This window comes from Ursus americanus, chromosome 20 (genome assembly GCF_024610735.1).
Source record: "Ursus americanus isolate L20-20 chromosome 20, mUrsAme1.1.p, whole genome shotgun sequence".
Classification (NCBI taxonomy): Eukaryota; Metazoa; Chordata; class Mammalia; order Carnivora; family Ursidae; genus Ursus; species Ursus americanus.
The window spans coordinates 41440940-41562835 of record NC_142146.1 but is presented as its reverse complement, the minus strand read 5'-3'; the positions used below and the strand labels follow the sequence as shown (position 1 = coordinate 41562835).

General features: G+C 35.9%; 1 protein-coding gene across 2 annotated transcripts; it reads left to right on the top strand.

The window, feature by feature from the left end:
• Positions 1 to 373: 373 nt before the first annotated feature.
• On the top strand, positions 374 to 94575 carry PLOD2 (procollagen-lysine,2-oxoglutarate 5-dioxygenase 2). 2 transcript variants are annotated; one of them, XM_045813349.2, is made up of 20 exons: positions 374 to 879; positions 42721 to 42812; positions 46152 to 46288; positions 57182 to 57345; positions 60548 to 60660; positions 62805 to 62868; positions 64092 to 64189; positions 70935 to 71036; positions 74014 to 74139; positions 75807 to 75928; positions 79123 to 79227; positions 82546 to 82671; positions 84903 to 85044; positions 86205 to 86267; positions 87258 to 87371; positions 90207 to 90272; positions 91350 to 91454; positions 92598 to 92744; positions 92854 to 92979; positions 93146 to 94574. In XM_045813349.2, the coding sequence occupies exons 1-20, from the start codon at positions 768 to 770 to the stop codon at positions 93299 to 93301; spliced, it is 2280 nt and encodes a 759-aa protein (XP_045669305.1). In that variant the 5' UTR covers positions 374 to 767; the 3' UTR covers positions 93302 to 94574. The 2 variants fall into 2 exon arrangements, with proteins under 2 accessions (XP_045669305.1, XP_045669320.1); XM_045813364.2 differs by lacking the exon at positions 86205 to 86267 and having other exon boundaries at positions 723 to 879; positions 93146 to 94575.
• The last annotated feature ends 27321 nt before the right edge of the window (positions 94576 to 121896 follow it).

The following is a 121896-nucleotide window of genomic DNA, read 5'->3' as shown; positions in this document are numbered from 1 at the left end:
CAGGGTAAAATAAAAACACGGCCTTCCTTCTACAGAGTGAAGAAACTTGCCCCCCCGAGTAAGGGTTGAGGGTGGGGGGGTCGATTCATTTCTATGACTTAGAGTCTGGCGAGGTCTCATCGGGGAAGATTGCTGAGGATTTGTAGTCACTTCTGATTAGAGAGTCTCCAAATCCAGAGAAGAGCAAATTCACACCCTCTGAGGCTACTGGGAAGCTCCTGGTGCTGAGGCAGCAGAGAAGAAGGGGAGGGGAGCACCGCCCGCCCGCCAGACTCCCCGCGGCTCCTCCCCACTCTCCCAGGCCCACTCCCAAACTTAAGTACTCGCTCCCCTGTTCCAGCCAGAAGCCCTGCGTGAGCCTCTACACGTAGCCGCAGACAGCTCCTTAAATAGGTCGGCGTTGAGCAAACAATCCCAGACGTGGGGCCGGGGAAGGCGAGCGGAGGCGACCGCACCGGCGCGGCGGGTCAGCTGGCGGCCAATAGCCGGGGTGCGGCCCGCCCTGTCGCCTCCCCCTCGGGGAGTCTATAACTTGCCCGCAGCGCCGGGGGGCGCCCGCTCCTCCGCGACTCAGCGCCCGCCTCATTTCGGCCGCCCTCCCGCCGCTCCAGCTGCCCGCCGCCGGTCCTTTGCGCGCACTCGGCCCGCCGGCTCCCGCCCGCAGTCGTCGCCCCGGGCGGACCGGGGTCCCCGCGCTCTCGCGAGAAGTGCGCCGCTGCTGGGCGGTGGGGGTGCCGGAGCCGGCTCGGGCTCTCCAGAGGCCGAAGATGGGGTGCTGCGTCGTGAAGCCGCAGCTGCTGCTGCTGCTGGCGCTTGTCTTCCAGCTCTGGAATCCCTGCCTGGGTGCAGACTCGGAGAAGCCTTCCAGCATCCCCGCAGGTGAGCCCTCCGCGGTTTGCCCGTGTCCCGGGAGGCTCGGCCGGGTGGGCAGTTCATTCATCCACTGGCCCTTCGCGCGGGGCTTGCCAGGTGAGTAGATGGGGCGCCCGTCCCTCCCCAGGACTGCAGAGATGAGTCGGTGGGAGCCTGTCCTTCGCCAGGACCACCGAGGTGAGTGTTCCGCCTCCTCAGGACCGCTGAGGTCTTCCCCAGAACTGCCCTCGGGAGGCGCAGGTCCCCGGGGAAGTGTGGCAGCCCCCGCCCTCGTCGGTTCTTGGAGTTCACCGTAACCTGTGAGCGCACGAAGTTTTCTTCAGCACAAGCTGGGGTTTCCTTTTCGTCTTGCAGGTCACTGGGCGCCAACACCTTTCGGGCAACTCTCCTTTCTCCTCCTTTCCTGGATTTGGCATGATTTATTCGTGTTGGAAGAGGCAGTAGTCCCTCTGTGACCTAAACACGGGGCTCAGTGTATTTTCTGATTGATGTTGACACATTCCTTCCAGCGCCCCAGGAAGCAGCCGGTAACACGTCTACCTTTTGCCAAAAACAACGCTCAAAACCTTGGTTGTTTTCAGTAAGGCTGCCTGGCTACCAATACCTCCAGGCGGCTGCTTTCCTCCTTGGGGATTTGGAGGGGAAGCTGTGGACACACATCTCCCCTTAGCCACCCTTTTCTTAAGCCTGGTGCCATTTCTTGTTTTCGGAAGCTGGAACTGCAGTGAAGAGTCCAGTCAAGTTCTTGTAAAACAAAACTTTTTACATTTACCAAGATTAAAGAGTTTCACCACATGTTTGCCAAAACAGACTTTGGTGCCATTTGCTGCACAGGAGATATCCTTGGAGTTTTCCACTTTTGTGCTCTGACTCTATGCTCAACTCTCTGAAATTAGATCTCGCACTTAAATATCCTGGTGCTGTACTGTTTCTTTTTTTAAATTAGGATCATTTTGTCTTTTTTTTTTTTTGGTGAAGTAAATAGGGCGCTTTTCTTCTTGAACTTTAAGCACAAGGACAAATTTCTATTTCAGGTTTACAGTCAGAAGATGACATTTGGTGTAGAACCCAGCTAGTCCATCTAAGCAGTAGTTTTGTCTTCATCTTTAAGTGTTTCAGAAGGCTTCAGTGGGCTAAATTGCCCATTTTTCTACATTCCTGCCAAACAGTACTTGCTTTGTTAGCTTGTAGATGGATTTTTGTCAGTTACATGATGCTTGTCTTTCTCCTAGATAAATGTGTTGGTTTCACAATGGATTTCTGAACCCTGTGTGGTTCCTTTAAATTTGAACTGAATTTTTTCATAACTTTAAAATTTTCTTTTAGTATAACACCTAGAAAGTAGACAAGTAAATGCCTTCAGCAAACATGGAAATGGAGATATTAAAAAAAAAAAAAAAAAAAAACAGAAAAATGACTTTCTTTGTTGAAACACCCAAAGAAAACTTACTGGGAAATAAAATAACCTCGAAGGGCTTTGCTACTTTTAGAGGGACCTCTTCAGCCTCTGTATATTTTATTTCAGTGCATTACCACCCCCCCTTATTTTTATAGAATACATCTCTTTGTAGGCTCCTTTAGGTTTACAATCAAAATCATCTTGCTTTCCCACTCTGGCTTTTAAGTTTCATGGAGCTGGACAGTAAAGTTTTAATGGATTGTAACATAAAGGAAGGGGAATTTTAGATATGAATGTTTTCCTCCGAAACTGACCATGTAAAACCCACTGCTGAAATCTGAGGTCTGGTCGATCTTGGTGGGTAGGCATGGGGAATTCAGTTAGCACCTAAATGCAGGAAGATATTAATTTGTAGTACATGGAGGCAGCAGTAGCCAGTTTGGATTATGAACTTTTGTGTAGGTAAATGTGATGAGTTGATAAATATAGATGATACACTGCTCAATAACACGGCCAGTCATGTACTATGTTCCATTTTCTCCCTAAAATAGTGTAACCGAAAATTTTTAAATTTGAGATTTTATTTATCCATCTGTCAAGTGAAGTTTAGAACTCTTAACTTGTTTCACTTAATAGGAGGTCTTTAAGAAAAGTACTTATCATTTCTATCCACCTGTATTTGTCACTATGTCCCAGTTAGCCATGAAGAAATAGATTAGACCAGGCTTTCTTGGCCCAACTGACATTTTGAGCCAGATAATTATTTATCGGAGGGGGGCCGTCCAGTGCATTGTGTTATGTTTAGCAACATCCTTGGCCCCTGACCTCTAGATACCAGTAGCACCCTCCTCCACGTGTGAGAATGAAAAAGGTCTCAAAATGAAAAATGTCAAAATGTCTCCTGAAGGGCAGAATTGCCCAGGGTTGAAAACCCCTGGATTAGAAAAATCGGTGTGTATCTGAGGCAATGTGGCATTATAGTGTTACTGGAACGATACTAGCAACTCCTTTTTGAAAGCAAATGTTTATAGTGATTTTCCATTTTTCCACTGTAGTAGGGAATGTGCTATTTGAATCACATTAATCAAGTTTTGGAATATGTTTTTTCCGAGCTTTCTTTGATGCTGTCTGTTGACTAGAGTTGAGAATACTGCTTTTAGTTATACCTCCTGAGGTTTTTGCTGTGTACTATGTTCATTCCTATTGGTTGCCACTTTGTTTTTAGCATGGAAAGAATCTAAGATTTTGATTAAAAACAATTATTTTCTCCTAGAATTATTTATAGGAATTTTCCCTTAAAATTTTATCCCTGTGGGAGCTTTTGAGGCAAAACCCTCCTAATGAGTATCCACAAATCAGGTTAAAACCCTGATTTATCTTTCCTATACTCTTTTGCCTTCTGGATGAGAGGGGGAGAAGAGTGGGTGTATTTCCACCCCATATTTACAACCAGGTCTCCAGGCTTGGATCAAAATTTCTGTGGGTTTTCCAAAGTACCTTGACTATTCCATGATCTAAATTGGGCAGAAACCAAGTTTTGGGCAAAAATGGAGGAAATGGTTTCAGATGTTTCTGTCAAGACCAGTATTTTTCAACTATGTTCATTTATGAACTCTTTAATTTACTCTGGCACATTCAGGGAGGAAAGGAAAGGTTTGTCCCATCTCCTGATGCAAACTGGCAATTTTTGGGGTGGAGAGGGAAAGACCAAGGTCCTGGAGAAACGTCGGGAAGGGAGAGAGAGAGGCTTGTCCTCTGTGTACTTTGTGTGTCCCGGGCTTCAGCCGCACAGAACTTCTCATCATGCGTAAGCAGATTATGCCTTTTATTTCATGATATAAACAGGGACCTACGAAACACCTATGGAGAATGTGAGGATAGGAAATGAAAGCTAAATTAAGATACCCTTTTCTACCATCACGTTGACTAAAGCATTTTAAAAATAAACTCTGATCATAACAACTGTTGTAAGGATGGGAACCTGCAGACTGTTGATAGAAGCACATCATTTTTGGAGAACAGTCTAGTAGAATCCATAATCTACATACCCTACAATTCTAGATACATACATGTACAGTACTTTCAAATTTCTGTGTCTGTCTGTTCTCCTTGAAATTCTATTCATTGTTAAATCTAGCTCCTAGGACATATATATATATATATATATATATATATATATATATATATTTTTTTTTTTTTTTTTTTTTTTTTTTTAAAGATTTGTTTATTTGACGGGGGGTGGGGGAGGGAGGAGTAGGGGAGAAGGGAGAGGGAGGGGAAGAATCTCAGCAGACTCCCTGCTGAGCGTTGAGCCCAATGACAAAGGGGTTTGCTCTCAGGACCCTGAGATCCCCACCTGAGCTGAAACCAAGAGTCCATGCTCAACAGACTGAGCCACCCACGTGCTCCACCCCTTACTGTTTTTTGTTTGGCTCACTTTCTAACTTTTTCATGCAGCTGGTTAATATAGATCATAACTGCTTTGTATCATAGATTTTTATGTTTAATAAATTGTAGATTCTTTGAAGTGAGGGACTAAGCTATTCATTTTTGTGCTCCTCACAGGATCTTCCCTGTTCTAACACAAAGGTTCTCAATGTATATTTGTTGAGTGTCTGGCCCACTTGTGGAATTTTGAAAAGTGACATGCAGTCAGTGAGATTGCTGGATGCTCATTTTCCCAGGATTTTAACTAAATTCACTGAACTTCCTTTCTCTACCCATACACTACTATGATCTAGCAATTTATCAATGAAATATCTGGCAAGGCCTTGTTTCTGAACTGTGGTTTGGCACCTCTTTTCTACAGATTCTGTTTTTCTGCTCTACCTGCCTTACTCAATATAAAGTCACACCTTCAGAAATACTCTCAGGTGATTGGATACCATGATTTTTATTTCTTTTTTTAATTTTATGGATTGTGAAGTAGAGATTTGGAATAGTTATGTAGCTTGCAGAAGATCTCATAGCTGGAAAGCAATGCAGGTGGGGCTTGTGTCCTTTTCTCCAGGCTGTGCTCCATGTCTTTCCTGACATCCTAATTGTTCTGTTGGACTTTTGGGACCTATGGGAAATAAATAGAGACTAGACATCAGAGACCTAAAGAAGCAAAAGGAATGCTTTGCTAAAAGGAAAGCACATATTTGTAGGTTTGTGTAAATGGAGGGGAAAGGGATTGGCACAGGCTGAAGGAAAACTGGGCCCTAGCCCAGGGCGGCAAACGGTGGCCCATGGGCCAAATCTGGCAGGCCACAGCTATCTGCTTTTGTATGGCTGGTGAGTTAACAATAGTTTTTACATTTTTAAATGGTTGGAAAATATCAAATAAAAAGTAGTATATCGTGACCTGTGACAGTTACATGCAATTCAGTAGCCAGGGTCCACAGAGTTTTATTGGCAGACAGCCATATTTGTTTATTTACATATTGTTTGTGGCTGCTTTGGTGCTCCAAGGCAGAGTCCCGTAGTTGCCATAAAGACTGTATGGCTTGCAAAGTATAGATTATTTACTATCTGGCCCTGTACAGAAAAACCTTATGGATCCTTGCCTTAGGAGATGACATTCCATTTAAGCGTGGCTCATGGAGAGGGGTTGGTCTCTTAGAAGGAGCTGGATTCTGGACAGTAGCAGCTGATTCCGGGCATTCGAACAGTCTGTTTTTCATTTTAGACTTTCCAGTGATTTCTATGGTGTTTTTAATTCAGAGATACATCTTCTGTGTTGCATCTTTTTAAACATGGCACTGGATGCTAGCTAGACATGTGCTGTGGTGTGAAGAGTGTACTCATGATCAAAAAGGAATAAAACACTGATGACTGATTGAAAAGGAGATGCATGTTTCTTCTTCATAGCTTGTGGGTGTTCTAGAATTTGGTCTAGAAACTTGGTTATGAATTTGTGGCTCAGTTCCTGGGAGGAAATGATTAGCACATTTATCAGTGAGTACTTTTATTTTTCTTCAACAATTGGTATGAATTAGGCTAAACTGAGAAATCGGTGGCTTTTAAAGTGACAGATATTTCTCTTTTACATTTTACTAGTTTGCACTTGCAGAGGTATGCTTGCCTCACTAAATTAAACTTAAATAACAGAACTACTTTTTAGAGCTATCGAGACTGTAGTTAGCCAGAAATAGTCATCCTAAGTAGTAGCATTATAGACAGTCTGTGATAATTTGTTATCATTATACTGCTTACTACCTTAAGGCTTATGTGTTACAACCTGTGTTTAGAAATGCTGTTAGGATGGTCTAGCAATACAGAATTCATTATCACCCTATTAACCATGTCATAAAAATGCCCCTTCATGGGGCACCTGGGTGGCTCAGTTAGTTAAGTATCTGCCTTCGGCTCAGGTCATGATCCCAGGGTCCTGGGATCCAGCCCCACATGGGCTCCCTGCTCGGTGAGGAGCCTGCTTCTCCTTCTCCCTCTGATGCTCTCCCTGCTTGTGCTTTCTTGCTCTCTCTCTCAAATAAGTAAGTAAGTAAATAAATAAATAAATAAAATCTTAAAAAAAAAAAAAAAGGATGCCCCTTCAAAAACTGTTGTTTATAATTAAAAAATAACTCGCAATATCTCCAACTCAGGATAACTTTATTTTAAAACAGAAGTCAAAGAGTGGAGGTATGTTATTTTTATACACAGAGGAAAGATTTCTATTATATATTTTCTTTTGTATGTTAAAAGAGGGAAATTGACTTCTGTTAATAATTTTACTTAATTTTTAAATATAAATCTCTTTATTAAAAAAACTAATTCAGGGTAGTGCGTTTATGTACTTCGTTGCTGAATTGACTCAAGTATTTTTCAGGACTTAAATTGTATTAATAGCATACTGTAGCAGTTTTGGGAAAATAGCAATAATTTTTTATTCCTATTGAAATATGTCTATATCTTCTCCCTTCTTAAATTTATAACTTTAAAAAAAAAGATTATGTTTATTTATTTGACAGAGAGAGGGAGCACAAGTAGGCAGAGTGGTAGACAGAGGGAGAGGGAGAAGCAGCCTCCCCACTGAGCAAGGAACCAGATGTGGGGCTGGATCCCAGGCCCCTGGGATCATGACCTGAGCCAAAGGCAGACGCTTAACTGACTGAGCCACGCAGGCGCCCCTTAAATATATATCTTAAATGAGATGTGATTAAGTGAGAAAAAACTTAATTCATTAGTACAGAAATATATTTTGTTTACTATTTCTCTTCTACAAGAAATTTGGTTTAAAGTTTAGTTTGTATAGGTTTAGAATTTAATGTTGTCTAACAAGGGAAAAGCTTTAAACAGTGAGTAGTAGACAGTCTTTGGTTTGCTTTATTTAGGGTTAACACTGATATATATTTTTTAAGTGTTCTTTTTGAATTTTATTCTTCCTACAAGGGAGTATCAGCCAGTTTCTACGCATGTTTCTGAGTGATGGGAGCACTCCAGTCATTATTAAGACGGAATGGCAGGGTCTACCACATTTGCATATCTTCTCCCTTTAGGCTGAAGGCTCATATTTCTGAAGAATTACTGTGTTTATAATCAAAGTCTTCACTATAAAGGGAAAAGAAACCCACCACATTTTAATTTTAATACAATTCAAAGAAAATGCAAAAATATGTTCTTTACATATACTCTATAATAAGTATACAAATATACAGTGTAAAACTTTTAATACTAATAAGAGTTTTGGTGAACATACAGTTAAAGTGAGGGGCCAAATGAGGGGAATGGTCAGGAAAAGTGTTTCTAACAAATATGTTTTAGTTTCTAAAATGGGTCAGTTTGTAAATCTCATTTGTTAGATTGTTATGTTGATTTTAATAATTGCTTTCCTTATTTTGGGTGCTTAAGACATCCCAGTGTGTATTACATTTACTGGTCATCTATGCATTTTCTTTAGGATTAAATTCTCAAACTTGTAGAAGGAATTCTCCTGTTTATTTTCTAGTTACTGTTAATCTGTTTTGAAGTTCCTTCCAAAGAGAAAGAGAGAGGGTTTTCCTCTGATTTAAATGCTAATGTGGTTCTGCTTCTTTATGCTGTGGACATGACAAGGTAAAGAGTCTTACGCATGAAGGAACTTTAAAGCACATGCAATTTTTATCTCTTTCACCACCATCCGCAGTCAGTCCCAGACCCTCAGGTACACTAAGTTGGACATGCGTCATGCCACACAGCTTCACCGTCCTGCCCGCACAGAAGCAAGTAGGAGGTGTACCTGCAATCCCGGAAGCTTCGGATTCCCGATTCTGGGCATTGTTCAGGAGAAACTCCAGAAGCTCTACTTTTTAATTTCAGTGGCTGCAGAGTCTCAGCACAGAGCCATTGTCTCGTTAGCAAGGCTCTGTCATTGACTGGTGACTAGTTTGAAGCCACAACTTTCATGTGGCCTGAGGGTGCTAATTACTTATAGGGACTATACAGAGTGCTAAGAAGGAAGCCAGTTACTTTGAGATATTTTAAATACATTCTCTGACCGGTTCTTTAAACATTTAATCCTTGTCTTCCTGGTTTCTTCAAACCAGCAGCTATTTCAACATCTCAAAAAAAAAAAAAAAAAATCAGCAAATATAGAATTTAAATCATTTCTTAAAAAAAAAAAAAAGAACAAAAAGAAGCTGGCAAACATTTTGCAGGCAGACTAAAATGACCTTCCTAATTCAATCATCTAGGGAAGTCTCACAGAGCTGTTATACAGTGAGCAAACTAGTCCTTTGCTGGGATTTTCCAGTCATGCCCAAGCAGCTCTGAGGCCCCTTGTCTTCAGAGGTCCCCCCTCTCCTGCTCTAGCCATGCAAGGTCTTTCCTGGCCTCCAGCTGGCACCACCACTGTGACCAGAGTGCTCTGCTTGTCCAGACCCTCTGGAATTCTTGTCGGCCACATCTAGAGAAGGACAATTCTCCTTTTCTTCTTAGTTTAGTTTGAACAGGGTTGGAATTTTTTAAACAGTGACTTTACTAGGTAACCAAGGGCAAAACAAAACAAAACTCCAAATTGGAAAACCACCAAAGCAAAGAAATGAACAGACTTACAAAGTAGAGACTCAGAGTTCTTACTCTACTCTGATTTAAGTATAGTTAGAGACCTACATACCTGGCATATTTTGGGGGGTTCCTAGGTTCTGTGTCCTCAGCTTTTCTTTCTCCACTCTTCGATCCCATTTCTACTTCTTACCACGTTCTTTTACACAGACAGCTCTTTCTTCTCCAGGGTTGGAGTCCATAAAATCACAGACTTTATTAGTCTATAAGTGTTAATAGGTTGTGAAATAATAAGAAATATATATTTTGGTCTCTGCCCCTGGTTCCTATTAATATTTGGTCTTTGACCCTGGTTCCTGACACAGACCTTCTAAAACCCTTGTGATTTTTGAGTGATAGGAGTATCTGTCAGAAAACTACTAAATTCCTTAGAATTCCCTGGGTGAAAAGAGCATCTTTTGTTCTAATGAGGTTACTCTTAATGGGCCTTGAATGGGGGCTGATCACCAGAAAGATCAAGGCATGATTAGAAGCTTGAAGCTTTCAGGGGTGCCTGGGTGGCTCAGTCCGTTAAGACTCTTGATTTCGGCTCAGATTGTGATCTTGGAGTCATGAGATTGAGCCCCACGTGGGCTCTGTCCTCGGCGGGAGTCTGCTTGAGATTCTCTCTCTCCTTCTCCCTCTGATCCTTCCCCTGTGTCCTCTCTAAAATAAATAAATCTTAAAAGAAGAAGCAGCAGCAGCAGCAGCAGCAGCTTGAATTTTGAGCCCTAAACCTCATTTTCTGAAGAGGAAGAGGGGTTAGAAAATAAGTTAATAATTGATTATGCCTACAAAAAGACCTAAAATATGGGGTTTGGAGAGCTTCTGGGTTGGTGATTGCATCTGTGTGCGATGAGGGTGGTATACCCCGAATTGGTGGGGACACGTGGGATCCTTTCAGATCTCATCCTATTTATCTCTTCATATGGCTGTTCATTTGCATCTTCTAAAATATCCTTTGTAGTAAACCTGCAGTAGTAAACTGTTTTCCCGGGTTCCATGGCTGCTCTAGTAAATTATCGAACCGGAGGAGGAGGTCTTGGAAACTTCAGATTTGTAGTCAAGTCAGACAGAAGTTGTGGGTAACCTGGGGCCATCTACGTGTGGTTGGGACTGAGCCCTTAACATGTAGGGTCTGTGCTAATTCTGGTTGAATTGAATTGAATTACCGGACACTCAGCTGGTGTGGGAAAATTGGCCGGTGTGGGAAAAAAACCTACACATCTGGTATCGGAAGTATTGTGTGTGGATAGTAGAGGAGAAACATGACTGTGTTTTCTGTAGACATAGGTGGACCTGATATCTATAAAGTTTTGTGGGACATATGAGCATAACCCTAGCCATTAGGCAATCTATTTTCTTCTGTGAATGAAAGTTTTTATGCATTTTTTACCTGTAACTCTGTTGGTATTGCTCTAATTCTTCGTTTTGAGTAGCAATTTACATTTTCTTTAATGAGTCTACATACTTTAATAAATCTATCTTTAATTAATTAACTAAACTTTAAAAGTTCTCCCAGAATACATTTTTATAGAGATAACTTACATATTGTAACTTCCTAGATACAAATGTGTGCTATGAACAATTCCCATTGTGTAATACTCTGAATATGACAATTAATATTTCAAAATTTAATTCGAGTATTTACTCAATGACTAGTCTGTGTTCTGTGTTGCCTTATGTGAAGGAAAAATAGAAAAACAAAACAACACAGACAAAAAACACACCAGGCTCAGTTCTTGCTCCACACTGAAATTCTGATTCTTGCAGGAGAAATAATGCATATATAAAACTGAACAAATCAAAGAAGCTCTTAAGGTGAACCTGCCTGGCTTATGGGGAAGAGCACTGACATGTGGGCATCAGGAAACCTTGATCTAAGTTCTGACCCTTCTATTCACCAACCTTGAGCCAATTACCTTCTTCTCCAGACTTCCTTTGTAATTTATGATCTTTATAGCTCTGTTATTTGATGTCTCTTGAATCCTAAGTGTCAGCATTTGGAGTAGAGACAAAGGCTACAGGAATCAGAAAACAGGCCTGAAGGGAACTTACTATTAATACATTTGTTTTGCCCAAGGAAGCATAGATAGAAAGTTGTTTTGTATTTTAATATTCTAGTTATTCTCTCAGGAGTTGAACAGACCTTGATATTGCTTTTTTTCCTAATTAACTTTTGATTTAGAGGTAAGAACATAGATCTAAGAATAACTGGAATTAAATTTACATTTAAAAATATTCCAAGTGCTTTAATTTGAGAGAAAAAAGTCTGGTGTTTATATGAAGATATTTTCCATCTTCTGAAAGGAATCATATACTCTTCCTGTTTTAAAAAAATACCTTTATATTCTTCTGCTTCAGTCTCAACTGTTTAAGTGCTACTGGTTAACAGAAATGATGCTGGTAACTCTTTAAAATTAGAAAAAGTTTTTTTAATGAAATGTGCTGTTTAAAAATTGGAGGCCCTCTTCCAAATTGTTCCTGAAACAGTTTTCAAATCACCTATCTAATTTTTAGATTCACTACATATCTTTAAAATATGATTGTATTCAGTAAACTAGAAACATGGTAAATAAAAAGAAAACCAGTTTATGGGAGAAAAGTATTTGTTTGAGTATCTGTCTCTGTGTGTATGCATGTGTCTCTAGCCAAGGAGATTACTGTTAAGCCTTAAGAATGGAGTAAAAAGTTGGAATGCCTTTTGATCTGGAATTTTCTTTGATATACTGCTCGATCATTGTCACAGTAGCATTTATTCTACATATGTTTGCACGTCTAGAATGGAACATATCTTGTGAGCGGTATTGTCTTAGACCCAATCTTTGGAGGAGATGGTGGTGCCCAGTGCTTTTTCTCTTTTCTTGACCTTCCCCCCTACTGTTTGCAGAGGGATTTTATGGAAATTGAAGGAAGCAGTTCAAATAAAACAATTGGAGAAGGAAGAGGGTGGCTTAATTTTGAAAATATATACAGTTGTTGCATTTTCAAGTGTAAGATTACCAAAAATCACAGAACCATTTAGCCTGAATGTTGTTTTTGGAGATTAACTGTGATTTTTTGAATAAGCAAGTAAGCATTAGCAGGTGTTTTTCCTATAGAGTAGGTAAGGTTAAAGAAAGATCTGTTTTAAAAACTGATAAGCTAACCTTTATATTATTATTTAATATAAAGTGGTTGGTATTTTTATATCCCACAAATGTAAGCATACGGTTTTTTCATATGGTATAAAATCCTAAACAGCCAAGCCCCTCTTCTCCATAGCAAGTCACTGAATGGCTCTATTGCACCAGTATCAGCAGCACCATCATAGGCTATGGTTTATGGATGAGTGGATACGTAAGATTTTTCAGGTTAAGGTAAAAGATAAACTAAGCAGTGTACTTTAAACCAAACACACAACCTTAAGAAATGACTATAATTGATAGTTACAGCTTCTTTTCTGTAACAGGATTTAAATTCTTTGTAGATGCAAATAATGAATTTTTCTTAAGTGTCAGAGTAACCCACACTTGAATTAGTTTCAAGATATTTGAATTGTAGAAAATCCTTTTGAGAATGAATCCTAGTCAGCGTGAAGAAGTGGTGGAAGGTAGAAGGTAAGTGGAGAAAGGGAGGTGAAATTGCTTGTAAGCATGTTAGAAAATTATAAAATACGTGATTTGAATGTGTTCAGACAAGTAATTAAAAAAATTCTGAACTAGAAGTCACTGCCCCAAATGCTGGCAAAAGGGAATTTTGCTTATGTAAAATTGGATATGCACCAAGCAGAAATCTGGTTTGCATATTTTCATACTTAGGGATTTGTTTATCTGGATTATGCTAGTTGATGGTATAGCATTTCATATTAACCATAATAAATTGTATATCTCAGCCGTTCTTGCCATGCCCTGACCCCTAGCCTGCAGTCCTGCATACATGGACCCTAATGGGACACGCACTAGGGATGGTGTGCAGTACTGGATTCATCCCATTTGGTTGCCTTGGGGATCAGCAGAAGTTCAGGAAAATAGATACTGTAACTCTGTGAAGCCAACCATGGCCATGTTCATGGTGGAAGAGGGTGCCTCACATTTCTTGTAATAACCAGAAATATCTGGTGAACTGAGGTACAAGTCTCTTGTGCTTTGAATTATCTGGAAAGCTATATCGGTCCCACTTTCATCTTGAACATGATACTAAGAATTTGAGGGAAATGCTCCTTTGTTCTTCAAGCATTAAGCAGTACAGAAGAGAATGTTTGCTTTCTAGATACAGCCAAAAAGGGTTTACCATATAGGAAGGGGGTTGGACACCTCTAATTGTGAATTAAAGGTACGTATGGGCTTACCTGGCTCACGGGGATACGTGATTTATTTTAAAGCCGGATGCTAATAAACTGCTTGCCTGCTAATTATGAAAGATGCCCGTGGGAGACAGTGTAGGGTAATGGTTAAGGGGATAGGGTTTTGGAATCAGACAGCCTGAATTTAAGTCTCCTCTCTACGTGCATTTGCTGATTATCCTTGGAATAAGTTACTTAAACTCTCTGCATCATAGTTTCTTTATAAGGATAATTGTCGCCTAGGGTAATCTGATTTGGGGATTAAATGTGATAATGCCAGTAAAAGGCTTATTAGCACAGGGTCTGGGAACAGAAATTGCCCAGTAACTGCTGCTAACTAATGTTATTATTTTAAACAGAATTCTGATTAACATTGTTCTAAAGTGGAACCTAGATTTAATGTATAGAATTAATTCTTGTATTCTGATTGGTAATGGGAAAAAAGCATAGGCTGTCAATAAATTCTAGAAAATACATTTTAACAAGTTAAGATGTAAAGACAACTTTTTCCAGGGGAACCCAAGGGAAATAAATAATAAATTTAGTGGTGCAGTCTCTTTGGTGATGTTCTTTATTTACTCAGATTCAAATCTTTGAAGTCGCTTTTCCTCATTCCTCTGATTTATTTTTGATATTCAAATATGTTGAATTCCCTTCATTATTTTCTCTATTTTTTTTGTTTCACCTATAATGGAAAGCTTATCTATATATAACATATAATTAAATATCTCAAACAGATGAGTCTTTTTTTTTAAACATAATCTTAATACCATTATCACACTCAGTAGTAATCCCTTCATGTCATCCAGTGTTTATTCAAGTTCACTTTTCTTTTTTTTTTTTTTTTAAGATTTTATTTATTTATTTGACAGAGAGAGAGACAGCCAGAAAGAGAGGGAACACAAGCAGGGGGAGTGGGAGAGGAAGAAGCAGGCTCATAGCGGAGGAGCCTGATGTGGGGCTCAATACCAGGACTCCGGGATCATGCCCTGAGCTGAAGGCAGACGCTTAACCGCTGTGCCACCCAGGCGCCCCTCAAGTTCACTTTTCCACCTTTTCTCAAAACTGTCTTCTTACAGTGGGTTTATTTGATCAGGATCCATTAATTTCTCCTCCTAAGCACCCTCCCAGCTATCACCGCTCTAGTCCAGGCTGCAGATCTTGGGTAGCTTGAGGGTTAAACCCAGCCTGTTTATAGTTTTCCAGAAAACTTGAACTAAGTCCTGCATTTTTTAAATCAGGAAATTTTTACTTAAAAGTCTGGTATTTATTTCTCTTGGAAGAGGAGGTGGGGAAGAAAGACCTGGAAGCCTGGATTTGCCTTCCCGTGGCAACAACAGCTGGCTGATGCTGAGGAGTGCTCTCCTTGGGGATGGTGCTTGTGCACGTGTGTTCACCACAGCTCCCACCTGGCCTCTTCACTAATGTGTGTTTGCAGCTCCTGGTCTGGGCACACATCACAGAAGGGGATAGTTATAATTTCTTCTTAATTTATTACTCTTACCTCATCTTTCCATACTAATCTTTCTGGAGTCCAGTAGCTCTTAAACAGGAGTGATTTTGCCCCCAGCCCAGGGGATCTCGGTAATGTTTGGAGACATTTTTGACCGTCATGAGTGGAGGGTGCCACTGGCATTCTGTGGGTGGAGGCCAGGGATCTGCTCAGACATCCTACGGTGCCCAGCACAGCCCCCACAGGAAAGAATTGGCTGGCTCCAAATGTTTCTAATTTCTAACTTCACTGCCCTGTTCAGAAGCTTCCAGTGCCTTCCCTATTTTCAAATATATTTATTATTTCCCAATTTTCACTCTGTATTCATACTGGACTCCTCACTGTCCAGCCAAGATATGCTTTTTTACCTTTCTTAAGGCATAGCTGTTTTTCTAGTTCCCTCCCACTGTCAGAATCCCACTTGTCCTTTTTAAGACCTCCATCTTTCCCATTCATGAAGCTGTCTTTGATGTCACCTTATCACAGTGTTCTCCAAAGATCACTTTATTAGAACTGGATACTTTCTTAAAGATGACTGATTTTAATATTTCCCCTTACTACCATCCTGCTTCTCTAGTCCAAGAAACTGAATCTAGAGGTATTAAGTGATATATTCAAGGTGTCTCCTGGTTCTTTGTCCTCCCCCCATGCTAATATATAATCTATTACTTAATTAGGTATTTAATATGTTATTCTCAGCCTTTTCATGTGAATTAACTTCATATTCTCAGCGGGATTTACCTGCAGGAGGACAGAGATAGTATCTCTTATTGTGGGTACCAAGACTGTGAATTGCTGGGGTTTTTTATTTGTTTGTTTTGTTTTAAAGATTTTATTTATTTGTCAGAGAGAGAGAGCGCAACCAGGGGAGCAGCAGGCAGAGGGAGAAGCAGGCTCCCTGCTGAGCAAGGACCCTGGGATCATGACCTGAGCTGAAGGCAGACACTTAACTGACTGAGCCACCCAGGCGTTACAACTTAACTGCAAGCCTCTGGAAGTTTCTTTGTCTGTGGATCCTACAGAGGGGTCTGGTAACCCATGGCTCACCTCAGTCACAACTACCGAGAGGAGTAGGCACCTATGTCTGTCAGAGTACCATTCAGAAAAGGGAAGTCATTTTAAATATTTGGAGCAGAAAGGGATTTAACATAAGTAGGTATGGGCTTACACAATTGTGGGAAAGGCTGGAAGGGCAGGCTTTAGGCTGAGCCTTCAGCCTTGACAACTAGAACAGCAAAGCAGCTGTCCAAAGTAGGAAGTTACTCCCTTGATTACAGTTGAGGGGTAGGTCTGTTGAGTTATGAATATGCTGCCGTAAATATAATTCAGGGATCAGGAAGCTGTCTCCACTGACTCCTTACTCCTATGAAGCTGGTGACTAGACTCTAGAAAGCAGAATTCAACTGTGCCTCTGCAGCAGGTCTGTCTGTGTGTCTCTCTCCCTGTCTTCTTCTTTTTCTCCCTTTCTTCTTTCTTCCTACACAAAATGGAAGACTGGAACACTAATGTAGAAACTCCACATCTTGTTGAAACATGCTTCCCAGTAGAAACAGCCAGAAGTCATGGGGAGAAGACCATCTGTCTTCCACATCTTATAGACATGAATCTGAAAGATGGGGCATAATTTTCATCTAGAGGTTTAACTCCAATGGAGTTGGAGGAATATAGCTTTAACATTTATGTTTGTATGACTTTTTTCAGTAATTGTTCTTGAAGGTTGACAAATCATTCAATAATTTCGGAATTTTGTGTCTTTTTGACAGTGGGGATGCAAGTATGGGGTCAGCATTACATAAAACACATGCTCTACTTACTAACATGAAAGTATTATAAAATTCTAAGATTTTTGAATACTTTCTCAAGTTTCAAAAACAACTGCTGAAGAAAGTCATGAGGAAAATGAAATAAAACTATAAAATAGAGGCAGTAAGTAATAGAAATTTATCTCTACTTATCCTCTTTTTTTTTTTTTTTTTAGGCCAGTGGATCATAACTTAATGTGGAGGACAGTGTAGTGCAACTTATCTCTAATTACAATTTTATAGTGTTTATTTGACTTTTAGCTATTCATTCATTTTCTTATTTTCTAGTGCTTTCATCTCACAACACTCTATTAGTCTTCAGTAATTACTTAGCTGACTAAAGTCACTTTTCTGAGATGAAACAACTGGGGCTTATTTAAGGCTTCTGGAATTTGAGAAGGTCAAGAGATAACAGAAAAAATTCTGGCTCATTTAGGAAGAAAGGATTTAATTTGACTCCACTTCTTAAGTATTCATGAAAGCAAAAGTACAAGAGAAAACTTTTGGATCACCATAACCATACTTCATAATTACAGATTTAATGATTTTTATTTGAAAGTTTGGTTTTCAAGTAATTTTTTTTTTAACTTTTGTAGTTTCTTTGCCCATAGCAGAAACTATAAATAAGCTTGTGGCTGAAACTTCTGCTGAGCAAATCTACAGGAGTATCTTGCATTATAATTAGAATGTTGGGCTTCCTCAGAATTTGGAGTTGGGACATACAGTACTTCATTTTACTTCTCTAGGCTCTAAGCTCTTTGCCAACTACACATGGCATTTATTTATTTTAAAATTACATTTGTTTTGCTTAGTTTGATAATTTTTGACAACTCCAGATGATAAGTACATACACTTCAATGTTAAAATGAACAAATAAACAAAACTAGGTTGGAAATGGATGGGTTAGATTAATAAATACAGGTTTAATATGCTGCCATGGAAATTTCAGCTTTTCGTTTTTTTGTACATGTGTTTAAAATGATAAATCTCAAAAACTTTTGCTTTCATTTTGGAGAAGATAAAAATAAGTCTTTGGTGAATCTGGATTTATTTTGATGGCATGTGCCCAGTAAGCAGTTAGTTTAGCCCTTTCTAAACATGTTTTTCATCTGAAAATCATTCTGAAAACCAGTAAAAGGTGACACATCTTTTCTAAGACATGTTAAATACTAAGATACAACAGACTTCATGAAGGTGGTATAATATCATTTAAGAATTTAATTTTGGTTACTATGAAAATAAATGCATATAAATGAAAATGAAGACATTTAAGAAGAATAAATTAAATTTGTCCATAATCCCACTATCATTAGTAAACAGTATAAAGCATTTTGATAGTTTTTTCCCTTTTTTGGTTCACATTTCTTCATGTTTTCTTTATAAAATCAGGATACGTACACATATTGAAAAGCGTAAAGAGATAATTTTACATTCTACCATATTCACAAAACACTACATTGTAAGTATTTTCTTATGGCTTAAAATACTGTTCAAGTCATGATTTTTAAGCAACATTTTGCTATCTGTTGTGGGGTTATGCCATAATTTGTATAACTATTATTCTATTATTGGATAGATGGCTTTTTTTCTATTTTGTAGTAACAGAAATAACATTGTAGGGATATTCTTGAAAACGTGTTTTGGTTTCCATTTTTATAAGACAGATCCAAGAAACACAATTTTGTAATCCAAGGATATGAACTCTTTTATCTCTTGTTGCATATTATCAAGTTGCTTTCAGAGATTATATGGATTGTCATCTCTACCAGCAGGTACCAAAGGGTCTGTTGTGTGGAATTCTCAGTAGCATTACTTTTAAAAGATTTTCTTCTAGTTTTTATGGGAAATAAGGGTTTGGTTCTTAAATTTATAATGATTTCTTTCTTTACTTGTCAAAATAAAAACATTTTTTTTGTCTCTGCTATTTTTTCTGTGAATTGCATCTTCATATCAATGAAGTATACATTCTAGTGGAATAAGAAAGGACGATAAACAGATGTACTAGGTAGATATAAGTATCACAAAGGAAAATAAAATGGGATGAGGGCCAAGAGTGCTGAGGCTGGCAGTGCCATTTTAGGTACTGTTTTCAGAGAGAATTTTTCATATTGGTTACATTTGAACAAACATGAAGGGAGGAATTGTTGCTGGGAGAAGAACATTATAGGCAGCAGGAGTCACAAGTACCAATGCCTTAGAACGTGCCTTATGTGTCCCTGGAAGAGCAGGTTTTCCCATGTGCCTGCAGCAGGGGCAGGGAGGGGCTAGTGGTGGAAGAGGAGCTCAGAATGACACGACCAGATCACTTAGGGACTTGGAGACTGTGGTAAGGAGTTTGTGTTTTATTGAGAACAAGCCACTTTGCTGGGTGGCTATGTGGAGTACAACTGCTCAGTTATACACTGAAGCCCTCAGCTGACAGAGTTGTAGATGTGTCATTCTAGGGACAGTGTAAGGAATAGGCTGAAGTGGGCAGGGGTAAATGCAGGAAGATCCTTCTGGAAGCCATTTCAGTAGTCCAGGGAAGAGATGATGGTGCCCAAATTTAGACCACTCACAGAGATGGTGGTTAAGTAAGGCTGGATTCTATAGTGCTGATAGAATTTGCAGATAGATTGGATGGGGAATGTGAGCAGAACAGAGGAGTCAAAGTTTCGCATGTTAGAAGTTTAAATTTGTCCCCAGGTTCAGGCACCTACTGGGAGTGTTGGAACATATCCCCACCAGTAAGTGGGAGGGAGAGGGGGACGACACTGCTGTATATGTTCATCAAACCATCATGCTGTACACCTTAAACATACACAATGATGTATGTCAATTATTTCTCAATAAAACTAGAAGAAAAGTTTAAATTTGCCTAAATTTACGTCAGTAATATAGTCTAGCTGCCATTCTTATTTCTCACTTTTGTGAGATTTGTGGATTGGAACTTCCTTGAGATTTTGGTAACTATTTTATACAGTTATTTTAATAATCACCGTTATTAAAATTTACAGTCTGTTTTGTGTCTATAATGTTGTTATCCAAATGTTTATTTGGTAAAGTGCTGGTACTGAAAAACAGACTCCCTACAACAGAAATTTTGCAAGGGAAGTCAGAGTGTTAAACTCCAGGAAGAAGGCCAAAACAGCTGCTATGATTCATTGAACTGTGAGTTTGGAAGGGAGCACTCTGCAAAAATGATAGTTAAAGTGCTGAAAAATTACAGAGCAGCTTGAAGCAGATTTTTAAGTTTATAGAAATGTCATATAACCAAAGCAAGGAAGATGGGAACAAATGGGGGGAGGCTCTGACTTCATGACTGTAAGATCAGTCCGTGCTGCTGCAGTCCCTGAGTCAGCTGTGGTTTGCACCAAGGCATCAGTGCATTTGATTTGACCGGAGATTGGAATGCGCTGATAATGCCTTTCTCTTTTAATTTGATGCAATGTATTAACTGAAAAGCTTTATTTGAATTCAACTTTTATTGCTTGTTATTTATCATGCTTAATATGTTTAAAGGCAAGCACTGGGAAGGAGATGTATATATCTGGAAAACACTCCCCTTCCCTGCTTTCCATTTAGATCAATGGGAAAACTAATAGTGTAGTAGGAGAGGTTTGGATTTTGCAGTATTTTCACTGACTATCCTTTGCATAAAACATGCAGCTACCCTGTAGTTAGAAAAAGATCCCCAGTGCTTCTGATATGTGCCACTGTTAGTTTTCTGAAGGAGATGGAGGGATAGAAACGAGAAAAAGACACTGAAAATGAATAAGCAAAGAGAGGAGAAAAAACAGTAGGGAGAAATATCTGGAGGGAATAGTTTGATATAGCTGGACAGTGAAGTTGGTGGTAAAATTTTTGCTAATTGAATCAAACAAGGAAACTTGTTAGATTACATAATTTTCTATTTACTGAGAAAAAGAAAATACCATACACATTGATTAGGTGACAAAAATTTGTTTAGAAAAAAAATTAGTTTCTTTTAATGAAGGAAATTAAATAGCAGATAGTAGCTTTAGTTGTGGTTTATTTTTACTTACTTTCAACAGGATTTTTTTTTTTTATTGTGTTAAGTTGTAACTTGGTAATGGCTTTTCCAACAGGAACATTTGGTAAATGATACAGTAAGAGACATTGTTACAACTCCTCTAACCCTCTAGAAACAGAAATGAAAAAATCTGGGGCGCCTGGGTGGCTAAGTCGTTAAAGCGTCTGCCTTCGGCTCAGGGCGTGATCCCGGCGTTATGGGATTGAGTCCCATATCAGGCTCCTCCGCCGGAAGCCTGCTTCTTCCTTTCCCACTCCCCCTGCTTGTGTTCCCTCTCTCACTGGCTGTCTATCTCTGTCAAATAAATAAATAAAAAATCTTAAAAAAAAAAAAAGAAATGAAAAAATCTGAAATAGCTGGCTTTTAAAGAGGGCACCCCTGCGATGTCAAAATTTCTAGGTTATATTCAGTTCCACTCCCTATACAAACAGTACATTTTTTCACCTTAACCCATCTTTCCTCCAGGTCTCAGCTTCAGTGTGAATTCCTGAGAGTTCTTCCCTAATCCCCCAATTTAAAACATTTCCTTTATTAAAATCTCTCCTCTCATTTTTTTTAAAGATTTTATTTATTTATTTGTCAGAGCAGCAGGCAGAGGGAGAAGCAGACTCCCCGCTGATCAGGGAATCTGATTCAGGGCTTGATCACAGGACCCTGGGATCATGACCTGAGCAGAAGGCAGATGCTTAACCAACTGAGCCACACAGGTTCCCCAGGCATCCCTCTCCTCTCATTCTTGCTTTGAATTCATCCTTACATTTACCAAAATTTCCACTTGTACTTAGTTATGCAATTATTTTCTTACTGTCTGCCACCCCACTCCCTATTATATTGTAAAATCCATGAAGGCAACAATTGATTCTTCCAAGAATATTTACTGAGTGCCTACTATGTGTCAACTAGGAATTGGGAACACAGCTCTTAAAGTTTACATTGTCTTAAATTCTGGTGTTTGCTTGTATCTCTAACATTTAGCACACAGGGCCTGGTTCACAGAGAACCATCAATAACTATTTGTTGAAAGAATGAAGATGAAAGCCATTGATGATTACTTGCAAGGCTCAAAGGTAGAGTGCTGTCAAGGTCTAAAAATGTAGTTCAGGAATGTAAAGTTCTGCATTGGCTGGGGCTCTTTTCCCTGATCACAGGCTGAAATTTCCAAGTGCCCCTGCCCTTGCAGTATTCCTTTGGTGAACGAGGGTTTCTCTCTGACCACAGTGATCTACCTTTCTGAAAAGGGAAATAAGAATAATCCAGAGATACTAAATGATTAATTGGTCCAAGGTAGGTTGGGGCATCAGTATTGTTTGTTTGTTTGTTCAGTCTCTTTAAGTGTTTGTGTTATGCATACCAGGTCTAAAATTACTCTCCTAAAGGAAGAAGAGAATGGAGTTTATGTCTAGAGGGTTCTCCTCTCTTCAAATACTACTTGTTTTATTTGGCAGGGGAGTTTTTAGGTAGGATGTGTGTGTGTATGGTTGTACATTTTTTCCCCAGAAGGAGTTTTGAATTTTTTCCATGCCATTCTAATAATTATCAAAGCAACACAAATTTTCACCAAATACCACGGGAACCTGAGATATTTTTCACTACTTCAGCCCGAGGATGTTTTAGGTCAGCATGACTTTTTTTTCAATAAAAACTAGAACCTCCCTAATGTTAGATATTATTTTGTAACTGCATTTGGGGAGTTTATACAGTTTAAGTAAGTTGCAAGATACATCTCTAAAGACTTCATGTGGGTAGTGATCACTTGATAAACATTGTGAAATACTGAAATTTTAATTCTAACATAGTTAACTTTGTACTTTTTGGACATAATCTAAACAGCTAGCTGTCTCTTTATATTACTGATAATTAAAGATAGGAAAACCATTTATTTACTTTATTTAGTATATAGTATGAACAAATGAATTTTCTACCTCTCAGTACATAATATGTTATGAAAATTACAAGGGGGCAGTAACTGGAAAAACATTGTGTTGTTGATAGAAGCAGACAGACTGACATTCAGACATCAAAATGGAGACCAAGAAGTTAAAGGTAAGAAATATCATGTGAAAAACTTATTATAGGGATAAAGAGTGTATAGAACTAGATGTGTTTTGGGGGAATTACTGTATCATGGGAAGATATTGTGAGAAATGAACATGAAACATCAGGAAGAGATAATAGTTGGTGTTCTCTGCTTAATTAGAGTATTTTATAGAATGGTAAGTGTTTAGAAGAGATCAAAGGCTACATGGTTTAATTGACCAGACTGCTCAGTGATTAAAAATGTTAACAGAGTAATTTGTGACTTTGAGAAAATATTTTCTATTCTTATTTTAAGCCACATTGTATATTTCTGGAAAATGACACATAAATAGTATAGTTTAATCCAGAATCTCCGATATAAACAATATACCAATTTATGAAATCACTGTGAGTTTTCTCTACTTTGAGAAATTCCAGAATTAAGAGCAAGTGAGGAGTGTTGGAGAGGTCTTCAATGCTAAGAAATACTAAATGCTTACCCCTGCTTCTAGGTCACAGTGAAATCAGACTTCACTGGGGAGCCGTTATCTGATGAGTAATGTCAGGAACCCTTTCAGCAGTGGGACTATCTCTTTGTTTTACTCTTTAGAGTTTGGATTTTGGGAGATTCCTCACATCGGTAGGTCCCGTGTGACACTGGCCGAGCTGTCCAACCAGGGGATCTTCATTCCTGTTACACACATTCTCTGACTGAAATGCTGACTCATTTAGATACAACTTGACCCAGTACCCGAGAGACATCCTGTCCTAAATGGATTGATGCTGCTGAGATTAGACCGCACTCAAAAGAGAGCTATTTTATAAACATCTGTTTTAAATGTGCATCTTGTCTTTGACTACGTAATGCCTTGCTATGTTTTTGTTCTTTTTGAAGAACCAGTTGAACCATTCATTTCTAATGTGTCGCAGCTACGTATTAATAGAATATGATTGTACAAGAGACAGGAAAAGAGAGGTTGGGAGAGATCACCTTTTTCACAGTGACCATCCTCCAGCAATGCTCTTTGCCAACAGCTGATATTTCTTTTCCCCAGCTGCTTTTCAATGTACATGTTCTCATCCTTGTAACACATTTCTTACTAATGACTCAAAGTGATGACATTTATACAGGAATGTGCAACTATGCCTTGCTTATTTTAAAATAGGGTTTTTTTTTTTTTTAAAGAAAATCTCTGCATATTGATTTCTACCTAAGACCAATGAAAATCTAAATAAAATATTATGAAGTACAGAAAAGCTTCACATTTTAGGATGAGTTCAGTCATCATCCTGTTATATGCATTATAATAAAAAACTTAATCTACACTTAGGTTGTCTAAGAATTGGTGTCTATAATTCCTCCAGAAGCAAACAAATGACAGAGAGAAGTTATAGGGAAGTTATAGGGACTGTATCCCTTCAGGATAGGGAATATGGCATTTAGATATTTTTATTATCTAGAAGGGCACAGTAAATACTTTTAATTTAAACATTTTCTTACCATTTTACCCACATAGCAGGCTAATCTTTTAAAGTTAGTCTTCTTAAACAAACTGGAGTTCTTCTTCACTCCTTTTTCTCAAACCTCACATTTAATCTATGAGTCAGTTTTGTTTAATCTGCCTTCAAAACATATACAAACTGATCACTTTTTATCTTCTTTACTGCTACGCCTTGATCCATATCACCAGGGCCTCTACCCTAGATTATTATTGTAAACACTCTCCCAATCAGGCTTCCTGATTTTATTCTTCTTTCAGTCATAGCAACCAGAGTAATCCTGTTAAACTTCAGTCTGATTATGGGATACAGTATTGTATAGCAGTTATGAGCACAGACTTTGAGCCAGGCTGTCTGGGTTCAAATCTAGGTCTTGCCATTTATAGTCTATTTAATTTAGGGCAACATATTTAAATGTAAAATTGGGCTAGCTCTATGTTTTTAGGTTTCTGGACCCAATGCCTGTGGGGGTGGCTCCTCCCAATAATACCTAGTGATTCTCAGACACCAACTGGGTGTCTGAGAATTCAACTCAATTCTGACACCATCTACTCTGGAGATAGCATCAGATTTCATGGGTTAAGGGCTCAGTCCTTTAAGACTGCCTCCCACCCCCTACTTCGGACACCAGTTGCAAAGTTACATGAGCTTCTGACCAAATGGCTATAGACTGGAGGTTCCGATTAACTCTTCCTTAGGTTCTTTTAATTTGCTAGAGTGGCTCACAGAATTCAGGGAAACACTTACATACTTATACTAGTAAGGACATAGTAAAGTATACGTATCATAGTAAAGTATACGTATCAACATCCAGATGGAGGAGATACATAAGGCAAGGTATGGGGAGAGGGCACAGAACTTCCATGCCCTCTCCAGGTGTGCCATTCTCCCTTAATCTCAGTGTTTATCAACCTGGAGGCTCTTTGAACCCAGTTCTCTTGGGTTTTTATGGAAGCTTCATTGCATTGTCATGAATTGTCATTGGCCATTGTCTGATTCAACCTCCAGCTCCACTCAGAGGTCAGGAGGTGTGACTGAAGGTTCCAACCCTCTAATCACGTGGTTGTTCTTCCTGACAATCAACCCCCACCTTTGGGTGAGATCCAAAAGTCGCCTTCATTAATAACAAGACAGCCATTTTCACCTTTATGGCTCTGAAGCATTTTTAGAAACTGTGGATGAAGACCAAATTATATCTGAGAAATATGTTTTTGTCATGGAATGACCAAATATATATTTCTGACAAATCATTATATCACACTGTAGTACTTAAATTATTTAATAGTATCTACATGGTAGACACTGCTAGTAGTAGTAGTAGTACTACTACTACTACTACTACTACTAATAGTATTTAGCAACTGTTATGTCATCCTTTCACTCAAAGTGCTCTAATAGCTTCCCATTGCGTTTGGGAAGACAAATCTTTACAATGACCTACTAGGCCTTGCTCAATTTATTTATTCTGACTTTTGAATTCATCTCATTTTCTCTCTTGCTTAGTCTCTTCTGCCCATTCTGGTGCCTGTAGTGTCTTCTCCTCATTCCCTCAAGGACATATGAAGGCTGGACCCAACTTATATTCTTTGTATTCATTGCTTCCTTTTACTGGAAAGCTTTTCCTGAGGTGTCTGCCTAGCTAGCTTACTTCCTATGTTTTATGTTACGCTCTCAGTAAAATTTGGTTATGGTATTCAAAACTGTAACATATTCAAGACTCCCTATTCTACCTCCCTTCTCTTAAGCACTGTAAGTTAAAAAAAATATTTTGTTTGGTTTTTGTCTACCACATACATGTAAACTCCATGATGGCAGTCTTATCCCATCTTTGAGGCCCACCTAAAATTTTTTCTTAAGTGGGAATATCCCAACTACTCTTGATTTCTGCCTTCATTGTTTGACTTCTTCATTGGGCTATAGTCTATAATTGGAGATGCCTAAATATGTGTATTCATTGCATAGCTATTCAGCATCATCATCATCTCCTGGTGCTGAAGCCTGGTGCTCAGAAGTTATTCCTGAGCTTTTCCCAAGACATACCAAATAAAAAATTCTGGGGGCATGGTCTAGAAATTTTTGTTTTAATAAGCCCTTGGGTATTTCTAATGCATGCTAATATTTGAGACCCACTGGACAAGGACATTGTCATGATTGATCAGATTGGGAGTGTCTGGATTAAGGATCCAGTTGGATCTTCAGGGTTCAGTGATCCCCAGGGATAGAAGGAAACTAAACTGGGTATAGAAGGTCCAGAAGTAGAATGTTCCAAGAATGAGTAAGCAAAAACATTTCTCTGAAATGTATCAGAAACTGGGAAGTGTGTCTACAAGATAAAGGGTAGTCAAGGGAATCGAAATCTGTCAAAGACTTTCTTGTTGAGTAAATTTTGGAAAATAGATGGTTAGCAGGGAACTTGGAAGTTATGACTGTTAGCATCAAGCAAATCTTGAGAATGGTAAGCCATGCAAAGGTTAAGGCAATGCATGCATCCTTTTCTGGGTGGTGAGAATTTGAGATACCCCCTCTAAGACTGGAAATTTTTGATAGGAACTAAAATTAAGGAAGAGGATACAAAACCAGATTCTGGTTACCTATTGAAATGATATATCATGATAGAGATCTGACCACTGATGGAAGAAGGACAAGAAACCCAGTTATTAAGAAAGGAATACATCTCTGCAGAAGAGCTTGGAATTGGAAGAACCTGAGGACTGAGAATAGGTTGGTGTGAGCTCCTGGAACAAAGTTAAATTGCCTCAGGGGTAGTGTTTAGAGGGGCTGGTTATCACATAAATCATTAGGGTCAACAGTGTCTACTCCATGTTACATATCAAATTAAATATTTTACTTGAAGACAGGTGATTTATACATTATACATTTTTCTGTCTCTTCATTGCTTGAATGATAATGAATTGAAATCAAACACTTTCAATTTTAATCATATTTTAATCATATATATGTGTTTACTATGTGATATCAATCTTTTTTACCTTTTCCCCCTAATTTTGAACTTGAATAAAAGAGTGCTTCACCCACTGAGAGAATATAGCACATGTTCAGAAAGACTTTTGGCTCCCTGCTAAAACTGACTTATCATACATGTTACCATGGGTATGAAACTTAGAAAAGTGAACATGTTCAGGGTTTTATATTTTGCATGAAATAAGATAGAAGTTCAGTTGTGTAGAAGTTCAGCAGTTTCTCTGCTGCTGTCCTTCAAGCGTTCTAAGCCGCATGTTGAGGTGCATACTTACCCACATTACACCATCCCCACCTCATGGAATTTGCCTGGATCTGGGAGTGTAGTGCAGGGGTTCTGAAGCACCATGACTGGTGTGACTGAGGCCATACTGGGAGGATGGCTGTCTCAAAGTTGCGAGGTTAATCAGACACAGGCCAGACTTGTCTAACAATGACTTGTCAGAGAGAATCATCCATGCAGGTATTTTAACATATAACTTGGTTCGGAAATCAAGTCACTATTCAAAATTGAGAGAAGAAACAAGAAAGGAGGAAAAACAGGTACTGAGACAACAGGGAACTGTTTGGAAAAGTGTCTGTTCATATCTTCTGCCCATTTTTTATTTATTTGTTTCTCGTGTATTGAGTTTGAGAAGTTCTTTGTAGATCTTGGATACCAGTCTTTTATCTGTAGTGTCATTTGCAAATATATTCTCCCATTCCGTGGACTGCCTCTTAGTTTTTTTGACTGTTTCCTACTGTGCAGAAGCTTTTTATCTTGATGAAGTCCCACAAGTACATTTTATCTTTTGTTTCTCTTGCCTTTGGAGATGTGTCATGAAAAAGGTTGCTTTGGCCAATGTTGTAGAGGTTGCTGCCTATGTTCTCCTCTAGGATTTTGATGGACTCCTGTCTCACATCGAGGTCTTTCATCCATTTGGAGTTTATCTTTCTGTATGGTGTGAGAGAGTGGTCAAGTTTCATTCTTTTGCATGTAGCTGTCCGGTTGTCCTGGCACCATTTATTGAAGAGACTGTCTTTTTTCCACCGGATGTTTTTTACTGCTTTATCAAAGATTAGTTGCCCAAAGAGCCGAGGGTCCATTTCTGGGTTTTCTATTCTGTTCCATTGGTCTATGTGTCTGTTTTTGTGCCAGTACCATGCTGTCTTTGTGATCACAGCTTTGTAGTACAGCTCGAAATCTGGCATTGTGATGCCCCCAGCTTTGTTTGTCCTTTTCAGCAGTTCCTTGGCGATTCGGGGCCTTTTCTGGTTCCATACAAATTTAAGGACTATTTGTTCCAGTTCTTTGAAAAATGTCCTTGGTATTTTGATCGGGATAGCATTGAAAGTGTAGATTGCTCTGGGTAACATGGATTTTAACTATGTTAATTCTTCCAGTCCATGAGCATGGAATATTTTTCCGTCTTTTTGTGTCTTCTTCAATGTCTTGCAAAAGTGATTAATAGTTTCTAGAATATAGATCCTTTATGTCTCTGGTTAAGTTAATTCCAAGGAAACATATGGTTTTTGGTCTTATTGTAAATGGGATTGATTCCCTAATTTCTCTTTCTTCAGTCTCATTATTCGTGTATAGAAATGCAACTGATTTCTGAGCATTGATTTTGTATCCCGCCACATTACTGAATTGCTCTATAACTTCTAATAGTTTGGGAGTGGCTTCTTTTGGGTTTTCCATATAGAGTATCATGTCATCTGCGAAGAGAGACAGTTTGACTTCTTCTTTGCCTATCTAAGAAGGAAGTTCATAGCAATAAATACCTACCTCACAAAACAAGAAAAGTCTCAGACAACCAATTTTATATCTCAAGGAACTAGCAAAAGACCAAATGAAGCCTACAGTTAGTAGAAGGAAAGAAGTAACAAAGATTAGAGTAGAAATAAATGAAATAAAGACTAAAAAGATAATAGAAAAGACCAGTGAAACTAAGTGCTGGTTCTCTGAAAAGATAGAATTAAAAAACCATTGGCTAGAGTCACACACACACACACACAAAAAAAAAAAAAAAAAAAAGAAAGAAAGAAAGAAAAGAAAAAAGAAAAAGAAAAATGAGGGCTCAAACAAAATCAGAAATGAAATAAAATTTACAACTGTTATCACAAAAAAATATATATTTTATCTTAAGTAATTTTAATTAATATTTTAAGTAATCTCTATACCCAACGTGGGGCTCAAACTCATGACCCTAAGATCAAGAGTCACATGCTCTTCCAACTGAGCCACCAGGTGCCCCAACATCACAGAAATATAAAGGATCATAAATACTACTATAAACAAGTATTTGTTAACAAATTGGACAAATAGGAAAATGGATAAATTCTTAGAAACATACAGCCTACCACCACTGAATCATGAAGAAATAGAAAATCTGAATAGATTGATTGCTAATAAGGAGATCAAATCAGTAATCAAAAACCAGGTCCAAGACCAGGCTTCACTGGTGAATTCTACCAAACATTCAAAGAAGAATTAATATCAATCCTTCTCATTCTCTTCCAAAAAATAGAAGAGGAAAGAACTCTTCCAAACTCATTGTAAGAGGCCCAGCATTGCTGTGATAGCAAAAACAGACAAGGATGCCTAGATGCAAGGAAGTCTTTCTGGAAAAGAAAATTACAGGCCAATATCCCTGATGAACGTAGATGCAAAAATCATCAACAGAATATTAGCAAATTGAATTCAGCAATAATTGAAAGGATCATACACCATGTTCAAGTGCTATTTAGTCCAGGGATGCAAGAATGGCTCAATATCCACAAATCAATCAATGTGATACCCCGCAGTAACAAAATGAAGGATAATAATCATATGATCATCTCAATAGAGGTAGAAAAAGCATTTGTCAAAATTCAACATCCATTTATGATAAAAACTCACAATAAAGTGGATATAGAGGGAACGTGTGGCAACATTATAAAGGCTAACATAGTGGTAAAATGTTGAAAACTTTAACTCTAAGATCTGGAGTAAAACAAGGATGCCCACTCTTGCCACTTTTGTTCAACAAAGTATTGGATGTCCTAGTCAGAGAAATTGGCAAGAAAAAGAAATAAAGGGCATTCAAATTGGAAAGGAAGAAATAAAACTGTTTTTTGCTAATGACATGGTATTATATATAGAAAATCAAGATTTCATCAAAAAACTGTTGGAACTAATAAATGAATTTAGTAAAGTGGTAGACACAGAATCAGTATGCCAAATTCTATTGTGTTTCTGTACTCTAATGAACTATCAGAGAAATTAAGAAAACAATCCCACTTGCAGTTGCATGAAAAATAAAAATACCTAGGAATAAATTTAACTAAGGAAGTGAAAGACCTATACATTGTAAACTATAAGACAATGAAACAAATTGAAGAACACATAAATAAGTGGAAATACATTCTCTGCTCATGAATTGGGAAGAATTAATATTGCTAAAATGTCCATACTACTCACAGCAGTCTGCAAATTTAATGCAATCTTTATCAAAATTACAAAGGCATTTTTTTCACAGAAATAGAACAAACAATCCTAGAATTTGTGTGGAACCATAAAAGACCCTGAATAGTCAAAGCAAACTTGAGAAGGAAGAACAAGGCTAGAGGCATCATGCACCATGATTTCAAACTATATTACAAAGCTATCATAATTAAAATAGTATGATATTGACACAAAAACAGACACATAGATCAGTGGACCAGAATAGAAAACCCAGAAATAAACTCATGTGTGATCAATTAATTTATCATAAAGGAGCGAAGAATATGCAATGAGGGAAGGACAGTCTCTTCAATCAATTGTGTTGGGAAAACTGGACAGCCACATTCAAAAGAATAAAACTGGACCAGTGTCTTACACTATATACAAAAGTTGACTCAAAATGGATTAAAGACTTGAATGTGAGACCTGAGCTATAAAACCCCTAGAAGAAAATACAGGTGATAAACTCCCTGACACTGGTCTTGGCAACAAGCTTTTGAATCTGAACCCAAAAGTAAAAGCATCAAAAGCAACAATAAAATACACAAAAGCAAAAAGAAAAGAAAAGCACCCAAAACAATAAGTGTGTTGTACTACATCAAACTAGAAAGCTTCTTCACAGCAAAGGAAACTATCATCAAAATGAAACGGCAATCTACTGAATGGGAAAAAAATATTTGCAAACCATACTTCTGATAAGGGGGTAATATCCAAAATATATAAAAACTCATACAACTCAACAACAACAGCAACAACAACAAAACAATTTGAATTTAAAAAATGGGCCGAAGGTCTGAATAGACATTTTCCAAAGAAGAAATACAGATGGCCGACAGACACATAAAAAGATGGTCAACATGGTTAGTCATCAGGGAAAGGCAGATCAAAACTGCAATGGGATCACCACACACTTGTTAAAATGGCAATTGTCAAAAAGATAAACAATAACACAAGGGGAACCCCTTGTGTACTCTTGGTGGGAATATAAATTGGTACAGCCACTGTGGAAAGCAGTATGGAGATTCCTCAAAAAATTAAAAATAGAAGTACCATATGACCCAGCGATTCCATTTCTGGGTATTTGAAGAAGATGAAAACACTAATTCCAAAGTTACATATGCACCCCCATGTCCATTGTAGCATTATTTACAATACTGAGATCTGAAAACAACCTAAGTGTCCATCAATGGCTAAATGGGTAAAGAAATGCAGTACATATATATAATGGAATCTTTCATATAATGGAATCTGAACTGAAATGCAGTACATATGTATAATGGAATCATACATATAATGGAATCTTACTCAGCCATAAAAAAGAATGAATATTGCCATTTGTGACAACATGAACGGACCATGAAGGCATTATGCTAAGTGAAATAAGTCAGAGAAAGACAAATATCACGCGATCAATTTTATGTGTGGAATCTATATATAAACCAAACTCGTAGATATGGAGAACAGATTGGTGGTTGCCGGAAGTCAGAGATGGGAGAGGGGAAGGGAAAATGGGTGAACTTTTTTTGCTTTTTTAAAAAAATTTTTAAATAAATTGAATTAAATAAATTAAAATATGCAAAAGTGGAGTGTAGGATATATATTGACATCTTTTGAAGCATCCATAAGAACAACGTTATTGGTATCTCCTGGGGGAAATTCAGCTAGAGATCTGGGAGGGAATATCACTTCCTACTTTATCACCTAGTCCAAAGAAGTAAATTACAAATTTGAGTGGCTTGGGAAGGAAAAATCAGTCATCTGTATATATAAACGTATTTTTAAATCTCTAACTTGGCACAGTGAATGCTAGAATGTTTCTTACATTTTCTGGGACGTACTTCCCCCAAAATAGGACATTTCTCTTACGTAAAGATGAAAGTTTATGACAGTTTACAACACAAATTAAATAATAAAACTCCTTGGTGGTTTTTTTTTTTTTTTTTTTTGGAGTCTTATAGTAATTCCATAGAACAAGGTATCCATAGTTGTAGAAATCAAATCATCTACATTTAATTTTACGCTCCCCAAGTATCAAATATACAGATTCAATTTTCTAGTAATCTCTTATATGGCAAGTTCAATTTGCTGAACAATGTGGAGAACTAGAAAGTTGTTGGGGGAGGATTCTGAGCTGCCAAAATAGATGCCATAAAACTTTCCAGACAGTGTGGGGGTTGGCTGCTGCTCAGATTAAATGTACTCATTTAGTGCAAGATGGATACAATGGAAAATACCCTCTTCACAAAAATGTATTTATAATGTGTTCATGGCAATGTGGAGTAGAAGAAGCAAATGTTTATACTTTAAGATGAAGAATGAAAGTTACGACTTCTTTTCTTGTTTGCATTTCAGCCACTCTGTACTTTATCAGGTATGCTTTTAATTTTGCATCCCACATTCATTTATTTTTATTCCTTTAGGGTAGGCAGACTTCATAATGATTTTTGTTTTTCCATGATGGAGGAGTGAGGCCATTTTGGTACAGACACTTCATCCTTACAGCTTTCTTTCAGAGCGTGGCTTGCTTAGCCACAAGTCCATCTCAAGTTGGCCTCTGCCCAACGACAACTCTTCTTTTCATTTATAGTTGAATTAGCAGGAATATGTTATCTCAGCCTCTGCTGTTTTGTACTGATTGTTAACTTTACTATTAATGCCCTTTGCTTATGAGTCTGGGAAAATTTTTAGTGCCTGTGTAAAATACGGAATAAACAGCAATAAATCAAATTTGTTTGAACAAACTACATAACCTTGGGACCAGATTTTTGGCAGGCACTTTATAGTCTCTGCTAAAGCATTTGGCTAGCAGATGGGTTACCCCAGCCCACTCAACGGAGGTTCTCATTATTGGTACATCTTTCTATTTTGGAGGTTGCTGTAACCTTTGAACCCTTGGAATTCTACATATTAAAATCTGTTCTGTCTGTGAAGGGGGCAACGCCTTTTCCGTTTGACATTAAAATTATAACCAAGGTACAAATTTCATATTTTAAATGGATCAAGTGTGCCCTCGAGGTCATAAATCCTGGAAAATGGACCTATCCTCTTTGTATTAATGTTTATAACGATGGGAAACACTGCTCTACCAAGACAGTCCATTCATCCTGGATGCTTTTAATCATACTTTGTATTTGCTATGGTCTGAGTGTTTGTGTCCCCCCACCCCATATTCATATGTCAAAAACTTAGTTCCCAAAGGTGATGGTATTAGAAGGTGGGGTCTTTGGAAGGTGCTTAAGTCACGAAGGTAGAGACCTCATGAATATGGTTAGTGCTTTTATAAAAGAGCCTCCAAAGAGACCTCGGCCCCTTTCACCGTGTGAGGACACAGGGAGAAGATGCTGGCTGTGAACTAGGAAGTGTGCTGTCACCGTGCTCATGGGGTAATCCTGGACTTTCAGCCTCTAGAACCGTGAGAAATGAATTTCTGTTGTTCATAGGCTACCGAATCTATGGTATTTTGTTATACCAGCCTGAATGGACTAAGGCAATATTGATATAAAATCTGCCTTCTCTCCATTAATTCTTCCCCAGCCAGTTATCTTCTTTAAAATAAGGTAGAGGAACACTATTTTTTTCTTCTCAAATGTGATGAGGTAGGGAGGTGTTGAATCTTTTTTTCAGGTAGAAAAATTCTCAATCCCTCAACTATTCACTATATGAAATAATTGTCAGAACTTTAATCATGCTGGTCAAACTCTATGTTTGTCAAAATTTTCCTCAGTGTAGCATGCCAAATATCTCATAATTTTCCGTGCATGGGCTGCACTGATTACAGAGGGATCATCACCTCTCTTGTCAAGATAGCTTTTTTGTTTGTTTTGGCCAGTTGTCTCACATATTGGCTCATTCTTGAGTTTATGTTTGGGTAAAGCTTTTAGGGAACTTTTTATTCTTTCATTTTTTTAAGTCATGTTTTACTTACCCTGATTGAAGCCCCCCTTACTGTGATCATTCTTGGTGTTTAAACTTTAGTTTCCCCTTCTAAACTCCAGAAACAATTTGTTGGAACTCAGTGTACAGTTTTTGGCTGCATCGGGTCCTTGCATTTTTATCTTCATGTTTCTGGAAGGGGATGGAGATGGGTGTAGAGGAGTAGTCTCCTTTAATTTTCTTCTTATCTATCACCTTTAGGCTGAGTTCTTAAAATTTAGGTCATGGATAGTTATTGTGAAGGATGGTGGGGTTATTACCAAAGAGAGTTATTGAACTGGAGTTCTGAATAAAGTTTGTTCTTTTTTTTTTTTACACAGTTTGAATAGATTATATTGTTCATATTAATGTTTTTCTAAAGTATATGAATACTTTTGTGATTAGGTGAATATAAATTTGTTTAAATATAAATTTATTTAAGTTTATTGAATATGTATATTTATATCAAGGTTTTTCATAATTTTCTCAGTCAATGGTTGCTATGATTAGTATGGTTATAGAGGGGCCCACAATTTTTATATTAAAAATTTCACCTCATTCTAAAATTCCAATGTTATCCTAATAGTTATCCAAGTTTTACTGACTACAGATACACTAACTTTGATGTTTTTTGCAATATAATTATCTCTTTGAATGCTATTCTTAAATGCCTTTAACCTTTCATAGCACTGCAAAAGCAACTAGCTGCTAGGAATTCTTGGGCATAATATTAAATATCTCTTTTGACTGTGTCTTGAAATTTGTCTTTCATTCACTACTAGGTTAGTTAATAAACTAAACATGGGTATATACATACCATCAGGAAACATGGGCCCGCAAAAAGAAAATCAGAAAACCTTTTTTAAAAAGGTGATATTAATTTTAGTGTATGTACAATTTCTTATTTGAAAAAAAAAGTTAAAAATGCATATGATGGTTTGAAATACTTATGAGGGAGAGGAGTGGTCTTTGTCCACTTTGACCTTTTAGGTGCCTAAGGCCTCAGGTGGTCTTAATCTGGTTCTGCTTTACTTGATATCTGGTGTTGGTTGAACTTCTGGTTCTAGAAGTGTTTATCCTTAACTTAATGCCCTCCTACCATTTGGCTCCTGGACCATTTGTCATTCAGTCTTTTATACATAACTGGCAATATTCACCTTCTCTAATCCCATTGCACATACTGCTAAAGGGATCAAATTGTCCTGATTTGCTCAGGACATTCCAAGTTTTTTTTTTTTTTTTTTTTTTTTTTTTAATTGTGTGGGTTTTTTAAGAAAAGATTTTATTTATTTATTTGGCAGGAGAGAGAGAGAGAGCATAAGCAGGGGGGATGGCAGTCAAAGGGAGAAGCAGGCTCCCTGCTGAGCAGAGAGCCAGAGGTGGGGCTCTATTCCCAGGACGCTGGGATCATGACTTGAGCTGAAAGCAGACGCTTAACATACTGAGCTACCCAGTCACCCCAGGACTTTCCAAGTTTTAAAACTGAAATTTCGGTGCTTTGGGAACCTCTGTAGTCCTGGGCAGACTGGGGTGATTGGTCACCCTACATACTACCCTTCCTCCTACTACCTCACGGCACATCTTCTGATTTGCTGTATATCTGTGCATTGTCCAGAGTGGGCTGTGGAAGCTCGGGCATCCATCTGAAAGCTGTTCCCTACGTAGCATTAGTGGTTGAAAGTTTATTTTTATTTTTATTTTTTTTAAGTGTTCCCTTTTCTCCCCACTTTCCTACAAAAATCCTAAGGAATCCTTTGATGTCTTTGACATATCCTTTTTAGGTTTTTTTCTTTGTTGACATTTTTGACATTAGTTGTTCTTGAGGAATCTTTGTTTTGAATTTTTTTCCACAATTCCACAAAATACAATTTGTTTTCTTGCTACCTACACACTGTGGCTTTGGTTTAATTGTCACAGTGTTTGGGTGACTCAGTACTTAAGAAAGCAACAAAATTATTCAGTAGGACCTAGGAAAACCATGTTTTTAGTAATTGAGAGTCTTGAGTTCTAGTCCTAGATTGGTTACCACTGAGTTGCAGGATCCTGGACATGTGTTGTTTTCTCTTTAGATCTTGGTTTCCTCCTCTGTAAAAGAAGTGGACTTTGCTACATTATTCATGAGTCATAATTTACATTAAAATAAAATGACTCTGGGGCATCTGGGTGTCTCAGGGGGTTAAAGCTCTGCCTTTGGCTCAGGTCATGACCCCAGGGTCCTTGAACTGAGACCCACACTGGGCTCCCTGCTCAGTCAGCAGCAGGGAGCCTGATTCTCCCTCTCCCTCTGCCCACCTCCCCACCCCCACCTGTGCCCTCTCTAGCTCTGTCAAATAAATAAATAAATCTTTAAAAGAAATAATAAAATAAAATGACTCTCAGCAGAGGAGCAGAGTGTGATTGCCCTATGTTCCAAATAATTCTCTGGAGTCTGGAGTCTTTAAATCTCTCTAGTGTGACCTTTGAGCCCTGAACCTAATACCTAGCGCTTTATCAGACACATAACTAATTAGGCCCATAATTTTTTTAGATGAAGACTTTCTGCTTGTAACTAGAAGCATGTTGGATTTGGCATCCTCAAGGCCATCCATCCCCAGATTCAGGCATTCATTAGGAGGACTAAGAGGATTTAGCATATAAGTCATACTTATTGTTGTGATTTATTATGTTGAAAGGATATTAAGCAAAATCAGCAAAGGGAAAAGGCACATGAGCCAATCCAGGGAAATCAGATGCAGCTTCCAACAGTCCTTTCCCAGTGGAGTCACACAGGATTTGCTTAATTCCCCTAGCAACTAACTGTGACAACACATGTGAAATGTTATTTATTAGGAAAACTCATTAAAGACTCAGTGCCCAAGGTTTTTAGTGGGGGCTGGTCATATAGGCAATCTCTGTAACAAAATTCCAAGCTCCTAGAAGGAAAGCAGCTGTTCAGCATAAGTACATTGTTTCTACATTTCAGGCACAATGAACCATTCTTATTAGGAATGGTGGGAACCCTCCCCAAATCCAATTTTCCAGATGGCAACCAAGGACCAACCGTGCACGCAGGTCTTTCTAAGGATAGAAGTTTCAGGCTTGCTATGTTCTCTCTTTTCTACACATGTAGTTAAGCTCAAAGTTTGTGTCTAGTCTCTTAACTTCTCACTAGCAAGTAAGTCCACGTGAAATGTTGGAAAGAAATGGACTTCGAAAAATAACTGAAGTTCTGTTCCTGGCTTTGCTAGTAATATGTTGGGTGATTTTAATAAAATTGTTTAACTTATTTAAACCTTAACTTTCTTCATTTCTGAGTTGGAGATAATAAAACTAATGACATAGGGATTTTGTTGAGAATAAACTATTTTATATACACATTCACTTGAAGCATAGCGTACTTGTCCCTGAATCTACTCATTGAACAAGTGTTTAAGAGTCTACTGTATGCTAAATACTGATATACCTCAAAGGTGTACTGTTGAGAAAAAGATATCCCGTAAGACATTTATAGTCTAGCTGGGGGGAGAGACTTTAATCTCAAATAATAATTGTGACTATTAATATACAATTTATGGTAAGTGCCCTGAAAGAGAGGTAGTCAGGGACAGTCTCCCTAAGGAAGTGGCTTATTGTAAGAATCTGAAATTTCAATAGGCAGTGACTGCATCAAGAGGTCAGGAGGGGAATTAGATAACGATGTTGTATAGGCTCTTCTCTTTGGATGGGAAGGAGCAGGTGTTGTTGGAGAGTCAAAAAAAGCCAGGGCAGTTGGAGCAGAGAGAAGAAAGGAGGGAGCAGTAATGGATGACAGTGGAGAGGACCACTGTCAAGGACCACATTTAGGTGATAGAGCTTGGGCACCATCCTAAGAGCAATGGAAAGTTATTTAAGGGTGTTTAGCAGTGGAACAACATAATGGGAGATCTACATGTTTTGAAAAGATCACACTGGCTGCTTTGTAGAGCTATGATTGGAGTGGGTTAAGTGGGTTTAGGAGACTATTGCTGAAGCCTGGGCTAGTGATGACCATAATTGGAGTTAGTGTTATGGCTTGCTTGGAGATGGAGAGAAATGTAAACATTTGAGAAGGCATATCTGCATTTTCTTGCTAAATTATTTGAATAAATATCTTCAAGATGAACTGTTTTTACATAGGTTGGGTTTGTATGTGTGTGTTTCAATCATTACTAGCATCATAAAATCTTGAGAGTTGGAAGAGATATCAGATTCTTGAGTGTGTGTAACTCTGGTAGAGAAAGAGATAGAGTTATAACCTGCTGAGATTTGCACAACTATAGCCTACCTTATCCATGCATTTGTTGAGTAGAAATAAGAAGATACTATCTATGTAGATATATGTAGACTTTATAGTGTGTCAGCCACTTTGCATATATTAACTAATTTAATTTTCACAACAAACCTATCAGGCAGGTGCTACTACACATATATTATAGATGAGACATAGACAGTGACACACGTAGCTGACCAATTTCTAACAAATAAATGGTAGAGCTGGGATTTGATCCCAAGTATTTGTCTTCATATTCATTTGGCCAACCCCAGTGGCAAACTATGACTCTTAGGCCAAATCTGACCTACCGTTTTGTAAAGACAGCCAGAAAATTAAAAATATAAAGAAGAATCATGACAGAGATTATATGTGGTCCACAAAGCCTAAGATATTTACTTTTTGGTCTTTTACAGTGACAGTTTGCTAGCCCCTGCACTATGCTAACTATTACTAAGAAGGTAGGATATGTTCCTTCAGTAGAAAGTTGAGAGTCACTGATCTTTATAGATAAAGGACATATCTGGTCATAAAATGTGTTAGTTGCAGAGTGAGAATAGTATACTCATAGTTCCTGTTTTAGAAATTTTTTTCTTGATATCTGCAAATTTAAAATTGAAGACTGGTGTGACTGTGTGGAGAAAGTTTCTTGGAAAGATAAATTTATCCTTCCACCGTAAGATCAAAGGCAGCTGGGCTAATGCTGAGTTACTTAATGTGATGACTGTCATTAAGACAATGAATTTCAGATGAATTTTATGTGCTGCTTTAGCATTTGGAGACGGTATATCAACACAAAACTTTCTATTTTAAACCCATGGTTTGCTTTTGAAAAGAAATTAGGTCAGCACTAAATATTGATAAATTCTGCTCTTATTGCAACAACTATTTGGAGAAAGAAGAATGCCTCTTTAACAATACATTTCTCCTGCCCCCAGAACTGTATTAGTAAGAAAAAATATAGCATATTTTTGGCCTTTCTAGATAAATTGACTTCTTGGTTTTTTGAGAAATTCTGATATTCATCTGAATTTTTACAGAGAGCTATATATTTAGCCACTTTAGGATTTATTAAATCTTACTATAATGATAAGCATTTGGGGAGACTGTAAAGATGATTACAAAAGTTTTTGTTTGTTTTTTGCCATGGTGTGAATTTTTATTGATAAATGGTGGTTCTAATCTACCACACTTTATAGAGGAATTACATGTTTCTTGCTCATACAAACTATTAATCTATTTTATAATAAGGCCAGACAGTGGCAATAGAGGTTACATTTGGTCACAGTTAAGCTTCCATTTGCCTTTTCTTTGACACCATTATAGATTGGTTTTGGTAATGGTTGATAGGTACCTCTTATTCAAGCCCATTTCCTTCCTCCATCATCTCACATTATCATTTTGGTTGTGGTGGGTGGATTGAGTGAAGTACTAATGGTAGGTGTTTAAATTACAGGTTTTTTTGGTTAGAATGTTTCTGCTATTTCATCCTTCTTTTTTACTTATTTAGACTGTTAAAAGTTTTATATTGAATATGTTTGTGTAATTTTTCTGATTGGAAGATTGGGGATTGTGCATAGAGTTGAGTTATCTTTTAATTGTAGGATTTTCCAAACATATACAAAAGAAATCCAGTTTTAACAGTCATCACTTATGGCCAGTCTTGTTTAATCTCTAGCCTCCTCCTTCACTGCCTCCTCTCAACCTCAGACAGTTTTAAAAGAAGCTGTAAATACTGTATATTATTTCATTGGGTAAATACTTAAATATGTGTCTCTAAATTATAAGGACTCTAAAAAATCGATGCCATTATCACAATAAAAACTTAACAGTAATTTCCTATATCCACAAGTATCCAATTAGTGTTCGATTTTCCATAATTTTCTCAAAAATACCTTTCTGCAGTTAGTTTTTCAAATCAGGAACCAACTAAACTCCATGGTTTACACTTGGTTGAATTGTATCTTAATTCTGTTAATATACTATATCAGTGTCCCTTCCATTCTTTTTCCTTTTTGCCGCTGATTCTTTAGGTCAATTGTGAAATCAAGTATGTATCAAATTTAGGTTAAAGTTTTGACAAGGATACTTCATAAATGATGACCAAGTTAGACTCTTGAATTGATTGGTGAAAACTTATGAGCGGTACATGTCAACACTTTCTTCTTTTATTGCCCCCAATTGAGTAAGCTTTATTTCTCATCATAGTAGTGATACTGAATAACAGGTAAGAGGAAACAGATGTTTATATGTAATGCTATTAAACATACCTTTCTTTAACAAAATTGCTAATTCATTATTTGTTTGTTTTGTTTTGTTTTGTTTTGTTTTAATTAGCAACAATAGTAGAACAACAGGGGTCCTTATTTGGCATAAGATTGCCAGACATAGTCAGACTACACGTTTCTAATTTTGTGAGTCACTGGATTAGGTAACGTTTCTGTCTACTCAGTGGTCTGGCCAACATTACTTTTCCTATTAAGGATGTTGAAATCCTTGCTGTTAATTTTATACTGAAAGTAGTAAGTGTCGAAATCCATCTAATCAAAATCTAAGCTTGTAGATAATTCTTATGATTTATGTATAAAATATTTATAAAAAATTTAGTATTCTCTTTCAGAATTTATTGTGAATGGTAATATGTCACATTTTCTCAGTCAGTCAAGCCTTGTTTGAAACTTTACAAATGAAATTTTGTTTTTTAAAAAAGAATAGTTAATTGAAAAAGTACTCTTAAACTATATTGATTTGGGGCCTGACAACTTTATGAAATAACTTATTTTTCCTTGAATATTTATTTCTCATTATGGTGAAAATTATGTGAGATATACCTTTTTCCAGAAACAACAACAACAACAACAAAGAATGTTGATATTTATCTCTATGGAAATGTTTTTCCTTTTTTGGTTGACTAATAAATGTTTGAATCTGTTATTTCTTCTTGTGTGTTGCACCTATATATTTTATTGTTTTATTTATTTTAAAACTTTGATGGAAAATTACATTGATTTATGTAAATTATTTCTAATCAAATTCTATAATACATTAACGCTATTTCCAATAATTGCTTATTGCTTAGCAGACATTTATGAATTTGTGGATTTTTTTGTTATTGTAACAGGCAAGTGAGAATCAAACAATACAGCTCAGTACCTAGAATGTTGAAAAGATGTTAACTTTTGCTTTTTTAGTCCACGAGTCCTTCTATGTCCTATGGTTAAAAGAAATGTCCCAGCCCTTTTGATATCTGCTAATGTCCTTGTTTCCTTTATGCATTTTCCAACATGCCTTTTCCTGACAAAGATTCTCGTCAATAGCTTCTACGGATATTTTGAGATGATTCCTTAAATCTACCTCCTTCTACTAAGTAGTGGTTTTATGTTGGATAGAAAATAATCATCCATTATAAAATGGTGACTAAAAAAACTGTATTTACTAGAGCCGTGCTGATTTTGGTTCCTTTATTTGTTAAAAAAATGAAGCACTGACGGTGATATAAATGTTGCTGTGGCTTTTAACACTTCATTACAAAAATTAACAGGAGGTTGGCGGGTAGGTTTAGTGAGGACTCTAATCACTGTTGTGGGTTGTAAAGTGGGAGCATTTAACCTCTTGGTAAACCATCTTATGTTGGTCCCTTCTGTCTTTGCAGATAAATTATTAGTCATAACTGTAGCAACAAAGGAAAGTGATGGATTCCATCGATTTATGCAGTCTGCCAAATACTTCAATTATACTGTGAAGGTACAGTATATCTTTTAATTCATGGAGATGTTAGAATATCTGACTAAAGTACAGTTTTTCATAACAGTGACAATACCACCACCACAATCTGCAATCCACACAAGGAAGTTGAAATTTGGTTACATAGTTACTGAGTTTGTATATATAGTTGGTTGTTTCAAGGGTACATTTTGACCTTTTAATACTCTGCCTCTTAGACAATAATTTCTTCATATTTGCTAATGCTTTGTATAAACACGTTCTATAAAACAACAGAAGAATCGATTTATATATATTTATGTTTCTTTTGGGGGTCATATACGAGCACAGCATAACAGATTTGACAGTAATGTTTTTCACTTACTTTGAATAATTTTTTTCTGTAATGGGTGTATCTGTCATAGTCTGTTTCTTTGTTTACAGAGAATTGGAAACATGATGGTGAGGAGAGTACCTTTTCTGTCCCGTTATTGAGAGTTGCTCTTCCTGTTGTTTGTTTTAGAGGAATTTGGGAATGTTATGAGTATAAAAAGGTTTTTTAGAAGACTGACCTCCAGGGGAATATCTCATTGATAAATGATCAGAGGAAACCTGGAGACTTTGGTAGAACTGGTAAACTGAGTGTAAAAGGCCTGCTTTTTTTATTTAGTTATTTATTTTTTTAATAGAAATGAGGATCTGTCAACCAAGTCTTTTCCACAAATAAGAGGTGGATGGAGATGTATCCCAAGTAGGAAAATAAACAAACAAACCAACAAACAAACTGAACACATTTACAAACCCCTTCCCCCCCCAAAAACCCCAAAACCAACCAAATGAACAAGAAAAAACTTAAAAAAAAGAGGGGGGGAAGATTGTTTTGCTTAGGGAAAAACTGAGCTCTTCTAGTATGTAATGTAGAAAGAAGGTAGTATTCACTTACATACCCCTGGGGGACTAGATACAGATGTTAATATAGAACAGCTATTGAGGAGGCTACGCTCTGCTGGAAAAGAGATCTAGTGTTAACAACCAGATGTTTAATGCAAGATAAATGAGAAATATGTTAGAAGTTTGTTAGGATAGAGGAAAAATATAGTAGTATGTACTGATGGGAGGCATATGGGAGTAACAGAGAAATCAGGGTAAAATAATACTGAATAATGCTGACATCCAGTAAGGGGGGATCTTTAGAGTTTGGACTGGGGAGAGTGTGGGGTGTTCCTTATATGTGAAGCTGTTCAGAACTTTATATATTATTGTATGCTGTTGAAACCATATATGTTAGATATTACTTTGTTTCTAGTTAAGGAAATCTTGCCACAGGGTATATAGCTATGAAATGTCTGGTCTTGGACCCAGACCATTTGAGTGACTCTTGCTGTCTTCCCAATTATGAAATGCAATAGTTCTTAAAGTGTGGACCCCAGACCACCAGCATCAGCATCATCTGGGGAATTGTTAGAAAGGAGATTCTCAAGCCTGACATCCGTCCTACTAAATAACAAACTCTGGCAATAGGACCCTGCCTGACACAGTAGGACCCTATATATTTTTTTTAATTTATTTGAGAGAGGTAGAGAGAGAGCACAAGTGGGAGGAGCACAGGGAGAATCTCAAGCAGAACCTGATGAGGGGCTCAATCCCATGACCCTGAGATCATGACCTGAGCTGAAACCAAGAGTCAGACACCTAACAGACTGTGCCACCTAGGCATCCCAATGCAATCCGTGTTTTAACAGACCCTCTATGTGATTCTGATGCATACTAAAGTTTGACACACTGATGGAGTGAAAAGAAAATAGAGAATAGAGCTTAGCATGGTGCCCTGCACAGAGTAGGCTCTTGGATGTGGCTGGGTCTGGTATTACTGTAATATTGGAGAAATCCAGAATAGTTTTGGAGTGGAAGTGTAACAAATCACAGGGCCAGAGGAGTCCAGTTTTTAGGACAAAAACTAATAATTCTCCTAGACTAGCCCCGATATGAATCCAGATCCACATCTGTTTTGAGTTTTCTTGGTAGCATTTATCCCCAACCTGCAATAGAGGTGGTGATAAAGTGATAACTGGAGATCTAAGGATAGGAGCTCCATGGGCTTTGCCAGCCAGGTTTATATTTAGTTAAGTGTTTAGTGATGTTGGAGCTAATAGTATTCATTTTCTAAGAAGCAACAAAACTAAAAGGCAACCTACTGAGGGGGAGAAGATATTTGCAAATGATATATCCAATAAAGGGTTGATATGTAAAATATATAAAGAACTGATACAACTCAATACCCAAAAACCAAATAATCCAATTTAAAAAATAGGCAGAAGACATGAACAGACATTTCTCTGAAGAAGGCATGCAAATGGCCAAGAGACACATGAAAAGATGCTCAACATCACTCATTATCAGGGAAATGCAAATCAAAACTACAATGAGGTATCACATCACACCTCTCAGAATGGCAAAAATCAAAAACACAAGGAACAGGAAGTGTTGGCAAAGATGTGGAGAAAAAGGAACCCTCTTGCATTATTAGTGGGAATGCAAACTGGTGCGACTGCTGTGGAAAACAGTATGGAGGTTCCTCAAAAAGTTAAAACCAGAACTACCCTATGACCCAGTAATTGCACTATTGGATTTTTACCCCCAAAATGCAAAAGCACTAATTCAAGGGATACATGCTCCTCTATGTTTATAGCAGCATTATTTACAATCACCGAACTATGGAAGCAGTCCAGTGTTACCAAGCACTTCCAATGTGGGAGGCAACTGCTGAGCCTAAGGCAAACAGGGAGGAGAATAGCTACAAGTTTAGCTTTGATTAATTGTGCTTAGGCAATTTCTTGCATTGATAAATTATTATTAAGCTTTTGAGGGTGATGTAAGATTTATAAGGTAAAGAAGGTGACATTTGACCTAATGCCCTCTGTCTTTCCTTGAACAATCCATTTGGTTCAGTAGGAAAATCACCAAAGGGCTCTGTCCAGGAGTTACTGAGCTTTCAGTGTTCATCACATAGATTTCCTGCCGGATTGAAAAGTGTTATGGAAAGTTTCTGTATTTTCTTTTTCATTTTATCTGAACAAATAGAAATAAGATATGAGAAATATTGCCTGTGCCCCCCAGACCCCTTGATCTCCTTAATTAGAGTCTGTTTTTGAAATGGTAAACTTGGAATGGCATTTTGTGGGGTGGATAACATTGAAGAATCATGACCTGACTTACACATCAAATGTTTTTTCTGTAGCATTGTGGTTTAGTGATTTGGTGAAATGTTTAAAGAGTGGATTCTATGTCATACTATACAATAAGTTGCTGATGACTTCTAGCTTTTATGATACTGTCATAACTTGAGTTTTTCCCAGTGATAAATGTTGATTTCATTTATAGGTCCTTGGTCAAGGAGAAGAGTGGAGAGGTGGTGATGGAATTAATAGTATTGGAGGGGGCCAGAAAGTGAGATTAATGAAAGAAGTCATGGAACATTATGCCAATCAAGAGGATTTGGTTATTTTGTTTACTGAATGGTAAGAGAAATAATCTATGGATTCTTAAGTTTATATTAAATTATTTGTGAAAAGTGTCAAAATTCATGTTTGCAGATTATATATTAAATTATTTTATTCACAAGGAATTATTATTTTAAAAACTAGATTTTACTCATAATTATACAACCATGGTCTGACATAATTATGTAATGGATTGAATCTGATGAGTTACTGTAGGCAACAATGAGAAAACATGGTATGAGCTAGCATTTTTATGAAATTCATGTTTTAAAATCCTAACTTGAGGTGGAAGAAAGATCATGTTGAGCTTTTCTGTTGAGGAGAGTAACTCAGTGTATCCTCATCAAGCAGAAGGAAACAGATCATGAAAAGTTATAAGTGAGAAAGCCTATTTTTAAAAAAGAAAAGCCTTTCCAATGTATGAATATCTTTTTGTATATTGTTTTACTTTCCTTCTACTTAATTTCGAGTGTCCACTGTCCTTCTTTACCTTCTTTCTACAGGTTTTTATAATGTCAAGTGGTCATGAGTCATTAGTGATTGCTACCTTCTTCCACTTTTTTCTTTTTTCTTTTTATTTTTTTGTCATTGATTGCTCATTTCAAATCCCCATGCATTTTCCACTGTAACTTAGGAAAGTTTATTTATATCTCTCCCTCAGTTTGAAAATCCAAAACCATAATTACTGCAGATAAAAGTAAGAGTAAGGCTTTTTATGCAGATATATAAATAAGAAAGGCATAAACTTTGAAATGAAAATAGGCATAATGAAGTCCTAGTGCCATTAACCATAAACGTTGAGAGGGTCTGTATACTTGCTTCTTTAGAATTTCCCTAATGTCTCCCAGGAAAGAAAGTTCTGCTTATAGCTAACCTGTTCTTGCAACATGAAATGTGGGATAACTGTTGTCAGCTTATGTACCAGGAATTTTTCTGCAGAATCTATTATTATATATTTTTTATCCTTGGAAAAAAAGTTCAGATTAAGTATTGAGTATGTTTTGGTTTAAAATTACCATGGATGTCAAACAACCATTTTGGTCAGCTTGAACTTGCCACATGTACATTTTGATTTTGAGGCAAATTCTCTTTGTGAAAGTTACCACATATGTGCCAGTAATGGTTTTAGACACCCAAACCTCCTTTCGTGTTTTCAGAAGAAACTCTTAACCTCTACCTTTACTCTCCTGCCCCATTCCACCTCCTCCCACCCCACCCCCCAATCTAAGATTTAGCCTTGGGAGAAACTGATTTAATAAGAAGCCAGTTGTTTCTCTTAAGAAAATGGACACTTTGAGATATCTAAAAACTGCTCTGTTTATTTAGATTATATGTTAAGATCCAGTTTGACAAAAAAGACAACAGTAGGACTTATTTATTTGAGAGGGAGAAGGGGCAGAGGGAGAAGGGGCAGAGGGACTTATTTATTTGAGAGGGAGAAGGGGCAGAGGGAGTCTTTTTTTTTTAATTTAAGATTTTATTTATTGGGGCGCCTTGGGTGGCTCAGTCATTAGGTGTCTGCCTTCGGCTCCAGGCGTGATCCCAGAGTCCTGGGATCGAGCCCCACATTGGGCTCTTCCACTGGGAGCCTGCTTCTTCCTCTCCCACTCCCCCTGCTTGTGTTCCCTCTCTCGCTGGCTGTGTCTCTAAATAAAAGTCTAAAAGATTTTATTTATTTATTCGAGAGAGAGAGAGAGAGAGAGTGAAAGAGCATGAGCAGGGGGAGCAGCAGAGGGAGAGGGAGAAGCAGGCTCCCCACTGAGCACGGAGCCTAATGCAGGGCTCACTTCCAGGACACCGAGATTGTGACCTGAGCTGAAGGCAGACTCTTAACCAACTGAGCCACCCAGGCACCCTGAGACAGAGAATCTTAAGCAGGCTCCATACCCAGCACAGAGCCCAGTGCAGGGCTTGATCTCACAACTCTGAGATTATGACCTGAGCCAAAATCAAGAGTTGATGCTTAACCAACTGAGCCATCCAGGTGCCCTTTAGAACATTTCTAATACTTCCAAATAATCCCTTGTACTCATTTAGGTAGGTTTTTGTGAATTAATTTGGAAGCAATTTTGTAACGTTGCTTCAATGGGAATATATATTCTAAACTGTCTTTTGGATGAACATTAAAAATTAGAGACTAGATGTTTGTAAATGTACTCTCTAGGGTATGATTTATCATATTTAATTTAGATATAAACAAATATTTGGCAAGGGTTTGGGTTCTTAAAATGAAAACTGAAGCTCTTCATGTGAGAAAGTACCACAAACTTTTTTCAAGTTATTTCATACTGTAGTGTGTATATGTGTGTGTGTGTGTGTATGTGAATATAATTTAGATGTTTTGTATAGCTGACCATCTCTCCTTGATTAGAGCAACTACCAATAATTATAATGAATTTGATGGCTTGTAATGGAGGAGTGTGAGTTCTTTTGGAATTGGCTCATAAAGATTTTGAGGACAAATACAATAACTTGGTAGCTGCATAATCCCTTAAGGAGAAAAACTATTCCATAATGATTTTATAATTCACCTTAATCAAGGTAACTGAGCACTTTGAGTTTTATTACAAGGAACATGGCATTACTTTTAGAATTACCTTGTAAACTATGTATTTCTTTTACTTTAGTTACATTGAAGACAGATGGTTGGATCTAATTATTAGTATATAGTAAACAAGGTGTTTTTTTCTTTTTTTTAGAATAATGTATAGGCCAATATGTAACAGAAAGTGTTTTATTATGAGTAAATTAGATATAAATTGAATATCTCCACAAGCTTGTTCTGTACTAGACAGTAAATTTTAAACCAGCAGAGTCCAGACCCCAAAATAAGCATGTGGTGGAATACTTTTTTTGGGTATTAGATTAATGTTTAATAAAAACGTTAGTTATTTCTTTTATTCTTTTTCTTTGAGACTTCAGAAAATTCTTTAGAAGAAAAGTAATTAGAAATAAAGTTGGTATAATTATTTGAGATTGAATTTGGACTGAGCAGAAATTTCTACTTTTTCGGTGATGTTGAATATAATGCCATTAATCAGAATGCAGGTGTGCTACATTTTGAAAGACTCCCGATATATGAAATATTTAAAAGACATATTTGGTGGTGGTTATTGGCCTCACCAAAAGGGAATATTTCTTCTATGAAAATATCTACCCAAGGATTTTGGTAGATAGAGTTCATTTAAGTATTGGTTTAAATATGATTAACTATATGACTTTGAGGTAAGATAAGGGAATTGACTTTGTGGTTTATAAGCTCTTGCTATCTGAGCAGTAAGGAAGACTGAACTTAAAAAAACTAGAGTGGTAGTCAATGTTACAATACAAAAGTTGATATAGAATTAAAATGAATATAAAGTAAAGCCATTATTATAGTAGTTTTCTAGTTGGCTCCGGTCTGGGACATTGATCAAAGATAAGTAACACTGGTTGAAAAACACAGGGATAATCTTAGTCATACAAATCTTTTCTTTTCTTTTTTTTTTTTTTTAAAGATTTTATTTATTTCTGTGACAGAGAGACAGCCAGCGAGAGAGGGAACACAGCAGGGGGAGTAGGAGAGGAAGAAGCAGGCTCCCAGCGGAGGAGCCCGATGTGGGACTCGATCCCAGAACGCCGAGATCACGCCCTGAGTCAAAGGCAGCCGCTTAACGACTGCGCTACCCAGGCGCCCCCATACAAATCTTTTCTGTTAATATATATGTTTACCACTTATATATTGCTATCTTCCATTTGCTTATAATGTTGGATTCTAATTGTCCTTATTTCTAGACAGTGAAGCTGGGGGATGTACCTGATTTAAATATTGTCTGGGTAAATAGCAAGTTATCAATAAATATTAGGTAAAAGAAACTTGCATTAAAAGAGCAAGAAATAGATCTTACAAGAAGAGAAATATGGTGGATGTTTTGAAGCTGTTTTTAAAGGTTTACTTATTTGTTTTAGAGAATGGTTAGGGGAGGAATAGAGGGAGAGACAGCCCCAAGCAGAATCCCCGCTAAGTGTGGAGCCCAGTGTGGGGCTCGATCCCACAACCCTTAGCCAAAAACAAGAGTCAGCACTTAACCAACCATACCACCCAGGCTCCCTGTAACTGTTTTTAAAGGTTGATTTTCTTCATTCATTTAGAGAAATAAATGAGTTATAAAGACAGGAAAGCATCCAAATTTTCTAAATCTCAAAGTTCTAAATGAACTGAGGTGTCTCTATCTACCAAAATTCTTGGGTAGATATTTTCATAGAAGAAATATTCATTAGGAAAATGAATTTTAATTATCAGAAGCCGTGAAAATGAGGCTTCTGATCTTCCAGATGTAGGCCAATGTTTCTTTTTTTGACTCCTAACTAAATATTATTTTGCTGAGAAAGTGAGATTAGTGGACAGATTTTTCACTTTACACTTAGTACACATGTCTTGAGCACAAACTGTGATCTAGGCATTAAACTTAACACTACAAAAAATAAAAAGATAAACATAGATCCCACATTCAAGGAATTCTCATATTATACTAATTTTGCAAATAAAACTGAACAGACCTAATTTGAAAGATATGTCTTCAAAAAAGCTTGAATGTTAAAAAAAATTTGCATGTTAGCATAATCTCTTTAGAATCATTTACTTTTAGAAAACTGTCAAAGATTATGTTTTATTGGATCATTTTGGTAATTGCTTATAAAAATATTTTTATGATTTTATTGTTGTCATAAATATAAATTATATGTATTCATTTTATAGATGACCAGATCCAATCTATTGTATTCCATGAAATAAATATTTTATACCATAGTTCAGGTTACATACCCAGTATGCCTGCATTTTATATTGTCTTACATAGATTATATAAGGAGACAGAATACAAATTTTCTGAAAGCAAAGCTTTTCAAGTATGATGGGTATAATTTTGACCAACTATGGCAGGTTTATTTGATGGACTCCTCCTTCCTGGCAGTGATGACAATTTAAGTGTGCAGACACAAAGAACCTAGTCATTAGCAATGGACAACATTTCATTATATTAGTATGAAGGAAGCCAAAATACATCAGAGTTCTTAGTTTCAGTATTGCTCTTTTCATTTTTTCCTTTTTTGAAGGAAAGATTGAAATCATTAGCTGCGACTTAAATATATTGCACTGCCTTCTGGCTCATCCAGAATAGTCTGAAATATGTTTAGGAATTATGTAGGAAATGAGTGACTTTTGTTTTTTTCAAATTGTTCAAATGTTCTTGTTAATACTGAGTATATTTGTGGGTATGTTGGAATGAGGAAGAAATATACAAAGAAGTATACAAAAGAAGCATTGGGTTTATACATATATATGTTTATATATTGTCTATCTATTTATTTATCTGTAGATTGATATATGATACTCTTGTATGGCATGAAATTGCCTGACTCTTTGTGTGTGTGTGTGTACAAATACATGTGTGTATACAAATATATAATGTATATATGTATATATATAATTTTTTTCCCAAACCAGATTGCCTACTCCTTGAAGTTTGTTCTTTTGAGTAAACATGTATTAAGTATCTGTTGTGTAAAATATGGTGCTGGCCCCTGTGGTTGGAACTGGAGTCGGGAGAGAGGTCTGAGTGGGACAGAAATCTTGCCCCCTGGGTATGTTTTTCTAGCCATAGCTCTGTGTATCTTGTATCTGGCATGTCGTAGTTGAATAATAGTAAATTTGGGGGATATTTAAAAGTTGTTTTTGATTCCCTCATTGATTTACTGAATACTGTATACTAAATATGGGTCAGATTTAAAAGTTCTCATGTTGCAGAGATAAACTTAACTATTATTTCAAAGGAGAGGGAAATTTTCATTTAATTAAGCACCTTTTGACTATTTTCCCAATACGGAGACTGACCCAGAAACAACCAGTGGTAGTGACTCTTGGCCTCATAGGTAGCTAGCGGCTTGCGCAGTTTGACGTCTTGCCACCATTCCCGCCTTGGCTGCCTGCTTTGTTAGGTCTTACTCCAGCACTAGCCACTCAGAAAAGGTCTGGAGAAAATGACTCTACAGCGTGGCAGTGTCCTCATTGACTCCTATCTGTACCCAGCCTCAGTAAGAATTCTGTACAGGAAATGAAAGTCTATACCATTTGGAGGAAAAAGCCTCCCAGTAATATTTAGTTTTAAAGTAGTACCCACCTTGAAGAGCTAATTCCTACTCCTTCCTTCAAAATTCTTACAGGAATATATTTATCATTTTATATTACGATTTTATTGTAATTTATTTTGCAAGTTCGACTGCGTCAACGTTGTTTAAAAAATATTTGTTTATTTATTCTTTTTAAGTAGGCTCCACACCCAATGTGGGATTCGAATCATAACCCTGAGATCAAGAGTCGCATGCTCTACTGACTGAGCCAGCCAGGTGTCCCCTTGTTGACAGTTTTAACTGCTTTTTCTTCAGGGGGAGGGGAGAGTGGTTTCATAGTATTGGTTTGCGGTGTTATCTATAGAAATATAGATATGTATGTAAGATGAGGACATGGTTAAAGACAGAAATATCAGGTGTGTTGCTACTTGTGTGCTTCAGTTTCATTAGACTTTAAGCTTTTAAACACTAGCTGGTAATAGTTGGGATGATTATAACTTTTGGCTTAAGTTTGTGTCAGTGATGATGAAGAAATTGTTGGTTTGGGGAGGAACAAATAAATAAAATTAGGGAACACTTCTGTTGCTTTCTTTTCTGGCTTCCCAGTAGCTTTTGCTTCTTGTTAAGACTGGAGATGACTCATTCATTCATTTATTTATTCATTCATTTGTTCAACAAATATTTATTGACTATCTTCAAAATACAAGGTGAGGGGAATACACAGATGAATAAAGATGTGGATCTGGCTGATGAAGGAAGAACAGGCAGTCTAGTATAAAATAGGCATTCCTAGCATGAAGACCAAGAAATAAAATGTTTCTTAAAAGGGGAAATGAAAAGAGCTATGGGAGTTAAAAGGAAGGAAATGATCTTTTCTATGTAGGCTGATCCGCTAGAAGTTTTTAGAAGAGGTGAGATTTAAAATGGGCCTTGAGAGTGAATGGTGTGGAGCCAATTGGGAAAAGATGTGCTAAGCAGATGGAACATTATGAGTAAACACAGATGACAGATCAAATAATTCAGTCTGGTTTCAGAACAGGTTACTTCATGGAAAGTTATTATTGTGATGCTGATTAATTTAGACTTTATTCCAAGGTTGGGAATTGGTAAACCATGGTCTAGCCTACTTCTTGTTTTTATAAATAGTTTTATTGGAACACAGCTATGTTCACTGCTGCTGGCTGCCTTTGCATCACAACAGCAGAATTGTGTCCTTGCAATGGAGACCATATTGCCCTCAAAGCCAAAAGTATTTTCTGTAAAAGGCTAGATAGTAAATATTTGTAGAGTCCTGCTTTCGACCTAGTTGAGAACCACTGATCCAGTCTAGGGACTGGAATGGTTTTTAGGAGAGTTTATTAGACAGTCCTTACCAGAAGTGGGGTGGAGATAGGTAATGTGGGGGCTTGTAGGGTTTTTGAATTAATCTAGTCCAGTGACTTCTAGAAAGAGTGAAGAGGATTTGAATGCTAAATAGATTAAGTAGATGGAATCAATAGGATTTGGTGAAATATTTGATGAGAGAGACTGTAGAAACGGAGGAGGCAAGGCTGGAAGAAAGATTTTCAACTTGGGTGACTGGGTGGTTGATGGTGCCACAGAAACAGGGAACACAGAAGGACAAACGCTTGTAAAAGTTTGAATGACCTGTTGGAGATAGAACGCTGACATGTCTGTTAGAGAACTCAATATGACCACATGAGGTGGGACCTTATGATTTTTGCAGGACCCAGGAATATTTACCAGAGTTAACTATGGAAAATTTTATTTTATTCTTCATATTTAAATGGACCAAATTCCTATGAGAATTATTTTTGTGACCCTTGTGCATTTTTAAAAAAATTGATTATTTGGGTTGTTGTGGCCAAAGTAATTTTAAGTAGAAAAACTTTCTTCTCTTTGAAAAGTTTTAAATCGATTTAGAGAACTTTTCTAAAGTACTTAACCACAGTAATGACAATGCCACTAAAATACGATGGGAAAGTTTTAGCAACCTTAAGTTTTTATTCAAATTTTTACTTGAATTATGTGAACTGAATTTTTGCCTTTACATTTTGCTATAAAATAATTGTTTTTTGTTATAAAGGTAATGCATGCTTATAAACTACTAAATCATAAAAGTAAAAGTTGCTACAAATCCTCCTTTTCAAGCTACTAGCTTTTGCTAATAGTTTGAGACATATAGTGTGGATACTGTATCCTTCACTAGGGTTATAAAGACAGAAAATACTCACTTTCCAAATGTGCATTTATACCTTTAAAGACACAACACTGCCTGCAAAATTTCTGAATCAGTTGGCCTCAGTCTTTGACATAATAAGCCCCTTTTTGCATCTCCAGACAATGTATTGGGTTCTTCTGCAACTTGCAAGGCAGTCTCTGTCTCAGAAGGTTTGATTTATTTCCCTGCCTCTCATGGCTCAATTACCCACGACACTGGTCTTCGTTCCTAATCTTTAATATTAAAAAGAATATATCAACAACTGGTAGTCTTCAGGAAAGTACCCCTGTTAGAAAAGATAGGGTTATCTTAGGAGGCAGAAATTTAAAGTGGTCATACTGAGGAGCTAAGTTGTACTTGTTTATAAGAAAAAGAGGAACTGGATATATTTGTATAAATATTATTTTGTGTAGTCAGATTAATTCAGTTTTTTAAATCAACAGGGAAAAGCTAGTTTGGGGTTTTAGTCAGAACACATTTATTCTGATTTGAAATTTATCTTAACACATATGTGTATATAAAAATAAAATTATTTTAAACTACAGATTGGTATAAACTTAAAAGTGAGCTTTCCTCCTGCCTCTCCCATTACTGTAGCGTCTTCTAGTAACAATAATGTTAATTTTTAACTTCATTGAGTGCTTATAATGTGCCATGTATTGTTCTTAATTTTTTATTTTTTTCAATAACTTGACGAGATAGGTGCTTCCCTCCCCCAGTTTCTACATAAAGAATCAGAAGCATAGTTTTAGTAATTGGTTTAAGGTTACTCAGCATGTGGCAGAGCTGACAGAAACCCAGCTAGCAGACTTCAGATTGTATGCCCCGAGTCTCTTTATGAATATGTTCTTAATAGTATTAACAGAAGCTTGCCAATTGATTCTGGAAGAAAGAAAAAGCTATGTACCAACATATGTATATATAAATATATTTTAATTTTGAGGTAATATTTTCTGTAACTGAAGAAAAAACAAATCATAAAATTTAAATCCTCTAAAACAATATAAAATGAAAAGAAATAGTCTATCTTTCTGATCCCAACCTTATTTTTACTTTTTAAAAAAATTGGCTGGGTGTAATTATTAAATTTAGTTGGACATTAGTAATATTTAACTCTCTTAGTTTTGCTTTAAGATTCAGAGGTGGACTATATGGTGAGGGTGGGTATATGTCAAGTGTTTTTTACTTGTAAAGTGTAGTTCACCATGAAAGGGAAAAAAGAGAGGGAAGGAGCAGAGGGTGAGCAACTTCTTTTTTAAACTACAGGACCTGGAGATTACAGACACAAGCTCTGCTCACATTCTACTGGTCACACCTATCGTGTGGCCACATGGAGCTTCAGAGTAGTAGTCTTTAGCAGGACGGCCATTTGCCCAGTTAACACAGGGGGATTCCATTATTTAAATAAAGGCTCGGGAATGTATGTGGGGGTCAGTTAGCATCTCTGCCACAAGTATAAACTTACACTACTCTTGCTCAAGGAATTTTTAAAACTTCATGGGGTTTTTACTTTTATAGAGATGAGCAATAGTGTGTTTTATTTTGATAAAATAATTCATATATAGAAAGTTGTTAAACCTTGCCTGAGTCATTACTACTATCCTGGCATAGTAATAAGCTCTTTGAGAGCAAGTCTGGCTGGGAAGGTCCCGTGGAACAGTCTCCTTACTCCTCCACTCGCATATCCCAGCAGTGCCTCCGGACGATCGGCTGTTAGGAAGACTTGGTGCTGAATTTGTGAACATTAGTTTGTTCTTATTGTTTGCTACCTGGATGTTAGGTCAATAAATTATCATCTTTAGAAACTTTTGGTCTTGAGGTACTCTGATGTGGAAAAAAAAAAGGATGCAAAAGAATGTGTAGTTGTAATGAGAATAAAGAATTTATTGCAGAGTGGAAGCATATCAGGTAGTGGCTTATACACTTCCTGTTTTGTTAAGTCATTGTCATTCTGTGAATGAACAATGAGCAATAATGTCTCTAGAAAAATCAGTGAAACTGTAGACATTATAGTGTCAACTTTCAGACATTTTTTTCAAATTCATTGAGCTTTAAAAAGATGCACTTGTCTCAGCACTTTAATTTTAAGGTTTTAGGCTAAATAGTGGTTCAAATATAAATTTACATAGGTGACATTTAGTAGTCGAACACACTTCGTCGAAGATAATGAAATCCTCAGAAATTATAATGGATGGGTACAAATTACATTGAAACATTGGGCAGTTATAATGGCAGCTTCTGTCAATGACTATGTCTATATTATTAAGTTATATAGCGAGTTATTGACTTTTTAACCTTTCAACACTGGTTTAGCATTTTGATTTGGGGGGATACTAAAACTAGTACTAAAAATGTTGTCTTTATTTGGACTTCATTTGCCAATGTAATGTAAATATGAATAATTTAGTACAATCCGTATAATTTAACTTGAGGGAGAATTGTTTGGAGTATTCTGTAAATAGTTCGTATTAATCTTAGGTTGGATTCTAAATTCTAACTTTATTAGTGACTGTTTCTTGGTTTATGTGCCTAAATTCTGACAAGTGTGTTTTAAAACTTCTTTTTCCCCCTTCATTAAACAGCTTTAATGTCATATTTGCTGGTGGTCCAGAAGAAGTTCTAAAAAAGTTCCAAAAGTCAAACCACAAAGTGGTGTTTGCAGCAGATGGAATTCTGTGGCCAGATAAAAGACTAGCAGACAAGTATCCCATTGTGCACATTGGGAAACGCTACCTGAATTCGGGAGGTGGGTAAGATACCGGTAGAGAAGTTTAATGCTAGTCACAGAAAATTATAAAGATTGATGAAACAACCTTTTTTTTGGTATACGTAACTATAGACGTGAAGCTTTATTTTATTTATTTTTTTTTATAATGATTTTTTATTATATTATGTTAGTCACCATACAGTACATCCCCGGACGTGAAGCTTTAAATAACAATTATCTTCTTATTACTATGAAAAAATTATATCAGTGTAGAATCCATGGTGTGTTTTGTAGTTGACAGAGATTTTCTACATATCATATCATATGATACTCCTAACAAAACTCAGCGGTCTAAATCTTATTATTTACAGACTGTACGTGGGAAAATCCCTGCTCCCCCAATTCAGGTGACTTCTCCTAAAGACATTCAGTTGTTCAAGGAAAAATAACATGGATTTTGGTCTTCTGATTATAGTTGCGTTGAGAATTTTCTGGCTATAGGATAATGGGTTTAGTAAGTTCCCTTACTTAGGAAAAAGTGCAAGCTATAATCACGTGGCTATAAAAAATAGGTATTACTTAATTTTATCTATATTTTAAGTATATCAGAGTAAATGAGTGATTTGTCTTGAAATCACTAGTCAAAAATTTCAGCATTGAGTGTCTGGGTATAAAGTGCTGCATTCGCTTTAATCATGGATTAAAGGAACAAATTATCACATTTTCCCTCTCCCTTCAAAAAATAAAATAAAACTTAACTTTGGACATTATTTTGACTCCAGAATATTTTCCTTAGACTGAGATTAATATAAACATATGACCAGAAGACATAACCAAATAGGATGGGGGACACGTTAGAAAAACAATTTGGGTGGAAGTTGCAAGCCACATTGGGAAAACAAATTTTTGGGGGTGATTTGCATGTACATAACTGATACTGTTCAGTCTAATTCAAGTACGTACTACTTGAGCTAACAGCATTTTTGGATTCTAGGCTCTGCTCAAGCCACTTATGGCAATGAAACCTTTAGCAAGTAATATAGTTTCTCTGAGATGCCTCAATTCCAGCCCTATTTACATGCAATATATTTTAGCAACCCTTCCCCGTAGTTGTACCTCAGAACTTTGCCAGCCCGTTATAAATATTGCGTTTCTGAAACCTTAAATTCCAGTTTGTATTGCCTAGTTTCAGCTCACTCTTTCTCTCCATGTCAGTACAACCACAGTGTATCATTTGGGGGATCTCTTGACCATTTTATTCTTCTCCCAATCTATCTACCGCCTTTAGATTTCACTTCCATATTCAAGTCAGAACCTAGGTTTTCTCAGATTGGTCACTCCAAACTCATCGCCTTAGTCATCTTTTCCTCTTAGATTTACAGTTTATGTGCTGATGAAGCTTCTCCCTGAGATTGTTGCCCATTCTTGACATCTCTGTCTGGACCCTCAGCTAGGGATTGGTGGCACTTCTACTCCAAACTGCTAGGTTCTCAGTAACACATGGCCAGCTTTTAACTTATCTGAAGTCCTAGATAGTTTAAAAACCATGTAGCTATGGACCACTGGGAGAAGTTTTATTTTACATTTATTAATTTTTTAAACATGGTATATGTAGTAAAATATCATATATAAATTCATCTAGATGGTGATACATCTAAATTTCAGACAGATAGATACAGTGCTGTGGAAACAGCAGAAGACTAGCAAGTGAGTGCCTTTGTGAGCTAGTTTAGGTAAGGAAAAGGTGCTTTTAAGTGGAAAAGAGATCATATAAGGACATCAAAACATGATTCTTGTGCTTTCTATAGTCATAGTAATTAAAGTGATGCTAGGAAATCTAAATATATTCAATAAAAGTTTATGTAATTTCATGAATGGTATATTGAGAGTTATTTAAGGGACAAGAGTTTTGTTTATGGTTAGATCATTTAGTTTAAAAAATTTATCATGGAAAGAAAACATGTTTCCTAATCAGGAAAATTTCAGAATGTTATAAACTTTATTAGTTTGAAATAATATGGCAGTTTAATAAAAAAATATAAATCATATGAAATATATCTCACATACTTTGAAAATAGATGGAATTTCTTTTCATTTTTGAAGTAGATTTATAAAAAGGATAAAGAAACATAATTTCTGAAAAACAGCAATATAAGCCATTGGAAAATGTCATGTGTCACTACTTGGACGTATTTTTCATCACAGTAGATGGGTCATAGGAATTAAAAATGCACTATTTTTCAGTGTTTTAGGATTTTTTAATTTGATGAAAATTACAAAAATGAGCAACCAGTGATTGGTTTATGCATGTTTTCATTTTGTCTTGTTTTCTCTAGATAACAGTAATATTCCTGGACTTATTTCTTTTCATTCTTTTATTCCTATGAGGAAATTTTAATTTTGAGGGTAAAAAATTAGGTTTTCTTTCAATTCACAGGAGTAACATTGGTCCCTTTTTAAAAGTATTGCATGTCAATGAAACATAGCAGCTTGGCTGCATTTCTGAAATGCAGAGGAAGATTCAAAAAGGGGAAAAATGATCCTGTTGTCCGTGTCTTTTATAGACAACTGTTATTGGCAAATTTAATGCTTATGCTTGAAGGCCAAGGGGAACAATCCAATTTTAGACTTCCTTTCTCCAGACTGTGACACACAAAATCTGGCCAGAAAATGGTTTAGCAGGTACAATAATGACTAGTTCAAGGAAAGGAAAAATTCCCAAAATGTCCTAGATATAGAATTTCTTTGAGATGTTTGCAGTCAGTGACATTTCCAACATTCCTTTGATTTTGTTAGCATCACTGGCACTGACATTAAAACCACGGTAGTAGAGATTTTTTTTTTTCCAGAAACAGTGAATCCTCTCCAAAGGATCCAAGAAAGAGCATTTTAGAAGGTCAGGAAGAAAATTCTTCTGTCTTATTCTGTTCTTTTCCTAGTAACTTTTTCCCTTAGGAGACTTGGAAAACATTATTCCCTCTCTTGTGTCAATTAATTTTGCGAATGTTGTTTATTCGAAAAGAGTCTCTGATTTGTAGTCGGTGGTAAAAACTCACTCTGTCATAGTTTATATATAAAACAAAGGACAGTCAATAACATTTCTTTCATTGTGAGCTGTAAAATTTCCAACCTAAGGGTTAGGCCTACTGGCTTTACAACTCTGTGCAACTGGTCAATGGAATTAATAGACACAAGCTTTGGTCTTAGACTACTAAATTTTCTAATCTCTCTTATATTGCAGGATTTATTGGTTATGCTCCAAATATCAACCAGATAGTTCAACAGTGGAATCTCCAGGATAATGATGATGATCAGCTATTTTACACCAAAATTTACATTGATCCACTGAAGAGGGTATGGAATAGCTCCCATTTTCAATATAACCTCCTTGTTTAAGACAGCTACTGGAGCTCCAGCCATTGCATCCATAGTCTAGGCAGTTAATAGGCAGAATAGTAAATAAAGGGCCATCTCAGTTGTATCAACTCTCTTTAAGTAATCTTTCTAGAAAAAAAAAATTCTCTTACTTTGCTTTGACCCAAACACATTTATGTGGCTATGCACAATATGCAAAGAAAATGTTGGCCTTTATTTCACGCAGAAACATCCTACTGAAAATCTGAGTTCTATTATTAAGGGGGGAATGTAGGGAACAATAGCTGTGTTATTGGCCCTTGAGAGAACATTCCTGAGATTGATTGAAATGAAACTTTGGAGAAAAGTAAAACAAAAGTTCTCTAATTTGAGAGTATTTTTAGTATATTTATGTAATGTAAGTTCATGTTTCATAAATTCACTCTGAGATAGTTTAGAACTGCTATATTCTAAAATGTACTGAATTGTATAATTTGTGGGTGCTGTTATTGGAAACAAGTTTTTTAAAGTATATTTTACAGTGGGTTTGCAACTCTAGCTGTTTCTGTTCCTTAGATAAATATTTCAGTCATCTAAATATTTTCATTAGACATTTAATACTTAAGAAACTTTATTCTTAAAATGTTCATTTTTCTTCATCTCCATTTTTTGCTTTCCCTCTTATGTGCCTGACACAGCAAGTCTGAGGACTTGCTCTTTCATCTGGGAGGAGAAACCTACTGTTGGCATGAGTGCTAGCCAATGCAGCATCATGCTTTCTCACTGTTGAGATCGTAATGTTTTTAGTTGTGTAAATCCTCTTTAAGATTCTTTCAAGCCTCTGGACTCTGGGAAACAAACTGAGGGTTGTGGAGGGGAGGGGTGAGGGGGATGGGATAGCCTAACTGGGTGATGGGTATTAAGGAGGGCATGTGTTGTGTTGAGCACTGGGTGTTATACACAATTAATGAGTCGAACACTACGTCAGAAACTAATGATGTATTATATGTTGGCTAATTGAACTTAATAAAAAAAAGGATTCTCTGGAAGCATAAGATTTTACTGGTTAGCATGTGTCCTAGTCTGTTTGGTTTATCATAACAAAATACCATAGACTGGTTGGCTTAAACAATAGAAATGCATTTCTCACAGTTCTGGAGGCTGCAAGTCCTAGATCAGGGTGCCAGCATGGTTGGTTTCTGGTGAAGACTCTCTGGCTTGTAGACAACAGCCGCCTTCTTCCTGTGTCCTCTCATGCGAAAGAGAGAGAGACACAGACACAAAGACACACACACATACATGCAGAGAACGAGAAAGTATGTGTACAAACTCTGCAGTGTCTCTCCTTATATGGGCATTAATTCTGTCATGAGGACACCACTCTCATGACCTCAGTTTAACCCTAATTACCCCCCAGAGGCCCTGTCTCCAAATACCATCACATTGTGGGCTAGGGCTTCATATGAATTTTGAGGGGACACAAACATTCAATCTCTAACAATATACAAAGTCAATTTGAGGAATATTATTATGACAGAGAAATGTAGCAGAAAAACTGGTGCATTGAGAATCATAAAATTTGTAAAGCAGATTAATCTTTATGATTATGTTGATTAATTACATACCCATTGTAGCAGTCGGATTGGGGATTATGCTGCAATAACAACCCAGCCTCAACAGCATAACACAGCAGAGGCCTGTTTCTCTTGCTACGTGTCCATTGTAGGTCAGCAGAGGGTTTCTGCTTATTGTCATCACTTGGGACCCTGACTGATGGAGCAGCCATCTTAGACCTTAGCAGTTGTGCCAGAGAGAAAGCACACTTGGGGTCTCACACTGGAAGCTCCATGGTCCAGGTTAGAAGCAAAATAATTTCACCTCTGCTAAAAATGAACTGGTTAGAATTTGTCATAAGGTAGGGAAGTGGAAATATTTGGAGAATACCATGAATACTTTGCCATTCCCTTTATCCTTTAATTCAATCAACTATAAAACTACAGTCTTTTTGTCTTTCTGAAGAACAGTGCTATAATAATTTACAAATAGGATCTTTAAATTCTACAAAAGAATAAACTATATTAACATGATAGTGTTGTTTGCATATTTGTTGTCATTTTCAATGGTATCTGTATTCTCATTTTTAGGAAGCTATTAACATCACATTGGATCACAAATGCAAAATTTTCCAGACTTTAAATGGAGCTGTAGGTATGCTTCCTAAATACTGAATTGCTCATGTATACAAATGAACACCTGTGTTTTCAACTGTCTGTCCTTTATCATATCTATTTTGGGGCTATGATTAAGGTTTACTGTATAGATATTATAACTTTCAAAAAATAATGGACTTGAGCTTAGCTTGATATAGTGAAATGCATCTACTTAAAATCATGTCCTAAGACTAGTGCAAAAAAAGATAAGCTTCTAGCTTTAGGTAATTTAGAATTTAGTGTCTCACCATCTGGAGACTGTAGATATATTTTTAAATTAATTATACCTTATTATTACACATTTTTCAGTATAAGTTCTTTATATTGTGAATTACTCAGGAGTATGAATATTAGAGTACTTTACCTAGCTGAAGGTAACTGGTAACCAAGCACATACACTCTGTGTGTGTGTGTGTGTGCGCATATGCATGTATGCCTGTGTTTTCCTAGATAGACATATGTCTTGGCAAAAATATACTAATACATCAATTAATTAATGAATTAAAAATAAAAATACATTAATTCATTAACACATTAATACTTTAAACATTAAAAATACATTGCAATTCAGTCCAATTCTTTAAGGCAGTTCATACCCTAAAAAGTTTCTCAGGATGAAAGCATTTAGTTTGGAGCACTTAGGAAATGTGAGGAAGGGAACTGGAAAACAAGAACAAAAAAACCCAGCTGTTTCTGCTCCCACCTGACTTGTGTATTCCTGGAATTGGCATTAGACCTGATTTTCAAGAACTGGCAATGCTCTCAATGATGGCCGATTGTGGAGACCTTGCTTATGTCTGTCAGTGTTCTATTCGTCATATTTATATTGTTATATTGTTATATTGTTATTACCATCATAATAACTTTGAAAGCCCGGCAAGGATCTCATTTCACAGTTGAATCAATTCAGACAATAATTTAGTCCATCCTGGAACCCATTACTATCAAGACTCCTTGGAGGCAAGATTGCAAAGATGCTTTCCTTCTGCCAGACACCTCATTGGCTTAGCACCTCAGTTTGCTGGTGCCGGGTTGGAGTGATCGAGGTGCTCTCTGATGTAGTGTAGGCAAAATTTGTAAAAGTGTTGTGGCACGTGGAATGGCATTTGTGGGAAATTTTATAACAACCAGAAGATACAGATAAATGTATGCGTATGTATGTGTATATGAAAACACACACATTTTAAATTACTAAAATCTTTTTTTTTCTTTTTAACCCAGATGAAGTTGTTTTGAAATTTGAAAATGGCAAAGCCAGAGCTAAGAATGTATTTTATGAAACATTACCAGTGGCAGTTAATGGAAATGGACCCACTAAGGTGAGTCACAGTGACTTTTCCCTGTTTCTTTATTTCTTGGAGATAGACTTTAGAGCAATATATAGAATGTCATCTTCTCTTCCTCTCCTTCACCTGCCCTTCACCTTCTCCTCCTCCTTTTTTTTTTTTTTTTTTTTTTTTTTAGTGTCTTTAAGAGGCTCTATTTGGTGCTAGTAATCTACTGGCTTCATCTTTTATACTGTAGATTATGTGGCTTCCTTCAGATTCATCAAACTGGTGATGTTTCCTAAGCAAAGTGATACCTTTCCATTCTGTTTGTAACACATTTCACTTTGTGTTTAATAAGAACAGTGAACGTGAGAATGAGCCATATTTCCCTCATACAGGATGTCCTCTCTGAATAGGAAATGTGCAGGTCTGTAAGTCACCATTTTCTCATGTAACAACTGTTAGGATTGAGGTGTAACTATATGGCTGGAAGATTCTTACACTTACGTGAAGTTTGCTGGGTTATAATTGACAAAGACTTAATGTGGCTAATGAAATTTTGGATGCTTTTCAAATATATATAATTGAGTGTGCTGAAAATGTTATCGACTGAAAAATTCATAGATAAGTTTGATATCTATCTATCTATCTATCTATCTATCTATCTATCTATCTATCATCTATCTATCTCATGAAAACTGCTTAAAGCAGTGTTCTGAGATACTGGGATGCCTAGTTTACTCTAAGTACCTAGAAAAGAGATTAACAGATCTGCACTGTGGGAAGAGAGGGTGGGGAGTTGTCATCTGCTGTTTCAGAGGATTGAGTAGTCTGGAATTCCAATAAAAGCTGTATGGATGGGAAGAAATGCAAACGAAAGTCCATACCGGCGGCTTTTCCACCATCAAATTGGAAGAAGTAGATTCCTCTTCTCCGCTCGTTAATCTTTCCACCTTGCTTTTTGTCCCATTCCAGCCCTCCTACAAAGCCAGCTTGCTGGGTTCAGTCCTTTCTCTATCTTGGATCAGTTTTCCCTTTCTATTCTCTCATATTCATAAACATTTTAAAGACCCTCTAGTCTTTCACATCTTAAAACAAAACTGAGCCAGCACAAACTAAAATATCCTCCTCAATCCCCTTGCCTTCCAACCTGCCTATTTCCCCCGCCCCCTTTACAGCCACACTCTAAAGTAGAGACAAACTACCTTCCCCTCAGTCCCTCTTCCCACCACCCCAGGAAATGCTCCTGCTGACGTCTGTTGTGACATCCTCTTCAGCCCTGATTTTTACTTTACCCAAAGATAAAGAACCGGCAATGTTTCTTTCTCTTCTACAAAAATTCTTGGTTAATTTGCTTCATTGCTATGTCAGCAAATCCTATCCTAATGTTGATGATTTCCAAGTCCTTGCTCTAGCTCCTGTATCTTCCTTGACCTCCAGGTCTGAACACCCAATTGGTAGATCTAATTGTGTATCATATGAGCCCTGTCACTCAAGACCTTCAGCTCTGCCTCCTCTTTCATCCATTCGGTTAACTGGAAACTAGGTTTTGTTTTGGCTCTATTTGCTTTCCCACTCCCAATCCAAACGCTATTTTTTTCTGACTCCTGTCCATGGGGTTTTGTCTGATTTTCTCAGTGCCAATGACAGCTTTCTTAGTTCATGCCACCTGCACCCTACCACCCCTCACAGTCGCCCACCAGGAGCCTGGGACTAGGGCATTTTGCTGAAGCAGAAAGCCCGGTCATGTCACTCACCTGTGTAACGCCCTCTGTGGACTTCAGGGTGAAGATCCAAATTCTCGACTGGCCTTTAAGGCTCTTTTTAAAATTTCACTCCTGGTTTAATGATCACCAGTCCACCATCCCATCTACTCCCCCACTCCTGACCCTACAATATCCACACAGACATTTCTCATACTCACTCATTCTCTCCCCCTTCCTCTCCCTCAACTCCTACCATGCTGAATTAATTTGAATTTTGCACATTTCGTTTTTCCTCTTTCTACAAGTCTTCTGTGCCTCCATTTCACTCACTCTGGAATCCTCTGCCCCCAATTCCCACTTGCTCTACCCACCTACTAAATCTTCACCTTTTAGGTGTTAGCTTGGTCTTTACTCCTCATGCTTCCTACATGCTTTTATAATATTTGGAACTTCCTCCATCACAGTATGTATTGCCACACTCTGGACAGGGATGGAATTTACTTGTTTTTTGGGTCTCCCTTACTGGACCTTTAGCCTAGGAGTTACAGAAATCATATCTGTCCCATTTACTTTTTTTTCCCCAGGGTCCAGCACATGTCTGGCATATATTAGCCTTTCAAAAAATGTCCAAGTTTAGAAACAATCTAATGACCTAGAATTATTCTTGGGAGTGGTAAGACAGATTATTTTTTGGCAGGACAAAAAAGTCATAAAATTGAGGTGGGTCCTGTAGCTATCCATAAGCAGATAGAGGGACAGATTTGTCTACGAAGCACTTTACAGTATGTGTGTGTGCGTGTGTTTGTGCACAGGCACGCAGGCTCACAGTGTCTGTGTTAGCCCTCTGTCTGAGACCATTAGTGCCAGTTAGGCAAGGGCTTTTGCGCAACCAGACATCTCCTATAACTAAATAGGGTGCTGTTTCTTCTTGGTAATTTTTTTAATCAAATGTAAATTCATTGTTTTAATCTCCTCATTCTTGCCCTTTTTCTAGTATCTTATATTTTCCTAGACAATCATGCACTTTATTCACGTTTTAAAATATATTTCCATAAAGTTGAAACAATGATTATCTTAATTTCCTCTTTATTATGGTTCATTCTCATTACCAATGCTAATTTTGTAATTTTGTGCTTTTTCCTGGATTTTAAAGGTAAGTTTACCTATTGATTGATTTTTTTTGCAAAGAAAAATATTCTGAATTCATTCATTAAAGTTATTGTTTTTATTTTTAAAAAATGTAAATGTCTTGAAAAAGGAGGCTTAGCCCTGAGAATTCAGCTGTTGTGGGTAAGGCCTGATGTTCAGTGATTGCAATGTCATCGCCAGTGCCTTCCCAATTCCCAGGATTGGGAACTGCCTGGAGTTTTACATAGTGACTAATTTAGGACTTCTTGTAAGAAAAGGAGCCCTAATCCTGAGCGCATTTAAAAAGACCTGATCTAGGTCTTCTAGGAAACATTCTCAGTTTGGGCTATCACAGTTTCTGGCATTTCAGGCAGTGTGATGATCCTATTATACTTTCTCTGACATGATCCTGTCTCATCTATTCTTGGGATTCTATTTGGCAGCAAAATGAAGTAAGTTTTTTTTATTATAAAAATTATACTTGTTATTACATAAACATTTGAGTAAAGATTATGTAAATAAGCATTTAATTTATGCTAATACCTTATTTAATAATATTATGTTAAAGTTAGAGCCACATGAATATATCCCATTTTCCCCCGTGTCCAGGCTAGTGGGGAAAGAAAGCAGATTATTCTCTAGATACAAACTTTGGTTTTTTTAGCCATCATGAAAGACAAAAGAATATTCTGTATGAATTTTTTAAGTTAATTTTCCTTATTATTTTATTTAGTAAGGGGCAATTATAATGTCAGTGGCTTTGAACCATAACATTGACCTAACTGATAATATTTAAGTCATTTTTTCATTTAAAAATTATACATAATCTGTAAATAATAAATTGTTTTTAATGTGTTTATGGACCAAAGTTATTAAAGTTTATTAGTTACTTTCTCTAAATTTCATGCTATTAATAAAAATAACTTTTAAATTATAATTAAAAATTAATGATTTTTAAATTGTAAGTGACTTAAAAAATCACTTATAATCCCACTAACCTTTGATGTTGTTTTGTTCATGATTGCTTTCAGTTTTTATGTCCTTTCAGTCTATATCTATGAGCATTATACTTTTCATTTGTTTTCATAATGATGTGTAAACAATTTTGTGTTTTTTAAGTGACATTTTATTTAAAATATGTTATCTACATAATTATTTTCATACGTGGCTAGATACATACAATCTGATACAAATAAGTTTTTAGACAGAAACTGTGATTTCTGGCTGAAGCTTTACTTTTTATGCTTGAAGCTCATTTATTGTTAGTAACACATCATAAGATGCTTACTTTAATACCTAACCTTTTCTTTTAAATATCAGGTAATATATATGTTAAGGTAATCATGAAATTGGTGGTATTTTTGTAGAGGCTAAAATCGAACAGAAGGTCAAATCACCTAATTTGCACATGAAAACAAGCATTTCTGAAACTAATTTGATTTGTAATAAAAATAAGGGTGTTAGTTTTGTACATATTGGCCACTATGACCTTGAATAATTGGATGATTTGGAAGAGAGAGGGAGAGGGAGAGAGAGAGAAAGAGAGAAAGAAAAAAGAAAAGAAAAAGGAAAAGGAAAGATCGGTTGGAAAAGTTTCTCTGCCAATGAAATGACATCATTCCTGGAAAGGGTTTGATAATTGTGCAAGAAGGATCCCGAAAGTACTACCACCTAGTAGCCGGGGACTGCCTGGAACAGCCTAACTACATAAACAGTTTCCTGAACTTTCCAAAGCTGCCAGCATAAATGTCTGCAGATTTTAATGAAGAAAACAGATGTAAATGGAGGGTGGGGGTGATGGATAACTTCTCCCTCTGTAGTGAGAGATCCAAAAGAGAAAAAGTAATTTCCAATCAAAAGTAATGTTTTTAAAATATCTTAATTATCTATGAAAATTAAATTGAGGTAAAAAGTAGAAAGTGGAAAGGTTAAAAATAAAGTCTTAATTCTGAAAACTAAAAGTAATACCTTTTATGCTCTAACCTTTTAAAAGATATTGATCATTTTCATATTCACATAAGGGTTCTAATAGACTGATCAATAATTCATGAGATAAATATTTAATTTTTATGAGATTTCTGAGATGAGGAAAGTGCCAGTCTTTATATATTGTTGGAAATTTTAGATATGGCCAACTATTTGAGGTTTTTTTTTTTTCTTCCTTTAAAAAAAAACTCTTTCCCCGGATATTTTAAACAAATTATATTTCCCACCAGCCTTTAAAAAAATGTTTTAAAATTCCTTTTAGAAATAATGCTTAGTACAGGATCCATTTTCACATGAATCTATTTTCTTCCTTCAAAACCATATTATTGTATAGAATATGAATGATTAATGTTTGCATTTGTAATTTGACAATAGCAATTTCTTATTGTTTTTAATATAGAGGCACATTCAAATGACCACATTGACCTTTGAATTGTCATTAATGAATTTCATAAGTACATATTTCCTGCCTTGTAATTTGTTTCCTGAATTATCATGTAGTTCAAAAGAGACGTGAATGAGTTGCTTTTCCATGTCCTGTGATCGTACTCCACAGATTACACATAGATTTTCCCATTGTAATGAATACTGTACTGTTTCAACAACATTTGTTTCGGTTTTAGTACAATAGAAATATTTGGATGGCATCCCAAATATTTGAGAGGAATCTGGTAAAATGGTACTAGACTAATTACCTCATCTATTCTGTACTGGAAGATCTTTTAGGGTCTTAGGAAGCTAGAAAAATCCAGTTGGCACTTCTATACATTTTTGACCATCATATTTAATATATTGATACTTTTTTCTTTTGAGTTCATCTCACCTTTCTAATGAAAAATTAATGATTATATAAGCATAGTAGTATTTTAGTTTCTTCCTTTGCACAGTAATATAAAATCACAGCTAAACCTAGTTTGCTGCAGCTTCACTATCTGGAGGTGAAATAGTTTTTGAAAAGAAATAAAAGCATAAAAATTTAAAAGCTACAAATGTTCATACCACTACAGGTATTAAAACTGCATAGAAAATTATGCTGATTTATTTAAAAAGTAAATCAGAATTTTCCCCTAAAATGTTTACACTCCAGGAACACTCAAGATTTGTTTGAGGGCTCATATTTTAGTGTTTATGTCTGTCCTCTACCTTCCCTCATTTTCTTCTCCACCCAAAACACACACAAGGGACTCAGATTTTACAGAAGAAATGATTGCCAGTGGACGCCTGAGGAGAGGGGGAGATAAATTACAAAGGAGATGCTCTGAGTGATCTGAAAGGGGTGGATGGGGAAACAATATTGTACTTCAGTTTATTGTTAATAGGATTTGTAGGGTGGCAGTAATTAGGACCTTGTTCTACATCTGTTTTAATCTGCAAGCTTTCTTTTCCTGAAGTCAGTGCCCCTGAACCACTGCCCAGAAGCCTAGTTTATAGTAGGTAGCATAGTTTCCTGGAAGAGTTTAGTGTTTTTTGGTGATAAGGTATGTATATATAATACCTGTTTTGTGTGGTGATGGTTGGCAAGAGGTTACCCTGGCACTGCCCCATTCACTGTGGGTGTCTGTACCAGGCCTTTGAACATATTTATCTTATTACTAAATTACTATTCACATGATTGCTCTTATTAGTGGTGTTTTTGCTAAGTCTCATTAGCTCAATTAAAACTCTGTGTTTCATTATTTGACATATTTCTTTAATTTTGTCTCATCTGGTATTATTTCTTACATACTGAAATAAAATGACCTTCGTGATTAATAATCATTTTTTGGCCATTCTAGACAAAGTTTGCCCTGATTTTATGATTCATTGTCTGGAGAGACCTTAGTTCAGTGTATACCTCTGGGTGCTAAATATTAGTAGAATTATTAAGGAATATACCCAATGCGGAAAACCTGCTTTGAAGCTAGCTGTTTATAGAATGAAAGCACATTGGCGGGAAAGGCTTACTTTTCTTAATACAGTTTTCCTTCATTTACTAGATTCTCCTGAATTATTTTGGAAACTATGTACCGAATGCATGGACGCAGGATAATGGCTGCACTCTTTGTGATTTGGATACAATTGACTTATCTACAGTGGATGTGAGTGGAATTGACTATGTGTGAAATGTAGAAATAAAAAGCACAGTGTCATGAAATGCAGTGATTTTAAAAAAAAAAAACACGTTATTTTATAGTTTTGGTGATAATGGTAGATAATGGATTTATAAAGCTAGAACATGATGACTCAGAAAATTGCTAGATTTGTGTGTTTCTGCACCGTTTTTGAAAGTAAAACTGGCTAGTAGTTGACCCCAATAAAAGGGACTTAGTTGTCAATATTCAATATTGGTATGACTGGATGCTTTTGTTTTAGTCTGCTAACTTAGTCAAAGCGTTGAGGAAAAATGCTAGCGTTTGTATTGACTAGTATTATCTGTGCTTGATTTTCAAATTTGATGATTTTAAAAATAATAAGATTATATAACTAAGGACCTTATTTTAAGTATTTTACATAAAATAACTCAATTAAACTTCACAAAATCTCTTAAGCAGCTAGTACTATTGGTTTTACAAATGAAAGACTGAGTTACATACAAATTAAGTAATTTTGCTTAAGAGCACCCAATTTTTTGAGGCATTGGAGGTAGGATTTGAATTTAGGCAATCTGATTCTAGACCCTGTATTCTTGACCACTGCAGTTTTGCTCCCATGTCATGTACATATTATATGCCAGGCACAGCGCTACTTTTATGTATATTTCATGGAGAATTGTAGCTGTAGTTTATCTTTTATACCTTGAGGATAAAGGAGCAATTAGAAATAATATTTACCTGTAGAACATTTTGATGCATCCTTCTGTCATCAACCAGAGAATTTTTAGGATATCTTATAGTAACATTTTACTTCCAAAAAATTGGTCTTGTAACTTGGAAGACTGTTATTATATCTATGAACAGTTGGACTCTAGGGATGATTTTGTCATTAAGGCTGATTCTTTCCTTCATTCATCATACGTTTATTGAGTATTTACAGCATGCCAGAGGTAGAACCAATATAAGCAAAAATAAAATTCCCAGTTATATATCTTGATAACTCCTGGATCCATGCAAATATAAAACACTCTCACTGTAAAGAACCGAAGCTCCTGAATTAAATAGTTTCTATGCTTATCACTGTCTGAAAGGAGGACAAAGAGTAACTTGTGCATATTTAGCAGCTTCTGAATAGAGCCTTACTTTTCTTGAAAATAAGACTTTTTGGCTGGTCTCTCAAATAGCAAACTGAATATTTCCTATCCAGAAAGAGTGCCAGAATATTTTTGAATGAAGCAGCACCATGATGTTTAAAAATTCATCTTGATCTTTTTTGCAGAAAGTAGTGTTGTCCTTTGGAGGAGGGGTTAATGCTTTTATCTGTTTACTCTTCTTTTACGTAAACTTTCTGGTACAAAGACAGAAAAATATTTACTTGAAAATTGTCTAGTTATTATGCAGTAGAGATATGAAAATTAAAATGATGTGGGTAGTTAAGATCTCAGGCCTACCATATTCTTAGATGTGGTCCATAGGCAAGTTTCTTTCTATATAGAGAAAGGGAGGGTTAAATGAGACTTTATACATATATGTGTGTGTGTGTATATATATATATGTAATATTTTATATGTATGAATTATATAAATATGCAGTGCTAAGGTTTCGATCTACGTTAACTGTTGTATTATCAGTAGTATATAAAATGAACTTAGATGGAGAATGAAAAAGTAGCACTTTGAAACCCAGTTCTTTACCTACTAATTATGTGTTCTGAGTTGCTTAATTTCTCTAAATCCCATTTTCCTCATGTGTACACTTGGAATAAAAAGTAACTTCTAAGTTATTATGAAATGGAAATGAAATGTATTATTTCATTTAATAAGGGAGAGTTGTGATCAACTTTTTACTTATTTCCCTTATTAAATTGAGAACTCCTAGAGGGTAAATATTTTGTCTTTGGCTGTTTGTATTTTCTTATTCAGTAATAAATATTTGGGTGAGTGACTACATTGATAAGGAAGTACAACAGTATATAAGGTATACGTCAATGTAAACAAATATTAGGTTATGATCTAGGTAACAAAAATGTGTGAGGCATCATGCATGAAAAGATAGGGGAGGAGGTACCTAATTCAGCACTTAACATATATGATACTTATGAAAATCTTTAATGTTAAATTCAGACTTTAAGACATGTTTTAAAAAGGCACTATAACAAAATCTTTCATATAGTTTTGGTAATAACTCTATTTCATGGTCATTTACTTACTTTTCTTTCTTCCCCAACCATTTGTAAATTTTTCAAGCCAGAAACCTTTCACTCCTTGTCCTAAATGTTGCTCATCACAAGGACTGACAAATATGATGAATATTTCAAAAGTTCTCATGCAATTAATGAAAGATAAACGATCCTCTAAAACCTGCCCGAAAAGGATTTTTAAAAATACATAGAAATAGATTGAACAAGTTAAACTACATTAGTGAAAGAAAATAGTTTTCTTGTATATAATAAGGAAGCAAAATAAAGTAACTGTCCAAAAAAGGAGATTAAAGGAAATACTCAGGATAAAAATAAAGGCTCGAGACCTCCATGATTGCTTTATCTGAGCTACAAATTAAACGATGCACTTCCAAGCCATGGAAACCAAAAGGGAAACACAATTAGCATTCTGACTTCCTGGATGAAGATGACAAAGTAGATTCAAATCTGAAGGAGATCTCTTTAAAGACTATCATAAAGGAAGCATTGAATGATAGAGTAGGCAATTTCCTTTTATTACATTCATGTAATAAATATGATAGTAAGTTTCCTCCTCAAACTTAAGTCATAATGCCAAGATGTGATTGGGTAAATCACTTTGATGGGGGCCATAGGAATGTATTTTAAGTGTTAGAGAATTGCCATGGGGCAATTGAAATTTAGCAGATTATGTTTAACTGATATTCCTAATATATGTTACGTTGTATTGATTAAGACTTAGATGGAATTTAGAGAACATCCACACTAATAATAATTTGCTTTTATGTTTGCCATAAAACAAAGGTCCGTCCAAATGTAACAATAGGAGTTTTTATTGAACAACCAACCCCTTTCTTACCTCGATTTCTGGACATATTGTTGACACTGGATTACCCAAAAGAAGCGCTTAAACTCTTTATTCATAACAAGGTAAGTATTTGAGAAATGAATATTTTATGTGAAAATTGTTTTTGATCTTCTTTGGAACTATTTGCTATTACTTGTTTATGTCTAAAATAACCCATTGAGCTAAATACAGAGGGGAATTTTGGAGGTAATTACTGCCCTGTTTATTTAGGACCTAAGGATCTTAGAGTCTGGAAACTAGTATCACAATATTGGAATGAGCCACATGAAACTTAACTTTGTAGATCCAAATTGGTGAAATATCAGCTATTTTCGTATGGCTCAACTTAATATATGAGTGAAGAAATGTCAAAGGTCCTCATATTCTTTGCCTTTGGGTTAGTTCTAGTACCTTCTTTGATGGAACTGGTCATTAAATTGTTTGCGGCTTAAGCTAATACTGTGACGTCAGAACTTAAAATAGCTTCCAGATATAGTATTGTTTTGATTAATCACAAAATGGCATGCTCTTCCCCAAAGGATTTTGATACCGTCATTTCCTCCAAAAATAAGCAGAACCTCCCCCAAACCTCCCACATATAATCTAAGCTTAAGAACATTTTTCCTTAGTATTTTCCCATTTACTTGTCTCTTTCCTGTTAAATCAATTGACACTTAACATCTTTTAGAAAAACACAACAGCTACGAAGTATGCATTTTCTCTCCTTTGTCCTAATGCTTTTTGTTTAACATTGTTCTTTCTTCCTAATGTACATGTCAGCTTATCATTTGCCTTTTCCAGAGAATATTTTAAATTTGCAGAAAACCACCTAAAATAAGTTTAAAAAGGTGAATCATTGAGCATTTGCTTTGTAAAATGCATCGTAATATATTTATTTACAATGAAGTGTTTCGTTTTTATATATTGTGTTGTTTATTTACGTCTTCCTCCTTTCATAGGACCTCCTTGATGAGAGGGTATTTTGTCTTCTCATTTTTTATATAAAATTAACTCTGCGTAGTTTTTATGCTATAAATAGTTTTAACAAGCTGTGAAAAGCTTTCAAAAATACTTAGAGAAACTCAATACACAAAAAGCTCTGAAATGCTCTAATGTTGGAGACCCATAATCTTATGTAAATTATAGCACAGTTAATCATAGTAATGACTTTTATGTTCATGATTTTCCTATTATATTTCCTTATCAATAAAGTTTTGTTAAACTTTACCTTCTTTTTGTAAAAGTACAATTTGGTATATGACCCTTCATTTTTCTCTCTGGCTTCAAAGAGTATTATAATACTTATTTTATAAAATATGATTGTATTTATAACTTAGATTAATATCTATTAGGTTTAATAGACATTTTTATGGATATTTTAAAGCACGTGTCTGAGATTCTCAGGCCACAAGCCATTTTTCCTTCAAGTCAGAAACTTTTGTAGCACCCAGGATTTAAATATTTCTTCAAGGACCTGTCTAGGAGTAGATGTTACAAGAATTTCGTACTATCTTCTATTTAAAAGGTATTGATATGTATCTATTTTAGATTCTTCGTGTGATATTCAGGTAACATTTATATCTAATGTGTGTGATATAGGTTATCATTTCATCTGTAATTGAGGGAATACATGAATTGTGGAATTCACAACTTCGAATAGGATGCCATCCCTGCATATGAATACCTATGAACACTTCAGTCATCCTATTGTCATTTTCGCACTAATTTTCTGTTTTTAAATTTGTTACAGGAAGTTTATCATGAAAAGGACATCAAAGTATTTTTTGATAAAGCTAAACGTGAAATCAGTACTATAAAAATAGTAGGACCAGAAGAAAATCTAAGTCAAGCCGAAGCCAGAAACATGGGAATGTATGTTTTCATCTATTTAAATTAAGTAATTTCTACTAAAGAAATTAAAAGAAAAACAACTTTTCTTCAAAATTAGTATCCTAAACTTGAGCGTCTCAATTCTGTGTGTGTGTGTATGTGTGTGTGTGTGTATGCACATGAACACACACCTCTCCTGTTAGACTATATTTATGTTTGTATGTATTTACATGTAAAGGGCAATGGAAATTATATATATATATAGAGAGAGAAATGGCTAAGAGTCAACATATTTAATCAAACTATTAATTGAACTGCAGATCAAAATTTTAAAAAATACTCAGAGATGCCTGGCTGGCTCAGTCAGAAGAGCACGTGACTCTTGGATCTCTGGCTCATGAGTTTGAACCTCATGTTGGGAGTAGAGATTACTTAAAATAAGAAATTAAAAAAATACTCAGACAAGTGAATAGTATGACTGATGTAGCAGTGATTTAAATGTTTATTATCTGAAGATTATGTGTGGTGAAAATGTATGTTTCAGATTGTGGGGTGTAAAGGTTATTCCTACTTTCTAGTCACCTACTGGTCTAGATAAAACAAACTATAACCCTCAGAAGAAAGTTTTAGGCCCTTTGTTTAGCCCCTTTAATACTTTAGATTACTACTAATAATAAAAACAATCATTTTTCAGTGAATGTTAATTGAATATGCTAGCAGTGAGTTAAGAGCTGCTAAGAAAAAAGGTGAATAAATCATGTGACTTCTCTTCAGGAGGTGTTCTCTGGTGTTGTGGAAGCTCAGGGTTCCTGGGTAGTGCCTGGTGTGGGAATAAAGGCATAGGCAGGAAAACAGGCCCCAGAAAGACGAAACTAACAGTTGAATTTATTCATTGGAGAATACCTTGGATCCGCATTTGGAACGTATTTTCTCAATTTTTTTTAAAATATAGTCTCTTGTGTCTGGCTTCTTTGGCTCATTACAACGTATTCTCATTCACTCATGTCAGTGCAGTTATCAGCAGTTCATTCCTTTCATCACTGACTAATACTCTATCATATGAATATACCACAAATGGATTTCTTATTGATAGATCATGTCCAGTTTGGAGCCATTCGAATAAGATTGCTGATGAAGATTCCTTATTAGAAGTATATGTGTGTGTGTGTGTGTGTGTGTGTGTGTGTGTGTGTGTGTGTACATATTTTGCTTCAGTGTATTTTAGGAAAATAGCCACGATTAGACTAACTAGGGTGTAGGGTTAGAGTAAATGTATGTTTAACTTTATAAGAAACTGCTAAATAGTCCTCTCAACTGTTATACCATTGTACACTCCTGATAGCGAGGTAGTTCACACCTCTCACAGCTCCAGATTTGTCAACAGTTGATATTGCCCATCTTTTTTATTTTAGCTACTTGATCGGGTATCAAAAATATCTTACTGTGATTGTAATTTAATTCTGTGACAAGGAATTTCCTATTTGTGTGTTGATTGGCCATTTGTATGTATTGATTTGTGGAGTATCTATTTAAATCTTTCATGCATTTTTGTTTACATTGGGTCGTCTTTTTTGTTGTTTATTTGCAGGAGTTCATTATATAATCTGTATACAAGGTGTGTGTGTGTGTGTGTGTGTGTGTGTGTGATGTTTTGTGAATATTTGCTCCACTGTGTGGCTTGGTTTTTACTTTTTTAATCCTGTCTTTTGATGAGAAGAAATTTGAATTTCAGTGAATTTCCATTTCTCTTTTTTTTTCTTTTATGCTTTATGCTTTTTGGGTTTATTTTCTATTTAAGAAAACTTTCTTATTCCAATGTCATGAAAACATCCTTTGGAATTTTTCTTTTATAAGCTTTATTGTTCTAGCATTTATGTTTAAGATGTTTCAATCTACAATTCATCCTGAATACATTTTTGTGTTTGGAGTGAAGTAGGAGTCAAATTTTATTCTTTGCAAATGGAATTCCAGTTGTTTCAACACTCCTTTTTATTTTAGGGCTTTTCTTTTCCTATGTACTTGACTTGGCTTTGGCCAAAAATCAATTGACTGAATATTTATGAGTGATTGTGAACTCTCTACTCTGTTTCGTTGGTCTTAGATCAATGCCACATTTTATTACAAGGGATTTATATTAATCTTGAAATCAAGTAGTGTAATTTCTTTGGTTTTTATTCCAAAATAATTTTGGCTATTTTATTTTCATTTTATTTTATCTATGTATTTAATTGAGGTATAATTCACATATAACATATTAGCTTTAGATGTACAACATAGTGATTCAATATTTGTATACTTTGTATATTTGTATATTTTGGTGAAAGGATCACCAAAATAAGTTTAGTTACCATCTGTTATCATATATAATTACAAAACTTAAAAAACTTTTCTGTAATTTTTTGCACAATTTCAGCAAAGTTTCCTGTCTGCTGTCCTATATGACAGTTGCTTAGAAACAAATGGGATACATACTGACAATAGTGGAAAGTGATAACTAGGATCAGCCGTGAGGGAGGGGAGCTCAAAAGGAGAGAGCCCCAAGTGTAGAAACCATAATACTTGGAAGCATCTCATGTATAACAAGTAGTTCATAGCTTGTTGTTCCTGATGATAAGGCTACAGACTCTACCAAGAAAAACATATGTCATAGTCCATGACCCTGATAAGAAACAGGGGAGTACATTTCTTAGAAAGAATTCCACGCAAATCAGGCTTAAAAAGTATTAATACCTAAACAATTATACATTTGTATCTCCAAGATTCACTTAGAACTGAGTTGTTGGATAAGCAAGATTTTGCACGGTGCATGTGTATACGTGTGCAAAAAGCATTTTGATTTGTGAAGAAAAGTTGTTGATAAATACATTGAGATAAATTATATTTCCCTTTCAGAGAGGTCTAAGTACTAAATTCTAAATTGCCATTCTTGCTGGGTATTCTATGCCTTAAACTTTTTAGTGGTTTGAAAACGTATTTCACTTGACCTAAAATTTTTAGTGTTGGTCTCCATATGAATATCTATGTTGATAAACTGACCATTTTGAAATTTAAGGTAATATTTATCCCTTTGGATATTGTCTTACTATTTTGATTAGAAAAATACGTTAGAGAAACTTTATTTTATATATATATATATATATATATATATATATATATATATATATATATATGCTTTATGTTGACATTTTTTAACGAGCAAGTATTTTATCTAATTCTTATTTCTTTTTCAATGTTAGGGATTTTTGCCGTCAGGATGAAAACTGTGATTATTATTTTAGTATGGATGCAGATGTTGTTTTGACAAATCCAAGGACCTTAAAAATTTTGATTGAACAAAACAGGTACTACGTAAGATTCGTTATCAATTTATTTTTAAAATGATAATCATTTTCTGTGTCTTTGTGGACAAACTATGCTTACAAATCTGTTTCATGAATTGAGGGAACTTACATGAAGTTATTTTCTAGGCTTATAAACTTTCAATTCTGATTAGTTTTCTTTTAAAGGAGTTAAATAGAAAACAACCTGATGAAAATTAGAAGTATTTAATATTAGTTACAATCACAAATGCAATGTTTATCAATTATATTTGACCTATTTTTCTGTTTAAAGCAAAATGAAATTATGACATATCTGTAAAATTTGGAATTTTTAAATTTTCTGTAGAATTTTTAAAGTAGAATTTCATAAAACTTATGACCTAAAAAGTTATTGCAAACAGAGATCTAAGTTCTTAGAATTTGAAAAAAATTTCAGAGATCTGTGATTTTATTTAGTACTGAACTTTGTAATAATTATTACTCGGTAGTACCTGTTTTTATTTAATGGAATTGAAGTGTGAAAAAGACATCATCTATACCAGCTTATAATGATATTAATCATTATTTATTATATTATATTATTGCTACTAGTAGTTTATTAAGCCTCCTACTAATAGCCCAACTTTAATGAATGTTTATTAAGTGCCAGGTATTGTTTTTAAGTATGTTTACATATATTAATGCAATTATTTCTCTTAGCAAATAGTATGGTTGGCAGAGAAATGTTAGAATTACTGTTTTTATTTTGCTGAGTAAAATATATGAGAAATCTGTTATGCTATATTAACCTCCTCTATATGTAATATGATTTGCCAATTTGAGAATTCAGTTATTACTTCAAAATCTAAGACCTCTTCGTATTAATCTGTATATACAGCCCCACTGTATATCTATAAATTGCAAGTAATTTTTCAAAACATATGAATAATGTTTTGATCATTAGGCAAAGAAAAGCAGTCTACCTTAGAGATATGGGATAGAATTGCAATTTGTAACTCTTAAAACCTAGTGGAATTCAGTAATATTTTCTTAAATGTGCAATGTTAATTGACTTTTAATTTGATTTAAATTCAATATAATCGAATGTACATTTTTTAGATAATACTTACATGTTTTTATTATATGATACTTTTGCAGGTACTTATTCCTACAGTGAACTATTTAATGAATTCATACTATGTATTTAACACATTATCCCCTTTAATGTTAATCTAATGTTTTAAACCTTGTAAAAAATAAAATTCCCTCATAATTAACTCACCTGCCATCTGGGGCCATTGCCCTTCAAGGGCCAGTAAAACTCAGGATATTTCTCCAATTCCATAAATTTCTGTTACTGATCAAAGGTTTAGGTTCATCTGATGCTTATGGTTCTTGCTTCTGTATCTGAGCATGTAGTTTTCATGAAGAATTTACATATACCAAAAATTTTGTGAGATTTAGTAAACTTGACTGAAGGTTAGAGGGACAAGGGATGGTTACATCTTAGGGCATATAGCTTTCCAGCATTTCATCAACTCTCTTTTCTATCTTTTCCCATCTCTGCTATTTACTGCCTTACTCCAGATTTTACTCCTTCAGTAATATAGTGTAATTCATCATCCCCCAGCTGCTATCCTGATAAAGTAGTTCCCCCTTATCCACAGGGGATACATTCCGAGACCTCCAGTGGATACCTGAAACCACAGATAATTCCAAACCCTATGTACATTATGTTTCTTTCCTATACTTAACAGACCTGTGATAGAGTTTAATTTATAAATTGCTCACAGTAAGAGATTAACAACAATAATAAAATAGAACAGTTATAACAATATACTGTAATAAAATTTATGTGGATACAATCTCTCTCTCAAAATATCTTTCTGTTCTGTACTCCCCCTTCTTGTGATGATGTGAGATGATAAAATGCCAATGTGAGGAGATGAAGTGAGGTGAATGACGCAGACAGTGTGACTTAGGCTACTATTGATCTGATTATTCATCGGAAGAATCATCTGCTTCTGGACCATGGTTGACCCTGGGTAATTGAAACCATGGAAAGTAGAAACCATGGATAAGGGGCCTTACTGTATTTCACTACTCAAAAACATTGAGGCATACCAAAGATGGATTTTGATTTCCATTTTTTTGCCCAACCTTCTTTGGAAGGCAGCTGGGATTATAAATTACAAGATTTTTATTTCTATTATATATTTGATCTTATCTGTTATCACCATTGAATTATTCCTTAAATTAACAAAATATATAGATTCTAATTTATATTACCATTTCTAATATTGTAGATATTCTAAACAAAACAAAATTTAAGTGTTTCTGGTTAACATTTCCTTTTAATAGGAACCAGAAAAAATAAATCAAAATCACTATTTTGAATGATGTGCATTTACAGACTATGTTTCACTTTTCTGTAGGTAAGGGAAAGGGCACACCTGGTCTTCACAGGACTGGAGTGTTGTGAAATAGGTTTTTTTGTGGCGAATACCTGGTTCATAAACTTCCTCATGGAAGAGTTGGGTGAGCTTTTCTTAAAAATTGACACCACTGTAATTCACTTCATTTTTAAAGTAATTCTAGAGGAACTTCAGAATTACCTTATTTGGAAAGTGTTGACACGTTATAAATTAGATTTTCCTAAGAAAAAATCTGACGTATTTGAGTTTGTAACATGTGCTTGTCTCAAAGGGACTACTTTCCTGGTAGGTAGTCATACAGAGTGCTATGGCAATTATCCTCTATTTTGTTTTTTTAAATAGTTGAAGGGCCAGAAGAATGTCCAGTGTTGCCAGGACTAGCACAACCCATTTTAAAAGTTAAAGAAAAAAAAAAAAGGAAACATACTTTAAAGTAATTCAGGACTTAACTTTAGGAAAACTGGCCTATTTACAGATATCTCAGCTCATCTTTATTCATTTTTTTATTCAACAAATATTTATTGAATACTTATTATGTCTTCTCAATGACAATGGAAATATTTGATTTCATTTTGTATAATTTCTGAAATACAATAATTAAATAATTAATGTAGCTTGACTTATTTGGATATAAGTAAGGTACTTTTGAAAGTCATTTTTATACTTTATTAGCATTTTCAATTACTTTGCCTTTTTTGTTACTCTTTTTAAGAAACATTGACATCAGCAGTATGCTTATTTAAGAAAAAGTGGGAAGAAATTCCTGTTTCTCTTTTATTTTACTTTCGGTTTTTTGAACTCACTACATGGGTGTTAAATGAACATTAGTGTTGTATGTGTCATGATAAGCCCAAAATGCATAATTCTATGGTAATTTAAGAATAAATAATTCCTTGGATTTATTTTTCTCTCATGCTGTCTTTAGAAAGATCATTGCTCCTCTCGTAACTCGTCATGGAAAGCTGTGGTCCAACTTCTGGGGAGCCTTGAGTCCTGATGGATACTATGCTAGATCTGAAGATTATGTGGATATTGTTCAAGGGAATAGAGTGTAAGTTCTTTTAATGTAAAGTACCACAATCTCAGAATGTGGTCTAGTTAACATTACCTGAGTTTTGCTTTCTCTTTTCTTCATGATTTGTGGAAATCTGAAAACCTGGAGACCACTTGGGATCCTGAAATACTAGTGTAAAATAATATTACAAAAATCTGTCTTTGAAGTTCTAAATCTTCACAGGAACAAACTTAACTGTTGTGGAAAATACTAAGAGATCCTACATGGTAGATGGGAGTAGCCATGAGATGGTTGTCAGAAGACTAGTATTATTTAGTTAAACGTTTAGATAAGGAATTTAGTTTAGCTAATTTAGCCAGGATGAAATTTGTTTTGATAGCTTTTAAAATTTACAAGTGAACAAACAAAATCAATATTAAAGGCAATTATTTACCTTCCAGCATTTCCTACTGAAGAGTTTTCTGTGTAAAATAGCTAATATTCTGCTTTAAAGATCAATTTCTTCACCGATATCTGATTTCCATTTCCAGCATTTGAAAAGAATATACTTGCTACAAAGTGTATGCGTGGTTGATATTTGTCTCAGAGACAACAGTTGATATTTTTTAGACTAAAAAAAAAAAAAAGCAGAATTCAAATAGTGTTTTTTTTGCTAAGGTAGTAATAGAGTAGAATGTTATCCTTTTTCTTCATATAGATGATGGACCAGAGTGACTGAGATGTTAAAAGCTTTGCCTAATTTCTCAGCTACATCAGCTCAATTAAAAAGGGAAAACATTCTTCATGACTAAAGATATGTGCCCTTAAATTCAAAATAAAAACCCCACGCACTTTTTCTTGAACAGTTGAGTATTAAAAAGATGTTTTACTTGTGAAAATAGTAACAGAAAATTTGAATGATAAATACGATAAAAGCTCTTGTTAGCTGCAATTATGAAGCACGACAGCTGAGAAAACACTGTTCAGATCATATTCTGTTGTTTCAAAGTATTTTTTTTTTGTCTCTGGGATGATTTGTATAGACCAAATGCCTGATATTGTCTGTGGATATAACAGAAATAAGGGTTCACAGAAGTAGGATATAGAATTAATGATTCATGTAAGTTGCTTTAGGCATGGTGGTATTTTGTACAGCCTCCTGTCGCTGTTGTTGAAAGTATGAGGAAAAGGATATGGAAGAGGTTTTTGATCTAGTTAATACAAAAATGCACTTCATGTCCAAAAGCTACATGAAGGAATGACATCTTATGACATGTATGCACACGGGTGTGTGTGTGTGTGTGTGTGTTTCTTCAAAATGAGACAACTGCATACTCTACCAGTGAGGAATTTCTGAATTCAGATGATACATTGTATATCCTTTATGGCTATTTCCCTTGAGGTTCATCTAGAAAAAAACTGAAATCGTATTCCTTTTAATATCTAACTACAATTCCTTGGTCAAAATCTTTCCTTTCTGTTCTCTAAAAGCAACAAGCGTATGCCTTTAGGTGAAACCTTACTCGCTATTCTTAGGAAATGAGTCATGTTCAGAGTGAAAAGACAAATGTGGGGAAGAATTAAGGACAAAATAGAGTATCTCCCAACCCTCATGCACTTCTAGCTCTATTTCTTTCATATCTTTTCTTTCTTAAGAAATTTGAGATGGCTTAGTGAATTTCAAGAGAATATATTTTAGGAGAATTTTTGCCATACTCAGTGGTGTGCTGGTAAAGGTCTAACAACTGGATCTTGGGGTTGAGGGATGTCCCGATTTGTAGTGTTTGCCAATTTCTGTGGTGTAAATGTTTCTGCCATGGCTGATTTTGAGCTTCCAATGTGAAGTCACCGAGTATAGCTAAGTGCTCTGGGGAGCCAGTGTGAGCTAGTTGTAGTATACCACAGGTTGTATGTGATTTATTTTTGCCATCAAACTGCTTAATCCTAAATGGAAACTCTTTCTGTACAATAGAATATTATACTCAACTATAATAATGAAGTGAAGGATCACAGCCAAAATGCTAAACAGATATCAACCCTAAAATGAAGTTTATGTAGGGAGATAGTGATTCATTGCACAAAAATGTAGTGTGTAGCAAGTAATGTCAGATGTGTGTGTATAACTGTTAAATATCTTTACATGTGTTTGCATTTGCATGTAATTTGATTCAATAATTTATATATACAAAATTTAAAAACATACAAGGTATTTGTTTTGAAAATATAAAAATAAACCTTTGAATATTTTTTATTTGTGGTATTTTGGAATGTCTTGTCTTTACTTTCAGAGGGATATGGAATGTCCCATACATGGCTAATGTGTACTTAATTAAGGGAAAGACACTTCGATCAGAGATGAATGAAAGGAACTATTTTGTCCGTGATAAATTGGATCCTGATATGGCTCTGTGCCGAAATGCTAGAGAAATGGTAGGGTATACAATGATGGCTTGCTTGGATGTTCTTATAAAATGGCTTGCTTTACCAGTTGATGTGTCATTGTGTTTTGATGCCCTTTTCTTTCTAATTTGTAAGTACTAGCCAATTTTTTTGGTTCCGTATTGAAAAATTAGGAGCAGTTATGGAGAATAATTTGTGAACGTTTATCTGTAGAAATAGTTTGGAAAATGCTAGGTTCCACGCTGAGGCTAATTCATAAGCAACAGAAAAATTTCAATCATAAACATGGATTTGTTACAAATCAGCTTTGCATTTTTAAGAATTCATCTTCACTTCCATTTGAAATTTTATAGTGGAAAACTGACCTAATTAAAATTAATTAGATAAAGCCTGGGTGAAATAATCATTTACACATTTAAGAAGAACACACTTTTGTTCTGAAATCAATGCCCATTATTCTCTTTATCATTATAAACTGCACTCTTCTCAAAGCAGTTCCTTACCACTAAACTGAGAGAGGGATTGTGATATGCAGTATATTTCATCTGTGTGAAAAGTAATGATACATTGCTATTCTACAAGTGTACTTTCATTATAAAACTTCAATGATTGTAGAAAATAGTCTGTTTTTCAAAATGTGTAAATGTTTTACAACATGTTTATATAGTTTTCTATTTTAGAAATGATTGGGTTATTTCACTCAAATTTACATAAGCAAATGTGATTTGGGAAAAATCAGAAAAGTTGGCAAGTATTTTTTTTCTAGTTTAATAAGGCATGTGTTGTTTGAGTATATTTGTTTTCCCACAAACCTCTGTGCATTGTTACATTGAGTATCTCAGTACTTGTGATTGTAATTTGTGCTCATGTTCTGCTAATTTGACTCAACAGCGCATCCTGGAATGGCCTCTCTTACACATTTTTTTCCTTTGTCTTAATTTTGTGTCTAATGAAAGTTCTACTAAGGAATGAGCTTGGATTTATGTCTGACAAAAAAAAAAAAAAAAAAAGAAAGGGCTGGAGTTGTTTCTTTGTGTGCGCTATAAGCTTTGCTTGTTATGCATGTTGTCTGTGAAGGACATTTCAGAATGTCAGCTTCTGACCAAGGGCTGCTAATGTTATTTACCTAAGAATACCTGAGAGAGTGTGGGTGTGCTGGTCAACTTACCCAATGCTTCTCTTCATTTTAGACTTTACAAAGGGAAAAAGACTCCCCTACTCCGGAAACATTCCAAATGCTCAGCCCCCCAAAGGTGTTATTTTTATTTATTTTTATTTGTTTTTGTTTCTTTAATTAATACTAGATATGGTATATTTTGCCTACCAGTAAAGTTTCTTTAAGAATCTTCTTTCCATTTAGCACGGTAAAATGTTGGTATTCATTGGTTCTTCATTTGTGTATGCGTGTGTATGTTTTGTGTTTTGGGGGTGGGCATTATGTAATACTCAACTCTTAGTTCTTTGGGCCGATTTACATTTTGTGGTTGACGAATGAGAGGGTTAAACCCAAATCACTTTCATTAGTTTTTCTAGTTTTTTTTTTTTTTTTTTTTAAGGGAGAGAAAAAGTAGGAGTAAGTATAAAGTACGTCTTGACTAAAATGAGATTGGGTTACTCTTCATTATTTTTTTAAATTAATTAAAAACTAACCCTTTACCATTAAAACAGGTTCAAAAAGAAACAAACTTACCATAGTGGTGTTTGCCACATTTATTTGGTTTGGTTTTCTTTAGCTGCCTTTAATGAATAAGTAATTTCTATGTTCAGTTTTTAAACATCAGGACAATAAAAAGAATGACATAGTCTGATGAAATAATACTGACATTTGAATTCTTGTTTGAAAATGTGACATTTTCTTTGAAAGGGAAAGAAGCCAAAAGAGGTACAATTCATTGCACTTTGGTGTCTCAAAAATATTTCTGCTTTCAAACAGGAATTTTTTCCCCCGATGTCTACATCTAGGATCAATGAGAAAGGGACAAAAACAGTCATTCTTCCTCTTCTTTTTTTCAGTTGAGTGTCAGTGCTATCAATTAGTTTTGTGTGGTGTCTGAATTCATAATTAATAAAAATTTTATTTCTTTTATTTTAAATCATGCATGTTTTATATGAAAAATAAAAATGCATGTTCAGGAATGAGATATAAAAGTTGAAATTAATATCTCCTATATATTTTTCCTATAGTTAAGTTTATTTTCTTGTATTTTCCTCTACGATTAATACTGTTATTTTTTGGCACATAGGGCGTGTTTATGTACATTTCTAATAGACATGAATTTGGAAGACTTTTATCAACTGCTAATTACAATACTTCCCATTATAACAATGACCTCTGGCAGATTTTTGAAAATCCTGTGGTAGGTATTTCATACTCAACTTCATTTATTTCTTCTTTTCCTATAACTCTAAATGGATGTAAATCAGTTGGGTTAATAATATGAAAATGTGGTAAGAGGCTTTAAAAAAGTTTAAAGTTTAAAAAACAGCTTAAGAAATATAATTGTGTCTTTTAAAAAATATTTTGAATTATGTATTTTAATATTTTAAATTATATTTTTTAAAAAGACACAATTAATTATATTTCTTGACCTAGAAATTTTTTTAAATTAAGACATATATTAGGTGTGGAGAAAGGAATTATCAGTTACTATGATTTCTCTCAATATTTCTATTTTATATATTCAAAAATATCATAAAATTTTTAATTGTAATTTCAGAAAAACTGTTTATAAGTAGCTCACATATGACAATATTATGTTTGATTTTCAAGAAGAGAACTCAAGAAGTTGGTTTGGGAAAATACATTTTATTTTATCATTTTATTTATTTTTTTATAACAATTTTGTGAATGTACACCAAAGACAGCCAGAGAAGATTTCAGAGTAAGTGGATTCAACATATGTAGAAAATCTGAAGTTGAAGAAATTATTTCCTTATAACTCTAAAATTATTTTATATCTTAAATTTTTGAATCATATAGGAATTCATTCCTTGTTTGTTTTATGAGAGCCTATTTTCTTCAGTCAATTTGGAACATTTATTCAAGGGAAAATACTCTCTCTAGTAATCATCTCTGTAATGCTACTGTTCATGGTTTTTTCCTTGTCAATAGTAAAAGTTTTAAATTACAGAGACACTCAATCCACCTGATCAGAATTGTCTTTTATTTTGTAGGAGTAGGTGACATCCAGGAATAGTAAATTTAGTGGTCTCTGAAGACTGTTCAATAGAAAAAGAATGTCTTTTCACATTTTTGTATTTTAAAAGTATTTTCATTTTGGAGCGCCTGGGTGGCTCAGTCGTTAAGCGTCTGCCTTCAGCTCAGGGCGTGATCCCAGCGTTCTGGGATCAAGCCCCACATCAGGCTCCTCTGATGGGAGCCTGCTTCTTCCTCTCCCACTCCCCCTGCTTGTGTTCCTTCTCTCGCTGGCTGTCTCTCTCTCTGTGTCAAATAAATATATAAAATCTTTAAAAAAAAAAGTATTTTCATTTCATCTTAGCTGCATATCTTAATCTTTCACAGAAGTGTAACTAAAAAGAGTTTTTTTACATTGGTGAGGGTGGAATTATATATTTTACTTTGGCACTGAGTCTCTTGGTTGTTTTGAAGAATAGAATTATTTTATTTCTTGGGTAATATTAGTTCCTGAAAAAATGTCCCAAATTATATCCTGAATTGTAGACATTTGTGTCAGAATTCATATCTTTGGAGAATATGAAATGAAAACATCAGAAGTAAGTAGGAATTGCTTTTCTTTCCATGGCTTTGTTTTGTTTTTGGTAAATTAGCCTGATCGATAATGCCTCCCGAGGAGTGTCCCATAGCAAAATATTTGACGGTTGTCCCATTATCAGAATTTCTAAGAAATGAGTATAGTCACAGTTGGTTCAATGATATTTGAAGAGTAGCCTAAGATGAGAAGTGAATGCCTTACTGTACGATCTTAGGGGTTTTTTCCTTTTATTTCGAAAAATCAATAATCATGCATAAGAAAAAAATACTTAAAGATTCTGAAATGTGATGAATATTTTTTTTCTAATTTCCCACCGTATTTTGGAATCAGAGAATAATCACTATTGAAAAGATTAATTAGATAATACAGTAATTTGATTCTTATATTTACATACTATATATAAATGAAATTCATTGAAGAATTTGAAGATAACTTTGGTTCTTCCATATCAAAAATATCTGAGCTACATATAAGCAAAGATGTGCAAAACTGAGAATGGCATATAAATCATCAGGGCCTCTCTGAAATCTGACCTCAAAAGATATATTTCAGACAAATATTTCTGCAATGCATTTTGTTTGGAATTATTTTGAGTCTATATCTCAGTTCTTCCCTCCTGGCTCCCTATATTTGTACTTCGTAAAGAGAAAATTAAAATTTTTGTTAAACATGTCTAAATACATTTAAGAAGAGATCTTTTTTGATACTAAATCACTCCATATTTTCATATATACCTTCTAAATATGTGGTTTTTAAATAAAACACTTGACCCAGGAAAAGGATTCCTTAACTTATGTTGACAAAAATTGAGATATCTTAGTATGTAGTTCATGTATCAGAGATTAGTCAAAGAGAAGAATCAGGTTCCTGAATTAGCATGAAGAGAAGCTATTTCTCAGTGTTTGGTTCTATACCTTAATTTTAGTAACTAAAAGAAATGAAAGGGTTAGTAACCCATGATCATTCTTTGGTACATATTAAAAACTGAAGTGAAGAGAAAATTTTGAAATAATTTTTAAAAATCAAAATTATTTTAGAGTAATTCACTTTAGTATATATAGGTAAGACCCTAGTTTATTAATTTGCTAATTTTACTAATATTTGTTGGTAGGATTTTGTTTTTTATCGTTAACTTTTAGGCATATATTTACCTATCCCTGTGAATATGCATAGAATACAGCCTATAAATCTAATTGCTGTAAGATTACTCAAATTTTAAAATCTTGAGGTATAAAACTTCATAAATAAAAATTTGATGTTTCATAGAATGATGTGAGCATATGCAGAATCAGACTATGTTTAAAAACATAAACTGTGGTTTCTGAAGATTCCTTTTTGTCCAGTACACATAGTCATTTATATATTGAGCAATTTCTAAAATGCGTATACTTTGGATTTTCTATTACTTGAAAAAAGGTATTTGCTTTAATCTGTGCAATTGATTTTTTTTTTTGGTAGGACTGGAAAGAGAAGTATATAAACCGTGATTATTCAAAGATTTTCACTGAAAATATAGTTGAACAGGTTTGTATTAATAATTACTATGACGTGTTGAGTACTTATGCCTCGTTCCAGAAGGGAACAATATTACTGCAATATTGCATTAGCAGAGGATGTTGTGAAAGTGCAGAAACCATCCTTTAGGTAAAAATCATGTAGCTTAATTATAAATGTTATAGCCTTAAGGTTCATACAGTTGTAAAAATGTAGAACATGGAATTGAACAATAATTTTAAGATCATGCCCCTTTTTTGGCATGCTTCCAAATGTTGTAGCTATTTCAAACCACGAAAAATAAGGAACCTTTGGCAAATCTCTGGTGTAGGCCCATTCAGTAAGTTTATCTTTGAAAGAAATTGAACTTAAAGAGTCTCTTCTCAAAGGTGTTTTTTTTTAAATGAACTCTAGATTAGTGTTCCAAACTGTTGCTAATAGCTTATTTCAGAGAATGTAAGGCATCTTTGATTCTGAGATGCTCTGTTATTTTGTGTACTATGAGAAAGAATAAGAATACTGCCAATTAAACTAGGACACAATGTTTTCTAGTCATTTAGAAACTTTTTATTTTATACATATTGGAAGAACTAATTTAGACTTATCAAGGTATAGATGTTATCCTATGTCATAGAATATTGTATACATAATAACTTTCATTTCAATGGCAAATCGTAGTGTAAATTATTTACAAAGCATTTCAAAGGGCAGGTCAACTCAAGGGCAACACCAGCTCCATGCGTGCATGTACAGGCACACACACAGATATTACATACACACAAGGTAAGGCAGAATGAAAATTTGCCAAGTATATATACACTGTAGTATTACAACTACATCGCAGTGGCTGCTTGGTCAAATGTGAGTCTAAGATATATCTTGATTTTACAGATGTTAAAATGCAAAAAAGAAAAAAGTCTTAGCATTAAAGAAAAGCTATATTATTTGTAACAGTAATGTCAGTAATGTTGAGCAAACCTCTTAAAAAGGCATCTAAGTGAGAGGAATATTCAATAGTCCATCCTGTCACTTTTGAAATGCAAATGCCATTTATTACTTAAAAGATACAAACTATTATTCTCTTAATGGTGATGCCTTGTTTTATAGCCTTGTCCCGATGTCTTTTGGTTTCCCATCTTTTCTGAAAAAGCCTGTGATGAATTGGTGGAAGAAATGGAGCATTACGGCCAGTGGTCTGGGGGGAAACATCATGTAAGTGGTAATTTCACACGAGTGAATGTGGGTTAGAAGCAGGGGTAGGTTATTTAGTCACTTAGAGGGGATTTATCTCTTTTGTCATTTATCTCTGACTCCTAGACCTAAATGCAGGGACTAGCCAAGGCTGTCAGGAGAACTCTGGTAGTATTTAATCTATCTGGCCTCAGGTTCTCATTTATGTATGTAATTACACTGGATGGTTTCTAAAAGTCAGTGTCTCCAGGCTGAAACGGTAAGGTAATATTTGTCTATTTATTCTGTGGTATTGGTCTTCTCCAGGGCCACTTGTAATTCTCTGCATTTTCACAGTGAGCTATAGTGAAAGGACCAAGACAAAGTTTATTTGGTTGACTGCCAAAGCGTTTTGTGTGTGTGTAAACATTGGAAGAAGGAATCTGTTTGAATGCCATTGGTGTAATTCAGTTTTGCATTTATATTCGGTGTCAAAGACTTGGCAGGAAGTATTGCTGTTGGTGGTTCAATGTGTTTCTTTTCCTCTGAGAATCCACAGATGCCTGCTCCTTAACAAGGAATTCCAGGGGAATACTCTGGAATATTACTGTCTCTGCTCAACTTCATACCCCAGCTAGTTAGCTGACAAGAGAGACAGAAGTTCAAAGTTTGAGGAAGAACTTGAAGTCAGCAGGTTGTAGAATAATAAAAAGCAATCATGGAAGGACTTTGGTTATCATAAAATTGAAGTGGGGAACATAGCAAGGAAAGCAAGCTTGTTTTCAGTGGTAGGGGATACAAAGGGCAGACAAGCAGAATCTTTGTCCGTCAAGTAGCTCAGACTGCCTGAAGGGTTACTGTAAAAAACTAATTTTTTAGGAGGCATGGGAGGGCTTTGGAAATACATTTTATTTACTTTATAGTCAGACCTCACATATATATTAAATAAGTAAGAAGGGAGTCTACTGACTTTGCAATGCTTTGCTTCATCATTGATATATTTGCAACACCATGTTATCTAAGTTATTTTGATAGTTTTGTAATTAAAGCAGATGGTGCACCATAATTGAACAACTGTTATTTTTGTTGTCTGTTGTGATCTTGTGGTTGAAAAAAATTCTAAGGTAATATAAATGTGAATTGCATGTGGACCACACTTTATGACATCATGAATGCTGTTTCTAGGATAGCCGTATATCTGGTGGTTATGAAAATGTCCCAACTGATGATATCCACATGAAGCAAATTGATCTGGAGAACGTATGGCTTCATTTTATCCGGGAGTTTATTGCACCCGTTACACTGAAGGTCTTTGCAGGTTATTATACGAAGGTAGTTATCCTCCCATTCCCCCTGTCTACCTCCTACTAGTTTTTATACAAATGTGCTATTTTATATTTTTATTGATAAGCAAATCCATGGGTTTACTTTGCTTTTCTAGGGGTTTGCACTATTGAATTTTGTAGTAAAATACTCCCCTGAAAGACAGCGCTCTCTTCGCCCTCATCATGACGCCTCTACATTTACCATCAACATTGCACTCAATAACGTGGGAGAAGATTTTCAGGTAATTACGGCTTTGATGTTTTACATCTTGTAAAAGAAATGTGTCATTATGAAAAGGCCTTTGCCTTATTTTTTTAGATTCTGGTTAGATGGCATAATTTGAATTTTCCCGCTGATTAAAAATTAAATATATAAGCTGATACACTTATTTGTTCCATCTCTTTTAGGGAGGCGGATGCAAATTTCTAAGGTACAATTGCTCTATTGAATCACCCAGAAAAGGCTGGAGCTTCATGCATCCAGGGAGACTCACACATCTGCATGAAGGACTTCCCGTTAAAAATGGAACGAGATACATTGCAGTGTCATTTATAGACCCCTAAGTTATTTACTTTTCATTGAATTGAATTTTCTTTTGGAATGGACGAACATGTCTTTGAAGTTGTGCTTGAGAAGATGAGAGGAATATTTAAATAACTTCAACAGAACAACTTCACTTTGGGCCAAACATTTGAAAAACTTTTTGTAAAAAATTGTTTGATATTTCTTAATGTCTGCTCTGAGCCTTAAAACACAGATTGAAGAAGAAAAGAAAGAAAAAGTAAAAGCAAATATTTATTTCTATGCCTTATTGTCTCTGAGAATAATGACAGTTTTCTGAATTTGTGTTTCAATTGATAAAATATTCAGCTATAAATGTACAAGTGACAAGAGACTAATAATGTTTTATTATTAAAAAAGCATGAGAAGAATTTTATTTATTAACATGTAAACAAAATGAATATAAGTGAAAATCGGCAATTTTTGAAACATTGGAAAACTGGAGTTATAACTGAATTTGTATGCAACTAATTGTGTAAGTACTTTTTTGATGACCTATAAAGGTGCCTTTTATAGTAGTTACTGAAGGAATACAAAGAACAGTAAATATTTCTCCTCAAGAAACTTAGTACAGAATACAACGGAGGTTTAGAGCCAGTTGTAAACATTTTTGTTTAGATTGTTAGACAGGGTTTTTTGTTTTTGTTGTTGTTGTTGTTACATTTGTATTAGAAATCAAACCCTATATTCCTTCAGATTAATTTTCCAAGGAGGATTATGTTGAGTAGGTATTAGATTTAGGAAAGTTTTCAAGCCTTTCCATTTTGTAAAGTATATCAAATATCACCTTAAGATCAGCAAGTGTCCTTAAGTCAAAACAGGCTTTTGATTTTTAATTCTGGAAAATAATGAGGAAAAAGAAAATTTCATGAGATTAGTAGTAGCATTTTATGATTTTTAAAAAACTTTGTTAAGTACTTGAATTTTATATCAGGAAAATAAAGTTGGTGAGCCTTTCTTCTTCTCTTTGCCCTTTGCCTCCCTCCTTATTCTTTTTTAGAGAAGGTTATTTACCTTTTTGTCTTTCCAGCATAGTCTATTTTATCCTTCCTACTCTTTTTGCTACCTTTTCTTAGTCCCATTTTTAAAAAATTCCCCAGCACAAAAAAATTTGTGACCTGATTTTTCACCATTTCTCTGAGTGAAGTTTAAATATACTCATTGTAGCTACTGTTTTTAATTTAAAGATTAAACTTGAAAAAAAGTTCTAAGTCATGGTGCCAAAATAAATTTTTCTAACACTGTGTGTTAGAAAGTTATGAAAAATAAAATAATTTAAAATAAGTTTCTGGTGGTCTCTTTATTACTGGTGATTTATCTTTAGAAGAGAATGTATGGATGGAGTATCCTAACGGAATGTCTGGATGTAATAGGCTATGATTTTTTCATTTTGATTGGTGAATTTACTGACATTATAACTTAATGAAAACTCTACTTATTGAATTATGAATTGAATTGCAATATCTTCAATCTCATAATGACTAGGGATTGATCTAATTTATTTTACAAGTGAAGAAATAGAGACAAAACATTTATTCAATATATATTTATCTATTCAGTGGTGTATTTATTTATTTATTTATTTATTGACTCTTCAGATCACATTTATTAGGGGGATGATTTTTTTTTATTGTGTTCAATTAGCCAGCATTTGGTACATCATTAGTTTTTGATGTAGTGTTCAACGATTCATTAGTTGCGTATAACACCCAGTGCTCATCACAATACGTGCCCTCCTTAATGCCCATCACCCGGTTACCACATCCCCCTACTCCCTCCCTTCTGTAACCCTAAGTTTGTTTCCTGGAGTCCAGAGTCTGTCATGGTTTGTCTCCCTCTCTGATTTCCCCCCCTTCAGATTTCCCTCCCTTCCCTAATGGTCCCCCGTGCTATTTCTTATGCTCCACATATGAGTGAAACCATATGATAATTGTCTTTCTCTGCTTGACTTATTTCACTTAGCATAATCCCCTCCACTTCCATCCACATCGATGTAAATGGTGGGTATTCAACCTTTCTGATGGCTGAGTAATATTCCATTGTATTTATGTATTCAGTGGTGTTTTCAAGTCCCTACTATGGGCCATGCACTGTTCCAGGCACTGAGGAGATAGTGATGATCAAGATTATAATTACTGGAAGATGGACTTAGGAAATAAGGAAGTTGGGTTCTACCTCTTTTCTTTGGTGGCACTTAATACTCAAAGTAAATTCCTGTAGCCCATCAATTTTGTTGAAGAGACGTGTTACTAATTATTTCTGAATTACATTACTATACTTCAGGGATAGTATTCTAAATATGTAACAACTGGTATGTCATGGATGCCAGCCTATCAGAGCAGACTGTGGTTATAAAAACAGAGTCCAAGCCGCATAATGTCCCTTGTAATACACTTCAGAAGAAATACATCTGCTAGATCCTAGTTCTTTTCAGTTGTGGTTGACATGCGTGACAACCTGTAGTAACTATTTTAATCTCATGCTGTGTTTTCAGAAACTGGATCAAGGCAGTCAACAGTATTTTCTATCTTCCCTCTTGTCCCAGGTTTCAGGAAATGATATGAAATGTACTTTTAAAAAGAACAATTCATAATTAGGGAAAGTGTGAAAAATCACCATAAGAAGATCAGCAAATTGGAAAGATGGAAAATAGGTAGGATTGGATGAATGGAGATAATTGTCACTTGAAGCACACTCAGCTCTGGCGACCACCAGTCTGTTCTCCTGTTTCTGTGAGTTCATTTTTTTAGATTGCATATGTAAGTGATATGCAGTGTTTGTCTTTCTCTGTCTGACTTATTTCACTTAGCATAATGCCCTCAAGGCTTGTCCATGCTGCCACAAATGGTAATATTTCCTTCCTTTTAAAGATTGAATAATACTCCCTTTTATATATACCACATTTTCTTTATCCGTTCATTCATCTGTGAACACTTAGGTTGTTTCCATGTCTTGGCTATTATAAATCATGCTGCTGCAGTGAACATAAGGATGCAGATTGCTTTTTGAGATAATGATTTTCTTTCAGATACACTCCCAGAAATGGAATTGCTAGATCATATCATCGCTATTTTTAGTGTTTTGTGGAACTGAAATCTTTTACTGTGGATATATATTTATGTGTTAATTAAATGGGAGAATTCCCATAACTAATGTAATTTGAATAAATGGAAGTATATTGATGTCAATAGTAACTATTTGTGTTTATGGATACATGTTTGTGTGTGTGTGTGTGTGTGTGTGTACTCCCAGAGAGCTTTAAATGCTCATATTGGTGGTTTTTTTCCTAATTCTGAATGTACATAGGAATCCATGTGAATATTTTTCCTTAATACAGATACTTTAGTAGTAGTCCAGTATATTAATTTTCTTGATTCTGCTTCATTTTTGGAAAACGCTAATAATTTACTTGTCTTGGTAACTTACCGAAGAGATCAAATACCCCTCTACAGAATTAAAATAAGGAAAACTGTTACCATATGAATTGAGTCCATTCTGTCCATCCTAATGACAGAATCTCTTTATATATTCCTTCACTCCTATTTTCTTGTCTGTCATCTGCACTTATTAATTTCTCTGCTTGTTAAGCCCTACAGTCCATCCTGTATGACATTTTGGGGGCCTGTCATTCATCTGGAATATGGAGTGGTCTATTCAGCAGATCTCTTCAAGTTGCAGGAAAAGCCGAATACAATTTTTAGTCACAGTTGAGAGTCAGTCTCAGCAAATAGCCCTCTTTGACTAGATGTTGACTATTTTGGAAAATTAAAATCTTTAAGACTTCATGAAAGCAGCCTTTGTCAAACAGCACTGTTTATCTGTGGTCTTTCAGAATAGCAAGCTACAGGCTTCTTTTAGAATAACACTATTGAGAAAAAGCCCTTGGGGTGAAAAAAGGGGAAAATGTATAAAACTCTTTAATGATAGCAATAAATTTGGATGAAATTTGAAGAGAAATACAAACAAGTAGTGAAAAGAGTCGAAAACTACATGTAGGCATGCTTTAAAATGCAAGGTACAATACAGCTTAATTATTCTAATAAAAGGAATTAGAAAAATTGGAAAGATGAGTATACATGCTAGGGATGTGTGGACTTTATAAATCTAAACTTTTCCTGACAGCTTTTTTAAAGAATTAAATTATATTTTTGTATCATTGTTAAATGATTAAAATATACTCATGTGGGGAGCACCTGGATGGCTCAGTCAGTTAAGCCGTTGCCTTCCCCTCTGGTCTTGATCTCTGGGTCCTGGGACCTTACTGTAGGGCTCCCTGCTCAGCAGGGAGTTTGCTTCTCCCTCTCCCTCTGCGGCTCCCCCTGCTTGTGCCCTCTTGCTTGCTCGCAAGCTCTCTCTCTCTCAAATAAATAAAATCTTAAAAAAAGAAAGAAAGAAAGAAAAGAAAACACTTCATGTGAAAAGTAGCTTCTTTGCTGATTTTTGAGGTGGTGGTGTTTGTTTCTTTAACAAATCAAGTAACTGATTATTTTGGCATGCTGTTGTGTCTCTGCTGAAAAATGGTTAACTAAGAAATCTGAATCTTTGTAATCTTTTGAAAATTAGGAAGGAATTTTGGACTATTTAACAATACAAAACACACAAGTAATCAACTTAAAGAAGTTTTAACAGATGAAATGAAAACATCATGCATGCCTTAAATAACAACAACAAAAAAAATATGGTTTCTTTCCAATCATCCTTACCCCAAAGTAAACACAGTTGGCCCTTGAACAATGCAGAGGTTATGGGCACCTAGACCACCCTCCCACCCCCATTCCCCACACAGTGGAAAATATATGTGTAAATTTGACTCTCCCCAAATTTATTAATAGCCTACTGTTGATTGGAAGCCTTACTGATAATATGAAGTCTAACGTATCCTTTTTGTTATATGTATTATGTACTGTATCCTTACAATAGGTGAGCTAGAGAAATTAAAATGTTACTAAGAGAGTCTTAAGGAGAAGAAAATACATTTACAGTACTGTATGGAAAAAAAACCCTCACAAAGTGTATGCATGCAGTTAAAACCATGTGGTTCAAGGGTCAACTATATTAGATTACAAAAAAAGAATTAAGGGGAAAAAAAGGAGAGAAAAATTTCATGTAGATTTGTGATGAGGAATGAACTTCTCTGTGCTTAATTTTACGATAATTTAAGAAGTATTTTTAAAAGACATTTTTCTTAACACTGATTTAAGTTCAGTAATTTTTAAAAATGCAATGTGAAATAGTAGAAAGAATCCTTAAAGAAATCACATCGTTATATATAAGTTTGCATCTACACAGGAGAATTTTGCATTTGAAAAAGCTCAATAGGTGCGCCTGGGTGGCACAGCAGTTAAGCGTCTGCCTTCGGCTCAGGGTGTGATCCCGGCATTATGGGATCGAGCCCCACATCAGGCTCCTCTGCTATGAGCCTGCTTCTTCCTCTCCCACTCTCCCTGCTTGTGTTTCCTCTCTCGCTGGCTGTCTCTATCTCTGTCAAATAAATAAATAAAATCTTAAAAAAAAAAAAGAAAGAAAAAGCTCAATAACTTCCAAGTGAGAAATGGACAAATTACAGTGTGATTTTTTTTTTTTTTGCTGAGCATTAGTGATTAGATAATTGAGTAATTGAAAATATATGCATATTTGAGACATGAGATTATCTTATTAAACTTTGTTTTACTAAATTATTTTCATCTGTTTACATAGTTTATCTAATTTATAAATCTTGCCAAATTGTGACATCACAGCCCCATCTTGTGGCCAATGTAGATAACTAGTAGGGTCTAAATTTGAAACAAAAAGCAGGAACCTTAATTTTTTTTTAATTTATGTTTTTAAAATTTTTCTTAAAGGCTAATATGAATAAAAATGATAACACTGGATGATTTGGGGGAATTTCTTATTTATTTGGTAACATGATACAATATTTTAAAAGAAAGAATTAGACACCTTATTCTGAAATATAAGGGATAGCTAACATTATTTTCAGTTAGTACTGAGGAAATAATTTGTTTTCTATTTTTTTAAAGATTTTATTTATTTATTTGACAGAAAGTGAGTGCACGTGTGAGAGAGAGTGTGCATGAACAGGGGAAGGGGGTGGGAGAGAAGGAGGGGGAGGGGCAGAGGGAGAAGCAGATTACCTTGGGGATTCCAGGTGGGCTCCAGGCAGGGGCTCCAGGCCGGGGCTAGATCTCAGGACCCTGGGATCATGACCTGAGCCAAAAGTGTATGCTTAACCCAGGCGCCCCTATTTGTTTTCTATTCTTTAACCTACTTTGTAAACTGCTAATCTATGTTCACTAGGGAATATGGGCCTAGACTAATGATAGAATCAGTGTAGAAGTGGTCAGACTCAACTACAACTGATACAGTAGTTGGTTTTGAGTAAATAACTTACATTAGGACAGTTCCTGAGAGTTTAATTGCAAAAATAAATATATTTTTAAAAACTTCGTGGTAGGCAAAGATAAATCACAATGATTTTTTCCTTCATAATCAGCCAAGGGGTAGTAAGTACATCAACGAGGACAGGATTCCTACGGTACAAAAATTAGGTGATTCGGACAAACTATGAAAGTTAATAATCTCTGTTTTGGCTTTTTGAGGATTAACGAAATGTGTTCCTGCTAAAGCTGTTGACAGGAGGTGTACTAAAATAGTGCTAATTTACTCCAGCTTTCCTGTATTCAAATGTCGGCCACACATCCTCTCAATCGCCTTTCCTTCCATTGGGTCACCCTGTGCCCTGGCTGCTTGACTGAATTCAGGTGCTCCCCCTCTAACTCTAGAGTGACTCTATTAATTTTCACATTGTCCCAAGACAGCTTCCCTGTTGATCTTCTGTGAGCTAAGAAAAGAGGAAATTTAAAAAACATATACATGTATTACTGGAACCTACATGATTTGGTGCCTGTGATAGCAAGTCTCCAAAGGTGGTCATCAATGAGCCATGACTTCAGAATTCATACCTTTGTCCTGTTCCCTCCCACGTTGAATCCGGGTGGGTGTTCTGTGAAGCAGCTTAGCATGTTGCAAGGTGAGTCACAAGAGACCTTCTGGCTTTGATGTCTTGGAATATTCATTCTTAGGACACTCCTCTAGAATCCAGGTGCCATTCTGTGGCATGCCCGGGCCACGTGGCAAGGCCTTGTACAAGCATTCTCGAGCTATAGCTGGGCTGCTGTATGATTTGGCACCACGTGAGTGAATTATTTGGATACAATGAACCCAGTCGAATCTTCAGATGGCTGTTGTCTCCATGGTTGACTTCCTGCTGCAACCACATGTGAGTTCCCAAGAAAAATCCACCCGTTAAGCCCAGTCAACCCACAGAACCATGAGAAACATAGATAACCTTGTTTTAAGGCACTGAGTTCTGTGTAGTTTGTTACACAGCTGTGGACAACTGAAACAGGGATGCCTATACTGTCTCTCCAGTTGGGCCTGCTTTTCTGAGCACTTAACATATTGCATTGTTTATTTACCTTTCATTTTCCTCAATAAGGCCATAAGCAATTTGAGGAAAGGGATTGGGCCTTATTTAGTCTTTTCTGTTTTAGACCCTAGCATACATTCTGGCATATAGTATGCACTTATGTGTGAATAAGTAATGGAGAGTTGGTTTTATGTCAGATCTTATTGTATTTGAATCAAAAGGATCCCCGAAGGGAATAAGAGTTTTGAATTTAACAGATAGACCAAAAATAAAAATAAATCTGTTTCCAATAATGTGTACTTCGGTTTTGATGTGTGAGGTAAAGACTTGAGAAAGACTGTACAGTTCATCCTTGAATAAAGTGGTATGTAGGTGGCCTCAAGTTGGGTAGAATGATATACTACAATGTTGTCAAAATAAACTGATATTGTTATTCTCAGCATTTTATGCTGAAGGACTGAGACAGGGAGTGATCAATTTATGAGTAACTGCTTTAGTTGCCATATGTGTATTAGACTTTCAATAAGTATTTTGAATTGCATGAATTCGGTTTTACCTATCTTAAAACAGTTTTCAACAAAATGCCTTAAAAAGCATTATGCTTATATAGTGACTAAAAACTCTGTATTTTATCATCCCACTTTAAACTGAAAAATATAAAATAGGAAAATGGAAAACAGTGCATTTTGAAACTTCAAGGACAGCGTGGCCTTGATGTGCATTTTCCTTGGAACTACCATTGTTACCATGGCTACACATTGCACTGCTGTTGGGTGTGGCTCGTTGATTTTGACCAAGCATCTTTTTAACATCTATTCAGTGTGCTCCTAGAAATGTGATGAATAATAGAATTAAAACTTCATAATTTCAGAAGTATGGACCCCTATGAATCCGATCAAAAAAATGAATTGTTTAGGAGAGTTGTGATGGAGATGTCAGAAAAATCCAGAACTTAGAAACTTCTTGAGTGCATATAACTAATAGTTTGAATAAAGCAGACTTGGGGAGCAGTATTTTTATACAAATATGGAAGAGAGATTTTTAACTATTTAAAATTGTTTAAGGATTGGGATGCCTGGGTGACTCAGGGGGTTAAGCTTCTGCCTTCGGCTCAGGTCATGATCCCAGAGCCCTGGGATTGAGTCCAGCATCAGCCTCCTTGCTCGGCAGGGAGCCTGCTTCTCTGTCTACCTGCACTTCCCCTGCTTGTTTGTGTTCTCTCTCTCTCTCTGACAAATAAATAAATGAAATATTTTTAAAAATTGGTTAAGGATTTGGCAGATCTGAGACATTTAAAATGTAACAAGTAGTGAATTCAAGTGTGTAAAGTCTTGGGAGAGAGCAATGAGATTCAGGAGTTATAATCAATCTAATTATATTTCAAAACAAGAATGTGACAAAGGACATAAACCCACATCTAATTTGCCATGGATTAGAAGGGGCACGTCTACTAATTTGGGACATTTGTTTTGACCTTAAGATGTCAGATTATTCTATTATTTTTAGAAACTATGTTGTGTGCACTGTTTTTCAGTTTCATCCTTCAACAGACTTTCTTGCAAATATTCAGTCCAATGTTACACTATTTTTTTTTGAGGTTTAAATGAGTACAGGACAAGCAGTGCAGAGTATGTACTTGTCTATGTGACATGATTAATTGGTATCCACTCTCACATGCATGTAGCCCAGAATCTAAATCTTCAATGATGGTTTACTTTTGTGACAGTTTCATGTGCTTTACACAGCGTATACATATGCTCCCAGATTTTCCACTCGTAGGTGGAACCATGTGACTGCTTTTGGCCAGTGGCTTATGAGCAGAAGTGATGTGGATCACTCCCAAAGCCAACCATTTAAGAGCCCGCAGTAGTCACCCTTGAAGCATATATATTGAGATGTCTGGGTCCTGAGTCACTATTTGGTAGGAAGCTTGTCTTAACAGGTGCCAGGCCCACAACAGATGCATGTGAGACAGAAATTAAGTTTTATATGTTAAGGTTTCAAGGCTTTCAAGATAGCTTATTTTTACCGGACTAATAAAACCAATCACATGTTTGAGAAAATGATACATATTTTGTTTGAAGAAGATGGATTGAGGTATGTATTGATTTTACAACAATAAAAACCTAGAGTTATTATAGGGTTTGGTGATTTAATTTGCTCATCTGACAATAGAATCTCAGGATTGGAAATAGTCTTAAAAGTTAGGTAGTCCAATCTCTGCCCTCCTCCCACCCTAAATAAATCCCTTTCAAGCTTCTTTGATTGATTATTATCCAGACTATACTTGAAAATTTCACTTAGTGAATGTTTGTTAGGTATTGTTACATGCCCATTATGGTACCTGAAATTACAGACGTGACTTCAATATCATCTTTGCATTACAATTCAGTGATGGGCTCGTCACCGAATCCTGACACAGAGACAGCAAAACGTTTTCTTAACTGTACTAAAATCTGTCTTTTTAAATTTCTGCTTTAAAGTTTATATTTGTGCATTTGGGAACGATAGGGAAAAAATGCCTTTTAATATGAGCTTATCTTTCAAATATTTAAAGCGGTAATCACCAACATTCCCTCTCTCACCTCCACCCCCTTCGCCTCACCATAATATCTTTTCCACACTTAAAAGATCATATTCTCCACTAGTCCTTATATGACCACCTTTGGACTTCCCTCCTGCTCAGTGTGGCTTGCTGATTTTACAAAGTGTTAATATTCCACTTGGAATGATCTGTCAATATGTCCACGGATGTTTGATCACTCTGGCCTGCCTTCAGCAAGAATCCTGTTAGGTTGGTGTAGCCAGAATTCCCCCTTTCCCTGATGTTGCCTCTTAGGAATTTTCCATCAGCTGACCTCCACCCCGCTCCTCAGGTATAAACTCCCACTGCCCATGCTGTGTTCCATGTTAAGCCCAATCTCTGCCCCTCATTGCAACATCCCACTGCAGTGGTCCCTATACTCATTGCAATGGTCCTGAATAAAGTGTGCCTTACTGTACTTTGATAGTGTCATTAAATAATTTGTCTTTAACAAAGATGTTATTTCTATCATTACACAATACTTACAACCTATGCTTAGCTTACTGCGTGAGAATTTTCAGCTAATTAATGGAACCGTGTTAAATGAAAAATGTCTAATCAATCTTCAAATGGCAATCTAATGAAATCTCAAGTTTTCTATATTGGAAGACAAAAATAACCAACTTCTCTCTAGCTTACTACATCCAGAGACCTGACCAGGGCTAAGGCAGCCATGTTGGACCTCATGTGGTCACACAAAAAAATAGTTCACGGTTATAGACAGCCTTGGTTCCAGCCAAGTTCCTGCAGTAATTGTTTCCAAAACACTAGAACACAGTTTGAGAAATTTCCTGAAACTTCAAGGTGTTCTCTCAGGTTATTAATACAACGAGAAAGAAACGATCATTTAGTTAACCTCCTTCCCATGTTGATGACAGATCACTTGGCCTCTACTTGAGGATTTTGTAGGTTGCTCATCTGTGGATGAAATGCTTTTGTTTTTTGTTTTGTTTTTAAGATTTTATTTATTTATTTGACAGAGAGAGAGAGAGACAGCCAGTGAGAGAAGGAACATAGGCAGGGGGAGTGGGAGAGGAAGAAGCAGGCTCCCAGCGGAGGAGCCTGATGTGGGGCTCGATCCCAGGACTCCGGGATTGTGTCCTGAGCCGAAGGCAGATGCCTAACGACTGAGCCGCCCAGGCACCCCTGAAATGCATTTGTTATCAGAATTTTCCGTATATCGAGCTGATACAAGTTACCCTCTTAACTTCTTCCTGTTGGCTCTAGTTCTGCTTTCTGGAGGAACATAGACTAAGTTGAATGTCTTTTCCATGTGTTAGCAATGCAAATGGATTGTAATTTTCCTAAGTCTGCTCTCCAAAGTAAACATTTTAGGTTTTTGCAACCATCTCATCATCCTGTCCTCTGTGACTCCCTGCTTCTTTCTCCTTTGTCAACATCACACGTTCAGTGTGTCATCGGAGTAGGACATAGACTATTGCAGTGGTTCTGATCGTCTCCTTTGGCCTAGTCACTGTACTTCTAGAAAGAACACCTAAGATGTTATTAGTATTTATAGGGGTCATACCACAATGACTTAAAAGAAAATACCAGATAAGTGGTTTTCAAACCAGGCTGCAAATTAAAATCACCTGGTGAAGCTTTTTAAAAATACTGAGGCATGGGGCACCTGAGTGGCTCAATTGCTCAAGTATCCGACTCTTGATTTCAGCTCAGGGCATGATCTCAGGGCCCTGAGATCAAGCCTGGCATCCAGCTCCGCACTCAGCGGGGAGTCTGCTGAAAGAGATTCTCTCTCCCTCTGCCTCTTTCCTCCACTCTCCCTGTCTTTCTCAGTCTCTCTCCAAAATAAATAAATTTAGGGGCTCCTGGGTGGCGCAGTCCTTAAGCGTCTGCCTTCGGCTCAGGGCGTAATGCCAGCGTTCTGCGATAGAGCCCCACATCAGGCTCCTCCGCTGGAAGCCTGTATCTTCCTCTCCCACTCCCCCTGCTTGTGTTCCCTCTCTCGCTAGCTGTCTCTCTGTCAAATTAATAAATAAAATCTTAAATAAATAAATAAATAAATAAATAAATAAATAAATAAATAAATAAATTTTAAAAAATAAAATAAAAAATACTGATGCCTAACGTTCTGGCCCTAACGAAATAAACCAGAATCTCTGGAGGGAAGGCCCACATACAGGTATTCTTTTTTAAAGTGCTTCGGTGATTCTAATACGTAACAAAATGTGTTTTGCTCTTAAATGAGGTTTCTCTCAACTTGTATGTAAATGCAATTTTTTAATTTGAATGTAAATATCAGATTTTGTTCTGTTCCAGTGTAATTATCTCTAATAATAGGATCCCCAGAATATCCAAATGTAATTTTATAAGGTCAATTTTCAACTAAATTACAATATTTAAAATTGCTATTGATGTCCATAAAGTGTTTAGAAAAATTTGGAAAGGATTTCGAAAAAGCATAAAGATTAATTCATTTCAATTTAATATTTCTTATTCTATTGAATTTCTGCACAACATAATTTGGACTGTATATAAAAGCATCCTGCCATCATAGTATGAATAAACTTGGATGATTATCAATAGCAAATGACATGGCCCAGTAAGCATGGGATAAAAGAATGGTTTTCCAAATTCAAGGTCTTTCCAAATAAAACAAGCATTAATGCTATGCTAGTTGGCTCTCTTTTTATTTAAAACACTGGGCTGTAAGGCATATCCAAATTAAACTACGTTTTAGTCCTTTGACTTTTGATATCTTTCAGCCGTTAAAAGGAACGTTCTTTCAGAAAGTTTGGCAGCAGAAAGCTTTCAGTCTGGCACATCTGAAATTAATCACATTGAGTAAGAGTTAAGAAGAACAACTGTAATTACTTTAATTTGCATCTCTGAGGCATTTGGCAAAGGCATTTTTTTTTTCAAAGTTGTTAAGATTGCCTGAATATTGCAGTGTAGTGAATGAGAATTTCACAAAAGTCAATGTTATCAGTCCTTTATTTAAAAGGCCAGGAGCAGCCCTCAGGTAGTAACACCCATTATTCTTGGTATATTGAGTACATTATTGATGATGACCAACGTGTACAATTTTGAAGGCGTTAGTTCATAGGCTAAGGCATCATACAGGGATATTTATAGTATCTGTCATACCTATCTGTAAAATGAATTACAGATAGTCTGAAGGAATAGTGTTTTGTTTTGGGTTTTGGTTTTATCCAAAGGAATAGTGTTAATACCATTAAATTGAAGATACGAAAGGTCAGAAAACATTTGTAGGAAGTAGTAAGAAGTTTACGGTAATTGCACATAAAACTTATCATTAAGCGCCCTTGATAGCCAAGTCAAAAGAAGAAACATAGTGCTTATCTATGTAGTGGCCTCTATACTGCCATAGAGGCATTCCTCTCTCCCCAGCTACCCAGTATCTGTTTTCTTTCTTCCTTTCTTTTCCTTCTTTCCTTCTTTCTTTCTTTCTTTCTTTCTTTCTTTCTTTCTTTCTTTCTTTCTTTCTTTCTTTCTTCCTTTCTTCCTTTCCTTCCTTCCTTCCTTCCTTCTTTCCTTCCTTCTTTCTTTCCTTCTTTCTTTCTTTCTTTCTTTCCTTCCTTCTTCCTTCCTTCCTTTCTTTCTTTCTTTCTTTCTTTCTTTCTTTCTTTCTTTCTTTCTTTCTTTCCTTTCCTTTCCTTTCCTTTCCTTTCCTTTCTTTTCTTTTCTTTTCTTTTCTTTTCTTTCCTTTTCTTTCCTTTTCTTTTCTTTCTTCTTTTTCTATCCCTGTATTTATTAGGCCTTCACCTAGAGACTCAGTCTTGCTTGATTTTAACTCAATTCTAATCCTGTCTCTGCTTTAGGGGTCCCCAAGTAGATCAAGTAACAAGTTAACATTGATGCTTATTTTCCTTTGACTTTATTCAGATCTGTTAACCAAGTTTTATTTTGAGCCTGTGGAGAAATCATACACTCCATTTGCTAGAACTGGATTTGTCTTGTTCCTTTTGTCTGAATACCTTCCCAGATATCTTGATTCTCATTGCTATTACCCTAAGACTGGGATCCTGTCAGGACTAGGGGTCAATTTGTGCTTTAGAAAGATAGCAGTTAGCCTTTGCCACACAAAAGACTCATGGATCTGTGAGTCCCCTGGGCTCAGTTTAATGGGATTTTCTCTACAAATATTTTATTTCCCTCCCAGGCCTAGTGGGCTAATCCCAGCATGTGTTCCTCATGGCATGGATAGAAGCATAAGAGGGCAAAAGGAAACCACAGAAGGCCTTTCGGGGTCTAGGTTTTGAACTGGCACATCATCACTTCTACCTTATACTTTTGCCAAAGCAAGTCACGTGGCTGAACCCCGACTGAGGGTTGGAGAAATATGTGTGGAACCTTTAGGAGAAAAACTGCAAAGTTACATGGCAGAGACTGTTGAAGCAGGAAGGATTGTTGAAAGGTATAACGCGCTATTTCAATACAATAAAAATTGTGATTTCAATGTTTACAATGAATTACTGTATTCCCAAATCACTATTTTGACAGTAGAGTGCTGGTTCATTTATCAATTCATTTCTTTCGACAAATGTTTAAGGGCCCAGTGCAAATGCATCCGCTTTTTCTTCGGACTCACCACATAAAAGTCACATAATCTTAGGCAACTCACTTAAAGGTTTGTTGCTGTTGTTGTTGTTTTAACCTTTTCTGGTTTTGATGTATAGTTCTGTACATTTTAGCATATGTGTAAATTCCTGTAACCACCACCATAATCAGCATATAAAATAGCAGCAACACACCAAACAATTCCTTTTAGTTACACTTTTGTACTTAAAATCTCCCCCTGCTTCAAAATACTGACACCAAATAATCTCTTCTCCTTCCACATACTTTTTGCCTTTTCTAGATTGTCATATAAGTGGAATCATTCAGCGTGTGACTTTTGGAAATTGGCTTCTTTCCCTCAGTGTAATGCCTTTGGGATTCATCAATAGTGTTGTGTATATAAATAGTTCCTTTTTATTGCTGAGTAGTAATCTGTATGGATGAATTACAGTTTTCTTTTTTTTTTTTTTAAAGATTTTATTTATTTATTTGACAGAGATAGAGACAGCCAGCGAGAGAGGGAACACAAGCAGGGGGAGTGGGAGAGGAAGAAGCAGGCTCATAGCGGAAGAGCCTGATGTGGGGCTTGATCCCATAACACCGGGATCACGCCCTGAGCCGAAGGCAGACGCTTAACCGCTGTGCCACCCAGGCGCCCCGAATTACAGTTTTCTAACCCATTTACTTATTGAATGTCATTTGGGTTGTTTCTAGTTTTAGGTGACTATGAATAAAACTATAAATATTCATGTACATGTTTTGCATAACCACAAGTTTACATTTCTCTAGAGTAATAGCTAAGAGTAGGATAGCTATATTATGTGGTAAGTATGTAATACATTTATGGTCAGAGTACATGATTTGTATGATTACCATTCTTTTGACTCTGTTAAGGTTTGTGTTACGACACATGATGCGGTCTCTTATGGTGAATGTTCCGTGTACACATGAAAAGAATGAGTATTCTGCTATTGGTGGGTATTCTATTGGTCCAATTGTTTGATGGTGTCATTCAGTTCTATACCTTATGATTTTTTATCTACTAATTCTATTGATTACTGAGAAAGGAGTGTTGAAATCTCCAAGTACAATTGTGGATTTACATGTTTCTTTTGTCAGTTATATCCATTGTTGCTTCATGTATTTTGAAGCTCAAATGCTAGTCGCATATACTTAGTATTGTTGTTTCCTGATGTATTGACCCTTTTATCATGATGTAATGTCTCATTATTTCTGGTCATTTTCCTGGCTTCGAAGTTTACTTTGATAATAATATAATCATTCCAGTTTTCCTCTGATTAGTATATTAGTATATTATAGCTTTTGCCATCCTTTTTTGTCTCATATCATTATATTTAAAGTGGGTTTCTTATAGACCACATGTATTTGTTTCCCTCTTCTCAATCTGACAACTCTGTCTTTTAATTAGTATGTTTAAACTATTTATCTTTAAAGTAGCTATTGATACGTTTAGAGTTATGTCTACCATTTTATTGTCTGTTTTCTGTTGTCCTCTTTTTCATTCCACTGTTTATGCCTTCTTTTGGGTTAATTAAATATTTTAAGTATCCCATTTTAATATTCATTAACTTTATGCTTATTCTACAACCCACCAGAAAATGTTATAATTTTTACTTTGAACTATTAAAAAAATGTACAGTCTACTTATACAGATTTTTACCATTTGTGTTGCTCTTCTTTTATTCCCAAATCTGTTTCCCTCTGGTATCTTTTTTCTTTCACCTAAAGAAACTCCTTTTGCAATTCTTTCATAGAAGGTTTTTGCTGGTGATGAATCCCCTTAGTTTTCATTCATTTTATAATGTCTTTATTTTATTTTGTGAATGAAAGTTATTTTTACTAGATAGAGATGTCTAGATTGACAGATCTTTTAGTACAATATCATTTTTGCTTCACTGCTGTCTTTGTGATGACAGATCTACAATCATTTAAATAGTTACTTTTCTGTATGTAATGCATTGTTTTTCTCTAACTGCTTTTAAGATTTTTATTTGTCTTTGATTTTCATTAGTTTGATTTTGATGTGTATGGGCATGAATTTTTTTTTTTTTGTTTCTTTCTCTTTTTGTGTGTGTGTGTGTGTGTATACTGTTTGGGGTTTACTGAGCTTCTTATATCTGTAAGTTTATATCTTTACCCACATTTGGAAAGTTTTCAGGCATGATTTCTCCAAATATATTTTTTTCTGCACAATTGTCTTTCTTTTCTTTTTCTGGATCTCTAATGACACAAATGTTAGACTTTTTGATGTTGTCCTCAGGTCTTAAGACCGTTCGTTTTTTCTTTAAACTTTTTCCTCTCTATTGTTCAAACTGGGTAATTCTATTGATCTATCTCCAGTTTCATTAACTTTTTCCTCTATTGTCTCCATTCTGCTGTGTAGTTCATCTAGTGATTTTTTTTAAATTTTAGTGATTGTATTTTTCAGTTCTAAAATTTCTGTTTGGTTCTCCTTTAAAATTTCTATTTCTCTATCTCTCCATTTGTTTTAAGAATGTTGCTACATTTTTGAGCATTTTATGATAACTTCTTTAAAGTCTTTGATAATTTACCATCTGGTTCACATTAATTGATGTCTGTTGATTTCTTTTCCATTGGTAAATTGTCAGATTTTCTTGATTCTTTTATAAGTTAAATAATTTGGGGTTGGATGCTAGGTATTTTGAATATTAAGTTATGAGGGTCTAGGTATTGATCAAATTCTATGGAGAATGTTTTGTTGTTTTGTTTTGTTTTGTTTTGTTTTGTTTTGTTTTGTTTTAGTAGGCAGTTGAGGCAGTTAGGTACTGGCTGCAATGTCTGAAATGCTTATGTGGCCTGTAGTTCAAATGTCCTATACTGTTTAGAGCTTTTGTTATGTTACTAAGCATTCTCCTGCCTGTGTCTCACCTGGGAGCCAGTTTGAGGCCTGGGTGGTTGTCTACCTCCTACTTCAGTCCTCAAGGCTTTTGGTATACTGTTTAGGGTCAGATCCACTACTCAGCTCAGGAGTAAGCCAAAGGGTTCATATAAAATGTTTTGGGGTCCTTTTCTTTCTCTACTGTCTTCCCTAGACTGTCTGGCTTCCAGGATTCCTCCTTCCTTGTCCCCTGCTAGTCTCCTTATACTGCATACATGTCCTGAGTCTGCTTCTGCTTCCAGATGCAAGTGGCAGGAGGATGGAAAGGGAAAAGGAAGATTTTCCTCCATGGTCCTCGAATCACACAGTTTCTCTGATTAGAGAGAAGGATTCTCCTCCCTTCAAGTATCTATCACATGGTTGCAGCTTCAGGAGTGGGGTTTGCTGGAGGTAAAGCTGAGAAAGAAAGAAAAAAGACCATGAATTTCCCCACATTCTGTCCTCCTGTTAGAGGTTCCACTTTCCAGTACTAAGACCAAAAAAAAAAAAAAAAATTCTCTTGGAGCTCTTTTTGTCCATGCCTGCTACACTATTCTGGGACTTGTGCTGACTCAAAGACAAAAAAGATATGAGTGGAAAAAGAACAAAACAAAGAAACTTTCCATTGATTTCTTCTACTTTGAGTTCTGGTTTTCTTCCCCAAGTCAGCTGCTCCCATTTACTTAGAGTTATCGTCGAGCATTCAGTCCATGAATTCTGGGAGGGACTTTTGGTCATATTCAGATGGTGAGAGAGAGTGGAGTTGCTTACTTCATCTTCACCAGAACTGGAACCCTCACTTAAGTTTCATAAACTTTAGTTATTTCACCTTCAAAGTGGGTGTGATTAATACTTGCCCTTTGTAACTCCCGAGATATTTACAGAAATAAAATGAAATGGCAAATTTGAAAGTGTTTTGTAAACTGTAAAGTACCTTGGAATTGTGATGATGGTGATATATTGACTTTTGAATACTTGTAGGCAATTTGAAAACATTTTATCCTGTTTCAACTTTATCACTTTTGGCGATTCCCTAAACATACATGGCCATGTTAATAAATATTACAGTGCTGGAAAAATTGGGAACCCATGTTAAACAAAGGTAAACAGGTTTCCCTACAGCAGGACTTCCTAGAGTCTCTGAGAGGTTACTGTACATTTTGTACTCCCAAGAAATAATTGAATTGAATAGATTTAGGGATTTGTCTATCAGCTATTTTCCTTGCTATAGGCCTTTTAAACAGAAATACATGTAGAACTATATTATAAGCCCATTCTAGAAAACTCTTATCTATAGTATCTGTAACATTGAATAAGAGCATTGTAAGTTTTGGCCAGATCTTTACTCCTTTTAATTACCCGTCAAATGGAAAGCCTTTCTCAGTGACAGACATGTGGCTATAGAAAGAAAAGATATTTGGGTAGAACGTGATGCTTTAAAGAAGCACAGATACAAAATAAAATAATGTATGTTTGGCTCTCTTTCTGAAGTTCCATTCAAGGTTTTATTTTTCAAACCATGGTTTATTATGTGAGAATAATTAGAAGGCCCTCTTAGACTCGGGGGCTGCCATGAAAAATCAGGCTGCGTACTTGTACTGTTTGTTATACTAGAGATAAAGCCCAGGTGTTTAGGAAAGTTTTATCTGAATCATTATTTACAACTCCTGCTTCTTTCAGTTAAGAAATAATTTTAAGACTTTAGGAACATAACACAATAGTAGATTGTATGTACGTAACCTCATTTTCCTTGTTGGACTCCTACTTGTTTCCTATCTTTAATGGTCAAAACTGGACACAATTCAAAATCAGTTTTCTCTTTCACTTTAGGTTTTTGTGTAAATAAGTTTATGTAAACAAAAAAATGCAAGCAGAATCAATATTTATTAAAAGAGAAAATGAAGACAGTATAGCTTTACACAAAGAGGAATTTGATATTTTGAAGGTAAAGCCTGGATGTTAATTGATGAATCTATTTAGAGTCTCAAATTCACTACAAAAAGATCTAATTCTAGAAAAGGGTCATTAAAATACCAATCTATTGATTTATATGTATACTTTTAAAAGTAGTAAGAAGAGGAACTTACATTTACTAAAGACCTGAACTTTGATCAAGAATCATCTTTTTAAAAGGTAATCATTATGCATTTTATCACATTATAATCCAGCTCTAATTATGGCCCTAGTTCACCACTACTTCTCCCTAGAGAAATTTATCAGTCCCATATGCTCGTAGTCCGTGCCACGCAGACAATCCTGAGGTTCTCCATGCATGCATTTTGAGAGTACAGACTACCCTGACTTGCTAGTTTACAAGCCTAGGATAAATAAAGCATAGAGAACAGTAATTCAAACTTACCACAGTAACAGCAAAGTCACATTTGGGGTCAAGTCTAGCTATATCCAGCATCTGACCAACATCTGGCTTGTGTAATTGAGAGATCAACTGTACTCTCTAAGGAACAGCATCTGATGGACCCTAGCGTAAGGCAGTCTGCAAACAAACCAGTTTATTTTTATTTAAACAATGTACATATCTCATCTTTTTCTTAATAAGAGTCAAAACTTTTGTGAGAGACTATATTACAAAAGGCTAATGCACTCCGTATTTGTACAAAAGTATTTCATTTATAGATTGTAAGTTTTGGTGCCTCTTTTGTATTGTCATCAAGCATTCCAGAATGTCAGTTTATGGGCAGGTGTAAGCTTTGGCTGTCTATGAGCCATTCGGATTTCTCATCTCCTGTCACTATCACAGATGGAAAGTGGAAATATTCAATTTCTCAACCTTCCCTCGGTGGACCACCACATCAACCTAGACTACTGGTCTCTGGAGGAAAAACATATTGTGGAAAAATGGAATTTAAAAAGATTGTGGACATGCCCTGGATTCCAGTAAAATTGTATCTCTATTATGGAACAAAATATATGGGGTTTTAGTGTCTGAGGATTAAAGTAAGCAAGAAAAGATTGTTCTTTGGGTGGTCAATATAGCAATTGTTTTAAACAAAATCATTTCATATCTCTTTTCAAAATCTCATTTAGTTTTAGTTTGAAACTGTTGTTCAAAAGGTAATCATCTGTGATAAGAGACCCAAGCTGTTTCAGAAAGCCCCTGCATCAGAAAGCAAGCCATGAAGAGTCGCAGGATGTTACACTCACTCTTCAGGGCAGCTGAGGAAAAGTGCTAGTGTACTTCAAGTCTAGCTTATTTCAGAGGCTTCCTGAGGAATCAGAAATCTGAGTGAGGCTAAGGGGGACTGTGCCCTCTCCAGAAAACAGCAGGAAAAGGGCACCTGGGTGGCTCAGTCAGTTAAGCGGCTGCCTTCAGCTCAGGTCATGATCCCAGGACCTTGGGATCAAGCCCCGCATCAGGTTCCCTGCTCAACCAGGAGCCTGCTTCTCCCTCTCCCGTCACCCGCACCACCCACCCTTGTGCTCTCTGGCTCTCTGTCAAATAAGAAATTAAATCTGAAAGAAAGAAAGAAAGAAAGAAAGAAAGAAAGAAAGAAAGAAAGAAAGAAAGAAAGAAAGAAAGAAGAAAGAGAGAGAGAGAGAGAAAGAAAGAGAGAAAGAAAGAGAGAAAAAGAAAGAGCAGGAAAATCTCAAGAGACAACAGCTGAAGAGACAGACAACAGTTGTCCTCTCATGCCTTGTGAAGACGGAGAGAAAATACAGCCAGCTAAGACCCAGGAAGTGGCCTCTCACCAGACACTGAATCTGCTACCACCCTGATATCCGGCTTCCCTGTTTCAGGACTGTGAGAAATACCTGTTTGTTGTTTATAAGGCACCCAGTCGTTAGTATTTTGTTAGATCAGCCCAAATGGATGAAGACACTGCGGGGAGTGTACTTGGTGGGTTTTTACATAGACAGTGACTGAGTAATCCTAATTATTTTCTGTCAATTTCTGCCAATTGGGAAGGGAAGGCAGGGGAGTTGTAGATTAGAAATACCAATGGAGGCAGAACTTCTGATGTGTAACAAAAATATGTCGTTCTGGGATGCCTGGACAGCTGTCTTAGTCTCAGGTCATGATCCTAGGGTCCTGGGATCGAGTCCCCCATCAGGCTCCTTGCTCAGCTGGGAGCCTGCTTCTCCCTCTGCCTGCTGCTCCTCTTGCTTGTGCTCTCTCTCGAGATCTCTCTCACAAATAAATGAATAAATATATTTTTTTAAAAGCGTGGCTTTAACTTGTTCCTCGGGGCCTCTGTTGCTGAAGGAGGGATTCTGCTTGGACCTCTCTGAAGCTGTGTTTAGCTGCAGTCACCCCTCGGCCTGTCAGAGTTTGGTTTTCCTACACAGCTAAGATGTACAAAGTACAAGCTGATGAAAACCACATAATAGTTTAATCAAAATTCACTGAGAGGTTTGTGAGTTAAATTGATACCTGAGGTAGTGATACTAAGTGAAGAAAACAACACATTTACTTACTGGGTATTTATGTTTAATTTGGTGGTTGGTAGAGATAATCGCATTTAGTTAATTGAATAAAATGTTTTTTTGGTAATAAAAATATTTAATTGAGGTAAAGTTAATATACAGAGAAATCCATAGATTTAGATATAGAATTCGTAGAGTTTGGATATTTGCATATACCCATATAATCAAGATATAAAACATTGTCATCACCCTAGAAATTCTTCCTAGTCAATCGCTGAGTACTGCCAGCTACTGAGTCCTATTCTACTGTATGAATACACCATGATTTCTTTATTCACAACTGATGGACATTTGATTATTTTCAGTTTTTAACTACTAAGAATAAAGCTGCTATAAACATTCTTGTACACATTGTTTTGTGGAGATATATTTTTCATTCTTCTAGGGTAAATACCTAGAAATGGAATTTCTATATCACAGAACAGGTGCACGTTCAATTGTATAAGAAATTGCCAGACTACCTTTCAAACTCATTTACCAATTTATACTCCAGCAATGTATGAGAGTTCCACTTGTTCCATATCCTTCCTAATATTTGGTGGTATTAGTCTTTCTTATTTTAGTCATTCTGGTGGGTATGTAATGCTTTCTCATTATGACTTTAATTTGCATTTCTCCAATGACTAAGGGTGTTAAACATCTTTTCATGTGTTCTTTGGCCATTGGTATTTCTTCCTTTGTGAAATGCCTGTAAAAGCTTTTTGCCCATTTTTAAATTAGGTTATTTTCTTCTTGTTGAGTTAGAGCTGCTTATGTGTAGAGGAAATATTTTCTCTCAGCCCATAACTTTCCTATTCAACTTATTAGTGAATAGAATACAATGGTCAGAAATCTGACATTTTAATGAGCAGAAACCTAAAGTTTGATAAAGTTTATTGCATTAATTTTTAATACTTCAATAATCAATACTTAAAAATAGTCTATTTTAAATAGTTTAGAATAGTTAATTTTAGATTCTGTCTAGAAAATTTTTGCTTACCCCTAGTTTGTGAAAATATTCTCTTACGCTTTCTTCTAGAAACTCTATAATTTTAGTTTTTACATTTAGGTCTGTGATCCATCTCAAACTGATTTTTCTGTATGGTGTGGAGTATGGGTTGTCCCCCAGACAATACTGAGACAATACCCATCCTTTTTTTTTTTTTTTTTTTTGAACTACTAATTTTTAAGAAAGAGAATTTCTGGGTTGGTGTAGTCAACCTAATATAATGCTCATTAGATCGCTTGCTGGAGTGGGGTCTCAGATGAGCGCGTAGCCATCCTAGAGCCCAGCAGCCGCTCGGTGCCGGCCAGTGAACGCAGTGCCAGAAAGCGGGCCCCTTGTGGTTCAATATTATCCTTTTTGTTATTTTTTAAAAAGCAGAAATCCAAATATAAGTAAAAGTCTCTCATTATTTATTAGTTGGCAATTAATTTTCTTTTCTCACTTTCTAGGCCAACACTGAAAGAGGTCAGATCTAGATTGTGACGGCAGTTTGCAAGCTCCTGTCTAGACGCGGCGGTGACTGAAGACTGAAGGCAGTTGTCTCTACTTCCTCATAGAGACGAAGTGATCAGGCTACAGGTGGACTCTGCAAGCAGAGCCTAGTAAGTATCTCTTGGATAAAAGGCCATAGACACTTAGACCTTGAATAAGTGAAATTTGTCAAGTAAAATTCCCCAACGCTTTGCACAGTGCAAAAGAATTGTTTTGTCTTGTTGATATTGTTTCAGAGTACGCTTTTCTGGAGTGAACGTTTCCTCATTCCTATTCACATTGTTTCTTATTAAACAAATGAAATCATAGAATCATTGGTGGTGGCTCAGAAATCACCAAAAATGCCCAAGGCTCTTTTCAAATCATAAAACTAGAAATTCATTTGTACATTTATTAATCAAATATCAATTATTTATGGAATGCCTCCCCTGTACCAAGCACACTTTCAGGACAGGAATTTAGCAGTTAAAAAACAAACAACAAACCCCAGGTCCCCATCCTCATGTAGTTTAATTTCAGGTTGTGATTAAGCCAGGACAACTACATTGATTCTGATTAATATATACCAACTGGTCGTCTACACCTCCACTTAGATCTCTCCTGGGCATCTCAAACCTACCGCACCCAACACTGAATTCTTGATTTCCCTCTAACTTTGGCCCCACCATGGACTTCTCTATTTCCACACAGTGGTAACTCTACTCTGCTAGTTGCTCAGATAAAAACTATGGTGTAATTCTTGACTCCTCTCTTTCCCTCACATCTTGTGTCCCAAACATCTGCAAATACTTTTGACTTTACCTTCAAAATATGTTCCAAGAACATCCACTTCCTACTGCTTCCAACACTACGTAGCAGTCTAAGCTACCACCAGCTCTTGCCAAGACTACTGACTGCAATCATCTTCCAAATATTCTCTCTTCCCCACCCTGGTCTCTTACACTCTTTTCTCCAAACGGCAGTAGTAATTCTCTGTTCAAAACTCTATAGCTTCCACTCTAGGTAAAATAAAACCCAAAGTGTACATGAGGACTGGCAATGACCTAATGATGGTGCCATCCGCCCCTTACTCATCTGCCCCTTACGCTCTCTATTCTGCCCTCACCCTTATTTTCTCCTCTGGCCTCTTGCGCCTTTTCTTGTCCTAGATTATGCTCAGCTCCTGTGTTAGGGTCTCTGTGGGTATTGTTCTGTTGTCTGGAATCCTCTTCCTCAGAAATCCATATGACTTGCTCCTTCATTTTCATGTCTCTGCTACTCTGCTGGCTTATCAGAGAAGCCTTCCCTAGTTACCATGAACTATATGTTTCTTCTTGCTCCAATTACACTATATCTTGTTACCTTGCCTTGTTCCTTTTCATGGCATTTACCACTCTCTGACGTGTATTTATTTGTTAATTTAACAGCTTCCATTGAAATATAACCCAGGAGAATGAGAACTTGTTTGTTTTGTTCACTACTAAGAGTACCTAGAATAGCCCTTGGCATATAGTGGACACTCAATAAACCACTCTTTGAATAAAGAAATATATAATTGCATTACAGTATTGTAAGTTTTAAGATAAGGGAAGTCCAGTATGCTAGTAAAGCACAAAGAAACATCAAGGGAAGCTTTCAAAGGAAGTAATATCTAAGCTGAGTTGTGAAGAATGATAAATTAGACAGTTTAGGTCAGGAGGAGAGACTGAACGAAGTGGAGTGGGGAAAAATAGTTCAAAGGATACTGAAGACTTGCTAAGGGCAATCACATAAACCGTGTAAGCCATGTATGTCTTAGACTTTACCTTAAGAGCAATGGGGAATTACACAGGTGTTTTAGCAGATGAGTGTGGTCCACATTACATTTTTTAAAGGTCGATATCCCTACAGAAATGAATCAGTTGTAGGGGGTTTTAAAAAAATGAACAAGCCGATCCCAGTTAAGAAGATATGGCAATAGGTGATGGATAGTAAGGAGGGCACGTATTGCATGGTGCACTGGGTGTTATACGCAACTAATGAATCATCGAGCCTTACATCGGAAACCGGGGATGTACTGTATGGTGACTAACATAATATAATAAAAAATCATTAAAAAAAAAAAGTATGTTTTGAGACATAAAAAAAAAAAAAAAAGAAGATATGGCAATAATCCAGGAAGCACATCATGATGTCCTTCAACGTGAGTATGTAAAAAGTTTGGCAGATTACAATCAAATGGGAATGCTGAATAAAACAAAAATGCATAATTGGTTGGATACAGGGAAAAGGATGAGAGAGAAGAGCCAGTACTTAAAACCAGATTTTTTTGTCTTGGGCAATTGAGGGGATGGTTCTGTCTCCTGGGACAAAAGCATGTTTGTATTCAGGAGAAGGTAATGAGCTCATTTGAATATGCTGAATTTGAGGTAACTTTAAGACAGTTAGATATATGGGCCTAAGTTCAGGAGAGAGGCTTTGCCTAAAAAAAAGATGGATGGGGGAATCTTCAGGATAAAGGTAGTATTTCCCATCATGTGGGTAGATGAAAATCCCCCTCCCCCTTCTAACCCCAAGAAGATTATTAGAGCATAAGATAAAGCAGTCTCCAGGTTCAGGAGTAATGACACAATCCAAGGAATTGTGGATGAAGGGGTCAAGTTTCTCAATGATATACCAACTGGGGTGAGGGCCCCATGTTTATAGTTATCCTAGGAGGTTCTATCCCTCCCACACAGGCTGACCGCAGGCCACCTCAATAGGAAAGCAAAGCAGAAGAAAAAGACTTCACCACAGAGGTATGATAAAAGGTATTCTGAATTTTGTAACAACCTTTCTGGAAATGAATTTGAATACCAGAAAGTTGTGTCTTTACTAATACTGGTAGAGAAAAAGAATTCAAACCTTGACCTTTATTTTCCTCCCTTCCTCAATTTTAATGGTAAATATTACACCTACATTTCCTCCCATTTAAAATGTTTGTTTTGTTGACTAAAGCTGTCAACAATAGCAGACAACTCTGAAGATTTGGATAAAAAAATACAAAATACAGGAACTATGTCTTATTAAATTCTTTTGGTTGAATGCTCATGAAAGAATTTCCCATTTATGTGTAGCTCTGTATTGCTTTTATCGAAATCTCCAGGTCTGTGAAGGAGCCTTCTAATGACAATAACCACGTCAGGTCCCCAGAGGAAATAGTGCTCTGGGTTCCAGGGATCACCAAGTCTTTTCCAGTATCATAAGATATTTCCCTCCTCAAATCTCTCACACATTAAAATGGTAAACATCTTTGGTATAAAAGCAGATATGATATAAATATTTATAATTCACAGTACTCCTGATTCCTAAAATAATCATGAATATTAATATGAGAATTTCTACAAGTCTACTAAGTTTCTGTGCAGAGCCAATTTTAGAGTGAAAAAGACAGACACATGTGGTGCTGAGTGATTGTAGGAGTGGGTTCTGACAGTGAAGGGGCTATCAGCTGTAGACACTTATTTTACATAATTACTTTTCAAATACTGCCTTAAAATTTCTTTTTCCTGTATATCATTGAAGGTGTATTGAAGGATCCCTTTCCTAAAAAATACCTTTTCAGTCATATTTATAATTTAATAAAAATAATATCATTCCCTAATAGTGTTAACTTCCTATTCATTCTGAGCACACAACTTTTCCCTCTCATCTTTTGTCATCTTTCCGTTCCCTTTGGCCTTTTATAATCATCATTTTATGCACCATCGTTATGCTTCAGACTACTTAGAATTTTGTTTCTTTCATGGAATCTTTGTCTCCAAGGTTTACCTGCATAAATTAAGTCGGAGTACCTAAAAACAGAACAAAACTAAACTAAAACCTTTGTTAAATACTTATTCCTGAAACAGCTCTTGTATTCACCTCAGCACCAACACATTGGAAATGTTTAGTAGAAAGAAAAGACATAGATTCCAAAACATTAGGCCCAGCATGGAGTGAAGGTTTCAACTGCACTGACTCCAGCTCTTAGATCCTCCATAAAACATCAGTGTTTAACCTTCTTTTCCAACTTGCCTCCCAGATTGAGAGATTTACTTGATGGACCAGAGCAACATTGGCTGTGGAGCTGGAGTTTATCTGGAAACTTTTCAACCAAACTGCTAAATTGAGGGAAGCACACAAGCAAGGCCACTGCCAAGCTCCGAAGAAACATAAGAATTTCAGTGTGAATTTGTGAAAATATCTGAATTTGCACAAACCAGGCAAGCATTGAGCTGGGGAAAAAGAAACCCTGCATCCTAAGATGATCTCTGCTCTTCCAGTAACTAACTTTGTGAATTTGACCAAGCCCTTCCCTTCTCGTGGACCAAGCTCTTTGTCTCCTTGTCTTGGAAGTGCTGCTTGGGATCGGAACTGGTAGCCCATAGTTGTGATTTATTTGATTCACATAGTGCTCTTCCTTCCTCTCTCCCTCCCTCCCGCCCTTCCTTCCTTCTTACTTTTAATCAAAGATTCTTGAGCATTTATTTTTTGTTAAAGATTTATTATTTAGTTAGTTAGTTGTTTATTTATTTATTGAGTGTGAGGGAGGGGTGGAAAGAGAGGGAGAGAGAATCTCAAGCAGACTCCCCTCTGAGTGTGGAGTCCAAGACGGGTTTCACTCTCACGACCCTGAGATCAGGACCTTAGTGGAAATCAAGAGTTGGATGCTTAACCAACTGAGGCACCCAGGTGCCCCAAAGATTCTTGAGCATTTAAACACTCCTCATAACAACAAGGAGATACCTCTACTCACGTATGAGATTGGCCAAAATCCAAAACACTGACACCACCAAATGCTGGTGAGGATGTGGAGGCACAGGAACTCTCGTTCATTGCTGGTAGGATGCAAAATTGTACAGCCAATTTGGAAGACAGTTTGGTGGTTTCTTACAAAACCTAATATACTCTTACCATACCATCCAGCAATTGGCCTCCTTGGTTTTTACCCAAAGGAATTAAAGACTTATGTCCACACAAAAACCTACACACAGATGTTTAAGCAGCTTTATTTATAATTGCCCACATTTGGAAGCAATGAAGATGTCCTTCAGTAGGTGAATGGATAAACTGCAGTCCATTCCAGACAATGGAATATTATTCAGTGCTAAACGAAATGAGCTATGAAGCCATGAAAAGACATGGAGGACGGAAACACATATTACTAAATGAAAGAAACTGATCTGAAAAGGCTACATACTGCATGGTTAGGGACTTAGATGTCATTCTGGAAAAGGTACAACT

Excerpts from the sequence above, each read along its gene's own strand:
- PLOD2 (XM_045813349.2), top strand. The coding sequence starts at position 768 with ATGGGGTGCTGCGTCGTGAAGCCGCAGCTGCTGCTGCTGCTGGCGCTT. Across the intron at positions 74,140-75,806 it reads AACTCTTTATTCATAACAAG|GAAGTTTATCATGAAAAGGA; the intron begins GTAAGTATTTGA and ends AATTTGTTACAG. Across the intron at positions 85,045-86,204 it reads GCCGAAATGCTAGAGAAATG|ACTTTACAAAGGGAAAAAGA; the intron begins GTAGGGTATACA and ends TCTTCATTTTAG.